The sequence below is a fragment of the Coregonus lavaretus genome (assembly GCF_964263955.1).
Source record: "Coregonus lavaretus genome assembly, chromosome: 17".
Lineage (NCBI taxonomy): Eukaryota > Metazoa > Chordata > Actinopteri > Salmoniformes > Salmonidae > Coregonus > Coregonus lavaretus.
The window spans coordinates 7,647,552-7,791,730 of record NC_140004.1 but is presented as its reverse complement, the minus strand read 5'-3'; the positions used below and the strand labels follow the sequence as shown (position 1 = coordinate 7,791,730).

Here is a 144,179-nt window from a genome sequence, read left to right as displayed (position 1 = left end):
CAGACGTTTACATACACTCAATTAGTATTTGGTAGAATTGCCTTTACATTGTTTAACTTAGGTCAAACATTTCGGGTAGCCTTCCACAAGCCTCCCACAATAAGTTGGGTGAATTTTGGCCCATTCCTCCTGACAGAGCTGGTGTAACTGAGTCAGGTTTGTAGGCCTCCTTGCTCGCACACGCCTTTTCAGTTCTGCCCACAAATGTTCTATAGGATTGAGGTCAGGGCTTTGTGATGGCAACTCCAATACCTTGACTTTGTTGTTCTTAAGCCATTGTCCATTTGGAAGACCCATTTGCGACCAAGCTTTAACTTCCTGACTGATATCTTGAGATGTTGCTTCAATATATACACATAATTGTCCTTCCTCATGATGCCATCTATTTTGTGAAATGCACCAGTCCCTCCTGCAGCAAAGCACCCCCAGAGCATGATGCTGCCACCCCCGTGCTTCACGGATGGGATGGTGTTCTTCGACTTGCAAGCCGCCCCCTTCTTCCTCCAAACATAACGATGGTCATTATGGCCAAACAGTTCTAGTTTTGTTTAATCAGACCAGAGGACATTTCTCCAAAAAGTACAATCTTTGTCCCCATGTGCAGTTACAAACCGTAGTCTGGGTTTTTTATGGCGGTTTTGGAGCAATGGCTTCTTCCTTGCTGAGTGGCATTTCAGGTTATGTCGATATAGGACTCGTTTTACTTTGGATATAGATACTTTTGTACCTGTTTCCTCCAGCATCTTCACAAGGTCCTTTGCTGTTGTTCAGGGATTGATTTGCACTTCTTGCACCAAAGTACATTCATCTCTAGGAGACAGAACGCGTCTCCTTCCTGAGCGGTATGACGGCTGCGTGGTCCCATGGTGTTTGTACTTGCGTACTATTGTTTGTACAGATGAACGTGGTACCTTCAGGCATTTATAAATTGCTCCCAAGCATGACCCAGACTTGTGGAGGTGTACAATTTTTTTCTGAGGTCTTGGCTGATTTCTTTTGATTTTCCCATGATGTCAAGCAAAGAGGCACTGAGTTTGAAGGTAGGCCTTGAAATACATCCACAGGTACACCTCCAATTGACTCAAATAATGTCAATTAGCCTATGAGAAGCTTCTAAAGCCATGACATCATTTTCTGGAATTTTCCAAGCTGTTTAAAGGAACAGTCAACTTAGTGTATGTAAACTTCTGACCCACTGGAATTGTGATACAGTGAATTATAAGTGAAATAATCTGTCTGTAAACAATTGTTGGAAAAATTACTTGTGTCATGCACAAAGTAGATGTCCTAACCGACTTGCCAAAACTATAGTTTGTTAACATGACATTTCTGGAGTGGTTGAAAAACTAGTTTTAATGACTCCAACCTAAGTGTATGTAAACTTCCGACTTCAACTGTGCCTCCTGATCTGCCAGGGAGGGGTGGAACCACCCATGACAAAGCGTTTTTAGGTCCACTATATAAGAAGTTAGCATTTCTTGTTAATTGGGCTCTCAACGAATCACTTACCAGCCTCATTATTGCAATAATTAATCAATATCAAATAAAGATTGATTGTTTGAAGAAATGACAAAGTCTCTCTCACTTGATTAGAATTTCCACGACAGTCATCACTCTTATTCAAAGAGAGATATAAAAATAATTGGCAGACAATTACTCGCTCTCTCTTTCTTTCAACAGTTCTTCCCATTATCAGTCAGGGGCTGTGATTTGAACGTAACCCAGAATCTCTTTAATGAGTGCAATGATCCACAGAGAGAGCACAGGTAAAGTGCTTTTTATGAGAGGGCCCCTATTCCAGCAGCCACTTTTATTCCAGCTTCAAAGCAGTACTTCAAATCAAGCCGACGAGACTCCATCTGCTCTTATCTGCCACTGTATAGGTCCTCCAGCGTACAGTGAAGATGTAAAGAAATGACGGGGGAGGATGTATTGCATGTAGGGTTGCAAAATTCCAGGAACTTTCAATAACTTCCCTGGTTTTCCAGAAATTCTGGTTGGAGGATTCCGGATTTCCTGCTTATTCCTTCCTGAATCTTCCAACCGGGTTTTCGGGACAACCAGGAAATGTATTGAAAGTTCCCGTCATTTTTCAACCCTAATTGCATGTACACGTGGATACAGGAGAAGATCCAAATGAGCTGAATATGTATAGGTAGGAGAGTTCCAGGGAGTTGCTAGGGGCCTACATAGCTACACAGCTCTGTGCTTGGTGAGGAGTGTACAGTTCTACCTGTCTCTGTCCATGTTCTTCCTTCCTCAGACCTGTACAGACACTTTAGAATTGTAGTTTACTGTAGTGTAGGGATGGGCAACTTTTCCAATTGACATTGGAACTCAGTCTGGGTCCCAACTTACTGTTGCAAGTTAGCATAGTAGAATACACAAGGTGCAATTTAGAACATTGGTTGTGCATCAGCAGTTTTGCTCTTGTTATGTCAGTCATTGACAGTCACTCAATTAGCCCACGTCAGCTAACATGTTTTAGATTGGTAAGTTAGTCTAGCGGTCAGCTATCTAAACTTGTAGTAATCATGGTTGAATGACGGACCGGGGGGGCCCCATTGATTTTGTTAGTCACTCTTACTTATTAAAAACTGCAAACATTTCTCTCCACCCTCTGGCCAAATGTGTAGAAAAAAATAATCTCTGCCCGATGGAAACATTTGTAGAATTGCATGAAATTAGATATAAAATTGCTAAATCTTCTCTCCACCCATTGCAAAATGTGTAGAATTGCAGAAAACTTGCCTTAAAACTGCAACATTTTCTCTGTGCCCCATGGCAAAATGTGTAGAATTGCAGGAAATTAACTGAACAACTTCATTTGTTTTCTCCGCTGTCAAGACGGGAGCTGATAAAATGTTTTTGCTCGCAAGGTGGCGGGCGCCCTCAAAGAAAATGTGGCTTAGTACCCCCAAAAGGCTAGGGCCGGCTCTGACTGCATGTGTGGGTATTGATGTGGGTATGCAGACCCGCAAGCCACTGCGGCCCCTAATGGTGAGTTCGGCCCCACCCCTATCAAAGGTGCCCATCCCTGCTGTATTGAAACCAGTATTTCAGTTGGAGTCTGAACTATACCTGTTCAAAGTTAGATTGTGTTATATGATTGGTACCTTTTGTAAGATGCCAATTTTGGCAACATCATGGTTTTGGGTGTGTTTTTTCTGTATTTATTTCTGAAGGAGAGGGTTGGTGGGATAGAATCCAGTGGTTCAAGGATGGTAACGTCCTAAATGGTGAGGATTGGTGAGCATCTATGTGAACAACCTTGTGGTGACCCTTCGTGGAAGTCAGGCACACCCTTGGGCCCTTTGTGAGGCTATTATTAAGGCCCTCAGCCATTCGTTTATATTCAGAGTGGAAATTAAATGGCCATCTGAAAAATGTTATGTGCCCTCGTAATAAAGCCTTGGACTTCCAATACTTTTTCCACAAAGAAGGTTAACGTGTGTGTCTGAATGTGTGTGTGTGTGTTCCTGCGTGCCTGCTTGTGTGTAGCTCATCTGTTGAAGAAGCAGTACTTTTTGTAAAACCTTTGAAATACATTTGCACCTTCACGCTTGACTGTGGATGCAAATAAAGTATTTGAAATAAGTGTCAAAACTAAACTGTAGATATCTGGTTATAATGCACAAAGAAGATTATATTTTTATTGTTAGATCCTTACTCAATTCTCCTGGTGTTCCATTGCTGTGTGATAAGCATCCTACTAGGTAACTACATACAACTTGAATGACCCCATCTAGCTAATAACAAAGCATCTTGGACCAGAGAAATACAGTTGGATAGCTTTGAGGTTGGATTGAATGAATGAAGTCCATACCCGAATATCTCAGATAGAGGCTGATAATGAACATACATCAAAGGGAGATGCAGACCCCACAGTCTTCAAAAGGCACACTGAGAAATGCATTCAGGGTTATTAAATAGATTAATATTGACAGGATCCTTTCCTATTCAAGGTGAACGGTAGCTCAGCTATCTTGCAGATTCAAAGTGGGCAGAGAGACGGTGCGCACAGCCTAACCCTCTCCAACTGTCGGGCTTTTACAACTGCGTTAATTGACAGGAAAAACTCCAGGACAACAATGTTTCTCCCCCCCCCCCCCAACTTGCTCATTGGACCGAGCCATTTCTAAGCCAATCAGGGTACGTTTTGTTTGCCGAACTCGGAGACGTCTTCAACCCTTTGGCCCCATTCATCTCGTCAAACCATCCCCCTAAGAATTTAACTGGCGGGCAAACACAGAGCGCTCCAGTAATGGCGGGGGAATCTTGGCTGTCTGTGTGAATATTTACCCTTTCATCAAAGGAGGAGCATGCATATAAACCTCTACCCAGGTTCGGAGGCTCAGGATCAGGCTTTATGAAGGGAGAGGAAAGGAGGCTGGCAATGGCCGTCTATGGAGGAGAGATTACTCAGAGATGCACAGCCAGGTATATGGGTGTAGGAGGGAGCACTAATGGGGGAAACACAATGATAAGATTGCTTTTCAGACCCAGAAAATCTTATAGAAAGAGAGTAAGAGTTTTTAAATATCTATTTTAGGCAATTTCTGCTATACTATGATACTAAACACCATAGAAAGAGTGAATAACCCCCCAGATGCCTGTATACCACATCCATTGTTTTAAGCAATGACTGAATTGTAAGGCACATAACATGAAACCTAGTTATTTGGAAACAGTAGCACTTAATTACCAGCTGGAACAAAGAAATCTGAATAGACAACACAAGTGGAGATCTGTTATTTCTATTAACTTGTGCTGGGTACACTATATTACACACTGGATAGCGACCTGTATCTCACTCTCTGACGCTAGTGAGCGGGTGATGATTAGCTGGAGCTAACCCCTGATTAACTGAGACTGAATGGGCCTTGAGGCTAACACATAGAGAATGATAGACAGAGCATCCCTATATACTTCCCATGATGGCGTCTGTGAGCGCACGGGCAGCGCCATTGAGGCCATCTCCATTTTGAAGTAGTAAATGTTCTTCTTCACAATTTACTGATCCCTCTTGATGACCCGGTTGGACATGACTCCAATAGGGTCATCAGGAGGGATCAGCCAATGAAGTTGGAAGTCCCACCCAGTTGGCTACATTAAAATGGTGGAAGCCCTCAATGGCGCTGCCCATGCTAAAATGGCCTTTTGACAACTAGAGGACTCATTCTCTATGGGTGAACACCTCCCTCTGCCTACCAGTAGGCCTACTCTGCTATGCATAGGGATGGAAAGTATGGTCGCATGGAATGTGATAGAAAATGATCTTGCTCAAAACTCTAGTGAATAACAGAGGTTGTGCAATATGTCATTTCTATGAATAAATCCTCTTCCATCCATAAAGGACATACGGGCTATTGCGAGGGAGGGAGGAGATACAGTATATAAACCATGGTACATCCAAAAATACCTAGGATTTGAACAGGAAGCAAAGGTTTTGAGTCCTCTTCTGAGCTTTTGTTTTCGAGTTTTGTAAAAGTTGTGAGCGGTTAAATCCACTCGTTTTACTTTAGTCAACACCTGATGAACTCAATTCTTAAGGCCAGGCCACAATTCAGCTGAAGAGAGAGAGAGCCAAGGAAATAGCTGCAATCAACCAGTAGATTTAATGTTTTGTCTGCGGAAGAGTGGAAAGATTCTATCCAGCCAGTTCTTTTTTTGCCTGATACATTGGATATAATGTTCAGCACAGGTAAACCTATTCTAGAGTAAAAACACATTTTTTAATAAATAACACACAGCAGTCAGCATGATCAATTGAAGATAAACAAACAGTACATTGAACGTTTCATCAAATTTCAGTCTGATATGTCATACTCTAGTCATCAAAATAAAGATTCCCAATGTCCCCAACCCTCCAACTTTCTATAATTCACTAATACAGTAGCCTGATAAACTATTTAAAATGTTACGAATTAAATAGTATAGAAACCATGCATAAAGTTATAAACCATGAGCATCCTGAAATACAGAGCTACGGTTACTTTTAATATTCCAGGGCAAATTCAGATTACTCTTTTTACTTGGGGGAGTTGTGAGATACTGGGGATCTTTAATGCATACAAACAAAATGGCTTCCATTCTTCCATAGAAATAAGCACTACTGCTGTAAAGGGAAAGGGCTGATGGAGTGCCAAGGAACCTCTCCTCACACACGGGAATGTGTTTCACCCTCAAGTACTGTAACGTTATTCCTTTTTCCCTTTTCCTCTCCATGGGAATACAAGAGAAGGTGGAAGGCAGGCATGAGGGAGGTTTTCTCCCCTGTCATCTCTCAACGCTAGTAAGTGTGCTCTGCTCTCAGATCAACAAAGCCCCAGTCACATATTAAGTGTCGGCTCTATGCGGCTCTGCAAACCTGTCAGAGACCCTAAAGATACGAGTACATTAAAAAAGGATGACCTTATTATGAGGTAGAAAAACTGGTTATATTTTTATGGTATGTAGACAGAGTAAAGGTGGTAAAGGCAGGATCAAATGTTTTATTTATTAATTTGCTGACGTCTATTCATAATTCAATAGCTCACTGTGTAAGCTTCAAATGATGTCCTAAGACTACAAGCGGTATAATGCAAATGCCCATCTACTTAGCAGGGATGAATATAACAAAGAAGCACAATATTAATATTGCAAGATCATGTTCCTCTATATAGTAGCAATCAACATATTGCATAATATTTACATAAATAGAACTCCATAACAAATAACAGCATAGAACATTAATGTGAAAATAATCTAACAATGTACTCTTTTGGTTTGTGGTTTCACTAGAGTCATACGACTATAACCCGAGCCTTGTGAACACCATTTCAGATAATACACCTCAACAGTATAAATTGAAAAAGTTAACGTGCCTCAGTCATGTTCCTCTTTTCAAATATGAACCATACATAATAAAACATTGTATTACTTTCACCAAATTGAAAGTTGTATTTTAATCTACAGCATATCTAATGTCATGAGTAATTCATTATTTCCCAAATATAAAATAATACCAAGATTTTAAAACCCTTACTTGTTTTTTAGCATATTGGCAAGATTCTTGAATCCCAGACTCCTCCTCAAATGGATTCTGCTATGAACATGACCCTCAGTTTTCCATTGGCTACTTGGAAATGTGGAAGACCAACAGCACAACACCACAGCAGTGTCATCAGCACAGTGTCATCTCTAGGGCCTTGGCAGTTATTCCACATTTCTTCAATGGTTTCTCCCCTGGCCACCCCCCCTCTCTCTCTCTCTCTCTCTCTCTCTCTCTCTCTCTCTCTCTCTCTCTCTCTCTCTCTCTCTCTCTCTCTCTCTCTCTCTCTCCGTCTCTCTCTCTCTCTCTCTCTCTCTCTCTCTCTCTCTCTCTCTCGCTGTCTCTCTCTCTGTCTCTCAGTTTCTCGGTCTCTCGGTCTCGCTCTCTCTCTCCAATTACTATCTCATGCCTACACTTATGTATTTACACTCATATGTCTGTAGAGACACAAACACCACCTACATAAAATAATAATCCAGTGAAAACACACACAAATACTCTCAATCTACAAACTCCCAATCCCCCCACTCCACAAACACACACGCACTCACACACACACACACACACACACACACACACACACACACACACACACACACACACACACACACACACACACACACACACACACACACACACACACACACACACACACACACACACACACACACACACACACACACACACACACACACACACACACACACACACACACACACACACACACACACAAAGACCTTTGTGCTCTCTCCCACACCAGCACTCTTCTGGATGCCTCTTCTGTGCTCCAGACCCCTTTAGAGGGGCAGCAAGCCGTAAAATGACCCCATGCTGTCCACGCTCGGCTCTGCCCCGCCTGGTTACGCCTGTTTCCCAGGGATCCGCTAAGGGGCCAGCTCCCCCAGGCCCTCCTCTCACGGCACACCACCTCCTAGGGCCAAACGCTAAAGCAGGCTCCCCGCCAAGGACAATGGGGGCTGGGGAACGTGGGAAAGAAATGTCATAAGGCTCTCTGACAGCGACAGTGCGACCCCTTGACCCCCAGGCCTGGTCCCATGAGGGTCCTTTATGTAAACAGTGGTTGGCCAAACAAAAGCAAGCCACTGTGTTAATTAGATTCATAACCCTTATGAGGAGCTATAGAGCTGAGGAGGTGAGTGAGGCTGTGTATGGACTGCTGACCAGCTCATGATAGAGATGGCGCTCTCCTGAATGTGGCAGAAAATACCCTTATACCGGTCTGTGTAAGAGAGTCCACTAATTGCAGATCATTTATTGATAAGATCGCAATCTTGGCAAACTTTTCCTATTTACACAGAAAAGTAATACACATTAATTTACTACAAAAAGTAATCAAAACCGAGAAGCCTTAACTTAAGTATTCATTGGGGTAAAACAAGGCATCAGCCAACAGCAGGGATTCAAACGACAATATTGAAGAGACTCCACTATTTCATAGTCATCAACAAAGAGAGAGAACAATAGCTCAAAAGCAGTGTGGTGTTTACAATCTCATCTCCTTGTTAATAGTCCTGGTCATTTAACCTTTGACCTTTGGGGATGTCCCCACTAATTCAGACCTTATGTCCTTTCCATATGGGAGATAGAGATGCAGGTCAATTGGGGATGGCAGGACAGTCGGTTGGGTTGGTGAGGAGGAGGAGTAGGAGGAGGAAGAGGAGGAGGGAGATGTAAAGGGGATGGACACGCCACTGTGGTGTGGGATGGTTGACCAGTCAATGGAAGGTGTGCTGGTCACTTCCCACATTGACCTCTGACCTTATGTGTTGTTGATGGGGTTACCCCAAGAGAGAGCTTTATGTTGGGTCATTTGTATAGTGGTTTTAGTGGTTGTCATTGTGTTGGAGCCTTTATTATATTATAATTAAATATCAAATTTCTGTAAATAATGTATTATAACTCAATGGAAAATAAATCTGGCAATTACTTGTGCTGTTGTTGTTTTTTTAATCGGAATCGTTCAATAAAAAAAATGGTGTACTCAAAAAAATGGTGGTTATGGTCAACCAATGAATCAACCGAATCCCACCTCTTGTTGAGCATTTGACGAGCAGGCATCTTACAGTTTTTTACAATCACTTTGGCACTAATTTCAGAACCTTGACGTCATTTTTCAAAACTCTAGACACAAAACTCACAACCAATGATCAAAATGCACATTTTTCAAAACTCTAACACTTTTTTCAATTGCTTGGATACAATACACATAAAACTAAGATCATTTGTTCATTTAACAAAAGTCACCTGTTCAATATGACACAACTTAACATCAAAGTACTACTATTTCAAAAGGCAATTCACACATTACATTTCAGATGAGTGTCTATTCATTTCATTACAATTATCCAACTATCAATTGATACAACTGCTCAAAATGATAAGTAACTGTTGCATTGCTCTTAATGCATAGTTGTATGGAAACATACAAACAATATTCCATGTTTAGATCATGAAAGTTTCAAAGTAACGAGATTCATTGTCACCATTTAGCGTGGAGCATGAACCAATTAGACTACATTATCTATGGATGTAATATTTCATCATCATTCTTTATCAGACACCGTTTCTATGGTCCCCTTGTAACCTTCCTTGATGAGCTCGATCAGGCCTGTAGAGCTGGTGGCGTGACCTATGTCATTGTGTGGGATAATGTCAGGTTCCACCATGCTCATATGGTGCAAGCATGGTTTCAGGCCCATGCACAATTTACCACCCTATATTTAACCCCATACTCTCCTTTCCTTAACCCGATTGAGGAATTTTTCTCCACATGGAGATGGAAGGTTTATGATTGGCGCCCTCATGAACAAGTCACTCTTCTCCAGGCCATGGATGATGCATGCAATGACATCACGGGAGACCAGTGTCAGGCCTGGATTTGCCATGGCCAAAGGTTTTTTCCAAGATGTTTGGCTAATGAAAACATCCATTGTGATGTAGATGAGAACCTGTGGCCAAAACCACAAGACAGAGTTGATGAAAATGTAGAAGTTCAGTAATCACTCCTATGTTTTGCTTTTTACAGTACAAGCAAGCAAGTTGAGGAACACTGCATTTGATGTTTTACAGTACTGTATTGTTTTTCATCAATATATTTCAGATTTTGTTCAATGATTCCACTGTGTCTGTAGTATTCTCTCTACTACTGCAGTACTTTTACAGGGATGTATTTACATGTAGTACCATAATGAAATATGTATCACCTATTTTGTACTACAATATTTAATGATCGTACGAACAATGACACAGTGAAACTATCGGTTGCTTGTGTGTGGGTGATCTAAATTAACGTTTCATTGGTATTTCACAATACATTTGTTTTTTGAACCAATGATTGTGCAAGTGCAAAATTTCTTTAAAGATATGAATGCACAATGCAATGTTTTGAACATTGGACAGCCTGTGTTACAAGTGATGACCGTTTTGAGTTTTGTGTCTAGAGTTTTGAAAAATGACGTCAAGGTTCTGAAATTAGTGCCAAAGTGATTGTAAAAAACTGTAATGGTGGTATTATCACCAGAAGCGTGGCATGAGCCCCCAATAAAGCAGGCCGTGTGCCAGTTATCCAGGTTCAGAGGTCAGCCCATGATGGTGTTGGACAGCGTGGCGGTTGGCCGTCCCATTCACACACAATGGCCTTATCTGCTTGCTCATGATCCCTGACAACGTCCCATTGGTGACCTCATCTGGACACCAACACATGTCTGGGTCAGGTCACTGTGGTGGCTGGGGGTCAGAGGTTGAGACCTGGTTCCCAGGGGGATCATGGCTATTGACTTCCCATTCAGTTAGTGGACATCATATTAAACAACTCAGGGATGAGGAGAAATCCGCCCCAATGCATTGCTGATGGCTGGTTGTATGATTTCACTATAACGTGAATATGAAACACTATCTGTAGAAGGGGATGTAGGGGATGAAAATGAACTCTATGAAGAATGACACTTTAATCTCAAGGTTAACAATGCCACGTGTAAACAGGGGCTGAGGGCACTACATTTCAGGCCAAGTTTTGTCAGGAACCCTACAGTACCAAATTGGATAAGTGAACATTTGATATCAGTTGAATTAAGTCTTGAACCATCTCACAGCATCATGTTCAACTAACTAAATCATGTTCTAATCATCCAATTGTGGAGATCATCATCATCACATCCCTTGATATGCCCAGTTGAAGTGACTTGAGCAAAGACGGTTGGTCATCCCATGTCTCCTTAGAACCTCCATGGACATAAATCTATCTTTATGGCCTCTGTGACTTTATAAGCACTACACATGAAGATCCCTCTCGCAAACAACGCCATTCATCCAGTCCCTTCATCCAGTCACCAAACCTAAGCGTTCAGGTTAAAGACCAATGTCAGATTATGAGATGTGTGATGTAAGAGCTCGGCTTCTACAGTATCTGGGGCACACATTCACCCCTTTAACGTAGATTTTCAGATGATCGAGATGACAGTCAGGGACAAAGTAAAATCTGCTATGTACTGACATTGAGGAGGGTGGGTTGCTGTGCATGTACTTACAAAATACCTGGTGTCAACATCATGAATGTTATGAGGCATCAAGCAGGTTTTTGGTCCAGGAAAGTTGCAGTAAATAATTATATTCATGGGATGGGATTGGAGCCCAGTGTCTCAATTAAATGACAATAGCAAACAATGAAGAGAGGCCTTGGACACAACTAGAATAGACTTCAGGTAGCATGCATTTAACCCATATGAAAGAGGAGCATGAGAAGTGTGAGACATAAAGCAACCTCCATGGCATCCTTTTCCCCTAGAGCAGAGATAAGATTAGATTAGATTGAGTTTATTAGTCACATGTTCAGTGACGCACATGTAATTGTAGGGTACAGTGAAAATCTTATGCTCTGGGCTCCGACAGCGCGGGTCAAAACAATAAATAAATAAATATACATACATATTTTTTCTCATTCACTTCTCTTTTTCTTATATATATATATATATATATATATATATATATATATATATATATATATATATATATATATATATATATATATATAGTTGAAGTCGGAAGTTTACATACACTTAGGTTGGAGTTATTAAAACTTGTTTTTCTACCACTCCAGAAATGTCTTGTTAACAAACCAAAGTTTTGGCAAGGCGGTTAGGACATCTACTTTGTGCAAGACACAAGTAATTTTTCCAAAAATTGTCTACAGACAGATTATTTCACTTATAATTCACTGTATCACAATTCCAGTGGTTCAGAAGTTTACATATACTAAGTTGACCGTGCCTTTAAACAGCTTGGAAAATTCCAGAAAATGATAATTTGAGTCAATTGGAGGTGTACCTGTGGATGTATTTCAAGGCCTACCTTCAAACTCTGTGCCTTTTTGCTTGCCATCATGGGAAAATCAAAAGAAATCAGCCAAGACCTCAGAAAAAAAAATGTAGACCTCCACAAGTCTGGTTCATCCTTGGGAGCAATTTCCAAACGCCTGAAAATTATGTGGATATATTGAAGCAACATCTCAAGACATCAGTCAGGAAGTTAAAGCTTGGTTGCAAATGGGTCTTCCAAATGGACAATGACCCCAAGCATACATCCAAAGTTGTGGTAAAATGTCTTAAGGACAACAAAGTCAAGGTATTGGAGTGGCCATCACAAAGCCCTGACCTCAATCCTATAGAAAATGTGTGGGCAGATCTGAAAAAGCGTGTGCGAGCAAGGAGGCCTACAAACCTGACTCAGTTACACCAGCTCTGTCAGGAGGAATGGGCCAAAATTCACCCAACTTATTGTGGGAAGCTTGTGGAAGGCTACCTGAAACGTTTGAACCAAGTTAAATAATTTAAAGGCAATGCTACCAAATACTAATTGAGTGTATGTAAACCTCTGACCCACTGGGAATGTGATGAAAGAAATAAAAGCTGAAATAAATCATTCTCTCTACTGTTATTCTGACATTTCACATTCTTAAAATAAAGTGGTGATCCTAACTGACCTAAAACAGGGAATTTTTACTAGGATTAAATGTCAGGAATTGTGAAAAACTGAGTTTAAATGCATTTGGCTAAGGTGTATGTAAACCTCCGATTTCAACTGTATATACAGTTGAAGTAATATATACACTACCGATCAAAAGTTTTAGAACACCTACTCATTCAAGGGTTTTTCTTTATTTTTACTATTTTCTACATTGTAGAATAATAGTGAAGACATCAAAACTATGAAATAACACATATGAAATCATGTAGTAACCAAAAAAGTGTTAAACAAATCAAAATATATGTTATATTTGAGATTCTTCATTTAGCCACCCTTTGCCTTGACAGCATTGCACACTCTTGTCATTCTCTCAACCAGCTTCACCTGGAATGCTTTTCCAACAGTCTTGAAGGAGTTCCCACATATGCTGAGCACTTGTTGGCTGCTTTTCCTTCACTCTGCGGTCCGACTCATCCCAAACCATCTCAATTTGGTTGAGGTCGGGGGATTGTGGAGACCAGGTCATCTGATGCAGCCCTCCATCACTCTCCTTCTTGGTAAAATAGCCCTTACACAGCCTGGAGGTGTGTTGGGTCATTGTCCTGTTGAAAAACGCATAATAGTCCCACTAAGCCCAAACCAGATAGGATGGCGTATCGCTGCAGAATGCTGTGGTAGCCATGCTGGCTAAGTGTGCCTTGAATTCTAAATAAATCACAGACAGTGTCACAAGCAAAGCACCCCACACCATAACACCTCCTCCTCAATGCTTTACGGTGGGAAATACACATGCGGAGAGCATCCGTTCACCCACACCTCGTCTCACAAAAATCTCCAATTTGGACTCCAGACCAAAGGGGGGGGGGGGGGCTAGCTGCCTAGGAGCCTGACGGTCTGGGGGTAGAAGTTATTGACCAGTCTTCCAGTTATCACCCTGATGCTCCTGTACTGCCCACGTCTGAGTGAAGGAAGTGGGGAGAACAGGCCATGGCTCGGGTGGCTGGGGTCCCCGATTATCTTCTTGGCCTTCCTGTGACACCTGGTGTTGTAGGTGTCCTGGAGGGCAGGCAGTGTGCACCCAATGGTGCGTTCGGCTGAGAACACCACCCTCTGTAGCTCCTTGCCGTCTTCGGCTTTGGAGTTTCCGTACCAGTATGCTCTCAATGGTGCTCCTGTAGAACACTGTAAGGCCCTTTGGGACGGGATACATTTCTTCAGCATCCTGAGGTTGAAGAGTCACTGACGTCCCTTCTTCACCATGGTGTCTGTGTGCTTTGACCATTTCAGCTTGTCAAGATGTGCATGCAGAGGAACATGAAGTCCACAATCAGCTCCTTTGTTTTGCTGACGTTGAGGGAGCGATTGTTTATCTGGCACCACGATGTCAGAGTGCCTACCTCCTCCCTGTAGGCCATTTCGTCGCTGTTGGTAATCAGGCCTACTACTGTCGTGTCGTCAGTGAACTGTACAGGAAGTACAGGAGGGGACTGAGGATGCACCCTTGTTAACGTTGCCTACCTTCACCACCTGGGCGTAGCCCATCAGGAAGATCAAGACCCAATTGCATAGGGAGGAGTTCAGTCCCAGGGCTGTGAGCTTTGCGGTGAGCTTAGAGGGCACTATGGTATTGAATGCCAAGCTGTAGTCGATGAACAGCATCCTGACATATGCATTCCTTTTGTCCAGGTTGTTGAGGGCAGTATTCAGTGCAATGGCGATTGCGTCGTCTGTGGATATGTCAGGGCGGTAGGCGAATTGGAGAGGGTCAAGTGTTTCGGGGAGGGAGGAGGTGATGTGGTCTTTGACTAGCCTCTCGAAGCACTTCATGATAAAGGAGGTGAGTGCTACAGGACGGTAGTCATTCAGTTCAGTTACTTTCCCTTTCTTGGGCTCGGGATGATAGTGGACATTTTGAAGCAGGTGGAAATGTCAGAGAACACAACAGCTAGCTGGTCTGCACATACTGTACGCTGAGGGTGCGGCAAGGGATGCCGTCTGGGCTAGCAGCCATGCGAGGGTTAACACGTTTCAATTACTTACATACGTCCTCCATGGAGACCGTACGTACGTAGCCCTATTTGTCCTCTGGGGCTCTCCTTGGCAGCTCAGAGTCGTCATTGTGCTTGAAGCGTGAGAAAAAGGTGTTTAGCTCGTCCGGTAGGGCAGCATTGATGTCTGCGACGTGGCTGGCTTTCTTTTTGTAATCCGGGATCATTAGGAACCCCTGCCATATATGCCTTGTGTCCGACCTGCTGAAATACTCCTCCACTTTGTCCCTATACTTGTGTTTCACCATCTTGATTGATCTGCGTAAGTCGTAATTGTACTGTTTAACCATAGAATTGTCCCCGGTCACCTTGCCATGTTTATAAGCAGCATCTCTTTCCTTCTGGTTACCTACAAGGCTGCCATCAATCCACGGTTTTTGACTATAGATATCACATCATCTATGTATGTTTTTATGAAACCGGTGACTGAATCGACATATTCATTGATGTTATCCCCAGAGGCGACCCGGAACATATTCCAGTCCAGTGATCAAAACAGTCTTAGAGCGTAGATTCTGATTGGTCGGACCAGCGCTGTACAGACCTGACCACCGGAACTTCAAATCAAATCAAATAAATGTTATTTGCCACATGCGGCGAATACAACAGGTGTAGACCTTACAGTGAAATGCTTACTTATAACAATGCAGTTTTAAGAAAATTTTAAAAAAGTGTTAAGTAAAAAATAGATCAGTAAAAAATTAAAATAGCAAATAATTAAAGAGCAGCAGTAAAATAAAATAACAGTAGGGAGGCTATATACAGGGGGTACCAGTAAAGAGTAAATGTGAGGGGGCACCGGTTAGTCGAGGTAATTGAGGTAATATGTACATGTGGGTAGAGTTAAAGTGATAATCCATAGATAATAAACAGAGTAGCAGCAGCGTGAAAGAGGGGGTGGGGTGGGGAGTGGTGGGGGATCAATGCAAATAGTCCGGGTAGCCATGATTAGCTGTTCAGGAGTCTTATGGCTTGGGGGTAGAAGCTGTTAAGAAGTATTTTGGACCTAGACGTGGCGTGCCGGTACCACTTGCCATGTGGTAGCAGAGAGAACAGTCTATGACTAGGGTGTCTGGAGTCTTTGACAATTTTTAGGGCCCCAGTGATGTACTGGGCCGTATGCACTACCCTCTGTAGTGCTTTGCGGTCGGAGGCCGAGCAGTTGCCATACCAGGCGGTGATGCAACCAGTCAGGATGCTCTCGATGGTGCAGCTGTAGAACCTTTTGTGGATCTGAGGACCCATGCCAAATCTTGGGGGAATAGGCTTTGTCGTGCCCTCTTCACGACTGTCTTGGTGTGTTTGGACCATGATAGTTTGTTGGTGATTTGGACACCAAGGAACTTGAAGCTCTCAACCTTCCACTACAGCCCTGTCGATGAGAATGGGGGCGTGCTCAGTCCAAATGTTTTTCCTGTAGTCCACAATCCTCTCCTTTTTCTTGATCACGTTGAGGGAGAGGTTGTATCCTGGCACCACACGGCCAGGTCTCTGACCTCCTCCCTATAGGCTGTCTCATCGTTGTCGGTGATCAGGCCTACCACTGTTGTGTCGTCGGCAAACTTACATTTAAGTCATTTAGCAGACGCTCTTATCCAGAGCGACTTACAGTTAGTGAATACATTATTTATTTTTATACTGGCCCCCCGTGGGAATCGAACCCACAACCCTGGCGTTGCAAACGCCATGCTCTATCAACTGAGCTACATCCCTGCCAGCCATTCCCTCCCCTACCCTGGACGACGCTGGGCCAATTGTGCGCCGCCCATGAGTCTCCCGGTCGCGACAGAGCCTGGATTCGAACCAGGATCTCTAGTGGCACAGTTAGCACTGCGATGCTGTGCCTTAGACCACTGCGCCACTCAGGAGTACATTAACTTAATGATGGTGTTGGAGTCGTGCCTGGCCATTCAGTCATGGGTGAACAGGGAGTACAGGAGGGGACTGAGCTGTAGTCAATGAATAGCATTCTCACGTAGGTGTTCCTCTTCTCCAGCTGGGAAAGGGCAGTGTGGAGCGCAATAGAGATTTCATCATCTGTCGATCTGTTGGGGCTGTCTGCAAATTGGGTGGGTCTAGGGTTTCTGGGATAATGGTGTTGATGTGAGCCATGACCAGCCTTTCAAAGCACTTAATGTCTACAGACGTGAGTGCTACGGGTCGGTAGTCATTTAGGCAGGTTATCTTAATGTTCTTGGGCACAGGGACTATGGTGGTCTGCTTGAAACATGTTGGTATTACAGACTCAGTCAGGTACATGTTGAAAATGTCAGTGAAGACACTTGCCAGTTGGTCAGCGCATGCTCGGAGTACACGTCCTGGTAATCCGTCTGAATGTTGACCTGCTTAAAAGTCTTACTCACGTCGGCTACGGAGAGCATGATCACATAGTCATCCGGAACAGCTGATGCTCTCATCTCATGCATGCTTCAGTGTTGCTTGCCTCGAAGCGAGCATAGAAGTGATTTAGCTCATCTGGTAGGCTTGTGTCAATGGGCAGCTCGTGGCTGTGCTTCCCTTTGTAGTCAGTAATAGTTTTCAAGCCCTGCCACATCCGACGAGCGTCGGAGCCGGTGTAATACGATTCAATCTTAGTCCTGTATTGACTCTTTGCCTGTTTGATGGTTCGTCGGAGGGCATAGCAGGATTTCTTATAGGCGTCCGGGTTAGAGTCCCGCTCCTTGAAAGCGGAAGCTCTACCCTTTAGCTCAGTGCGGATGTGGCCTGTAATCCATGGCTTCTGGTTGGGGTATGTACATACGGTCACTGTGGGGACGACATCATCGATGCACTTATTGATGAAGCCAGTGACTGATGTGGTGTACACCTCAATGCTATCGGAAGAATCCCAGAACCTATTCCAGTCTGTGCTAACAAAACAGTCCTGTAGTTTAGCATCTGCGTCATCTGACCACTTCCTTATTAACCGAGTCACTGGTGCTTCCTGCTTTAGTTTTTGCTTATAAGCAGGAATCAGGAGGATAGAGTTATGGTCAGATTTGCCAAATGGAGGGAGAGGGAGAGCTTTGTACGCGTCTCTGTGTGTGGAGTAAAGGTGGTCTAGAGTTTTATTTTTTTCTCCTCTGGTTGCACATTTCACATTCTGGTAGAAATGAGGTAGAACGGATTTAAGTTTCCCTGCATTAAAGTCCCCGGCCACTAGGAGCGCTGCCTCTGAATGAGCGTTTTCCTGTTTACTTATGGCCTTATACAGCTGATTGAGTGCAATCTTTTTTTTTTTTTTTTTTTTTTTTCTCGGGGGGAATGGATCAGCTTAATATTGCAGATAGATTGTATCTTCTATCAATGTAATTGTCTGCATCACTTCCAATCCCCCATGGTTTTTTTATGTATATATATTTTTATATATATATACTCCCCTTTATTACTTTTCAACCCCACCATCCTTTCCCTACTTGGAGTAAATTAGTGAACAACAATGCCCAGGCCTCTACTTCCGGTCTATACTTACTATCTACACCTTATGGACAGAGTTAATTTTACAATAATTCTATTATATATATTTTTTATTTATTTTTTATTTTTATTGCTCCTGAACTTCTTCTACTCTCAACCTCTCCAATCATTTTCATGATGTCCATCCGGTTTGCTTCTATATGCCATATCTTTCTAACTGTGCTCTTTCCCAAAAGCTCCCAACATACAACCTATATACTTATTATGGACACAGTATGCTTACATTATTAGCTATCTTTGTTATTATTTGTTGTTATTTGTTATTAGTCCCATCCTTCAACTCTATTCAATACCTCCCATCTATCTCTTAACACCATCCATATAGGATTTCTATTTGCCATATACAGTGGGGAAAAAAAGTATTTAGTCAGCCACCAATTGTGCAAGTTCTCCCACTTAAAAAGATGAGAGAGGCCTGTAATTTTCATCATAGGTACACGTCAACTATGACAGACAAATTGAGAAGAAAAAAAATCCAGAAAATCACATTGTAGGATTTTTAATGAATTTATTTGCAAATTATGGTGGAAAATAAGTATTTGGTCACCTACAAACAAGCAAGATTTCTGGCTCTTACAGACCTGTAACTTCTTCTTTAAGAGGCTCCTCTGTCCTCCACTCGTTACCTGTATTAATGGCACCTGTTTGAACTTGTTATCAGTATAAAAGACATCTGTCCACAACCTCAAACAGTCACACTCCAAACTCCACTATGGCCAAGACCAAAGAGCTGTCAAAGGACACCAGAAACACAATTGTAGACCTGCACCAGGCTGGGAAGACTGAATCTGCAATAGGTAAACAGCTTGGTTTAAAGAAATCAACTGTGGAGGCAATTATTAGGAAATGGAAGACATACAAGACCACTGATAATCGCCTTCGATCTGGGGCTCCACGCAAGATCTCACCCCGTGGGGTCAAAATGATCACAAGAACGGTGAGCAAAAATCCCAGAACCACACGGGGGGACCTAGTGAATGACCTGCAGAGAGCTGGGACCAAAGTAACAAAGCCTACCATCAGTAACACACTACGCCTCAAATCCTGCAGTGCCAGACGTGTCCCCCTGCTTAAGCCAGTACATGTCCATGACCGTCTGAAGTTTGCTAGAGTGCATTTGGATGATCCAGAAGAGGATTGGGAGAATGTCATATGGTCAGATGAAACCAAAATAGAACTTTTTGGTAAAAACTCAACTCGTCGTGTTTGGAGGACAAAGAATGCTGAGTTGCATCCAAAGAACACCATACCTACTGTGAAGCATGGGGGTGGAAACATCATGCTTTGGGGCTGTTTTTCTGCAAAGGGACCAGGACGACTGATCCGTGTAAAGGAAAGAATGAATGGGGCCATGTATCGTGAGATTTTGAGTGAAAACCTCCTTCCATCAGCAAGGGCATTGAAGATGAAACGTGGCTGGGTCTTTCAGCATGACAATGATCCCAAACACACCGCCCAGGCAACGAAGGAGTGGCTTCGTAAGAAGCATTTCAAGGTCCTGGAGTGGCCTAGCCAGTCTCCAGATCTCAACCCCATAGAAAATCTTTGGAGGGAGTTGAAAGTCCGTGTTGCCCAGCGACAGCCCCAAAACATCACTGCTCTAGAGGAGATCTGCATGGAGGAATGGGCCAAAATACCAGCAACAGTGTGTGAAAACCTTGTGAAGACTTACAGAAAACGTTTGACCTGTGTCATTGCCAACAAAGGGTATATAACAAAGTATTGAGAAAAACTTTTGTTATTGACCAAATACTTATTTTCCACCATAATTTGCAAATAAATTCATTAAAAATCCTACAATGTGATAGCTCTGTAGGATTTTCTCATTTTGTCTGTCATAGTTGACGTGTACCTATGATGAAAATTACAGGCCTCTCTCATCTTTTTAAGTGGGAGAACTTGCACAATTGGTGGCTGACTAAATACTTTTTTTCCCCACTGTATATTTCAACCGTACTGTGATGTTTTACAAAAGTTCTGAACCTTTCTATTCTCATTGCTTCTACATTTTTGCTAAAAGTATTATTATATTATTGATTGATTGACTATGACTTTTCAGATCACCCAGTAATGCTATCTGCAAGGTTAGTTCCAGGTAAATATTGCAATCCTTTAGCCATTCCTGGACCTGTGTCCAAAAACAAGCTACAAATGGACAGAACCAAAACAAATGATCTAATGATTCTGTCTCTTCACAGAAAAATCTGCAGAGCTGGGAAGATTGTATCCCCCATATAAATAACATTCTATTGGTAGCAAGAATTTTATATAATAATTTAAATTTAAAGATTCTAATTTTTGAATCCGGTGTCGTTTTGCGTGTCAGTTCATAAACACTATGCCATGGGATCGGTACGTCAAAGATCTCTTCCCAACTATTTTGCAATCTATATGGGACGGCTGTCAATCCTTTGGTCCTTAAGTGAAACTGATATACTTTTTTATTTATCACAGTTTTCCTTAACCAATTATGTTCTTTAATGCAAGGCCGACAGACAAGTTCCTTACTTTCTCCCCCTTCCACTTTCCTCTTCCACTTTTGCGGTAAGGCTGCAATTATTTGGTTGTAATTTTGGGTAGAGCAGACATTTCCATATGTTTTTGTCAGCTGCATGTGCGACATAACTCCACCAGTCCTACCGATGATATCATTTACGAAGATTATACCTTTTTTAAACATTCTGTCAAAAAAGAAAGTTTTTTTGTCAATTGGTATATTTGAATTTAACCACAATATTTGTTGCATTATTTGTTCTGTCGTTTCTGGAGGTTTAAATTGAAATTGCAACCAACTTTCGATTGAGTGCAATCTTAGTGCCAGCATCGGTTTGTGGTGGTGATAGAATAATTATTAATGACTAATTATTACACCCTGAAACTGTGTGAAATGTGTTAGAATGTGTGAGTGTAGGACCAGTAAAGATTATGACATTGTGTTACTATTTAGCAATGTGAGTAAGAGTTAGGCCAGACAACAAAGGACAAGGAGAACTGTCTACAGACAACTGAGAAACCAAGATAAAGAGGCTTCCCAATTTAGGGAGGAGAGAAACTGTTAGGCTTTTTAAAGAGTATGAAATATGGTGCAGGATATTGTGAGGACGGCGATATCTAAGGAATGCAGCCTATGATAAGAACATGTGTGTGTGACCTGATGGTTAGGAGAGCAGAGGAAAACATGAGCTAAACCCCTGTATAGTGGAAAAATACAACCCGCCTAAAGAGGGGAGGGATTTTTGTATGACGTGTGAGTATAAAAGATGGACTCTGAAATTGTGATAACAGAATTCTCTGAATAAAGACCTGGCTATTGCACTGAGGCTCTGTCCGTTTCTTGATCCAAAAGCCTTACAACCTTTTGGGAGACGCACAGAGACACTGAAATAGTTAGTTAATAAATTATCTTAACAGGTGGTAAATAGACAGCTATGAAAAATATAGATTAAAACTCTCTTGGTAAATAGTGTGGTCTACAGCTTATCATGAGATACTCTACCTCAGGCGAGCAAAACCTTGAGACTTCCTTAGTATTAGATTTTATGCACCAGCTGTTGTTTACAAATATACACAGACCGCCACCCCTTGTCTTTCCGGAGTCAGCCGTTCTATCCTGCCGTTGTAGCGTATATCCCGCCAGCTGTATGTTATCTATGTCGTCGTTCAGCCACGACTCGGTGAAACATAATATATTACAGTTTTTAATGTCCCGTTGGTAGGATAACCTTCATCTTAGGTAGTCAAATTTATTTTCAAATGATTGAACATTGGCTAATAGGATTGATGGAAGAGGCAGTTTACTCGCTCAGCGTCGGATCCTTACAAGGCACCCCAACCTACGTCCACGATATCTCTGTCTCGTTCTCATGCGAATGACAGGGATTTGGGCCTTGTCGGGTGTCTGTAGAATAATAGTACAATTGGTTAGAGGGCTGTAAAATGGCAGCCATCTTCTCCGGCGCCATATCGAGACTTTGTTTGTAGACGGGGATAAGCAAAATGGCGTCGTGGTCAGTTTTTCCAAAAGGAGGACAGGAGACAGCCTTATAACCGTGTCTAAAAGGCGTGTAGCAGTTATCAAGCTTAGAATTTCCACGAATAGGAAAGTCAATGTGTTGGTAATAATTCGGGAGCATGGACCTCAAATTACCTTTGTTAAAGTATGCTGCCACCGGTCATGCGGGTACGCGGTCTCCAGGTTGATCAGGGTCTTTGAGAGCATTTTTGGTGTCTGCTTGGGGCGGGATGTACACAGCCATGGTCAAGGGTTAAATGGCTGATGTCAAGGGTTAAATGGTTGATGTCAGGGGGTCATGGCCCTCTGTGTGGGAAACCTTAGATCACTGAGAGGGTGTTGAACATGTATACTTAGAATGGGAGATTGATTGGAATAGAGACAAGTGTGTGTTTTTTGGTGGGGAATTTGGCTATTGGCTAAACTGTAAGCATGGACAATTGCAGTGCTAATCAAACCTGAATTTGATGGAAGTCCTAGTTATTGAGTGGTTATTATGAATTTATAAATCCCAGATACCCCAACAATATGTACTGCAATCAATATTAAAAACAGAATAATCCCTGTCTTGTAGCCACTCCCCTCCCTAAATCTTGTTGGCCCAGATTAATGCCAGTGTTGGTGCTGTGGCCAGGCCCTGGCTGTGTCCAGGCAGGTAGGGGCTCAGGCCAGGCCAGTGCAGCATGCCGCTCTCTCACCAGGCCTACAGATTAGAACACGTCCCCCCGCCACCCACTTTCATCCACGGCCAGGTCCCCAGCAGAGCACGGACAAGAGACGGATCCGCTTTCTCTCTTTTCACTCTCTCCCCCTCCTCCTCCACCTCCTCCTCCCTCTACCTCTCCTCACACAGGGGGATAGAGAGCTGAGGCGCGCAGGGACAAACCTGGCGCCGTGAAAAGAGGAGGAGGAGGAGGAGGAGGAGGAGGAGGAGAGAGAAAGGGGAGAAAAGGAGAAACTTGCATTGTGCTTTTCAAATGGATTGGAAATGATTCGGTGGGATTTGCTGACAATTATACGGTGGGGTTTAATCAATTCGGCCCATTCACAGTGTGGAGAGGGCTGATCCTCCAGTACAAAGGGTCTGGCCATAGGGGGCGGTACCTGAGAAAGCACCGGCCTGGTGTAAGTAGCATGGGGCAACACTCCCCTCCTCACACACGGCATAGGAGCATATGGCCCCGCTCTGAACTTATTAACTGGCGGATTAAGGGCAATTGCAGAGACCTAAGGGCCACTGTCCGCCCCCCTCTTCACCCCCAGGAGTAGGGTTGACTGACAAGGTACATTGTGTGAGATACCCAGCTCGTCACACCCCTTACCCTGTCACCCGCTCCTGTTTGATGAGGTTATTTAGAGGAGAAACCTTGTTCTGAACAACCATCTACATCCGTCAACACACTTGTCTGGGGACTTTGTTCTGTGTTCAAAATGTTACATTTATTAATTCCAAAACTACCTAACACACTTATAATTTCTACTGTATTTTAACCTTTTTCTAAAAAGCGTGTTGTACCTAGAGATTTCATATTGAATGGACTAAGTGCACCTGAATGTTCCCACAGATCTAATAATCATTGCTACTCACCAGGCCTGCTCAACATGAGGACTGCAGGCAGAGAAAAGGCATATTGGCCATGGGGTTGATTATAGGTCCAGTATGCACCATTGTAATTAGTGACTGGCTGAGAGTAGAAATGTATGGGTGGGTCTAGGGGTGTCAACAAGATCTCACGTTATTACTAATTTGACTTCAGAGTCTGACGTTTATCCACATTTCTACAAATATACAATTTTGAAGTTGCTCCGAATGTTGCTCCAAATGTCAAAGTTCAAAGTGTTTTTGACACCCTCGGTTGCTCATCCTGCTGGTATAATTTCTAGGTTAAGGGTTAAGGTTTTGGATATGGTTAAAACATTACATTTAGGCATGAACACCCAACCTTCGGATTCAGAGTCATGGGATTGCGGACATCCGCCTCCCCCATCCACAACGCCCTAGCAAAACCCAAGCCTACTTGATGGCAATAGCCTAACCCTAACCGTTTTCATCATGAATCTTGTTCTGGAGGCAGCTCTGCGGAGTGGTCACTAGCTGGCACAGTCACAAAGTTATAAAATCTGAATGTTGACATTGCACCTGGCCTATCTAAGGGGAAATCGCTCAGTTCTGCCTCCAGGACAAGACTCATGACAATAAACGTCAACCTGCTTCTTGGACAGGAGCTGTAGCTGGGGGAGTTCACCCAGTAACACCTGCCTGGCCTGTCTAAGTATTCATGGAGCGTTTTGACGAGAGGGGAGCCTCCTCTCTAAGCCCTCATTTGATCTAGAGAGTGGCAGGTGATCCTGGCTCATTTTATGTGGCACTGTGGGTGTCCATCAACCCTAGTGACCTCCCTTACCTGGTGTCTATCAGCACATTTAGGGGGGAACAGAAGGGCTAATGCAGCCTCTGGTGCCCACCCATAGTGAAGCTTCACCTGGCCTCACAGGGTGCAGGGTCACTGGGTCAGCTCCAGACTGCGACGGTTGGGATTCTTGGGGCCTTCTCTGCTAATCCACTCACACACTGAGCAGACCCAAAGGTCAAGGCAGAGCAGAGGAGGCCATCCTCCTGGTTCTTAAGACAGGATTACTGGCCCAGTAGGGGTGGCTCTTTAGGAGCCTGGACTCACTCATGGACAGACGTGCTCAGCCATCTTCCCCCTCTCCTGAGACCACCTGTGACCTCTGACCTCTAATACACTACAGACTACCCACCACAGCCCTACAAGATTGACAGCCAGTCACACCTCTTTCAAAGCATCCATTTTGGGTCTGTCTCTGCTAATGTCTAGAATCATGTGCCTGTGTCTTACGGTTACCTCCGAGTGTTTGTTTGTTTGCTTCCAGGGAGAAGGGCTCGTTAGTCGACGCTGAGCGGTTGATCTTTAATGAGAGGGGAATTTCTCTTCCCCCCCTGCCCTCTTTTGCTGCACGGGCTCTCTCTCTATATCTTATCTTTAAAACCCCTCGCTGGCTTTCATGTGGCTTGTCGTTGCGAAGTGAGCGACTGCTCCTCAGAGAGGCTTCTGTCTTTGAGCACCACTGATTAATGCTCTTTGAGGACAGGCGGGAGGCAACAACACCTCCCCTATTTTACATACAAAGCAAAGAGACCCTGTTTTATACACAAAAAGTAATGCCACAGAGGAAAATGAAAAGCAGAAATATACAGCCCTGGCTGGCACTTCATATTCATGTAGGTAAATGTAGATCACCTCCCCTCACATGGGCTCAATCAGCTGCTTGTGTGTTTTGTATCTCACAACCAGCTTTCTTGACACTACCTCACTTTTCCAAACACTTAGGAAATCCAGTATCATTAAAATAATTGATCGTGACAAAATTAGCCACGGTATGGGTTATGATAGCTATTTCAAGAATGAATAAAAAGAGGTTAAGAGATATAGCATGGCAATGCACTCAACACATATCTTAAAAGCCCAGTGCAGTCAAAAATGTGATTTTCCTGTGTTTTATATATATTTACACACCATGTGGTTGATGATAATGCCCTTTTAGTGTAAGAGCGGTTTGAAAAGACCTCCTGGAATTTCTGCCTGTTTTGGTGGGATAGAGTTTTGGCCTGACTGGTGACATCACCAGGTGGTCAATTAGTTAAAGTTGCAATATGTAACTTTTTGTGGGCGACCCAACCAAATTCACATAGAAATGTGATTTATAGATCTGTAATTCGCATTTAAAGCAAGTCTAAGAAGTGGTAGATCTGTTCTATGTGTGCTATTTCTATGCTTCCCATTCTTACGATTCGTTTTTGCATCTTTCACTTTCGGTTTTGTAAACCAGCTTCAAACAGCTGAAAATACAATATTTTGGGTTATTGAAAATATATTTCACAGCGGTTTAGATGGTACAATGATTCATTACACTGATTGATTGCTTTGTCACATAAACTGAAATTAGGCAAATTATTAGAATTTTTGCAACCAGGAAATGGCTGAGCGAATTTTGCATACACCTTTAATAGACCAATAAGAGAGTTCCAAATCTCTCTGCCAAAATTTTTTTCAGGGGCGTAAGCACAGGTGTGCCTGGGTGGGCGCAGGCCCATTAACTGGGGAGACAGGCCCACCCAATCAGATAATTTTTTCTTCTGCTTGAGTTCCTGTACCTCCTATAAAATATTAGGGCAAAAGTATTGAGGAGTTCCTGCACCTAAATAATAAACGGTACTGGCACCCAAAATGAGTACCGGCACCTATTTCAGTGCAAGTCAAGCACTGGCATAAACATGCATGCACCATCAGATAGAATTGATAGCAAGCAATATTGAGGGGGTGAGAATGCGAAAGGGATATAAATGGACAATAATAATATATATTATTTGGCAGGTGCCTTTCAGGACACTCAAGGACATCTTACATAAAATCCATTGCTGTACATAAAATCAATTTAATTTAGGCCTATGTATTGAATTTGAATTATGTTTGATTATTTACCGGGGAAAAAACAACAAAAGAAAATAGTTTTAAAACGAATCTGCTTATCAATTTCAAAATAATGGGCAGGTTCTGGCACGTGTCTCTTTGCACTGATACCATGTGCAGTAAACAGTAGCTTTTGCTGTGTAGGCTAGGATACACTGTGTAGCCCACTCACCATTAGCTAGCTAAGACTCACTAGCTAATTTGGCTAGCAAAAACAAATAAAAAGCCAAACAAAACTCACTGTTAACATTTGTCAAGAGACCGTGTATAGAAGAGGATGTTGGAGAATTTGCCAAGTTATTTGATATCAGTGATATCGCCATGAAGTGTAAAGTCCCCCTCCAAATCAAAGGGAAACCCAGCCACGAGCTGCCCAGTGACGCGAGCCTACCAGACGAGCTAAATGCCTTTTATGCTCGCTTCGAGGCAAGCAACACTGAAGCATGCATGAGAGCTGTTCCGGACGACTGTGTGATAACGCTCTCCGTAGCTGATGTGAGCAAGACCTTTAAACATTCACAAAGCCGCGGGGCCAGACGGATTACCAGGACAGGTACTCAAAGCATGCAGGGACCAACTGGCAAGTGTCTTCACAAAAATGTTCAACCTCTCCCTGACTGAGTCTGCAATACCTACATGTTTCAAGCAGACCACCATAGTCCCTGTGCCCAAGGAAGTTAAGGTAACCTGCCTAAATGATTACCGCCCTGTAGCATTCACGTCAGTAGCCATGAAGTGCTTTGAAAGGCTGGTCATGGCTCACATCAACAACATCATCCCGGATACCCTAGACCCACTCCAATTCACATACCGCCCCAACAGATCCACAGATGATGCAATCTCAATCGCACTCCACACTGCCCTTTCCCACCTGGACAAAAGGAACACCTATGTTAGAATGCTGTTCATTGACTACTGCCCAGCGTTCAACACCATAGTGCCCACAAAGCTCATCACTCAGCTAAGGACCCTGGGACTAAACACCTCCCTCTGCAACTGGATCCTGGACTTCCTGACGGGCCGCCCCCAGGTGGTAACGGTAGGCAACAACACATCTGCCACGCTGATCCTCAACACTGGGGCCCCTCCTGTACTCCCTGTTCACCCACGACTGCATGGCCAATCACAACTCCAACACCATCATTAAGTTTGCTGACGACACAACAGTGGTAGGCCTGATCACCGACAACGATGAGGTCAGAGGAGGTCAGCAACCTGGCAGTGTGGTGCCAGGATAACAACCTCTCCCTCAATGTGAGCAAGACAAAGGTGCTGATCGTGGACTACAGGAAAAGGCGGGCCATACAGGCCCCCATTAACATCGACGGGGCTGTAGTGGAGCGGGTCGAGCGTTTCAAGTTCCTTGGTGTCCACATCACCAACGAACTATCATGGTCCAAACACACCAAGACAGTCGTGAAGAGGGCACGACAACACCTTTTCCCCCTTAGGAGACTGAAAAGATTTGGCATGGGTCCCCAGATCCTCAAAAAGTTATACAGCTGCACCATCGAGAGCATCCTGACCGGTTGCATCACTGCCTGGTATGACAACTGCTCGGCATCTGACCGTAAGGCGCTACAGAGGAAGTGCGTACGGACCAGTACATCACTGGGGCCAAGCTTCCTGCCATCCAGAACCTACATACTAGGCTGTGTCAGAGGAAAGCCCCAAAAAGCGCCAAGTCTAGGACCAAAAGGTTTCTTAACAGCTTCTACCCCCAAACCATAAGTAATTAATAAAATGGCCACCCGGACAATTTACATTGACCCCCCCCCCCCCCCCCCCCCCCCCCCCCCATTTGTTTTTACACTGCTGCTACCCGCTGTCTATTATTTATGCATAGTCACTTTACCCCTACCTACATGTACAAATTACCTCGACTAACCTGTACCCCCGCACATTGACTCGGTACCGGTAACCTCTGTATATAGCCTCATTATTGTTATTTCATTGTGTGATTATTATTATTTTTTTTTACTTTAGTTTATTTGGTAAATATTTTCTTATCTCTTTCTTGAACGGCATTGTTGGTTAAGGGCTTGTAAGGAAGCATTTCACGGTAAGGCTGTTGTATTCAGCGCATGTGACCAATAAAGTTTTATTTTATTTTATTTTATTTTAAATCAATCACTGATTGCATTGATCTAATTGATGGCCTTAAAGACAGTTTCAGTACAGTCAGAGACAATGATCAGCACTACAACACTGTTTTTATTTAACACTTTCAGAAATCATGAAACACGCTTCTCCACTTCGACTCACACTGGAATCAGCGGAGGCAGGGAGAGCCCTGCCTCCGCTGAGTCCAGTGTAATAAAAAATAAGATATTTCAATTTATTCTCCGATGTGCCTCGCAAGCAATAGGCTACAAAAACGAACCTATTACCAGTGTTATCATATAGCCTAGCTTGACACTCGAGTTTTGAAATATGAGGGACTCTACGTTATTTACAATAAGGGGTAGGCCTACATGGAGAAAATAAAACCTTTCTGATTATATATGAAAATATGAAAATAGGCAAATGCATGAAATTTCCAGTAATTTTTTGGAATTACATTTAATTGGAAATAGAAATTTGCCCTGTGCTTTTTTGACCATAAACTATAGTTAGGCCCTATAGGCTATTGATCATTTAATTGATATCACACAACACATTGTCGGCACACTTGATCGCTTGCGCCCAGCTGAGAATTGAACTCGGTTTGCATTTTGAATCATAAAGTGAACTCGACTAAGAAAAGGTTAGGGACCACTGTTCTAGTCTATTTAGGCTATGGTTACCTATTGTGATTATTACTGTTGTATCAGGGTATTATGTTTTAGTATCATAGTCTATTAATTATAGGCCTGTGGTTTATTATGTGTAGATCTACAGTGAGGGAAAAAAGTATTTGATCCCCTGCTGATTTTGTACATTTGCCCACTGACAAAGAAATGATCAGTCTATAATTTTAATGGTAGGTTTATTTGAACAGTGAGGGACAGAATAACAACAAAAAAATCCAGAAAAACGCATGTCAAAAATGTTATAAATTGATTTGCATTTTAATGAGGGAAATACGTATTTGACCCCCTATCAATCAGAAAGATTTCTGGCTCCCAGGAGTCTTTTATACAGGTAACGAGCTGAGATTAGGAGCACACTCTTAAAGGGAGTGCTCCTAATCTCAGCTTGTTACCTGTATAAAAGACACCTGTCCACAGAAGCAATCAATCAATCAGATTCCAAACTCTCCACCATGGCCAAGACCAAAGAGCTCTCCAAGGATGTCAGGGACAAGATTGTAGACCTACACAAGGCTGGAATGGGCTACAAGACCATCGCCAAGCAGCTTGGTGAGAAGGTGACAAAAGTTGGTGCGATCATTTGCAAATGGAAGAAACACAAAATAACTGTCAATCTCCTTCGGCCTGGGGCTCCATGCAAGATCTTACCTAGTGGAGTTGCAATGATCATGAGAACAGTGAGGAATCAGCCAATAACTACACGGGAGGATCTTGTCAATGATCTCAAGGCAGCTGGGACCATAGTCACCAAGAAAACAATTGGTAACACACTACACCGTGAAGGAATGAAATCCTGCAGCGCCCGCAAGGTCCCCCTGCTCAAGAAAGCACATATACAGGCCCGTCTGAAGTTTGCCAATGAACATCTGAATGATTCAGAGGAGAACTGGGTGAAAGTGTTGTGGTCAGATGAGACCAAAATCGAGCTCTTTGGCATCAACTCAACTTGCCGTGTTTGGAGGAGGAGGAATGCTGCCTATGACCCCAACAACACCATCCCCACCGTAAAACATGGAGGTGGAAAGATTATGCTTTGGGGGTGTTTTTCTGCTAAGGGGACAGGACAACTTCACCGCATCAAAGGGATGATGGACGGAGCTATGTACCGTCAAATCTTGGGTGAGAACCTCCTTCCCTCAGCCAGGGCATTGAAAATGGGTCGTGGATGGGTATTCCAGCATGACAATGACCCAAAACACACGGCCAAGGCAACAAAGGAGTGGCTCAAGAAGAAGCATATTAAGGTCCTGTAGTGGCCTAGCCAGTCTCCAGACCATAATCCCATAGAAAATCTGTGAAGGGAGCTGAAGGTTCGAGTTGCCAAACGTCAGGCTCGAAACCTTAATGACTTGGAGACGATCTGCAAAGAGGAGTGGGACAAAATCCCTCCTGAGATGTGTGCAAACCTGGTGGCCAACTACAAGAAACGTCTGACCTCTGTGATTGCCAACAAGGGTTTTGCCACCAAGTACTAAGTCATGTTTTGCAGAGGGGTCAAATACTTATTTCCCTCATTAAAATGCAAATTAATTTATAAAATTTTTGACATGCGTTTTTCTGGATTTTTTTGTTGTTATTCTGTCTCTCACTGTTCAAATAAACCTACCATTAAAATTGTAGACTGATCATGTCTTTGTCAGTGGGGAAACGTACAAAATCAGCAGGGGATCAAATAATTTTTTCCCTCACTGTATGTGAGTCGCATGTTAAATGCAAGAGTCAAGGATTTACGTAGGCCTACAACACTATTTGGTCTGTAATGCGAAATCACATGTTAAATGGTTTGTTGTGTGCAATCAATTACAGTAGTGCAGGGGTAGGCAAACCTGTTCCTGGAGTGCCGCAGGTACTGCAGGATTTTGTTCCAACTAGGTATCACACCTGACCAACTGAGCTAATTGATCAGTTCAGTGATTGCCCAAATTCAACACACCAGGTCTTCCAGGTTGGTTAAATCAAAAACATGACGTGCCTGCAGCACTCCAGGACCAGGGTTGCCTACCCCTGCAGTAGGGTATAGAGTAGGCTATGCTTTTATGATAATTTAACCCTTTGACATGTACGAACACACAGGTGTGATCATTTTACAGTGGTCCCTACAGCGTACACTCAAACCGGTGTGATTAGAACACTTCATTAGAACGTCTAGTTACGATTGACGCAACAGTCAGCGTTTGAGCTGGCCACACAGTTTTTTCACAGAAACATTTTGCAAAAACAGTCTTTACAATGTTATGTCCTCAATGTGAGCAGTTTGTTTTTGGATGCAATGTTCAGACATTCACAGAAGCAGCAACAGCATAACAAAATGCTCAACCAAATCGGAAAATGTAGTCTACATTAGTCGTAGCGCTTACCGAGGAAAGAGTGAGCTAACACAAGCGGTCATATTTAGCTAACTCTCATCTGATAGAAACCATAATATGAATTAGCTAATAGCAACTACTATTTACAATTCATCACATCACGGGTTAGCTCACCAGTGATTGAAATAATTTAGTAAAACACTTTCTAAAAGTAATCCGACTGTGGGTAGAGTTTGTGCGCGTCACCATGTTTGTTTTTACGCATTAACCAAAGATAAGAAGAGGTGACAAGATGAGTTGGGTCTGTTTGCAGTATGTTGAAGGGGGTGTGTCGTCTACCATCATTCACTTCCCATCATCCACTTCCAGAAGTTTACTCAAAAGACGAGTGAACCATTCCTTCACCTCGTTTTGTTATAACATCTTTGGTCTGACAGATGTTTACATGACAATCAGAATGCATTGTATGATGTCAACAAACATAGCTCCACACATAGCTGGCAATTAGCTTAGCATTAGCTGATCATAATTAGTACAACCTTCAAAAAAGTATTTCACACACATCATATGTGTCCATTACAATCTATGCAATAATCGGAATGCATGATTTGTTACCAGTACTTGAAAATGTGAATAAAATAGTAAATAATTACCACTCAAACCATTTTCTGATAATGATTTATTGATACAAGTGGTGCGTGCCGGAAGTCAATCACGTAACCTCTGACACCCACTCGGAGCCATTCAGTGTTGTTGTTTATGTATGTAGCTTGTGGACTAAGCTGTTGCATTAGCAATGTCCTTCAAAATTCAGAAGATTTTTCTCAATTATGACAATGAGTCTGAGTATGAAAGTGAGGAATCAGATTCTGACAGTGACAGTGAGGAGCTGCCCCCCAACTTTGTGGCCATTGAGAACCCTGAATCTGAGGACCCCTTGCCCACCAACAAAGTCCCAGGTTGCGCTGAAAATGCTGGTGGTTATGAAGGCAGACCCACAGTGGGTGAAGTACAGGAGGTCTGCGGTAGCTGTACGGCCTCCAGCCATTTCACCCCTCCTGGCCATGCTGTTGGCTTTGATGAGTCCCAGTCTGGAGTGCAAAGCCCCTTGCCATCTCTTCAAGCTTCAAGTTTCTGATAGAGGAGCTGGTGGGAGACATTGTGGAGAAGACCAATCGCTATGCCTTGGAGCTACAGGAGAGGAGAGAGCCAGGAGTGAGGGGGAAGCTCGCTAAATGGGTGACAACCAAAATTAGTGAAATGTACACCTTCTTGGTAACAGTCCTTCTCATGGGAATAGTGACCTGGCATGATACTATGCCATTAGGATTGGGGGGTGGGAATGCAATTTTTGAACTATGGGTTATGCATATTAATATTTTGTCAGTCTTTTCTTGCGTTTTTTGTTTTTGTTGTTCAACCACTACCAATACTTCAATAAAATAGACAACCATTGCATATTGCCTATGTCTTTTCTTGCTGTTTTTTCCTCCAGTAAAACCGTATAGGAGTGTACGTTCAAACAGTATGTTGCTAGCATACAAAAGCTGGCCTCAATCTTCGGCAAGAAAGATATCCATTTCCAGTTATGATGTTGGCAAATAATGTTCAATATTGTTTGTGTGTGTGTGATTTTTGAAAGTACAGAATAAAGAGGAATTATTAGTAATTAGAATATAATTTCAGGATACAGCAATAAAACAATATTACAATGAAATAACATAATAACACTGCTATAAAAATTATAAGCTGCATTGACAAAAACACAATTATGAATGATATAAGACACAGTTAGAAACAGTAACTGAAGAGCTCCACAAGGGCTCCACAAGGGGGCAGGGCAGCTGAGAGCAGAGCTATGCTAAACAGGCCACATGGATACACAGGCCATGGTCATGATAAGGCCAAGGCAGCTTCTAGGGATACAACACAAGCTAATACTTCTGCATACTTGACCTGGGGAAACACTGGGGGAGTGCTTGGGCTCTCATCGAAGAGAGAAGTTTGTCTGGTTCATCTAGCTAATCCTTGCCCAACATTAGCATAGCATGCCTCAAACATAAATTGTCTGCCACAGTGAAATGGGCTACTTCTATGTGAATTAATGAGGAGGCGGAACGCACCTAATTTAAATCTGTTGTTTGAAAATAAAACTGTTTGAAAATAATTCGAAATTGACTAGTTGAAACATAGCCTATAAATATTTAGCAGGCAGCGTGCCTTGGTTTAAGGGCAGCACGGGTTAACTGTTCTGTTGAGTAACAATCACATTTTGGAACAGTGACCAGATTCTGATATAACGCGCATATAAAAACTCATGCTGGGGTTAATGATTTGATTGCCCAAATTTTGGCCCACATACATTTTTGCTGGCTCTGCCATCAACAGATTTCTTCCTACGCCACTGCCACTCCCAGACAGTCCTAGCAAGATTCTTGCTTGAGAAATTGCTCTTTGCTAAGAAGCAATTATTTTTTCTTTTTGACCATTTTAATTGAAAACAATCACAGTAAGGTACTTAATTTTTACCCAGAAATTGTTTGATATTCAGATAAAAACGGCTGCATTGGACCTTTAAAAGTTATCTTTAAATTCAAAATGTAGGCTAGATATTGTATTCCTCATTGGCATTGATGGTTAGGAGAAATAAGAGCCCTCCAGACATGACTGAAAATTGCCTTGGATATGCTTACGATGATTGCAATGCTAAACCTTTGGCATGCTGTAGTGCACTTAGCTTAATGAGTTAATGGGAGTGTATTAGATGATCAAAATGATCAACCTTGGCAGAGTTTGAATACATGCACAGACGTTAACATTTCAGATTAGTCTAATGCTAAACCTTTGGCTCATTTGGCTCATTTGCCACCATTAAAGGCTGAAAGAGATGCAAACCTGGCAGGAGTCCATCTCTCTTGTCATAGCGCTCTCCCTCTCGCTCACTATCAAAGCCCAGTCAAATCGAGTTAGCAAGTCAAATCAGGTTAGCCCCTCTTTAGCGTCGAACCACACTTTTAATTCAGAGCCTCACTTCATCAGCACCATGCCCACACGTGTCGGTATGCCAACACCGACGTTCCTGACCTGAGAACTTGCCGCGGCACTGATCCGTATCCGGCAGGGTCATCCCGGATCAGGATACAGGCCCAGTTTTTGGGCCATAGGATGCGGGTGTGTGAGGAGGAGAGGAGTTACTGACACTTCTGACTCTCGTTCACTGTGACGTGTGTTCAGAGGTCTCCACACACCCTGTCGTCTCCCTCTCTGCCCTGTCGGCTGTCACTGGGGGTCGAGTGTGTGACAGTATGTCCCTGTTTGTGCTCCCATGGAGTGGGGTTGGAGGGGGTGGCAGGGGTCATGTCCTGGCTGCCAGTCACTCCACACAGGGTTGGGCCTGGTGGAAACATACACAGTCCCCACCTCCACCAAATCATCCACTCTTCACCACCTCCCCTCCTGCCCCCAGTCACTCATGGATAAGCCTACTCTCTGGTTCTCCCTTTACTCAAAGTCCACCTCAGTTGGTGACCAAAATTGTGAATGCGCAGACACGTGCCCAAAGACACAAACAAGAATGGAGAGACACGCATGTACACACACACAAGGGCACACGCACAAATGCACACACGCACATACGCACACACGCACACACGCACACACGCACGCACGCACACAGACACACACCCTGTTATCCCACCAAAAGCCTGTCGGCTACCGCACCAGTCCATTTCCATTGGAGAAAACTGCCATAGCGTGAGACACATTCAGGGAGCACATGGAGGAGAGATTTTTTCTGATGTTGATACTCTCTCTACTGTTGCCTTAGGGCACCTTAACCTCAGCAGGGACTAATAGCAAGAGTCTGACCGTCGTTGCAAAATTAAAGCAACTGTTTAACCTTCCGCCTACAACTCATACAATACTGTTCTGATACAGTCATGGCTTCAATACAATATATGTATACAAAATTAACTCTACATCCACCACAATGGTTTTAGATTTAAGAAAAATATCTTGCCTCTGCGTTTTGTAAATAATTCTTAGGCATGACAGATGCAGAGGTCACTATACTAAACCTGAGTTGATTTGGATGATAATTGTTAAATCACATGCGTATATGATCTGAGATTTATTTACACTCAATTAGGGAGCGGGAAATGCATGTATTTCTGATTCGTCTGGATTTTCCTGCTTCATATTTTGCTAATCACAGCAACACAGACACAGGCACGGCAATATACACTGAGTATACAAAACATTAAGGACATCTGCTCTTTCCATGACGTAGACTGGCCAGGTGAATCCAGGTGAAAGCTATGATCCCTTATGCTATAATGTCACTTGTTAAATCCACTTCAATCAGTGTAGGTGAAGGGGAGGAGCCAGGTTAAAGAAGGATTTTTAAGCCTTGAGAGAATTGAGACATGGATTGTATATATGTGCCATTCAGAGGGTGAATGGGCAAGACAAAATATTTAAGAGCCCTTGAACGGAGTATGGTAGTAGGTGCCAGGCGCACCGGTTTGTGTCAAGAACTGCAACGCTCAACAGTTTCTTGTGTGTATCAAGAATGGTCCACCACCCAAAGGACATCCAGCCAACTTGTCACAACTAACATGGGCCAGCATCCGTGTGGAACGCTTTCGACACCTTGTAGAGTCCATGCTCCGACGAATTGAGGCTGTTCCGAGGGCAAAAAGGGGGGGTGCAACTCAATATTAGGAAGGTGTTCCTAATGTTTGGTATACTCTGTGTATGTCTCTGAATGTACGTATCACTCTGATCTTCTTTATAAATACTATGTGGGTGGATATTTGTGTAATAGCTACAGTATGTGTACAAACTTGTGTAAAAATAACTTCAGGCTACTGAGGCTGCAGGTGTCAGTCAAGCATGCAGAGAGGCATCGTCAGGTTTATTTTCAACGTCTATTCCACATTTTCAAATTGTGATTTCCAGTGGTGCAAAAAGTCCCCGATTGTCATACTTGAGTAAAAGTAAAGATACCTTAATTGAAAATAACTCAAGTAAAAGTGAAAGTCACTCAGTAAGATACTACTTGAGTAAAGTAAAAGTATTTGCTTTTAAATATACTTAAGTATCAAAAGTAAAAGTAAAAGTATAAATCATTTCAAATTCCTTATATTAAGCAAACCAGATATCACTATTTTCATTTTTTGTATTTTTTTTTAACGGATAGCCAGGGGCACACTCCAACACTCCAACATCATTTACAAACCAAGCATTTGTGTTTAGTGAGTCCGCCAGATCAGAGGCAGTAGGGATGACCAAGGTTCTCTTGATAAGTGTGCATTTGACAATTTTCCTGTCCTAAGGATTCAAAATGTAACGAGTACTTTTGGGTGTCAGGGAAAATGTATGGAGTACAAAGTACATTATTTTCTTTAGGAATGTAGTGAAGTAAACGTAAAACTTGTCAAAACTATAAATAGTAAAGTAAAGTACTTATACCACAAAAACCTACTTAAGTAGTACTTTCAAGTATTTTTTTATAGTACTTTACACGACTGGTGATTTCATTCTTAAAACATTCTAGTTACAAAAAAAATGTATTCTTTGTTTTGTTTAAAGCCATTTATATAGCATAAATCTACACTTTCCTATTGTTGTCAACATCAAGACGTAGCCTAGTTTCCCTATTTGTAATTTGTTTGTATGACAAAAAAAAGCAACAGAAAGTCATTGACACACACATTGACTGACAGGAGGGATGTGTGTGTGTGTGTGTGAGAGAGAGAGAGAGAGAGAGAGAGAGAGAGAGAGAGAGAGAGAGAGAGAGAGAGAGAGAGAGAGAGAGAGAGAGAGAGTTCACTGAATCAAGGGGGCTGCAGGGTCTTGGTGTAGGCGTGGAACCCTAACCCTTCTCTGATAACTGCGTAGGTTGTGTTAAATACACTTCAGCCACAGCCTTGAGCCACTTTACCATAGTAGATAGCCTGAGGGGCCTCTTTCTCTGCATCTCCCCCCTCCTTCTCCCTCCTTCACCTCATTTTCAAACATGTCAATTTCCTAACAGGATTTCTAACCTCTTTCAATAGTACACATAAGCTCTTTCTTTTCCTCACTTTTTTTTAGCAATATATTGCATTCCATTGCAACCTAGTGTCATTGTATGAAAATGTATGCACTCACTAACTGTAAGTCGCTCTGGATAAGAGCGTCTGCTAAATGACTGAAAATTTTAAAAAAAAAAAAAATACACATTTTGATTTAGTTCTTTCAAATATTTCACACCAAAGGTAAAGCTAGTTATTTCCTAATTATTTCTAAGTTGTCTATCCACATGATTTCTAATGTAATGAGGCCAGCTTAGATTCTTACCAGCATGATTAAGATGTTGATTTAGAATTAGTAATAATTACAAAAGCATACACAGACAAACCATAGTCCCATCACATTATTCATATTGGTCCAGTAATTGGGATGTAGGTCAATGTTAGTCCAATGCACATCACCCTCTGTTGTTAGAATAGGGAAAGAGCTGTTTAAAATGTTCACCAGTAGGCTATAGCGCAAATTACCAATATTTCATAATAGCATTTTAACTCTGTATATTATCATTACAAATACACATTGTAGTAATTCATGAAATAGATTGTATGACTTAATCGTTTCGTAAAAGCTATTTTTGCATTTCAACTGATGAGTGATGCAACACAAAATTCAAAAACAAACATTGTGTGCAATATAGGGAGAGGTCTGCTATAGCGCAGAATGTGATGGAAGTGAGCTATAGACAGAAAAATGTGGTTTTGATCAGGAATTCCCCTGGATAATTGTCAGGATTCACTGTTTGGAAGATGACTTACAATGGAAAAATATGACACTGGTAATTGTTGGAGAAACATGAACATGTGTCAAACATCCGTCAAACAAAGAAACGCGATATTTGTGGAGTTTTTGGGAATCTCTCTCTAGACACACACATACACACACACACACACACACACACACACACACACACACACACACACACAAATTTTCACACATATTCACAGATATGCAAAAAGCTCATTTTCCCGCTTTTTCCTCTTTTATCCAAAGCCTATGTCGTCAAACAGGCAAAAAAGCTTGTTTACATAAAAATGACAAGAGTCCTTTCAACATGGCAACACCACACAGTGTGGAAGATCATCCCAATTATGTTATTAATAGAGGCAAATGCAAAATATCAAAAGTCTCACAGAAAGTATACTGAAATGATGCATAGACTGAATAAAACCTACAGTATGTATTCTGAATCAAATCCTCCTCTACTCCCTTATAGAGGCAAAGAGAGAAAAACACACCAGAACCAGTAACAGTCCTCAGTTGAATGACAATTTGCAAATATTGTTAATTTTATATGCCTAAATGATACATTTTACAGAAGCTGATTGAAATGTATCAATTAAATTTGAAATCACTTTATAGATACACTTTATGGTGATATATTGCAACCAATGACAACTTATGATAAACCTTATCAAATTATAGCTCAGCATTCTTTCCCACTGGGCAAAGACGTCAGTTCAACATCTAGTTTTGATTTACATTAGGTTGAGTTGTCAACTAATGTGAATTCAACATGAAATTCAACCAATAAACTTGATTTGATTTGAAATCAACAAAACATTTCACAGTCATTGGATTTAGGTTAAAAGTTATGTGAAAAAAAGACGAAATTCCCTCATATTGATAACTTATATCAAATCCAATCAGTTTTCCACGTTGATTCAATGTCATCACATGGAATTTTTTTGTTAAAATGACGTGGAAACAATGTTGATTAAACCAGTTTTTGCCCAGTAGGTTAACAACACTTGGCTTCACTTATTCATCCCAATTTCCTTCAATGCAAATTCCTTCAAGACAACAGAGACAGTTTATTTTGGTATACAGTATACAAAGAAAGTGTGCATTTGCTCGTATTGCATGAAAAGACAGGTTTACAAAAATACTAACTGAGCTGAAACACAGAAAATTTAAGGACTTAATTGTGAATTAGATATTTTTAATTTTAATGCTATCAAATGGAGCTAATTGAACAGGGCATGGGAAACACTACATCAAGCTATACACACGTTGTCTTTAGAGTCATTGTGTCTGACATTGTATTTTTGAGAAAGAATGTACAGTGAGATCTTTCTCTCCTCGTTTCCTGAGCAACCTCCAAATTAATTATAGCCTTCTCCCCTATACACCCCATGGCATAGACACACACTCGCACGCATGCACACACACACACACACACACACAGAAAACAAAAACCTCACAAAGCATTTCATCCCCAGCCTTTGAGGGAGGGCCTTATTCTCTTTTGGGGGATTCTGGCACAGGGTTTTTGTTGGTTTTAGTTTTGCACCCTCAATCAATACTTAACAGGAAGAGCTTTAATCATGTTTTTATTGTGGTGGTAAAAGAGGTGGGCAGGGTATTGTCAACATGTGAAAGGCTGGTCGGAGGGGAGTCCTTTGGCGTTTCTTTACATTCACCTGCTGGGCCCTATTGGGTCTCTTTCAGAGAGAAAGGGACTGGGGAAATGAATAAAGAACACAGGCAAAAGGGTCCGTTAGACTGGACTATGGTTTAATGAAGGGCTACTTGTAATCTCCATAGTGTCTCACAGTGCTGGCGGTTTGTACGTCAATTAAAGCTTCCCCCCTCTCTTTACCATGGTTATTCAGACCCACAGAGAACCTGAGACAAGACAAACAGGGCGGCCCTTAACACAACTATGAGCTAATAATATGCTGCTCTAATTTGTGTGTGTGGAAAAGAGAGAGAGAAAGAGAGCGAGAGAAAGAGAGCGAGAGAAAGAGAGAGAGAGAGAGAGAGAGAGAGAGAGAGAGAGAGAGAGAGAGAGAGAGAGAGAGAGAGAGAGAGAATAAACATTTCCATAGACAGCAGTGTAAAGCCTACCACTACAGTGAGTCCTATTCCTTGTGGTTTGGTGTGGAGGTTTTCCTCCATATATATACAAAATATATATAGGCATCTGGATTTGGATCCTCTTTTAAACTAGAAGCTACAGGAATTAAGCTGGGAACGGGATATAGGCTATACATAGCTTGCGCCATCAAGAATATAGCCAAGTCGTGATGGTCATATCCCAGTGCAAATCAATTAATATCCTAAACAGTGGCGGCTCCTGAAGAAATTCTCAGGAGGGGCAATTTTTCTGATGATTTAGGTGACCTACACACATTTTAAAAAAGATATGTCCAGCAACAACAAGAAGACAGGGGCAGCATATAAGTCAATACCAGAAGCATTTATTGACTGATCTGGGGAGATGGATTCCAGTTTCTGTGACAGATTATAAATAATCTCTGATGCCTTTGTTATATTAGCTTTTGGTTGAATGTACTGTCGTAGTAAATATATAATGTTATAGCTTGGTCTGACTAAAATCTTGTGCATGACCCATTTTGTGTTGGGCCTTTGTATTCAATACAATGAACAAGAGTCCTATCTTGTCAGCCTTGTCAGCAGGTGGCTAAGGATAACACCCACGCCATAGGTCTCTCAGTTCTTCCAACTCACGAGTTCTTGCCCTGAGGACACACACACACACACCCACACACACACACACACACCCACACACACACACACACACACACACACACACACACATCATCACTGATAAACACACACACACACACACACACACATCATCACTGATAACAAACACACACACACACACACACACACACACACACACACTGATAACAAACACACACACACACACACAAATCCTCTTCTCTTAGGCTGAACATCTGAAGACAGAGAACCCGACTCAGAGCCAATGCAACAGTGACACTAGCCTGGAGGTGACCTCGCCCAACTCATCAGGACCAATCAGAAGATCAGAACTACTAGATTCAACCTACTTCATTTTATTGTATAAAATGTCAGCACACAATGTTTAGGGGCTCTTCTGATAAACTCCCTACGAGTTTGACGAACGGGTCCGTGCACGCGATTCCAGATATCTTTACCTCTGAATAAACTGCCTTATATTATACAATTATCCACCTTGTCCAAAAGTCTCTACTTGGTCTCCGTTCTCCAGTAAACTTGTTTTATCAACAATAGTAAGGTTCAATGACACAGAAAGCAGTTCAATGTCGGGGTACAGAGTCGCTCTCTTACCAGGATCGCGGTCCGCTCTGACCAGGGTGAAGCCGGCCGGCTCCACCTCTCTGTCCGGGACTCTGTCATCCAGCCAAGTCTCCCAGCTGTATTGGGATTCCGCTGCCAGCAGCGTTTTCATTATTTAGTCCGTTCGTAGCGGGTATGTACACGATCAACAAGATCAGTCCAAAACCGAAGATCAGTCCAAAGCAGAATGTTTGCAGAATGTTTGTAAACTAAGTCTACAAATTAAAAACATAAAATAACGCCACACTGCAGGTCGCAACATAGACGCTGCTAGCCGCCATTGTCTTAGTTACGTTCAACGTTACGTCACGTATGACGAAAGCGCGTAAGTGCATGCCCACAGACACCCATAGAGAATGTATTGAAAGCTTTGAAATGTGAAAAAAATAGATTTTACATGACAGGCTATGAGAGACTTCTGGGCGATTTTCAACCTGACTGAAATCGCCCAAAAAACGGGCGGGGCCATTTGAAGCACGACTTTAGCCTGATTTGACATTTAGTGGCTGGCAGATCAGACGTGAACACTGATAACTGCTGTTGCCGTGATATAATTGATTAGAAAAAAAATCCCTTCCTTTTCCCGTTTGGCAGTGCGTCGCCCATATCGCCCTATTGAACAAGCCGTCCCTGATCCTAAATATATAAAAACTTAATGGTATGCTAGTGGTGGATGTCGAGCAGTTTCTGTGTTAGGAGATTATATGTTTGGTTGAAAAATTAACCCATTAGCCTGTTAATAACTCATAGCGATGATTGACCCCCCCCCCCCCACACACACACACACACACACATCCCCCTCCCCTCCAGTGGACATACAGAAAGACAAATATTGTATGTGTAAAACTTATTAATATCATATTGTGATTATTTACCATTAAAACATGTAGGATTTCATGACAGTCATGGTAGGCACATGGATCGATCTAAGCTATAAATTAACAAGCAGTAAAAACATTACTTTTCTGGACGGTCCTTATTAACTTCTATGTGAACAATAACCATATGATTTAAATGTACACCACACTGAAGACATTTCCCATAAAAGTTGACAAATGTGTCCTTGCATTCCTTTACCAAGAGTATTGTCCAAAGCATCAGAAACCCACACAATAGTACTGTGGCACCATCTAGTGGATATTATATTTACTATAGTTATATTTACTAAACTGGGTGACATTTGTCTTTTTGTACATGCATCATAGACACACACACACACACACACACACACACACACACACACACACACACACACACACACACACACACACACACACACACACACACTCATCCCTACATAGAACCTTAAAATGCATTATTCAGAATCAAATAACATACCATTTAAGAGGTAAGCACTTCATACACACAAACCTAAAGCCTTTGCTATTGAGCGTGCACATGTGAGACTGAATCCATACCTTGGAAATTGTTTGAATCAAATCAATAATTAGAGCGTTGTTGAATTGAACTATGAGAGGAAATTCAAGAGAATTCATGGACCCATTGGTATCATGGGCTTAATCAAATTGTCTTTATAGTTAGCAAAAGGGACGCTTGCTATAGCCTACAATACAAATGCAATATGCACATACCCAATTTTATCGTGTATACTCTAAATAATGAATTAAAAAATGCATTCGTTCCAAAAATAAGAGCAACAAAAATTATGAGCAATATGCTGTGCACATTTTGGAAGTTAATATAGCTTAATTCTACATTCTAAATCCCTATATGAGAGAAACAGAGTATGTGGAGCATGATCAAAATACCTCAGATAGAAAGCGTTCAATTAAAAACAGATCTAATGCAAATATATGTTGTATTATATGCCAGTTGTTAGGCCCTATGCCTAACTGGTTCCCAGTATATCATATCCCACTGGGTACACACTAGTTGAATCAACGTTGTTTCCACGTCATTTCAACAAAATTACATTGAACCAACGTGGAATAGATGTTGAATTAACGTCTGTGCCCAGAGGGATGCTATTGTTTAACTCGTCTCAGTCATGTCAAACTCCAATCTTTTTAAGTGTTCACTAAAGGGTTAGGACTTCCATTTGCAACATTTATGGAATAAAACACTTGTAATTGCCAAACTACTGTTTTCAAAATGATTTGAGTGTGATTTAAACGACACATTTGTCAGGGAAAACTGGGAACTGGCGACTGCCATGCTTTTTGCTGAAGTCCCTGGAAGCCTTGACATGTTCAGCGGTGAATCGTCACTGGCCATTTAACGCTTTCAAATGTAAGGAAAAGCAATTAAAGACGGGATAGATCATAGGGGCACCTCGTGATTATAGTGCAGCACTTCAGCCAATCAACACCCAGCTTCTAAACCTCAAATTTCCAATTAGTGAAAAAACATAAATAGCAAGAGCCTCCATAAACTCAAATATTGCCCGTTTTTTCATACAGCCTATATCATGTCTTAGATTAGCCTAATTAAAAATGACAGGACATACCTAATAGGCCTACTAGTCTTTTTTCAATCTATATATTTAGCTAAAATAAATCTAAGCTTCAACACAATGTAGCCTAGCCTACGGAAACATGTAACACATATGGCTTGTTTATCACCAGTAGGCCTATTTGAAGCATTGATATGTCATTAAGCAATAGGCTATATTATTCTCATGACAATACAAACAAGGTAAACAAAATGGAACAAAATATTTTCGCTACACGTTATTAACAGGCAAATGGGTTAATTTTTCAAACAAACAAACAATCTCCTAACACAGAAACTGCTCTACATCCACCTCTAGCATACTGTGAGGTTTTCATATATTTAGGCTATTAATTGATTTGCACTGGGATATGACCATCACGACTTGGCTATATTCTTGATGGCGCAAGCTATGTATAGCCTATATCCCGTTCTCAGCTTAATTCCTGTAGCTTCTAGTTTAAAAGAGGATCCAAATCCAGATGCCTATATATTTCTTTTGAAATATGGAGGAAAACCTCCACACCCAACCACAAGTAATATGACATGCTGTAAAGGTATGCTATACAACCTATCTTCATTCAGTCAACTTTGTGTATCTTTCCAATGGATCCTCTCATGTATTTCTCTATACTTTACACTGCTGTCCATGGAAATGTTTATTCTCACATGCTCTCTCTCTCGCTCTTCTCTCTCTTCTCTCTCTCTCTCTCTCTCTATCTCTCTCTCTCACACACACACACACACACACACACACACACACACACACACACACACACACACACACACACACACACACACACACACACCACAGGGGCAGACAGAGAACACATTGCACAGACAGGTCATACATTACTCAAGCAGCAGCCTACATGCATCCATGTCGATGAAATGGGCTGGCTATTTGGAAAGGTGCAGACATGGCACATTGATATAAAGGGTCATTTGGAAGACTTTGCAGGGGCTGTGTACTGTGAAGGATTGGATTTTCACATGAATGCCTGCACTTTCACATCTCTCTCCCCTTTTCACTAGGGATGGAGACAGTCTGAGTGACATAGCACAATATGGGTCTTCAGCCTGTGTCCACACACACACAAAACCACATGTACCAATGTTTACAAAGACATACAGTACCAACCTTGAAACACAGCCTCTTACCCAAACTTTTGTATTAGGTCTACACTTACAGCTAACATTCACAAACACTAATGGATCCATAAAACACGAAAGAAGAAACATTGCCATAGCAGATTTGTATTCCTGGTGAATGTGTTGATGAATTCAATCCAATAACTTGTCCATTGGTATTTCTGAGGGGGGATTCTTGAGTGCAGCCCAACCATTGTCTACCAAGGACAGCTCTGTTAGACTTCTATTAGACTGTGGAGCATCTGATTTCAGCGAACCCTCAAGTCAGTCTTTTGATTGAATCCAGAAATGAGTTGAAATATGAGAAAGATCCAGCCAATAGGTGAATAACAGATTGGCCTTGGGGTCTTAACATTCCCTTTAAGGATGTGCATGCATCTTTAACGTAGCTTGGAGGGTACATCGAGGTTGTAATTCAGGACCAGACAAATAATACTGTACTAAAAGAAGCACTTACTTCTGTCAGGATTCCTTACTTCGCTCTCTGTGTGTGTTTGGCACATGTGGGCATGCATGTGGGTGTGTGTGCTATATCGCCATACATTTAAAGAGATAAACAGCCAGCAATTTATTTCTGCCCTTTTCTTCTTCTTTCTTCTCTCCTCCCTGTGTGGAAGGATGGATGGATGGATGAATGGATGGATGGATGGATGGATGGATGGATGAATGGATGTGTTTCCAGGGGAGAGGAGTACAGCTGGTTCCCTGCCTGTTTAGTATGCACATCATGTAAAGTGGCCCTGTGTTCCTCATTTAGTGCGCTACTGTACAGCTGGGGAGTTGGCGCACAGCATATGCAAATGTATCTGATTTGAATGGAGAGAAGGTAGACACAAAGCTCAATTAGGGAGAGGGGTGGAGGGGGAGCGCTAGCTGTCTGAGGGGGAGGGGGAGGGGAGGGGAGGGAGGAGGTTTAATGCCAACCTGGCTGGCTGGAGAAAACCCATACACACTCAGAAAAACACACACACATACACACACGGGCATACTCACAAGTTAATCTGATTCAACAGAGAGCACGTACATTGTCAGACCAACAAGCCTGGCGACATAATGTACGTGGGATATATCCATATTTAAAAAAACAGAACTAAATTAAACATTTCACTCACAAAAACAAAATGGGTTTCATTATTGATCAAGCACAGGTTCCAATTCTGTACCAGTGTAATTCCAGACACACACTCTAGTGGTGGTGAGATGTGCTCTTGAGGGAGCTCTATGTCAGTAGTCACCTGACCCAATGCCTGTCCTTGGGGGAGCTACTGACATTACCACAGCAACGCCTGGTCACCATGGCAACCACTGCATCAAGGGTGGGTAGGGAAATTAAAAGGGGTGGGTATTGTCGAGAGCAATAATTAATATTGGCATGATGGGGATTTAAATAAGGAATTAACTGAGTGTGTCTACGCCAGAGTACACATAGATTCAGAAATGTGACACTGACTGTCACATGTGATATAGACTAACATGTTGGTGGGGGAGGACGGGGAATAAAAACAATATGCATAATTAAGAATTGATACACACATCTGTACAAATAAACATAATTTCAAACCAAATGTTATGTCATACCTGAATGCCATCACATGATTCTGAGGGAAATGAAGGACAACCATGTAAACGAACAAAACGAACCAGAAGGTAGGAACCCATCATTATCATCAACCTGGTCAAATCCTGGTCAACATCCTCATAATCATCATCATCATCATCATCATCATCATTGTTCCATGGTCATCGTGGCTGTAATCTGTTATCTTCATCATAATCCTAATCATACTGGCTGGTTCCACAACATATAAGGTTGATTGGTAGAGTAGGTAGTCTACCCTTTGGCCTGTCTTGTCCCTCATCATGGTAACCACCTTACAGAGGACAGGTGTGTAGTGTGTTTAGAGGACACTTAGAGCTTCTCGATGCATAATGAATAATAAACAGTAGGCTAGTATTGGACCCGCTCATTTCAATCATATAAAACGTATATTCAATTTAAATAGATATCCTTTAGTGTCTGGTATCAGTATGTAGTATAATGCTTGTAAAAATGTGTCAATCAATCACTAAGATAGCAATATGCACTACAATCATATCATGATGACAACATCACAAAAAGCATCATCACAGTAAAGTACAGCCAACAAGGCAATCCCCATTCCCCACTATCATTCCTATTTCATATTCAAATTGGTGCTAAAAGACGATCTCTATGTGAGACTCTGTAACTAGCACTAATATGTCAATGCCTGAAGCTTTTCAGATGAAGCAATATTTTTGCATCATGCTGCACAGGCTAGTGTGAATGCAGTTCATCTCAGACTAAATAAGAGTAACTCGATCAGGGTGTTGCTCAGATCATTTGGTTGATCTGGTGATGCCAAAGCAACCCTGCGTGATTTCCCACCACTCACATTCTGTCAGAACGCATAGACACAGCCCTTAGTCACACAGATAGCAATATGTATCAAGACTCTCTCTCTCTCTCTCTATGTCTGTCTGTCTGTCTCTCTGTCTGTATTTCTCACTCTTTCTTTCTTTCTTTCTTTCTTTCTTTCTTTCTTTCTTTCTTTCTTTCTTTCTTTCTTTCGCTCTCTCTCACACAGACACACACACACACACACACACACACACACACACACACACACATCCCATACATAGGGGGGAAATAATGCAAATAGGGAAACTAGGCTACATCTTGTTGACAACAACAGGAAAGTGTAGATTTATGCTATGTAAATGAATTACACAAAACAAAGAATACTCCTTTTTTTGTTACTAGAATGTTTTAAAAATGAAATCACAATTTGAAAATGTTTCCTTTCATCCCTTCTGTGCATTTGTGCTTGAAAACGAGTAACAATAATGTAGCCTAGCTGCATTTTATCAAAGGCAGGATAAAACCACCTAGAAGTGAACACGAACACACACACATACACGCTCATATGCACACACGGCGCGCGCACATACACACACACCATAGCCTATATAGGTTTCTACGGTCTCATCAATAATGCATTGACACTTCATGTTTATGCAATTCACAGGGCAAAGAACGAGCGGTCGGTATTGCAGGCTAGATACAAGCTCCCTGTACATTGCATGCCATTATAAAACCATATCTGTTAAAACGCTCAAACGTTAAAGATCGAAAATGTACTGCCGATTGAGAGCGCGTGCAATAAATAAAAATATAGAAAAGTCTCACATACCTGTTATAGCATTTCCTTTGCTTTTGGTTTAATATGCAGGATTTAAGGGCTTCATGATAACACCGCACACAGGAAATAAAACTGTAGTGCTATGGTGATATGCAAATGATGGCTCCCGCTGAACGCAAGTACATTTATTATTCATAAATTACTCATGTTTATGCAAAAAAAAGGCTATACGGAACCATTGTGTAGAGTTGGGGTTGAGTAAACCTTTCAGTCTGTTATAGTAAACATTTGATTCAATTGCTGGTTTTCATATTTCAATGTATAACGTTCTTTCTCAGAAACAGTAAATGTGGCCTTGATTGGCTATAGGCTAATTAATATCCCCTTTTATGTTTTGGCCATAGTCTATGATTTCGGATGAGACGGATCTGACAAATAGACTAATACAATTGTCCGGGAGCTGACATCGGCTTTTAGTTTGGTGAATTGATGTGGAGGGTTTCAGTGATTCCAAGGAAATGTCTTGTCTGTAGCTTGTAGCAAGCTTCAGCATCCTTGTTATTTCAAATGTCAAGAGAAAATGGAACTCACATGGTTGTTAAATGGACATTTATTTGAATAATAAAAACTATTCACTGTGTGCTGACAGTGCCTATAACAACAACTAAACAATCATCTCATGGGCCTCAGAACCATGGGGCGGCGCACAATTGGCCCAGCGTCGTCCAGGGTAGGGGAGGGAATGGCCGGCAGGGATGTAGCTCAGTTGGTAGAGCATGGCGTTTGCAACGCCAGGGTTGTGGGTTCGATTCCCACGGGGGGCCAGTATGAAAAATAAAAAATTAATAATGTATGCACTCACTAACTGTAAGTCGCTCTGGATAAGAGCGTCTGCTAAATGACTAAAATGTAAATGTAAATCTCAGTTGATGCCCAGCATTTGCTAAATGGAATAGGCTCCCACTGATTATAGATTATGTTCTCCTTTGGCCAAAAGGCCAGTTTGTCAATCCACACCTACCTTGATCTTTCCATTTCTAGATTATTCTCAGCATAAAGCCCTACCCATAATTTTACTTAATTGCTGCTCTCTCTCTCTCTTTTTTTCTCTCTCTCTCTCTCTCTCTCTCTCTCTCTCTCTCCCTCTCTCTCTCTCTCTCTCTCTCTCTCTCTCTCTCTCTCTCTCTCATTCACTCACTCACTCACTCTCTCTTTCTTCCTCTCTCTCTTTCTCTGTTCGTGTATGTATGTATGTATGTATGTATGTATGTATGTATGTATGTATGTATGTACAGTTGAAGTCGGAAGTTTACATACACCTTAGCCAAATACATTTAAACTCTGTTTTTCACAATTCCTGACATTTAATCCTAGTCAAAATTCCCTGTCTTAGGTCACTTAGGATCACCACTTTATTTTAAGAATGTGAAATGTCAGAATAATAGTAGAGAGAATGATTTATTTCAGCTTTTATTTATTTAATCACATTCCCAGTGGGTCAGAACACCATGGGACCACGCAGCCGTGTAGAGATAATGATTTATTTCAGATTGTATTTATTTCATCACATTCCCAGTGGGTCAGAAGTTTACATACACTCAATTAGTATTTGGTAGCATTGCCTTTAAATTGTTTATCTTGGGTCAAACGTTTCGGGTAGCCTTCCACAAGCTTCCTACAATAAGTTGGGTGAATTTTGGCCCATTCCTCCTGACAGAGCTGATGTAACTGAGTCAGGTTGGTAGGTCTCCTTGCTCGCACACGCTTTTTCAGTTCTGCCCACACATTTTCTATAGGATTGAGGTCAGGGCTTTGTGATGGCCACTCCAATACCTTAACTTTGTTGTCCTTAAGCCATTCTGCCACACTGTTGGAAGTATGCTTGGGGTCATTGTCCATTTGTGACCAAGCTTCAACTTCCTGACTGATGTCTTGAGATATTGCTTCAATATATCCACATAATTTTCCTTCATGATGCCATCTTTTTTGTGAAGTGCACCAGTCCCTCCTGCAGCAAAGCACCCCCACAGCATGATGCTGCCACCCCTGTGCTTCACGTTTGGGATGGTGTTCTTCGGCTTGCAAGCAACCCCCTTTTTCCTCCAAACATAACGATGGTCATTATGGCCAAACAGTTCTCTTTTTGTTTCATCTGACCAGAGGACATTTCTCCAAAAAGTACTTATCTTTGTCCCCATGTGCAGTTGCAAACCGTAGTCAGGCTTTTTTATGGCGGTTTTGGAGCAGTGGCTTCTTCCTTGCTGTGTGGCCTTTCAGGTTATGTCGATATAGAACTCGTTTTACTGTGGATATAGATACTTTTGTACCTGTTTCCTCCAGCATCTTCACAAGGTCCTTTGCTGTTGTTCTGGGATTGATTTGCACTTTTCGCACCAAAGTATGTTCATCTCTAGGAGACAGAACGCGTCTCCTTCCTGAGCGGTATGACGGCTGTGTGGTCCCATGGTGTTTATACTTGCATACTATTGTTTGTACAGATGAACGTGGTACCTTCAGGCGTTTGGAAATTGCTCCCAAGGATGAACCAGACTTGTGGAGGTCTACAATTTTTTTTTTTTCTGAGGTCTTGGCTGATTTCTTTTGATTTTCCCATGATGTCAAGCAAAGAGGCACTGAGTTTGAAGGTAGGCCTTGAAATACATCCACAGGTACACCTCCAATTGACTCAAATGATGTCAATAAGCCTATCAGAAGCTTCTAAAGCCATGACATCATTTTCTGGAATTTTCCAAGTTGCTTAAAGGCACAGTCAACTTAGTGTATGTAAACTTCTGACCCACTGGCCTAATTGTTCCTCCTAGGTGTTCTTGATCTGAACCCATACATGCACCCCACTGTACAGCAGGTTGACGTTTATTGTCATGAATCTTGCCCTGGAGGCCGCACTGAGCAATGTACGCTAGATGTGCCAGCTGCTGAGTCTTAATTTAAGGTTCGGTTTAGGCATTAGGGTTAGCAGTGTGGTTAAGGTTCAGTTTTACATGTGATTTTATTACTTTGTGGGTGTTCTAGCTACTGACCACTCTCCAGAGCTGCCTCCATGTCAAGCTTCATGACAATAAATGCCAACCTTCCCACTTACATGCGCATATCAATTTGCGCACATTACCATATATTACGGTACAACGCCGCAATGGACATGCTGTTGCCATGAATGGGAAAGCTACTTGCTAAAATAGCCAGCTAGCTAGTTACTTTTCAAAATCATAAAGGTATTAATAGTTTATCGAGCTAGTTATATCATAGCGTTTGTACGGATCACCTGGAGTTTGATTAGACAGCTAGTAGAAGCTTCGCTAACAAGTCGAACAGCTAACGACTGACTAGATAGTGCTAGCCGGCTGTTGCCTCTACTAGCTAACGTTAGCTAACTAAGTTAGCTACCATCGGCTAGCTAAAAGGTAAGGAAAAGTTAGGACCTCTTCAATGTACAATGTAACCAACCAGCTTGCTTAATACTAGCTACAGCTTAACGTCACTTGCTTCCTTAAACTAGCTATACTATTTCCTATTGAACAGGCAACGAACTATCTCATGCTATAGCATAGGCTAATCCGTTTGTTTGCTTGCTAACGTAGCTTGCACATGTGATGTTGTGTAACTGTTATTCAAGTGACAGTATCTGACTATACATTTTCTGTTATGTGCAGTCAGAGTTTCACCATGTTTCACATTAGCTCACAGAAAAAGTTCTGGACATTCGACAATGAAGAAAGTCTGGAACAACTGAGATATGAAGCCAACCAGAAATATCGCAACAAAATGTTTGCCAGTGGGAAGGTAACATTATTTTATAATGTAACATTGGTGGGATGGAGTTTTGGCACAGATACAACATCTGGTTAATTATTCTATTTGTATTTAGTGGCTGACAAGGCAGCAGCTACTCTTCCTGGGGTCCAGCAAAATTAAGGCAGTTATACATTTAAAAAACATTACAATTAATTCATAACAGATTTCACAACATATTAAGTGTGTGCCCTCAGGCCTCTACTCTACTACCACATATCTATAACACAAAATACATGTGTATGTGTTTGTATAGTGCGTATGTTACAGTGTGTTTGTATGCATGTGGCTATGTTTGTGTTGCTTTACAGTCCCCGCTGTTCCATAAGGTGTATTTTTATCTGTTTTGTAAGTCTAATTTTACTGCTGTCATGAGTTACTTGATGTGGAATAGAGTTCCATGTAGTCATGGCTCTATGTAGTACTGTGCGCCTCCCATAGTCTGTTCTTGACTTGGGGACTGTGAAGAGACCTCCCGAGTGGCGCAGTGGTCTAAGGCACTGCATCGCAGTACTAGCTGTGCCACTAGAGATCCTGGTTCGAATCCAGGCTCTGTCGTAGCCGGCCGCGACCGGGAGACCCATGGGGCGGCGCACAATTAGCCCAGCGTCGTCCAGGGTAGGGGAGGGCATGGCCGGCAGGGATGTAGCTCAGTTGGTAGAGCATGGTGTTTGCAACGCCAGGGTTGTGGGTTCGATTCTCAAGGGGCCAGTATGAAAAATAAAAAAATAATGTATGCACTCACTAACTGTAAGTCGCTCTGGATAAGAGCGTCTGCTAAATGACTAAAATGTAAATGTAAAATGTGGCATGTCTTGTGGGGTATGCATGGGTGTCCGAGCCAGTTGTTCAAACAGATAGCTCGGTTCATTCAACATGTCACGAATACAAGTAGTGTTGAAGTCAATCTCTCCTCCACTTTGAGCCAGAAGAGATTGACATTTATATTATTAATGTTAGCTCTCTGTGTATATCCAAGGGCCAGCCGTGCTGCCCTGTTCTGAGCCAATTGCAATTTTCCTAAGTCCCTCTTTGTGACACCTGACCACACTACTGAACAGTAAGTAGTGCAGGTGTGACAAAACTAGGGCCTGTAGGACCTGCCTTGTTGATAGTGCTGTTAAGAATGCAGAGCAGCGCTTTATTATAGACAGACTTCTCCCCAACCTAGCTACTGTTGTATCAATATGTTTTGACCATGACAGTTTACAATCCAGGGTAACTCCAAGCAATTTAGTCTCCTCAACTTGCTCAATTTCCACATTATTCATTACAAGATTTAGTTGAGGTTTAGAATTTAGTAAATTATTTGTCCCAAATACAATGCTTTTAGTTTTTGAAATATTTAGGACTGACTTATTCCTTGCCACTGATTCTGAAACTAACTGCAGCTCTTTGTTAAGTGTTGCTGTCATTTCAGTCGCTGTGGTAGCTGACTTGTATGGTGTTGAGTCATCCGCATACATAGACACACTGGCTTTACTCAAAGATTGAAAAAAGTAAGGGGCCTAGACAGCTGCCCTGGGGAATTCCTGATTCTACCTGGATTTTGTTGGAGAGGCTTCCATTAAATAACACCCTCTGTGTTATGTTAGACGGGTAACTCTTTATCCACAATATAGCAGGGGGTGTAAAGCCATAACACACAATTTTTTTCCAGCAACAGACTATGATTGATAATGTCAAAAGCCGCACTGAAGTCTAACAAAACAGGCCCTACAATATTTTTATCATCAATTTCTCTCAGCCAATCATCAGTCGTTTGTGTAAGTGCTGTGCTTGTTGAATGTCCTTCCCTATAAGCGTGCTGAAAGTCTGTTGTCAATTTGGTTACTGTGAAATAGCATTTTATCTGGTCAAACACCATTTTTTCCAAAAGTTTACTAAGGTTTGGTAACAGGCTGATTGGTTGGCTATTTGAGCCAGTTAAAGGGGCTTTACTATTCTTAGGTAGGGGAATAACTTTAGCTTCCCTCCAGGCTTGAGGGCACACACTTTCTAGTAGGCTTAAATTGAAGATATGGCAAATAGGAGTGGCAATATCGTCCGCTATTATCCTCAGTAATTTTCCATCCATGTGACCCCGGTGGCTTGTCATTGTTGATCGACAATAATACTTTTTTCAGCTCTTCCACACATACTTTACGAAATTCAAAATTACAATGCTTGTCTTTCATAATTTGGTCAGATGTACTTGGATGTGTAGTGTCAGCATTTGTTGCTGGCATGTCATGCCTAAGTTTGCTAATCTTGCCAATGAAAAAATCATTAAAGTAGTTGGCTCATTCATCACAAAACCCACTGATATTGCCATCTGATTCAATGAATGATGGAGCCGCGTTTGCCTTTTTGCCCAAAATGTCATTTCTTTGTTTCATAGAGTAGTTTCTTCTTTTTATTCAGTTTAGTCACATGATTTCTCAATTTGCAGTATGTTTGCCAATCGGTTGTACAGCCAGACCTATTTGCCATCTCTTTTGCCTCATCCCTCTCAACCATACAATTTTTTTATTCCACAGGGATTTAACCGTTTTTACAGTGATATTCATAATGGGTGCATACTTATTAGTAACTGGGATAAGCAATTTCATAAATGTGTCAAGTGCAGCATCTGGTTGCTCGTCATTACTCACCACAGACCAACAAATATTCCCCACATCAACACATAAGAATCACTACATAACTTCTTGCATGACCTCTTATACACAATATTAGGCCCAGCCTTTGGAATTTTGGTTTTCCTAGATATGGCTACTATATTGTGATCACTACATCCAATGGATTTGGATACTGCTTTCAAACAAATTTCTGCAGCATTAGTAAAGATATGATCAATACATGTTGACAATTTCATTCCTGTACTGTTTGTAACTACCCTGGTAGGTTGATTGATAACCTGAACCAGGTTGCAGGCACTAGTTACAGTTTGAAGCTTTCTCTTGAGTGGGCAGCCTGATGAAAGCCAGTCAATATTGAAATCACCCAGAAAGTATACCTCTATTGATATCACATATATTATCAAGCATTTCACACGTTATCCAGATACTGACTGTTAGCACTTGGTGGTCTATAGCAGCTTCCAACCAGAATGGGCTTTAGGTGAGGCAGGTGAACCTGTAGCCATATTACTTCAACAGTATTTAACATGAGATCCTCTCTAAGCTTTACAGTAATGTGGTTCTGAATATAGACCGCAACACTGACTCCATTGGCATTTTTATTTTCTGTAAATGTTATAACCTTGTATTGCTACCACTGTATCAACAAAGGTATTATCTAAGTGAGTTTCAGAGATTGTCAGAATATGAATGTCATCTGTTACTAGCAAATTATTGATTTCATGAACCTTGTTTCTTAAGCTACATATGTTAACGTGGGCTATTTTTAACACTTTTCTGGGATGCTTGATTATTTTTCTTACTTTACTGGGAAGCTTAGCAGAGGTAGACATTCTCAGGTTATTTGTATTAGTGCAGGGTGAGCTGCACACAGTGGACTTCCTACTAGGGCACACCACCTCAGTGCTAACAGTATTACTCTGGTTCATAGGCATATGATTACTGCATACAATAGCTGTAGGATCAGCAGAGGCATCCTGGGCAGTAAGAGGGACATAAATTAGGTTATTTACATTGAGTCTTCCAATGCCTCTAGGATAATGTACATTTGCTGAATCATTATGACAACTCAGCGACACAATGGTAGGGATTAAATGAGCTGGACTTGGGTCATTGTCTCAACGCAGCCTTTATAATGCTGTGAAAGGATCCAGGAACCCAAATGATTTGGGTGGATCCCATCCTCCTTATAATACAAGCTTTGTTTCCAGAAGGTATCAAAATTGTCAATAAATGTTACACCCACAGAGCTGCAATAGTCTTGTAGCCAGTTATGGAGGGCTAAAAGTCTGCTGAAACGTTCAATGCCAGGATTTAGGGAGGGCACAGGGCCAAATATTATGGGGCGTTTGTTGGTGTCAAGCAGAGACCCAATCAGTTCTTTAAAATCCATCTTCAGCTGTTCTGAGCTGCCCTTCATAATGTAATTTGACCCCACATGAACCATGACAGTATCAGCCCCCGGTGACTGATGTTTAACCGGTGTATACATCTTAAGCATCTGGTTGACGTTTCCACTCATCACCAAATATGGTGATGTGAGGAAGCCCAGTGGGAGAAGATGGAGCAAGATGGATTTTGGCCAACATTCTGCACATTTTCCTCATCGATTAAACGTTTGATGTCAATACAGTTTTCTGTTCCCAAAATGAAAATCTGTTACGAACAGAATGGACTAAGTAGACTTTACCCTTTGCAAAAGTTTGTAAAAATATGTTCAGGAGTGCAAGGGCTAATTGAGTTATTGCACACACACACTTCAGAGTATGCGTTCCCTAACGGAAATATGCAAATACATGCTAGAACGCGCCAATAGGATCTTGTGCTTGGCTCTGCCCACCTCCTTGCTTGATCTGCACACTATGATTAATTTGCTCCTATTGTAAAACAACAGGCTGTGTTCTATATTGGGTAAGTTATAAAATAAACTTTGGCTTTGGCCTGCCAGGTGAATTAGACCTAGTTAATAGACCAATAAGAAAGAGTTACAAAGAGCTAATTTTCAGTTTTCCACTCCCTGCTCAGACCACTCCCAGACAGTCCTAGCTAAATTCTTGCGTGAGAAATTGCTTTTTGCTAAGAAGCTATTTTTGAGAATTTTAATGGTACTTGTTACACAGAAATGATTTGATACTGAGATAAAAATGGCTGCATTGGACCTTTTAAAACTTTGATTATAGTTGCCACCTGCTTCCAACTTTGAGTTTGTTAATGCCCTTGTTCCCCCTCTCATCCTTTCCTTTACCCCTACCTTGATAAAGCCTGGGGTTAGTGATGCCTTGTTCCTGGAGGCTCACGAGGAGAACGTCCTTTTCAGACACTATGAGAAGAGACTCCTTGACTTCTGTAATGCTTTCAAACCTGTGATGCCCAAGTCTGTTGTGGTATGTATTTTGTAAGGGTACACCGTAAATCAGACCTAGACTAACTGGATTTATCTGAGGGGCTTAACAGTGCAATCATCTCGACAGGGTACAGCTATCATGTATTTCCGGAGATTTTACCTGAACAACTCACTGATGGAATACCACCCTAGAACAATCATGTGAGTAGTAAAGTGCTTGTCTTTGACTAGTAGTCCCAGAGCCTTATGTTGAGAAACTCCTATTTAGAAACGGATACACACTTGATTTCTGAACTCACTGTACATAACCTCTCTCGCCCTCATTCTCTCTTCACATATTTTCCTTCTCCTCCTGACCTCCCTTTCCTCTGCTGTTCTGTTTGTCACCCAATCTCCTTGCCACCCTTATCATCCCTTTTTGTCCCACCTCTGCCCTGGCTTCTTTCTTTCTTTCAGGCGGATCTGTGCCTACCTGTCCTGTAAGGTGGATGAGTTTAACGTGTCCAGCACCCAGTTTGTGGGGAATCTTGTGCAGGAGAGTGCGGCCGGGCAGGAGAGGGCTCTTGAACAGATTTTGGAGTATGAGCTCCTTCTCATTCAGCAGCTCAACTTCCACCTGGTGGTGCACACCCCCTACAGACCTATGGAGGGCCTGCTCATAGACCTCAAGGTGGGTGGATGGAGATACTTACCGGGTCTATGATGCTCAGTAGCGATACAGCAGATGAACATAACCCGATGTAGTGTAGTGCAAGAATATGCTGCTGAGATTTAAAGAGCCATGTTGCGGACGTTGTTGATTCTGTAAGAATAGAAAACCCAGCAGGTTATGTACCAACTAAGGCTTCAGTTAACAGCCTTGTCTATTGGTGACCTTTACCTCAGACAAGGTACCCTCTTCTGGAGAACCCAGAGTCTCTGAGGAAGAGCGTTGATGACTTCCTGACGCGGGCCACCCTGACGGACAGTGGGCTGCTGTTTCCCCCATCTCAGATCGCCTTGACGGCCATTCTGAACAGTGCGTCGCGGGCCGGCCTCAGCATGGAGAGGTAGGCCACCAACTGGGCTCTGTGTTCTAGACTAGAGCAAGGCAATGTTCCAGGGGATATGGGTCAAACATGGCCTAGAGAACAGCAAGTGAAAACAAACATTCTTCCATAGTGTATTGTAGACAGGGTAGTATTCTCACAATCTGTTTTCATTAATTGTTAGGATAAATTTAGCCTTGAACTAGTTGTTGTCCCCTTTGTTATAGCTATCTGACAGAATGTATGGGACTGAAGGAGGACAAAGAGACCCTCTTAAAGATGTACGATGCGATGAGACGTAAGTGTTTTTGCCTGCATCGTTGCATTTACCAATTACAACCACAAGTTGGCAGGTTTGATCAGAGTTGTGACATCACATCCACATTGTACAACATTCTACAAAGCAACATTAACATGTTGTTTCAGTGACAAACATCAACATTTGTTTTTCCTTTTCACACAGGGATAAAAAGTCTCATGAAAAAGTATGAACTTCCGAAACCAGACGAGGTGAACGCTTACAAAGTGAAACTGGAGAGGGTCCATGCTGACTTTGGCACAAACTCCAACGCGTACGTATAGCCTTCTTGAATGCATGCATCTGTCAGTTACAAGCACATGCAATTGTTACATTGCACAAATACAGTGTGTATGGTTACATGGGTGCGCTACCACGCAACTGGGGAGGGAGTTTCAAGGTAGAAATGATCAGCTGACTTGAGTAACAGGTTAATATTGTGTGATAGGAATGGCTGTCAGGTAAGGAGAGGATATTCTGGCCTCTGAGACTACTATAACAATCAGGACTCCCCCAAACTCCCTTCATAGTTAACGAAGCAATACCTTTCTCCATACATACCAACAGTTTTATTTAGCCAGGTCGATCAAGTGTATCTAAGATGCAAAATATTCACGGTTCTGTCTATCAGCTATATGAAATAAAGAAGAAGCAGAACAGTTTCACACTCCATGAAGCAGAGCAGACATTTTATATATTTGAAGAGAGGAGTTTAATCTCACCCATATCTCAAGTCTATGAACACTTAGGTGAGGGTTTGTAAGGTCTGTGTACTCTTCAGTGTATCTAAATTAGTCTGACTTTTCGAGCTGTTTGGATGAGCAGTCGATGGCTGTACTAAGTCAGCCAGTTCTCATCCAAACGACAGAGATGGGTGAATCTGTGCATGGCCTGCACAAAATTAATCTATCTTGGTCAGTGTGGTGTTGGCTTGTATCACCAAGGAAAGTGGGTTAGTGAGGGTTACATTGAAGTTGCAAATATATGAAAGCTTCAGTTGATGAGCCCAGGCATAAAGGGAGGATTTCTCAGTTCCTTTAGTTTCTCAGAGCAGCACATATGTAGGCCCAGACATCAGACGGTTTCCATAGGGTTACACATGCGCAGGTTACAAAACATTCTTACAAACTCTGTTAGGTTAACATTTGTATGATAGTTAAATGGAGTAAGCTATCATACATAAACACTGGTTTTGTCATATTATAACAGGCAAAGCAGCATAGAAAAGATATCGCTAGTAGCTTCAGTGCTATATACAGGTCATTTGTAAGTCGCTCTGGATAAGAGCTTAAATGTAACTGACAAAATAAAGATAACCCCAAGTGTCTTAATAGGGCGTTGGGCCACCACGAACCGCCAGAACAGCTTCAATGCACCTTAGCATAGATTCTACAAGTGTCTGGAACTCTACTGGAGGGAGGCAACAACATTCTTCCATGAGAAATTTCATCATTTGGTGTTTTGTTGGTGGTAAAAACGCGGTCTCAGGCGCCGCTCCAGAATCTCCCATAAGTGTTCAATTCGGTTGAGATCTGGTGACTGAGACAGCCATGGCAGATGGTTTACATTGTTTAAGCTCATCAAACCATTGTGACCACTCATACTCTGGATATGGGCATTGTCATCCACTCCTATCTAAGGGGTTGGGTGAACCTAAACCATGCCAGGAAAATGCACCCCACACCATAAGAGCCTCCAGAACCCTAATTTATTCCGGTGCTTCCACTATTTTGGCAGTTACCTGTATATGAAGCTAGTGTGAATTGTAAACTGCCATTTTGGAGTTAGGAAGAGGTTGGGTTGTGAAAGTCAAGTGGAGTAGGGGTGTGTAAAGTGAGTTAAGGCTTGTCTTGGAGAGGTGCTATGTTAGATTTCCCTGAAGATCGTGGTTATCGCTACGATGCTTTGGCTCGCTGCTGCACTAAGGCCCTCTGGGAAGGTTCCACTGTTGAAAAGGAGGCAGTGTGTAGGTACCTCTAGGGTTCAAGTCAGGCCCCCTCCCAAATTCAGGACAAAGCCCAAGCCAATCAACATACAGGAGGTGATCCAGTTCATAGATCTCTTTAGCTGTCTGTAAGCTATAACATAACTGCCATATAGGCTAACAGTCTTCAGTGACCTCTTCATGTCTGTCTGGCCCTCTCAGCTTGAATATAGTTCAGGTTAGCATTGGGTAAGGTGAGTTCTTATTTCACCGTGTCTGTTCAAGGGCTTTGGGACTGGCAAGAGATTCCCAGATCCACAGTCAGTCACATTCCCATTGCAGGGCTCAGCCAGCCATAGTGGACCGAAATGGCCAGAAAGCTACATGCTCAATACAAATCCACCTGGTCTCCGGTCCAGCGCTCCATGCCAGTACTTGGGCTTGCTGGCTGTTTGGTGGACTGACTGACCTGTCTAGTCTCATTTGTAGAATTCACATTACCTGGATGGTGGCAGCCAATGCCATGACGGTGCACTCGGTCCTGCAAGACAAAGTGTACACTGTTGAAAAGGCCTCACATTGATCAGTTACATCTTAATGCCATTTATTAAAGACTATGCCACCCTACCCCTTCTATATCCATACAATCTGATATGAACCGTGGTGTCATGACAGATGGTACTCTTATACCTAGATGACAGGGGGCTGTAGATGCGCATGTCTTGAAGGGAAGATCATGAGGCGAGAACATGGGGAAAACATGTTTAACAACAAGTGGCCTGCTAAAACAGCTTCCAGCAGACCGATCTCATGATTCTTTACCTTCCATAAATCCACAGTCAGTTATAGCCTACAGGTTACCAATACTTCATATACCACCCAAAACAAAGATTGTGCACTCTTACATCTGCCAGAAAGTTTGAAAAAAAATCTCAATCTATTTTACAGGAAAAGAAAGAGAGGATATGAGGATGACGATCATGTAGCGAAAGAGCCCCGAATGACAGAGGTGAGTGAAACCACTTCAACACATTTTGGCTACCATAAATTTCAGGTCATTAAATAGCTTGCTGTGTTTTCTAGGAGGAGTGGACTGATGAAGATCTGGATTTGGATGAATTATGAAAACATTTAGGGCTTTATTCAATCTGTATCACTGAATTTCCGATTGAGCGGACATATGCAGTGTTTACTGTGAATGCAGTCTCCGCTCTGCTAACATTGCCTTTAAATCACTAAACGCTGAACTTCTGCGAAATGGATTGAATCGAGCCCGTTAGTTTGAGCCAAATATCACCCAACCCTTTTTGTCACTGAAGGATCAGCAATATTGTCTCATGGCCTACCCAGTGTGGGAAAGAATCCACCATTAGAGAGGACTTGAAGATTGTTTTTCTTTGTTCTTATCAGGCCATACATTATGGTCTTGTCATTTTTTCCTGTAAGATAATAAACCTATTTTTGTACACGTTTTATGGAGTGTCACTTTAAATACCAAATGTCTTCATCTCGTGATAATGTGGTACATTTATGCGTGAATATTTCATGGAAAGAGTTTAGGCGGGCATCCTTTGTTTACAACAGCACTAGGCTCTGTGAGCAGAGCTTCAATACACCATTTTAAACAGTGCGTTATGATAAGGCTGCTCTTCTAAATCTCAAACCTGGGTTTTCAGGAGAAATACATCGCAAAGGAACAATCCTGAATGCACTTTGAACAATCAATTACCTGGGGAAGAAAAGACTCCATTATCTACTTTACAAAAAACTGTTTAATAAGTGCATGCATGTCTGATACAATCTGTACTATTAAAAAAAATGTACTGCTGTAAACATTTATTAACTTGGTTTCTTTGATTATGTATCTTGTCTGGCATTGAGAAGAATGAACTAAAACACGATACAGTTGAAAAACAAAACAATTCAGTTTCTCATTTATATACTATTATATACTCATGATTCCAGCAAGAGAATTTGACATAAAATAACCATACTTTCTGCATGAACATTTCCAAACTAAACTAGAGAACAAAAAATACTAGACAAATAGATAGGAAACGCTAGTTTCAGCACTTTGTGGATATTGTCACGACCACAAAAGAAATCAGTCAAATTACTGTATAAAAAGCATTATCGCTCATAATCCAGTTATAAGAAAAACAGGGTTGACTGTAGCTTCATGTCAGTAGACTTTCCTCATATTGAGCAGGGAGATGGTTAGATATACTTTGGCAACCTGTGCTGTGTGGACAAACATGTCTTGGGTATGTGAAGCTTTGCTTTGAAATCAAATCTTTGACCCTTTTGATAAAGGGGTACGAAACATATGTACCCAAGTCACAGAATCATGAACACAGTTTATCAGAAAAATAAAATATTTGTGCAAGTTTAGTTTTTTTTAGGTACTGCGTTGGTTGGTTGTTCGGTTTGCTGCTGTTCTCGTGGCATGGGAAATGTGGCGGGATGGTGGGCGGGGCTGTCGGAGGAGATGAGGGGTGGGGTTGCCATGGTGATGAGTGGAGCATGCTGGGTCAGGTCCCGTGTGCGACTCCGTGCGAGGAGGAGGAGGGATGGAGGGTGAGAGGGGAGGAGTACTGTACTACCTGTTGCTGTTGGACATGGCATAGTGAACCTGTTTCTGCTGAAGGAGCTCAGTGATGGCCAGCAGCTTTTTCAGCACGTGCTACAAAGAGAGAAACATGAGAGACAGCCATGGTTTACAATCGTCATGGCATGTTTTTGGTACCATTTGTCATTAACAGATTCAAAAAGCCTTTTTGGCCTTTCAATCACTGGTTGAATGCCCTTGCCACACACACCTGCTGTGCTCCCCTCTCGTTGCTCAGGGTGCGGAGGTCGTCTGAATGTGAGACACAGATCTCATGCAGGGCTGCGAGGTCACGGGACAGGTCTGTCCTAAAGTGCTCTGTAGCTTCAGGGAGGTCAGGGACATTCTGTAAAGGACACACACGTTAACGTCTTACCTAGACATTGGAACAGAACTGCCACAGGTTTCTAAAGAGTTCCAATTGTGTCTAAAGGAGATGGAAACAGGTAACCTACCCCCAACTCATCCAGAAACATGATCATCCTATGTTTGTTGTTTTTGATGAAGGGGTTCACTCCCTCCATGTAGGGCTCCTAGATTGAAGAGGAACACACTCCATTACCATCTTTGTCAAAGTATTCAGTAGTTTCCTGAAGGATGGAAACGAGGTACAATGCACATCTATGGAGGATTACACTTTGGTTTGCCTGCGCTTAGACAACACAGGGATACGAACGTCCCCACACAGAACAGTGTATGATGTTTAAGGTGGCCATACCTTTGCACCAAACTCCACCAGGTTAGCCAGGTTCTGGACAGACTTGGCAATCAATGTGAGGGTACGGCCCGCTGTTGCAGAGGGAGGGTCTACACGCAAAAAAAAGTCATGTATGGACTCATACTGTTCAATCCATGCTAAGAAATAATCAATTTCTGCAATACCAAATACAAAGGGTATAGGCTCACCAGCAATGATGTTGAACATTCTTGGGTTGAGGATGGCAGGACAGATCAGTCTCAGGAACACAAAGCCACTGGGAAGAGTCAAACAAGTATTGGTTAGATCAGTGCTTCCCAAACGTTCCCCCCTTGACCAAAGGCACCATAAAACTAGAATGGTTTCTAATGATCCATTCTAATTCTGTGAGCTGACTATCCATGAGGGTTGCAGATGGCAAAGTAGATCCATGGTGTGTATGGGTAGTTACCTTACGACTCTGGTTCTCATGGTGGTGTTGGTGGGCCATTTCTGCTGCACTGATTTCTGCAGACACCCATAGATATACCTTAGAGTCCTGGAAAGGTCACGGGAGAGAGAGAGAGTGAGAAGACTGAATGTACTGGGACATGACTTAAATATACGGTATAAACTTCAAACTATCCTATGGACGTACTTAATGTGTTCAGTTCATTTGTTGTTTTGTCTGATGACATAATAGATTGATTGTACTACAGGAGAATGTCATGATATACAGGGTTCAAACTATGGAGATGGTTACTTAAATGGCAGTGCATATTTAACCGGCAGAAAATGAAATGGCGGCGGTACGCTAACCCAATGTTACTTTTATGCCTTTCCGTAACCCTTACTGAAACTATTCCTAACCTTAACCTCAATTAATTTCGACCCCTATGCCTAAACCTACGTTTTTGTTCTGCCGGTCGGATATACACTTCCTTACTTATTAGGGTTGGGCCGATGAACGATGTCATCAGGTGTTGATAATGATTGACAGCCATCGTCGATGGGGACGTCATCGTCGATGACAGATGATAACCTATTTACACTTGACAAAGCAGAACAGTGCAGACAGTGACATTTCAGAATTCTAGTCAAATGAACAACTGGGATTGATTCGTCTTTTTGTTAGTCCAAATCAATGAGTCCCGATCGACGATATGCCAAAAGTTCATACGTCGCCCAACCCTATGTGGATGGTTCCCGTGTTAGTTTGTTGGTATGTGCAACGTGGAGTGGTGTGTGTGTGTGTGTGTGTGTGTGTGTGTGTGTGTGTGTGTGTGTGCTTACGGGGGCAGGATCTCAGCAGCCATGAAGATCTTCTCCACCAGCTCAGACAGGATGTTGAGGAGGTGGGCCAGGTTCAGATTCACATCCTCATTCTTCTCCAGTTTGGAGGGGTTCAGCTAGTGAGGGGGACACACAGAAAAACAGAGGGAGGGAGGGAGGGAAAAAGATGATGTGCCATCATACAAATAGAAGTGTGCTCGTGAACAAAAATATGACGGGCTACATAAGATTCTTTCACTAGAGTAGGATTTGCTGTTGAAAGCAACTGTGGAAGATAATGTGTAATGCCCTCTGTTCCACTGGAGGAGACATTCAGTCAGTCTGAAGAGTCCTGTGAGATCACAACAGCACTGTGAATGCCAAGGTTGAATCTGTGTCATTGTGACATGAGTTACTGTTTTGTCTTCTGGGTAGCCCAAGTACTGATATGATGTTATAAATGCCAAGTGTTCCGCTCGGGAGATAAAGTAACGAATAGCTGGGTTGTAGCCCACGCACTTCTCTGCTGAAAGAGTTGACTAAAGTAACTTTACAGACGCAAGATGTTGCCAAACTACAGTAGGTAGAGCTTGGGCTAAACAAAATAAGGCTAAAGCCTTTCTGCATGTCAGAAAATGTGTTTGTGTTTGTGTGTGTGTTTACCTCGCAGGACTGCTTGCTCTCCATGATCTTGAGGATGGTGTCTTTGAGGGCGTGGTGGACGAAGGGTGTGGCTGTGGCCTTCATGTACTGCTCCATCAGCGTGCTGGCCAGCGTGGTCGCTCGGAACAGGGTCGTCGCCTCGTCTGGGAACCACCAGAGAGAGGAGACTTCTCATCAGCCAAGTGTGTGTGTCTGTCATAGCTTTCATGTTGGAATCATAAACACAAAGCATCTAAAAGTGGAGATAACCTACTTCACAATGATAAAGAGCCATTCAAAACAGCACAATGTTGCTACAACAATAGATTATCTTTGCATGTTTTGAAATTCATATTTAGAGGCGTGTTTGTCTTACCCTCCATGTTGATCTCTCGGTCGTTGAGTGTCCTGAGTAAGGGGGCCTCGGTCTTCTCGTGTCTGAAGATACGCAGCAGGATGCTGGCCAGCAGGGTGCGGTCCTGCCCACACACATGGGCCAGAGCATAGATCACATGGAACTCCTTCAGCAGGATCAGCTGTGGACACACACACACACACACACACACACACACACACACACACACACACACACACACATAACCAGACAGACAGACAGTGAATGTCCGTGACCTATGGTCAAACAAGTGGCCATCATTTTCACATGTCTTTTTCCAGGACACATACTATGTACCTCACAAGTAATACAGTATTTGTTACCAACTGCTGATCCATGTTTTGGTGTCTAACTTAGTGCAACCGAGTATGAGCTGGTCTTTGTACCTTGACTCATGGTAATCCTTCATTAATGAATTAATTCATCATCTTCAATAATAAGTGTGTGTGTCTGACCTCTTTGAACTCGCTGTACTCCTCCTCAGGCATGATCTTCTCCATGGAGTAGCGGGCTCGCACCCTCAGAGAGCCCGGCTCGATGCCTTTCAGAGGCACGTGGGAGCTCAGAGGGAACCACTCGTCTATCATCTGGCCCTTCTGCAGGCGGCTCAGCTGGCAACGCATGAACACTGAGGCAGAAGGAGAGACAATTAGTGGAACCCACAGACACAATAAAACACTGTGGCAGGAGTCATGTTTTTCTCATATCAATATGGAATGGGATTATAAAGAGAGATTGTTTGATTTGGTGACATAGCTCTAGTCTAAGTAGAACCGAGACTCACAGATGTCACTTTCTTTGCTCTTCTTTGTCTTGTTACTCAGGCTGATTTCAAACCTGTTGATTTCACTCGACAAGTCACTGAAGGGGGGAAAAAAAATAGAAAGATATCAATTTAGGGAACCCAAACATGATTGGCCAGCTAATTCATTGTGTCAATTAATTATTACTGACATATCATTAGTAAGTGCAGTATGGAAGCCAAATAAAAATGTCCCAATTCCCCCTAAATTGCCAATAACGCTTTGAATGGAGTTGGAATTGGGACTCACTCAAAGATGAACTCCTCGGTGAAGACTGGGTTCTGGCCCTCCCGGGGGTGGGTCTTGGCCACCTGCACACTGTTCAGGTAGATGTTGCAGTAGGGGTTGGTGAAGTGCTTCGCCGGCAGCTTGTGGGCCTCCTCCACGTACAGGACCAGACTGCTCACCTGATGGGACACAAACCAGGTCAACAGTCAGGCAGTCAGTCACAGCCAGGGTTTCTGATGACTCAGCTGCTTGGAACTCCAAAGTAGTGGGTTTAAATCCCACATGGGCCACCTATATGTGTTCGCTGTAAGACTCTTTGGATAAATGGCATCTGCTAAAATGACAAAATCTGTAAGTAAACTTTTTTTAAAGAAAGGAGTGATGAATTGGGGTTGTTCTTTGGGGAGTTAAGGCCCAACTTGCATTTTAAGATTCAATACTTTTTTGCCATATCAAACAATGTTGTTAGGAATTTGATTTGGTGTCGTTTATAAAAAAAGATTAAAAAATACACATTGTGCATATATTTGTGAAAAATGAAAATTTTAGAAATGATAAAGCGCAATAAAAATAGCACTTGACAGTGTGTTTATACCTGTCGGAGCCTCTTGTTGGGAGTGGGCTGGGTGGGTTTCCTAAGGTTACTGCAGAACGTCTGCAGACATTTCATCCAGTCCTACAGAGAGGAAAGAACACTGTTAGACTAAAGAATGGTGTGATTGGAGAATGTCCCAAAGAGAGAATGAGAGAGTGTGAGAGACAGATCAGTACAAACCTGTGCCTGTTCAGGAATCTCGCCAGCAAAGTAGAATATGTACTGTTCCTCACTAAAGTGCTGGACCACAACTTGGAAACAGTTTGGCCTGCAAACAAAAACAGGAGCAGCTAGGTATTACTGAAAAAGCACATGCCCAATCGAATGTATGCACTCCTATCAAACTCAGACATGGCTACAAACAATGTATAAACAACAGCCATAGGCTTATGTTCTGTTGCACTGATTCATTCTTGTCCCAGTCAATGTTCACTCAGATTTAGGATCAATAGTAATGGGTGAAATGTCTCACCTGCCAAACAGACTGTCGTGCACGCCGTACACCGAGCACACGCTCAGGTCAATCAGGCCTTTGGGTTTGGTGGCTCTCTTCTCACTCTCAAAGTAGATGAGCTGGGCGTCGTTCCCCTCCAAGATGAAGTAGAGGTTCTTCCACCGCTTGCCTTTGCCTGGAAGGTCGGGAGAGGAGAGAGGAGAAGACATGAGGCCAATTCCCTCCCATCTGCCTACACTTGTTCACTTCCTCAAGTTTAGGGGGGAGTTTACATCATATTTCTTACATATCCTTGCCTTTTAAATCCACGAGGGGTAGTATACCAGTGACCACTTCAGGGAGAAGTGGGAGAGAGAGAAATGGGCTACGGTCTGGAAGATTACATTTACAGACATTTGAGCGTAAAAACATATGGGTACCTTTGTTGAATAGGAGGTAGCCTTTCTTGACAATGTTTTTGTAGAACGCGTCTTTCGTTTTCCGTCTGATAGTGTTATAGATCTCCTTGCCGTCCACCAAGTCTGAGAGCACTTGTTCCTGTTGCTGAAATACATGAACATGAATGTCAATAAAACAACAACACATCAACACAATTAAATACCTGCACATCTATAGCCGTCTCAAACTGATATGGACAGGAGTAGCACCACAATGGAGGTTAGTGGACTCAGGCTTACCTGCACTGAAACAGCATCTTTCAGGTTGTAGCCCTCCACGATCTGCTCTTTCTTATAATGCTCAATAATGTCATCAACACTGCCAGAGAGAGAAGAGACAGAGCACGGCAGTTATTTCTAACAACCAGCACTAACCACCATACTCAATCCTAACGCATCAGACTTCTGTATAGTCCTTCCTGTATAACCTCTACTTCTATGTGGAACTGTATACCTGGATATCCCAACAACATCTTTATATGATTACAGATATGATTACAGGTAAGGCCAAATGGCTTTCCTGACCACATCCCATGACCAGGAAAACCACTAGGCACTATTTATAGGCCAGGTTATTTCCTGATTCTATTAAACACCTCTTGGTTCAGCACTACTGCACTGGGAGACAGTATGCGCCGCCGCGACACGTACCTGTTGTAGTATCTCCCCCCCATCATGTACTGATTGTTGGGGGTGGGGCATATCTTAAACCTTTGGATGTTCTCATTGGTGCGAAAAAAGAGAGAGTAGTCCCCGGGTGTGTTGTCTGACGGCCGGACCAGGAAGCTGCACACTTGGCCAACTAAATAAGGGAGAGAGAAATCACATTGGTATTGTTGACATTGACAGTATTGATGCTTTACCACCAATAAATGATCAGAACATATATTTTAGCAACAGAAAAGGTTTGTTGACGACAAGATCACAGAAATGGGAGCATAATCCCATTGTTCTACATTCCTCGTGAGGAGAATGTATAATCTAGAGACAAAGAGAATATAGTGCTTGCTACCTGTCATCAGCAAGTTGTAGGCCTCTTGTTTGCTGATCTTGCCGTGATACCAACTACAGAGAGGATCAGGAAGGACCATTAGAGATAAAAAGGGAGATGGGAGGGTAAATAAAACCGACAGATCAATATGTGCTGGGTTTAAAGGGGCGGTTTTAGAAGGGTCCGATCAGAGTCTGGGATGATGAATCACAACCTGATAGATCCTATTGGACTTGGTCAATGGTGAACTCCCATCAGGTCAACAGCTAGTCAACTCTCATACATGGGCCAATGTCAGTAATTCTGACGATATCTCACTCCAAATACTCAACTACTGGTTCAAAACAAAGCAACCTTAGTCTGAATTCATTAACAGATACAAAATACAATTTCTTTAATGTTGGATTTGTAAAATATATTTCGGTCTTTGGGAGGCCGGCAAACAAAATGAACACACATATATACTCTTACTGTTCGTTGGGTCAGAGTCACTACATCATTGAGATTCATTGAGCCGTGTAGATGCAAACATGGATTATGTCGAAGTCACTAAAGACGCATACTGTATACAGTACGCTCTCGCTCACGCTTCCCTGCCCATTCATGCACAACATGAAAACATCATTTGGCTGAAGGAAAGGGTAAACATGGGTTGCGTGCGTAGAGGTAGCCAGGAGGCAGGGACGTAATGAACCTCAAATGATAGGCTGTCTAAAAATAGGAACTAAACAGCCATTTTCATGAGAGTTAATGTTTTGTGGTGGGTTGGATAATGGTGGGTATTGAGAAAAGTATTGATGAAATGATCTGTATTGACAGAGGTTTACATATGTACTAAATAACATATACTGTACATAGACATTATGGCAACCTACGAGAAAAAGCTCAAATCAGAACTTACACTTTGCCCTCATGTGGGTCCTCCTCCCGTCCCTGAAAATAAGCACGAACAGTTCAACAAATTAGTGGAGACGTAATGACAAATGAAAAAGAAAACATCTGAAAAGACCCATAATGACTCCAATTGCCAGCTGAGTAGAAAAGGTTGAGAGAAGACGTTTTCAAATGGCAAACCATGGCTTTGTCCCAAAATGCACCCTATTCCCTGTATATAGTAGTGCCCTACATAGGGAATAGTGCGATTTGGAACACAGCCCAAGTGAATGGTTACAGGTTAGGGCTGATCCTAGACCTGTGCAGAGCAGACAGAGTGCTGTACTCTACTCACCACCTCCTTCACCAGGTCATCCACAATGAGGCCCTGCTCCTCCGTCCTCACGTTGGTCACCCACATCCAGCCGTCATCCAGTTCATTGTGAACGATAAACATGTCCCCTTTCAGGAAGCTGACAGACATGGAGAGGAGGGAAAAAAAAAACTGCTCAACGTTCAGGGGGCAAAAAAGACGTGTTACCATCTTAACGTGCTGCTACACATGAAGTCACACCTGCATCTCCTGTTTCACAAAAACCCACTAAAATGCACTAGAAACATAGTCTTTGTTCTTTTCAATTGCGATTGGCTATTTAGTTATGAGATCTAAAGGCAGTGCGGACCCTTGAGGCTTTACAACTTATTGTCGACGGAACTGTTTTGACATATGGTAGTCTTTGGGTGTAGTACCCGCCATTCTCCACAAGGTGTCTCATGTAAGCTACCAAACACCTTTGTGAAGAAATATTGCATGGTTCTTTCCAGCCAGCTAAGTCTGTGCTAGCAGTGTGTCTGTGTGAAGGGTTCAGACAGATTTTTCTCAGATCTGACATGTTGAAGAATTGTCAGGCTCATCTGTTAGCGTGCTGGGCTTCGCTAAATGAAAGGGAGAGGTCTGTTTTTGTACTATTCAGATAATGTGATCTCCAACAGGGCAAACACACACATTCACCTTCCACAAAATGTATTTCGATGTTTCTTGTAGTGCTTACCTGATTTCATCGGTCTCTGGCACTTTGGTGTATGGAAGAATGGCTCTCACTCTCCTCCTGTCCTCTACAGGCTACACACACACGCACAGACAGACAATTAAACACAGAACTGCACATTTAACCCATGCTTCCACTGAAATGTTCACATCTTCAACCCCCCTCAGAATTCCTAATGAAAAGGATTCCACCAGACACCCTCCAGGATGATTTCACAGCCTCACACCACTCATTAGTATTTTGCCTGGCTTCTCTCCTGAGAGTGGTTATGGTATATGGCCTGGGGATGTAGGGGAAGTTGGGACAGATATTTCCCAGATATATTGAGTACGTGTCTAAGAAAGTCTAACTTCCATTTCTACTTGAGTGCAATGGAATCTTACCTCTGGGGGCGCCACGGGCGATAGCAGCTTTTCACCTTTCAGCAGGCAAGACACGTAGCTGTAATAACCAATCAGGTCCGACAGGGACGAGAACCGCCGCCCGCCTATGTAATAGTCTCCACACATGGCGATTATCCTGTAAACACACACAGATACACAGACCACACACACACACACAACACTACGATTAATTGTTAAGCACAATGCATGCACAGTGTGCAGAAAGTACAAATAGGCCTAAGCTAAATTGACAATTTATCAGCAGACAACTAGTCTAAATTTTCCACATAATGACCCAAACCATCAAAAGAGTACAAGAGCAGAGCAGCACAGTGCTAAAATTAGGCCCAGTTGCCTTGGGATCAATGAAACAAAAGGAAAAGACATGCATTAAACCACCATGACTCATCAGATAATAGTCTTGTGTGAAATTGCTCCAGTAATGACGACAAGGACATGATTAAAGTATTGGCGAGCCAGCAAACAGTGGGGAGCACGGAATAATCCTTCATTCTCAGCTCATCTGTTGAGCACATCTCAGTCTGACTATGGGGTAATGTAGACTAGACACCATTCAAGGACATCTTGCCATGGTTTTGCCTTCCTAATACCAATCCACAAGGGTTCCTAGCATCAATGCTATCATGTCTCTATAAAGTAATGCTGTGAATGAGACGTCATCATTTCCTAGTACGTTATCAATCGTCTATTGAAGTGCCTGGTGTTGATCAGGTCTAGGAGGGATTGGTCATGAATAAAGGTCGGGCCTTATCGACAGGTCTATCAAACTCATTGGAACAAATACAGTTGAATAAAAAAACTAAAATACAGTTGCAAACAGTATGCACTAGGGATGGAATTGCCAGGGACCTCATGATACAATATTATCAGGATACTTAGGTGCCGATTCGATATGTACTGCGATTCTCACGATTCTATATGTATTGCGATTCCATACTGCAATTTTATTTTGCGATTTGATGTTCCAAATATATTGCTCACTATATGTCTGCTGCAGAGAGATGAGAAAACACGTTTTGATCAGTAAGAGAAATAGAAATCCTAAAAACATGTTGGCTCACTATTTAAAAAGAGAACAAGCTATAGGATGTTTAATATCGGAGTTTTGGCGCAGGTACAGGCGACTAGCACTAGCTAACGCTACCTACTACATTTTGTTCTTCATCAAATCTATACCTTTAGTCAAATATCCATATCATATCGTCAAAGAATATCGCAATATGTTACTATCGATCCCCTGTAAGTTTGTATTCATACGTCGTACAAGGCCCTTGTGGTGTTGTCAAATAGCTGTAATTCACCTGCTACTGCTATCCCAGACTGTAAAACATTTTCACCGTTACTGAATCAATTATACAAATCATACAATTAATTTGACTTTGTTTTTAACAATCTAACTACATAACATAAATGGTAATATTTTATTTGAATGGTACATTTCTATTGATAAACTGGATAAATCAAGATGTAGCCTAGGCCTATTCACAATACAGGTGAATGAATATTCAATAGGAGTGTGTACATGCAAACAATGATTTCCATAGGATTTCTTTGTTTTTCAGGAGTTTACAGGTGAGGTGGTAAGACGGGGTAAAAAACTATTATATAATGGAGAAATGGTAGATGAAAAACACTCTTGCTTCCCTTCCAATTTCATTAGATACTTACTTTATTGTACTGATCAACAACATTTGCATAGAAATAGCAACTTCTTCTTTTATAAAAGCTTGCTGTCTCTTTAACCCAGTAATGACGTCATTCATTCCGAGGCACATGCCCACAGTCAGTTGAGTCGAGTTTGATGAGGGAGAAGTGACAGAGACAAAAGGTCAAATAATCTTTGGACGTGAGGGAAACACGATTAAGTGAATTAATAATGTTTTTGGTGACAATAAGCTTTGAAATAAGCATATTTTGCATTATGGTTAGCATATTATCACAAACAAAGTACTAGGGTAGTGAATTGATGTTAGTGTCAGCTGTAAGCTAGCAAGGAAAGTTAGCCTAAAAAGCTGGAAGCTACTGGTATCTTCTTGCATTGTAAAGTGTTCTGGCCAGTATGGACACTGTTTGCAAACAGTAATTAACAGATTCAACATTTCTACATGCCATGTTGCGTTATTCAAGTGTGTTAACTTCTATGCCGCATGAGTGGGGAACTAAACAGTTGCAGCCGCTCTAGCAATGAGTAAGTGGATTAGCCATGATAGGGAACATAGGCTGCAATGATACAGACTTGTATCCTCTCAATCAGTACATGATGTGAGACACATTTGACAGAAGTACCGAAAGTAACACATTCTAGTACCGAACCCTTTTCCATGTTCTAGTATCGAAAAAGTACTGACGTTTCGGTATACCGTGCAACACTACTGCATTGTGAATGAATGAACTCCGTGTTTATTAGCTCTCGAAAACTCTAGGTAGCATTCCACCTTCTCCCTACAGTTCTCAGCCATTAGCGTCACCCACGACTCCCTCGTGTGAACTACAATCCAGACGCTGTGTTTTAACAGTTAGAAATGTGAATAATCATCGCTTACGATGCGGCTTTCGAAACATGGGCCGTATCTTTCATCAGCGAGAAAGAATCCTTCAAACAAAAAACATGTACTTACTGTAGCAGTTTTGCACAGATCCATACAGCTATGGGTGCCTCCATCCGACAAAACTACACTTCCGCTACACTTCCCGTGTTACACTTATACACAGGTGTTCGGCGCATGCGAGATAGCTAATTAGCACAGGTGGTCGTCTCGTCGTCCGTCTGTTTTCCGTAAACAAGCGATGTAACATGGAGATGTGGCCGTGTGGGAACACTAACCCTAACCGTATCAAGGTGTATATCAATTTAACCTTCTGTTATTTTTTTAAATAATTTATTGCTGAAATGAAAGATGAGATCCTTATGCTTCCATAACCGTACCGCAAGTGATGCATGTTAATGTTCAGACCAAGCGTCAGGAGATCTTATCAAAACTGCCCCTTACAGAAGACGCCGTCGTCCAATGACTTAATGTGTAATGTAATGGAACTGAGAGTCATGATCAAGGGCTAAGTGTTTATATGCTCTGTGTCTCTCTCTCCCTGTCTGTGTGTGTGTTTCTCCCTGTCTGTGTCTGTGTGTGTGTCTCCCTGTCTGTGTGTGTGTTTCTCCCTGTCTGTGTCTGTGTGTGTCTCTCCCTGTCTATGTCTGTGTGTGTCTCTCCCTGTCTGTGTCTGTGTGTGTCTCTCCCTGTCTGTCTCTGTGTGTGTGTCTCTCCCTGTCTGTCTGTGTGTGTGTCTCTCCCTGTCTGTGTGTGTGTCTCTCCCTGTCTGTGTGTATGTCTCTCCCTGTCTGTGTGTGTCTCTCCCAGTGTGTGTGTGTGTGTGTGTGTGTGTGTATGTCTCTCCCTGTCTGTGTGTCTCCCTGTCTCTGTGTGTGTGTCTCTCCCTGTCTTTCTGTCTCTCTGTCTGTCTGTCTGTCTGTCTGTCTGTCTGTCTGTCTGTCTGTCTGTCTGTCTGTCTGTCTGTCTGTGTCTCTGTCTGTCTGTGTGTGTCTCTGTCTGTCTGTGTGTGTCTCTGTCTGTCTGTCTGTCTGTCTGTCTGTGTCTCTGTCTGTCTGTCTGTCTGTGTGTGTCTCTGTCTGTCTGTCTGTCTGTGCATGTGTCTCTGTCTGTCTGTGCGTGTGTCTCTGTCTGTCTGTCTGTCTGTGTGTCTCTGTCTGTCTGTCTGTCTGTCTGTCTGTCTGTCTGTCTGTCTCTGTCTGCGCGTCTCTGTCTGTCTGTCTGTGTGTGTCTGTGCGTGTGTCTGTGCGTGTGTCTCTGTCTGTATGTCTGTGTGTGTCTGTCTGTGTCTCTGTCTGTCTGTCTGTGTGTCTCTGTCTGTCTGTGTGTCTCTGTCTGTGCCTGTGCGTGTGTCTCTGTCTGTCTGTCTGTGTGTGTCTGTGCGTGTGTTTCTGTCTGTCTGTCTGTGTGTCTGTGCGTGTGTCTCTGTCTGTCTGTCTGTGTGTCTCTGTCTGTCTGTGTGTGTGTGTCTCTGTCTGTCTGTCTGTCTGTCTGTCTGTCTGTCTGTCTGTCTGTCTGTCTGTCTGTCTGTCTGTGTCTCTGTCTGTGTCTCTGTGCGTGTGTCTCTGTCTGTATGTCTGTGTGTGTCTGTCTGTGTCTCTGTCTGTCTGTCTGTGTGTCTCTGTCTGTCTGTGTGTCTCTGTCTGTGCCTGTGCGTGTGTCTCTGTCTGTCTGTCTGTGTGTGTCTGTGCGTGTGTTTCTGTCTGTCTGTCTGTGTGTCTGTGCGTGTGTCTCTGTCTGTCTGTCTGTGTGTCTCTGTCTGTCTGTGTGTGTGTGTCTCTGTCTGTCTGTGTGTGTGTGTCTCTGTCTGTCTGTGTGTGTGTGTCTCTGTCTGTCTGTCTGTCTGTGTCTCTGTCTGTGTGTGTCTGTGTGTGTCTGCGCGTCTCTGCCTGTCTGTCTGTCTGCGCGTCTCTGCCTGTCTGTCTGCGCGTCTCTGCCTGTCAGTGTGTCTCTGTTGTGTGTCTCTGTCTGTGTGTCTATGTGTCTAGGTCTCTGCCTGTGTGTCTCGGTCTCTGCCTGTGTGTCTCTGTGTGCCTCTATGGGTCTGTCTGTCTGTCTGTATGTAAGTATGTCTGTGTCTGCGTCTGTCGCTGTCTGTCTGCGTCTGTCTGTGCGTGTGTCTCTGTCTGTCTGTGCGTGTGTCTCTGTCTGTCTGTCTGTCTGTGTGTCTGTGTGTCTCTGTCTGTGCGTGTGTCTCTGTCTGTCTGTCTGTCTCTGTCTGTGTCTGTGCGTGTGTCTCGGTCTGTCTGTCTGTCTGTCTGTGTGTCTGTGCGTGTGTCTCTGTCTGTATGTCTGTGTGTCTATGTGTCTAGGTCTCTGCCTGTGTGTCTCGGTCTCTGCCTGTGTGTCTCTGTGTGCCTCTATGGGTCTGTCTGTATGTAAGTATGTCTGTGTCTGCGTCTGTCGCTGTCTGTCTGTCTGTCTGTCTGTGTCTCTGTCTGTGTGTGTCTCTGTCTGTGTGTGTCTGTGTGTGTCTGCGCGTCTCTGCCTGTCTGTCTGTCTGTCTGCGCGTCTCTGCCTGTCTGTCTGCGCGTCTCTGCCTGTCAGTGTGTCTCTGTTGTGCGTCTCTGTCTGTGTGTCTATGTGTCTATTTTTATTTTTTTATTTCACCTTTATTTAACCAGGTAAGCCAGTTGAGAACAGGTTCTCATTTACAACTGCGACCTGGCCAAGATAAAGCAAAGTAGTGCAATAAAAACAACACAGAGTTACATATGGCGTAAAAAAAATAACATAAAGTCAGAAATACAACAGAAAATATATATACAGTGTGTGCAAATGTAGCAAGTTATGGAGGTAAGGCAATAAATAGGCTATAGTGCAGAATAATTACAATAGTATTAACACTGGAATGCTAGATGTGCAAGAGATTATGTGCAAATAGAGATACTGGGGTGCAAAAGAGCAAAATAAATAACAATATAGGGATGAGGTAGTTGGGTGGGCTAATTTCAGATGGGCTGTGTACAGGTGCAGTGATCGGTAAGGTGCTCTGACAACTGATGCTTAAAGTTATTGAGGGAGATAAGAGTCTCCAGCTTCAGAGATTTTTGCAATTCGTTCCAGTCATTGGCAGCAGAGAACTGGAAGGAATGGCGGCCAAAGGAGGTGTTGGCTTTGGGAATGACCAGTGAGATATACCTGCTGGAGCGCAGACTACGGGTGGGTGCTGCTATGGTGACCAATGAGCTAAGATAAGGCGGGGATTTGCCTAGCAGTGATTTATAGATAGCCTGGAGCCAGTGGGTTTGACGACGAACATGTAGTGAGGACCAGCCAACAAGAGCGTACAGGTCACAGTGGTGGGTAGTGTATGGGGCTTTGGAGACAAAACGGATGGCACTGTGATAGACTACATCCAATTTGCTGAGTAGAGTGTTGGAGGCTATTTTGTAAATGACATCGCCGAAGTCAAGGATCGGTAGGATAGTCAGTTTTACGAGGGCATGTTTGGCAGCATGAGTGAAGGAGGCTTTGTTGCGAAATAGGAAGCCGATTCTAGATTTAACTTTGGATTGGAGATTCTTTATGTGAGTCTGGAAGTTGAGTTTACAGTCTAACCAGACACCTAGATATTTGTAGTTGTCCACATACTCTAGGTCAGACCCGTCGAGAGTGGTGATTCTAGTCGGGTGGGCGGGTGCTAGCAGCGTTCGATTGAAAAGCATGCATTTAGTTTTACTAGTGTTTAAGAGCAGTTGAAGGCTACTGAAGGATTGTTGTATGGCATTGAAGCTCTTTTGGAGGTTTGTTAACACAGTGTCCAATGAAGGGCCAGATGTATACAAAATGGTGTCGTCTGCGTAGAGGTGGATCTGAGAGTCACCAGCAGCAAGAGCGACATCATTGATATACACGGAGAAAAGTGTCGGCCCAAGAATTGAACCCTGTGGCACCCCCATAGAGACTGCCATAGGTCCAGACAACAGGCCCTCCGATTTGACACACTGAACTCTATCTGAGAAGTAGTTGGTGAACCAGGCGAGGCAGTCATTTGAGAAACCAAGGCTATTTAGTCTGCCAATAAGAATGCGGTGGTTGACAGAGTCGAAAGCCTTGGCCAGGTCGATGAAGACGGCTGCACAGTACTGTCTATTATCAATCGCGGTTATAATATCGTTTAGGACCTTGAGCGTGGCTGAAGTGCACCCGTGACCAGCTCGGAAACCGGATTGCATAGCGGAGAAGGTACGGTGGTATTCGAAATGGTCGATGATCTGTTTGTTAACTTGGCTTTCGAATACTTTCGAAAGGCAGGGCAGGATGGATATAGGTCTGTAGCAGTTTGGATCTAGAGTGTCACCCCCTTTGAAGAGGGGGATGACCGCGGCAGCTTTCCAATCTCTGGGGATCTCAGACGTTATGAAAGAGAGGTTGAACAGACTAGTAATAGGGGTTGCGACAATTTCGGCGGCTAGTTTTAGAAAGAAAGGGTCCAGATTGTCTAGCCCAGCTGATTTGTAGGGGTCCAGATTTTGCAGCGCTTTCAAAACATCAGCTGTCTGAATTTGTGTGAAGGAGAAGCGGGGGGGGCATGGACAAGTTGCAGCAGAGGGTGCAGGGTTGGTGGCCGGGTTAGTGGTAGCCAGATGGAAAGCATGGCCAGCTGTAGCAAAATGCTTGTTGAAATTCTCGATTATTGTAGATTTATCGGTGGTGATAGTGTTTCCTAGCCTCAGTGCAGTGGGCAGCTGGGAGGAAGTGCTCTTATTCTCCATGGACTTTACAGTGTCCCAAAACTTTTTGGAGTTAGTGCTACAGGATGCAAATTTCTGTTTGAAAAAGTTAGCCTTTGCTTTCCTGACTGCTTGTGTATATTGGTTCCTAACTTCCCTGAAAAGTCTAGGTCTCTGCCTGTGTGTCTCGGTCTCTGCCTGTGTGTCTCTGTGTGCCTCTATGGGTCTGTCTGTCTATCTGTATGTAAGTATGTCTGTGTCTGCGTCTGTCGCTGTCTGTCTGCGTCTGTCTGTGCGTGTGTCTCTGTCTGTCTGTCTGTCTGTCTGTCTGTCTGTCTGTCTGTCTGTCTGTCTCTGTCTGTGTCTGTCTCTGTCTGTCTGTCTGTGTGTCTGTGCGTGTGTCTCTGTCTGTATGTCTGTGTGTCTAGGTCTCTGCCTGTGTGTCTCGGTCTCTGCCTGTGTGTCTCTGTGTGCCTCTATGGGTCTGTCTGTCTGTCTGTCTGTATGTAAGTATGTATGTGTCTGCGTCTGTCGCTGTCTGTCTGTGCGTGTGTCTCTGTCGGTCTGTCTGTCTGTGTGTCTGTCTGTCTCTGTGCGTGTGTCTCTGTCTGTCTGTCTGTCTGTCTGTCTGTCTGTCTGTCTGTCTGTCTCTGTCTGTGTCTGTGCGTGTGTCTCTGTCTGTCTGTCTGTGTCTCTGTCTGTATGTCTGTGTATGTCTGTCTGTGTGTCTCTGTCTGTCTGTCTGTCTGTGTGTCTCTGTGCGTGTGTCTCTGTCTGTATGTCTGTGTGTGTCTCTGTCTGTGTGTCTGTCTGTGTGTGTCTGTGTGTCTCTGTCTGTGCGTGTGTCTCTGTCTGTGCGTGTGTCTCTGTCTGTGCGTGTGTCTCTGTCTGTGCGTGTGTCTCTGTCTGTGCGTGTGTCTCTGTCTGTGCGTGTCTGTCTGTCTGTCTGTCTGTGTGTCTCTGTCTGTCTGTCTGTCTGTGTGTCTCTGTGCGTGTGTCTCTGTCTGTATGTCTGTGTGTGTCTCTGTCTGTGTGTCTGTCTGTGTGTGTCTGTGTGTCTCTGTCTGTCTCTGTCTGTGTGTCTCTGTCTGTGCGTGTGTCTCTGTCTGTGCGTGTGTCTCTGTCTGTGCGTGTGTCTCTGTCTGTGCGTGTGTCTCTGTCTGTGCGTGTGTCTCTGTCTGTGCGTGTCTGTCTGTCTGTCTGTCTGTCTGTGTGTCACTGTCTGTCTGTCTGTGCGTGTGTCTCTGTCTGTCTGTGCGTGTGTCTCTGTCTGTCTGTGCGTGTGTCTCTGTCTGTCTGTCTGTACGCGTGTCTCTGTCTGTCTGTGCGTGCGTGTGTCTCTGTCTGTCTGTCTGTGCGTGCGTGTGTCTCTGTCTGTCTGTCTGTGCGTGCGTGTGTCTCTGTCTGTCTGTCTGTGCGTGCGTGTGTCTCTGTCTGTCTGTCTGTGCGTGTGTCTCTGTCTGTCTGTCTGTGCGTGTGTCTCTGTCTGTGCGTGTGTCTCTGTCTGTGCGTGTGTCTCTGTCTGTGCGTGTGTCTCTGTCTGTGCGTGTGTCTCTGTCTGTGCGTGTGTCTCTGTCTGTGCGTGTGTCTCTGTCTGTGCGTGTCTGTCTGTCTGTCTGTGTGTCACTGTCTGTCTGTCTGTGCGTGTGTCTCTGTCTGTCTGTCTGTGTGTCACTGTCTGTCTGTCTGTGTGTCACTGTCTGTCTGTCTGTCTGTCTGTCTGTCTGTGTGTGTGTGTGTGTCTGTCTGTCTGTGTGTCTCTGTGCGTGTGTCTCTGTCTGTATGTCTGTGTGTGTCTCTGTCTGTGTGTCTGTCTGTGTGTGTCTGTGTGTCTCTGTCTGTCTCTGTCTGTGTGTCTCTGTCTGTGTGTCTCTGTCTGTGCGTGTGTCTCTGTCTGTGCGTGTGTCTCTGTCTGTGCGTGTGTCTCTGTCTGTGCGTGTGTCTCTGTCTGTGCGTGTGTCTCTGTCTGTGCGTGTGTCTGTCTGTGCCTGTCTGTCTGTCTGTGTGTCACTGTCTGTCTGTCTGTGCGTGTGTCTCTGTCTGTCTGTGCGTGTGTCTCTGTCTGTCTGTCTGTACGTGTGTCTCTGTCTGTCTGTGCGTGCGTGTGTCTCTGTCTGTCTGTCTGTGCGTGCGTGTGTCTCTGTCTGTCTGTCTGTGCGTGCGTGTGTCTCTGTCTGTCTGTCTGTGCGTGTGTCTCTGTCTGTCTGTCTGTGCGTGTGTCTCTGTCTGTCTGTGCGTGTGTCTCTGTCTGTGCGTGTGTCTCTGTCTGTGCGTGTGTCTCTGTCTGTGCGTGTGTCTCTGTCTGTGCGTGTGTCTCTGTCTGTGCGTGTGTCTCTGTCTGTGCGTGTGTCTCTGTCTGTGCGTGTGTCTCTGTCTGTGCGTGTGTCTCTGTCTGTGCGTGTGTCTCTGTCTGTGCGTGTCTGTCTGTCTGTCTGTGTGTCACTGTCTGTCTGTCTGTGTTTCACTGTCTGTCTGTCTGTGCGTGTGTCTCTGTCTGTCTGTCTGTGTGTCACTGTCTGTCTGTCTGTGTGTCACTGTCTGTCTGTCTGTCTGTCTGTCTGTCTGTCTGTCTGTGTGTGTGTGTCTGTCTGTCTGTGCATGTGTCTCTGTCTGTCTGTCGGTCTGTGTGTCTCTGTGTGTCTCTGTCTGTGCGTGTGTCTCGGTCTGTGCGTGTGTCTCGGTCTGTCTGTCTGTGTGTCTCTGTGCGTGTGTGGCTGTCTGTGCGTGTGTCTCTGTGCGTGTGTGGCTGTCTGTGCGTGTGACTCTGTCTGTCTGTCTGTGCGTGTGTGTCTCTGTCTGTGCGTCTGTCTCTGTCTGTGCGTGTGTCTCTGTCTGTGCGTCTGTCTCTGTCTGTGCGTCTGTCTCTGTCTGTGCGTCTGTCTCTGTCTGTGCGTCTGTCTCTGTCTGTGCGTCTGTCTCTGTCTGTGCGTCTGTCTCTGTCTGTGCGTCTGTCTCTGTCTGTCTGTGTGTCTCTGTCTGTGCGTGTGTCTCTGTCTGTGCGTGTCTGTCTGTCTGTGTGTCACTGTCTGTCTGTGTGTGTGTCACTGTCTGTCTGTCTGTGTGTCACTGTCTGTCTGTCACTGTCTGTCTGTCTGTCTGTCTGTCTGTCTGTCTGTCTGTCTGTCGGTCTGTCGGTCTGTGTGTCTCTGTGTGTCTCTGTCTGTGCGTGTGTCTCTGTCTGTGCGTGTGTCTCTGTCTGTGCGTGTGTCTCTGTCTGTCTGTCTGTCTGTCTGTCTGTGTGTCTCTGTGCGTGTGTCTCTGTCTGTCTGTCTGTCTGTCTGTCTGTGTGTCTCTGTGCGTGTGTCTCTGTGCGTGTGTGGCTGTCTGTGCGTGTGTCTCTGTGCGTGTGTGGCTGTCTGTGCGTGTGTCTCTGTCTGTCTGTCTGTGCGTGTGTCTCTGTCTGTCTGTCTGTCTGTCTGTGTCTGTCTGTCTGTCTGTCTGTGTGTCTGTGCGTGTCTCTGTGTGTGCGTGTGTCTCTGTCTGTGCGTGTCTGTCTGTCTGTGTGTCACTGTCTGTCTGTGTGTGTGTCACTGTCTGTCTGTCTGTGTGTCACTGTCTGTCTGTCTGTCTGTCTGTGTGTCACTGTCTGTCTGTGTGTGTGTCACTGTCTGTCTGTCTGTCTGTCTGTCTGTCTGTCTGTCTGTCTGTCTGTCTGTCTGTCTGTCTGTCTGTCTGTCTGTCTGTCTGTGTCTGTCTGTCTGTCTGTCTGTCTGTCGGTCTGTGTGTCTCTGTGTGTCTCTGTGTGTCTCTGTCTGTGCGTGTGTCTCTGTCTGTGCGTGTGTCTCTGTCTGTGCGTGTGTCTCTGTCTGTCTGTCTGTCTGTCTGTCTGTCTGTGTGTCTCTGTGCGTGTGTCTCTGTCTGTCTGTCTGTCTGTCTGTCTGTGTGTCTCTGTGCGTGTGTCTCTGTGCGTGTGTGGCTGTCTGTGCGTGTGTCTCTGTGCGTGTGTGGCTGTCTGTGCGTGTGTCTCTGTCTGTCTGTCTGTGCGTGTGTCTCTGTCTGTCTGTCTGTCTGTGTCTGTCTGTCTGTCTGTCTGTGTGTCTGTGCGTGTCTCTGTGTGTGCGTGTGTCTCTGTCTGTGCGTGTCTGTCTGTCTGTGTGTCACTGTCTGTCTGTCTGTGTGTCACTGTCTGTCTGTGTGTCACTGTATGTCTGTCTGTGTGTCACTGTCTGTCTGTGTGTCACTGTCTGTCTGTCTGTCGGTCTGTGTGTCTCTGTCTGTGCGTGTGTCTCTGTGTGTCTCTGTCTGTGCGTGTGTCTCTGTCTGTCTGTCTGTGCGTGTGTCTCTGTCTGTCTGTGCGTGTGTCTCTGTCTGTCTGTCTGTGCGTGTGTCTCTGTCGGTGTGTCTCTGTCTGTGCGTGTGTCTCTGTCTGTGCGTGTGTCTCTGTCTGTGCGTGTGTCTCTGTCTGTGCGTGTCTGTCTGTCTGTCTGTGTGTCACTGTCTGTCTGTCTGTGTGCCACTGTCTGTCTGTCTGTCTGTCTGTGCGTGTGTCTCTGTCTGTCTGTCTGTGCGTGTGTCTCTGTCTGTCTGTGTGTGTGTCTCTGTCTGTCTGTGTGTGTCTCTGTCTGTGCGTGTGTCTCTGTCTGTGCGTGTGTCTCTGTCTGTGTGTCTGTCTCTGTCTCTGTCTGTGTGTCTCTGTCTGTGCATGTGTCTCTGTCTGTGCGTGTCTGTCTGTCTGTGTGTCACTGTCTGTCTGTCTGTGTGTCACTGTATGTCTGTCTGTCTGTCTGTGTGTGTCTGTCTGTGCATGTGTCTCTGTCTGTCTGTCGGTCTGTGTGTCTCTGTGTGTCTCTGTCTGTGCGTGTGTCTCGGTCTGTGCGTGTGTCTCGGTCTGTCTGTCTGTGTGTCTCTGTGCGTGTGTCTCTGTGCGTGTGACTCTGTCTGTCTGTCTGTGCGTGTGTGTCTCTGTCTGTGTGTCTCTGTCTGTGCGTGTGTCTCTGTCTGTGCGTCTGTCTCTGTCTGTGTGTCTGTCTCTGTCTGTGTGTCTCTGTCTGTCTGTCTGTGTGTCTCTGTCTGTGCGTGTGTCTCTGTCTGTGCGTGTCTGTCTGTCTGTGTGTCACTGTCTGTCTGTCTGTGTGTCACTGTATGTCTGTCTGTGTGTCACTGTCTGTCTGTCACTGTCTGTCTGTCTGTCGGTCTGTGTGTCTCTGTCTGTGCGTGTGTCTCTGTCTGTGCGTGTCTCTGTCTGTCTGTCTGTGTCTCTCTGTGCGTGTGTGGCTGTCTGTGCGTGTGTCTCTGTCTGTGTGTCTGTCTCGGTCTGTGTGTCTGTCTCTGTCTGTCTGTCTCTGTCTGTGCGTGTGTGGCTGTCTGTGCGTGTGTCTCTGTCTGTCTGTCTGTGCGTGTGTCTCTGTCTGTCTGTCTGTGTGTCACTGTCTGTCTGTCTGTCTGTCTGTCTGTCTGTGTGTGTGTGTCTGTCTGTCTGTGTGTCTCTGTGCGTGTGTCTCTGTCTGTATGTCTGTGTGTGTCTCTGTCTGTGTGTCTGTCTGTGTGTGTCTGTGTGTCTCTGTCTGTCTCTGTCTGTGTGTCTCTGTCTGTGTGTCTCTGTCTGTGCGTGTGTCTCTGTCTGTGCGTGTGTCTCTGTCTGTGCGTGTGTCTCTGTCTGTGCGTGTGTCTCTGTCTGTGCGTGTGTCTCTGTCTGTGCGTGTGTCTCTGTCTGTGCGTGTGTCTCTGTCTGTGCGTGTGTCTCTGTCTGTGCGTGTGTCTGTCTGTGCCTGTCTGTCTGTCTGTCTGTGTGTCACTGTCTGTCTGTCTGTGCGTGTGTCTCTGTCTGTCTGTGCGTGTGTCTCTGTCTGTCTGTCTGTCTGTACGTGTGTCTCTGTCTGTCTGTGCGTGCGTGTGTCTCTGTCTGTCTGTCTGTGCGTGCGTGTGTCTCTGTCTGTCTGTCTGTGCGTGCGTGTGTCTCTGTCTGTCTGTCTGTGCGTGCGTGTGTCTCTGTCTGTCTGTCTGTGCGTGTGTCTCTGTCTGTCTGTCTGTGCGTGTGTCTCTGTCTGTCTGTGCGTGTGTCTCTGTCTGTGCGTGTGTCTCTGTCTGTGCGTGTGTCTCTGTCTGTGCGTGTGTCTCTGTCTGTGCGTGTGTCTCTGTCTGTGCGTGTGTCTCTGTCTGTGCGTGTGTCTCTGTCTGTGCGTGTGTCTCTGTCTGTGCGTGTCTGTCTGTCTGTCTGTGTGTCACTGTCTGTCTGTCTGTGCGTGTGTCTCTGTCTGTCTGTCTGTCTGTGTGTCACTGTCTGTCTGTCTGTGTGTCACTGTCTGTCTGTCTGTCTGTCTGTCTGTCTGTCTGTCTGTGTGTGTGTGTCTGTCTGTCTGTGTGTGTGTGTCTGTCTGTCTGTGCATGTGTCTCTGTCTGTCTGTCGGTCTGTGTGTCTCTGTGTGTCTCTGTCTGTGCGTGTGTCTCGGTCTGTCTGTCTGTGTGTCTCTGTGCGTGTGTGGCTGTCTGTGCGTGTGTCTCTGTGCGTGTGTGGCTGTCTGTGCGTGTGTCTCTGTGCGTGTGTGGCTGTCTGTGCGTGTGACTCTGTCTGTCTGTCTGTGCGTGTGTGTCTCTGTCTGTGCGTCTGTCTCTGTCTGTGCGTGTGTCTCTGTCTGTGCGTCTGTCTCTGTCTGTGCGTCTGTCTCTGTCTGTGCGTCTGTCTCTGTCTGTGCGTCTGTCTCTGTCTGTGCGTCTGTCTCTGTCTGTGCGTCTGTCTCTGTCTGTGCGTCTGTCTCTGTCTGTCTGTGTGTCTCTGTCTGTGCGTGTGTCTCTGTCTGTGCGTGTCTGTCTGTCTGTGTGTCACTGTCTGTCTGTGTGTGTGTCACTGTCTGTCTGTCTGTGTGTCACTGTCTGTCTGTCACTGTCTGTCTGTCTGTCTGTCTGTCTGTCTGTCGGTCTGTCGGTCTGTGTGTCTCTGTGTGTCTCTGTCTGTGCGTGTGTCTCTGTCTGTGCGTGTGTCTCTGTCTGTGCGTGTGTCTCTGTCTGTGCGTGTGTCTCTGTCTGTGCGTGTGTCTCTGTCTGTCTGTCTGTCTGTCTGTCTCTGTGCGTGTGTCTCTGTCTGTCTGTCTGTCTGTCTGTCTGTGTGTCTCTGTGCGTGTGTCTCTGTGCGTGTGTGGCTGTCTGTGCGTGTGTCTCTGTGCGTGTGTGGCTGTCTGTGCGTGTGTCTCTGTCTGTCTGTCTGTGCGTGTGTCTCTGTCTGTCTGTCTGTCTGTCTGTGTCTGTCTGTCTGTCTGTCTGTCTGTGTGTCTGTGCGTGTCTCTGTGTGTGCGTGTGTCTCTGTCTGTGCGTGTCTGTCTGTCTGTGTGTCACTGTCTGTCTGTGTGTGTGTCACTGTCTGTCTGTCTGTGTGTCACTGTCTGTCTGTCACTGTCTGTCTGTCTGTCTGTCTGTCTGTCTGTCTGTCTGTCTGTCTGTCTGTCTGTCTGTCGGTCTGTGTGTCTCTGTGTGTCTCTGTCTGTGCGTGTGTCTCTGTCTGTGCGTGTGTCTCTGTCTGTGCGTGTGTCTCTGTCTGTCTGTCTGTCTGTCTGTCTGTCTGTGTGTCTCTGTGCGTGTGTCTCTGTCTGTCTGTCTGTCTGTCTGTCTGTCTGTGTGTCTCTGTGCGTGTGTCTCTGTGCGTGTGTGGCTGTCTGTGCGTGTGTCTCTGTGCGTGTGTGGCTGTCTGTGCGTGTGTCTCTGTCTGTCTGTCTGTGCGTGTGTCTCTGTCTGTCTGTCTGTCTGTGTCTGTCTGTCTGTCTGTCTGTCTGTGTGTCTGTGCGTGTCTCTGTGTGTGCGTGTGTCTCTGTCTGTGCGTGTCTGTCTGTCTGTGTGTCACTGTCTGTCTGTCTGTGTGTCACTGTCTGTCTGTGTGTCACTGTATGTCTGTCTGTGTGTCACTGTCTGTCTGTCTGTGTGTCACTGTCTGTCTGTCTGTCTGTCGGTCTGTGTGTCTCTGTCTGTGCGTGTGTCTCTGTGTGTCTCTGTCTGTGCGTGTGTCTCTGTCTGTCTGTCTGTGCGTGTGTCTCTGTCTGTCTGTGCGTGTGTCTCTGTCTGTCTGTCTGTGCGTGTGTCTCTGTCGGTGTGTCTCTGTCTGTGCGTGTGTCTCTGTCTGTGCGTGTGTCTCTGTCTGTGCGTGTGTCTCTGTCTGTGCGTGTCTGTCTGTCTGTCTGTGTGTCACTGTCTGTCTGTCTGTGTGCCACTGTCTGTCTGTCTGTCTGTCTGTGCGTGTGTCTCTGTCTGTCTGTCTGTGCGTGTGTCTCTGTCTGTCTGTGTGTGTGTCTCTGTCTGTCTGTGTGTGTCTCTGTCTGTGCGTGTGTCTCTGTCTGTGCGTGTGTCTCTGTCTGTGTGTCTGTCTCTGTCTCTGTCTGTGTGTCTCTGTCTGTGCATGTGTCTCTGTCTGTGCGTGTCTGTCTGTCTGTGTGTCACTGTCTGTCTGTCTGTGTGTCACTGTATGTCTGTCTGTCTGTCTGTGTGTGTCTGTCTGTGCATGTGTCTCTGTCTGTCTGTCGGTCTGTGTGTCTCTGTGTGTCTCTGTCTGTGCGTGTGTCTCGGTCTGTGCGTGTGTCTCGGTCTGTCTGTCTGTGTGTCTCTGTGCGTGTGTCTCTGTGCGTGTGACTCTGTCTGTCTGTCTGTGCGTGTGTGTCTCTGTCTGTGTGTCTCTGTCTGTGCGTGTGTCTCTGTCTGTGCGTCTGTCTCTGTCTGTGTGTCTGTCTCTGTCTGTGTGTCTCTGTCTGTCTGTCTGTGTGTCTCTGTCTGTGCGTGTGTCTCTGTCTGTGCGTGTCTGTCTGTCTGTGTGTCACTGTCTGTCTGTCTGTGTCACTGTATGTCTGTCTGTGTGTCACTGTCTGTCTGTCACTGTCTGTCTGTCTGTCGGTCTGTGTGTCTCTGTCTGTGCGTGTGTCTCTGTCTGTGCGTGTCTCTGTCTGTCTGTCTGTGTCTCTCTGTGCGTGTGTGGCTGTCTGTGCGTGTGTCTCTGTCTGTGTGTCTGTCTCGGTCTGTGTGTCTGTCTGTCTCTGTCTGTGCGTGTGTGGCTGTCTGTGCGTGTGTCTCTGTCTGTCTGTCTGTCTGTCTGTCTGTGCGTGTGTCTCTGTCTGTCTGTCTGTCTGTCTGTCTGTCTGTGTGTCTGTGCGTGTCTCTGTGTGTGCGTGTGTCTCTGTGTGTCTCTGTCTGTGCGTGTGTCTCTGTCTGTGCGTGTGTCTCTGTCTGTGCGTGTGTCTCTGTCTGTGCGTGTGTCTCTGTCTGTCTGTCTGTCTGTGCGTGTGTCTCTGTCTGTCTGTGCGTGTGTCTCTGTCTGTCTGTGCGTGTCTGTGTCTCTGCGTCTCTGTCTGTGTGTCTGCATGTCTCTGTCTGTGTGTTTGTCTGTGTGTCTGTCTGTCTGTCTGTCTCTGTCTGTCTGTGTGTCTCTGTCTGTCTGTCTGTCTGTGTGTCTCTGTCTGTCTGTCTGTCTGCGTCTGCCGCAGTCTGTCTGTGTGTCTGCCGCAGTCTGTCTGTGTGTCTGCCGCAGTCTGTCTGTGTGTCTGCCGCAGTCTGTCTGTGTGTCTGCCGCAGTCTGTCTGTGTGTCTGCCGCAGTCTGTCTGTGTGTCTGCCGCAGTCTGTCTGTGTGTCTGTCTGTGTGTCTGTCCTGACCTGAAGTGGTTGACCACACTGGTCATGCTGAGAAAGGACAGGACAAAGGAGCCGGGCCGGCGGTCACTCTCCCTGATGAGGTAGCTGCCGGGGGTCCTGGCCTGCCGCAACCGCTCCTCAGCAATGGTCCGGTCCAGCTTCCCATGGTACCACCTGACACACACACACAGACAGGGAGGGAGGGAGAGAAACAGTCAGCCTCGGGTGACTAGGCCTACAGTTACACTATGTTGGACTCTGTATTCAGCTCACCATAAAAATAAAGTGTTGTTTTTTTTATCTTGGGGAGACATTGTCAACACGAAGGCTATGTGTTCTATTTAGCGTACCATCTAAGAAGACTCCAGGAGGGAGTGACATATGCACAGTAACACACAAACAAGGTCTTCGTGTAGGCTTGTTACACGGCATGACATTATTCAAACATACTTCAGCCTAATAGCCGTGCAAGTTCAAATTTGGTTCACGTCGTAAACACTATGAATAATTAAATCACTGAATTTATGAACAAATATGCTGGTGTCATTCATAAACTCTTTCACTACTCGACTATTCACTATTTCTCAATCAACCATTCTCAATTTGTCACACTTGTCCTCTCACACGCATAGACTCAATGGAGTCACATTCAATGAAAATTCTACTCGTTAGTCCATTCAGTCAATCATCATTCAGTGGTTAAAGCTGCAATATGTAACTTTTTGGGTGACCCGACCAAATTCACATAGAAATGGGAGTTATAGATCTGCCATTCTCATTGAAAGCAAGTCTAAGAAGCAGTAGATCTTTTTTATGCTTCCCGGTCTTAAGTTTTGTTTTTGTGTCTAACTTGCAGTTTTGTACAGCTGAAAATACAATATTTTTGGTTATGGAAAATATATTTCACAGCGGTTTAGATGGTACAATGACTCTACACTATACTTGCGTGTTTCGTCACAAACTGAAATTAGGCGAACTATTAGACATTTAGCAACCAGGAAATGGCGGAGCGATTTCTGCATAGTGCATCTTTAACACTCATTCATAAAAACACACTGATTCTTTGGGACTGACTCAAATAGCCTACTGCTAAACAATGACGCTGTAGTCCTAGTAGGCTGGGTCTTGACTGGGAGTGTTGTGGGCTTGACTTGGGACTTGCATAGCCTAAGTTTTGGGGATCTTGGTCTTACAGCCTTGCTCTTGGACTTGATAAAATGCCCTTGTCTTGTCTACACAAAACTAGACAACAGACTAAGAAACTGCACTAAGATTTTACCCTCTAGTATACCTAGAGCAGTCACTCTAAAACAGGCGAGAGGAGAGTGGAACGGAGCGCAAAACGCTAAGAACGTTTTAAGCTTCCGCCGCACCATTAAAACCAGGCTGCTTTTTAATTAAACAGTAGCTTTTCGAGCAACACTGGTTAAAATTTTAGCAGGTTACTGACTTAACACTCCTGCCAGATGGGGGAAAAATGTACATGCTGGCCCAGATTTGGGCTAGTGACCTCAGAAAAGGGGGCCTGGGGAGGCGAGATGAATGAGGTGCTGCAGTAGCTCTTTTCACACAGGACGTTAAGGGCTCCCATCTGGCTTAGAAGAGCAGGGGTCTGCACTTGTAAAAAAATAATGAGAATGTGAAGTCTGTGGTGTGGAGGCAGGCGTGCTGTGAAGGAGGAAATGGGCCAGTGGAGCTCCTGGGAGGGGGTTAGGGGACTGGCTAAAGGATTTGTGTGATGGAGAGAGTATTGAGGACAGACGTGAGAAGTGAGTGTGTGATTGAGAGAAGCGCTAAGGAGTAGGGCTATGGCTTAAGGAATGATTGAGAGCAGTGAGCGTTAGTGTGTCTGTGTGTGTGGACTGCGCTTAATATGTAGCTTACAGGTGGAGTGCATGTGAATAAACTAGGTGTGTGAAGTGAGAATAGGCTAAATCGGGTGCAACGTGACAGCCAAGCCAGGACCATTTCTAAGCAGTTTTAGGCAGTAGGTGTATGTGAGGGGTTAAAGGTCCAGAATTTGGTAGCTATAAGAGAAGCTGAGAGGTCAATCAGTGGCTGTCCGAGATACTATGATGGTGTTAGTGAAGTAGATATGCCGGTCAGGATGTGGTTCAATTCCATGTCAATCAAGGAAGTTGACATTTAAAACACTGAAAAATATCATTTAGCCATCAACTACTGATGGTAGGGCCGGCTCCCAGTTACTGAGATACAAAGAAGATATCTCGGTGCCATGGGCCTTGATGGGCAAGGGGTTGGAGGAGGGCTCAGGCAGACGGGGGCCTCTTCTCCCACCTTCTCAGTCCTCAGCCATATCTGTCAGCATGGACAAAACCAGACTGACTGTAGTACAGCGGAGTGGAGTGCCTCGCATAAAAACCAGGTTGGCCAGAACCAACAGTGTTGCTGCTGAATTGGAGGTTCAGGTTTTCCTGGAGCTCAGGCTCATTAATGAGACGCTCCAAACAGCCGAGAGAACGAGGCAGCCGTCAGAGAAGGAGGGAGAGAGAACGGACTCTGCTGTCGGTCAGAGTTTCGATGACTTGGAGTCTTCCCAACACTTCTGCCTCAAGTAAAGGTGACTTTTGGAACATACACCATGTGCCAGATTGAAAAGTCTATGTAGCCTAGGCCTACTGTAATTTCAAACTCTGAAAGAACTGTTGAAATTGCATCAAATGCATCTGTCCAGTATAGAGAACCATATTAGGCTACATTCACCCAACATTTGCTTGCAGCAAATATCCTACACCAGCCTGTACAGGGAACTCACTTATTACCTGCACCATGAGATGTGTGCACAGAGCATCCTCTCATCATCATACTTCACAGGCCAGGAGACAGTGGGGGTCCATCTTGAGGCAGCAGAGAGAGAGAGAGCTGTGCACTGATGGGCTTCCTTATTAAACCTTCCAGTAAGGTTGGGGTCAAAGCTCTGCTCTATAAAAAGGTCTACAGTAAACAGTGTGCAGATTTACAGTGAGTAGAGAGTGGAAATGCTAAGGCTGCAGAAGGTGGGTTCCCTACAGAGAAACTCCCCCCAGGCTGTGTTTCTGTCTTCCGGAGCTCAGCTGTACTGGCCTGCTACAGGTTGGACAGATGTCCAGGTATAGGCTACTGTATTAGCTGATGGGCTAAATCATACTGCAACTGCACCTGAGTGAATTAAATTAGCCTAGTATAGAACTGTCTATAGCTGTTGGTCACTATGGAGTCTGATAGTGGATGTGTGAGTCTAGAAAGATATGGCTGATCATTAGCGTAGCCGTGAACGTTTCTTTTCTCATACTGTATTCTTGCATACATTCAAAAGCTGCAATTCCTGCAGATATGATTAAACGTAATTTTTTAATCTTAGCGTTGGCAGTAGCGTTATAGGTTCGGGGGTGTCCGAAATATTTTTGCTATTTTCACAACCGGAATTATGGGTGCAGTAGCGCGAAAGAGCTTGGTTTTGTTGAATAAACAAGTTGTGGGTTTGTCGAGGCTTGGCCCCTCACTGGCCAATCAGAATGTGCTCCATGGCTAAATATGTGGTTGCTTCAAGTTGTGTATTTACGGTCTTTAATGTAGTGTGCTGTCATCAACTCCAATTCAAATGTTAGTCCGTTATAGCCTAGTTCGTTAAATAGCCTGCCCCATATTTGCTAAATATTTTGTTTGCAGTCAACACACTAATTGCATTGCTTCAATATGGAAATACATTGTTAAACATAGGCTAGAGCATTCACAGTAATATAGGGGCTAGGCCTTCTGTAAATTGCAGTCTGGACGTCGACATGCTAAACGTAGTCAATAAGCAAGATTACACTCACTAGGCTATTGATGAGGCCTATGAAGAATAATTCGAATAAAAACAAAATAACTTGTTTAAAAATAGGCTGTCTAAATACAGTTACACGCAATTGCACCCCATGAGCGTATAATACAGACAAGGCAACAGACTAAAAAGGAGGGTTTTACACACATTCAAACTTTTCACAGGAGCTGGATAAAGATCCAATATAAAGAGAAAAGGGAGAATGTCCACTCACCGTTATGACTGCTCGAAAATGTCATGTTTTAGAAACATCATGGAACCATCTTACAGATAATATTTGCACTTCTCCAGAAATACCAGACGAAATTGCATTTCATTCGAGCCATGTACATTCTCACTATAAACCCTTGGACGGTGAATCTTTCTAATACGTTTGTTTTTCATTTAATTTAACCAACAACAATATTTCTAAATAGGATCGGGTCAGAAGCATGATATCATAAATCGCATCTCTCGTTCCATGAGCATAAGGCAATGTGTGCACATGTAGGCCAAAGGGCTCTTCGGCAGGAGGCATGGATGTTTGTCCTATCCATTGAATATAGTTTATTAAATAGTATACACTAATCCTACAATTTAACAGTAAGGTCCAACAGATGAAAGTGGAAGATGTAATTAATTGTTCAACAAAATGATAAAGGAAAAACCATAAGCAGTCTATTGTAATAACTTTATGTTCCTAAACAGACTTCCTACAGTCACTGACACCTTTCATTCAATGGGCATTTCATTAAATAGGCCTAATGAGTCCAAGCTTTTCACAGAAGCTGCACGGACAAAAATATCCAATATAAAGAAAAAAAAATTATGTTGATTGTTTTGCTACTCATGATATTTTAATAAAATATTGGTTATCGTCTACTGAGCGCCTCCGCTGGCAAAAAACGATGCCATAACCAATTGCGTTACTGCTAAGACCAGGTTTTGAGTCTTCAATATCACCACTAGTGCTGCTTAACATTTGCACATTTGGCACACGATTTTGGGGACACACCTCATATTTCCACCCCTCCCACCTCAGCACAAGCAAGCTGATATAAGACAGGTAAATTACCAACCCTGGCGCCAGGTTTGGAAAATGTTTAGTCCATGCTTTTACAAGACTATATTGCCAAAGAGTGTGCGTTTGACACTGTTTCTGTCTTAAAGCCAGCCAAAAATGCAGCCCATAGTGAGAGAGCAGTCTGCAAAGCCTGCACCTTTCCACCCACACAGTGAGAGCAGGGAGTCCCCTCTCAAATTCTAGATACCTCACTCTTACAGGAAGTCACACCTCACCGCATGAAAGAAGGCAACCGAGACACCCTCACTTCAACAACATGAAAGAAGAGGGCCTAGTAGCAATAAAAAATATAAATAAAATACAAATGATTCAATCAGTTTAGATGAATGGGATGAGACAGGTTAAATAAGGATATTTAAGATTTGAAACAATTGAGACATGGATTGTGTATGTGTGCCATTCAGAGGGTGAATGGGCAAGACAAGATTTAAGTGCCTTTGAATAGGGTATGGTAGTAGGTGCCAGGCGCACCGGTTTGTACAGTGAGGGAAAAAAGTATTTGATCCACTGCTGATTTTGTACGTTTGCCCACTGACAAAGAAATGATCAGTCTATAATTTTAATAGTAGGTTTATTTGAACAGTGAGAGACAGAATAACAACAACAAAAATCCAGAAAAACATGTCAAAAATGTTATGAATTAATATGCTAATGAGGGAAATAAGTATTTGACCCCTCTGCAAAACATGACTTAGTACTTGGTGGCAAAACCCTTGTTGGCAATCACAGGAGGTCAGACGTTTCTTGTAGTTGGCCACCAGGTTTGCACACATCTCAGGAGGGATTTTGTTCCACTCCTCTTTGCAGATCTTCTCCAAGTCATTAAGGTTTCGAGGCTGACGTTTGACAACTCGAAACTTCAGCTCCCTCCACAGATTTTCTATGGGATTAAGGTCTGGAGACTGGCTAGGCCACTCCAGGACCTTAATGTGCTTCTTCTTGAGCCACTCCTTTGTTGCCTTGGCCGTGTGTTTTGGGTCATTGTCATGCTGGAATACCCATCCACAATGCCCTGGCTGAGGGAAGGAGGTTCTCACCCAAGATTTGACGGTACATGGCCCCGTCCATCGTCCCTTTGATGCGGTGAAGTTGTCCTGTCCCCTTAGCAAAAAAACACCCCCAAAGCATAATATTTCCACCTCCATGTTTGACGGTGGGGATGGTGTTCTTGGGGTCATAGGCAGCATTCCTCCTCCTCCAAACGCGGCGAGTTGAGTTGATGCCAAAGAGCTCGATTTTTGTCTCATCTGACCACAACACTTTCACCCAGTTCTCCTCGGAATCATTCAGATGTTCATTGGCAAACTTCAGACGGGTATGTATATGTGCTTTCTTGAGTAGGGGGACCTTGCGGGCACTGCAGAATTTCAGTCCTTCACGGCGTAGTTTGCTAGCAATTGTTTTCTTGGTGACTATGGTCCCAGCTGCCTTGAGATCATTGACAAGATCCTCCCATGTAGTTCTGGGCTGATTCCTCACCGTTTTCATGATCATTGCAACTCCACGAGGTGAGATCTTGCATGGAGCCCCAGGCAGAGGGAGATTGACAGTTCTTTTGTGTTTTTTCCATTTGCGAATAATCGCACCAACTGTTGTCACCTCCTCACCAAGCTGCTTGGCGATGGTCTTGTAGCCCATTCCAGCCTTGTGTAGGTCTACAATCTTGTCCCAGACATCCTTGGAGAGCTCTTTGGTCTTGGCCATGGTGGACAGTTTGGAATCTGATTGATTGATTGCTTCTGTGGACAGGTGTCTTTTATACAGGTAACAAGCTGAGATTAGGAGCACTCCCTGTAAGAGTGTGCTCCTAATCTCAGCTCGTTACCTGTATAAAATACACCTGGGAGCCAGAAATCTTTCTGATTGAGAGGGGGTCAAATACTTATTTTCCTCATTAAAATGCAAATCAATTTATAACATTTGACATGTGTTTTTCTGGATTTTTTTTGTTGTTATTCTGTCTCTCACTGTTCAAATAAACCTACCATTAAAATTATAGACTGATAATTTCTTTGTCAGTGGGCAAACGTACAAAATCAGCAGCGGATCAAATACTTTTCCCCTTCACTGTATAAAGAACTGCAACGCTGCTGAGTTTTTCACGCTCAACAGTTTCCTGTTTGTATCAAGAATGGTCCACCACCCAAAGGACATCCAGCCAACTTGACACAACTGTGGGAAGCATTGGAGTTAACATTGGCCAGCATCCCTCTGGAACGCTTTCAACACCTTGTAGAGTCCATGCTCTTGGTAATTTACCTTTCTAATATCAGCTCGCTTGTGCTGAGGTGGGAGGGGTGGAAATATGAGGTGTGTCCCGAAAAACGTGTGCCAGTTTTAAGCAGCACTAGTGGTGATATTGAAGACTCACCAAAACCTGGTCATAGCAGTAACGCAACTGGTTATGGCATCGTTTTTTGCCAGCGGAGGCGCTCAGTAGCCGATAACCAATATTTTATTAAAATATCACGAGTAGCAAAACAATCAACAGAAATGCAATTATTTTCTTTATATTGGAATTTTTTTAAATGCCCATTGAATGAAAGGTGTCAGTGACAGTAGGAAGTCTGTTTAGGAACATAAAGTTATTACAATAGACTGCTTATGGTTTTTCCTTTATCATTTTGTTGAACAATTGCATCTTCCACTTTCATCTGTTGGACCTTACTGTTAAAGTGCGGGAATAATGATTGCTGTCCTTGATGCTGAATCCGCTTGCTATTTGCCTGTTCGTTTGTTTACCTTTCACGTGACAAAGTCACTAACAGGCCATATCAACGGCGATGGTAGGCTAATCTTATTATAACGTTTGAGCAATATCCAATTGCCCATGGCTCGAACATGCAGTGCATTATTTTAATGGAATGTGTGGACAAATATTTCCATGTTGAAGCCCCCCCAAAAATATATATATATATTGGCTACATGTTTATTATAACTAGGCCTATTATAGGATTAGTGTATACTATTGAATAAACTATATTCAATGGATAGGACAAACATCCATGCCTCCTGCCGAAGAGCCCTTTGGCCTACGTGTGCACACATTACATTTACATTTTAGTCACTTAGCAGACGCTCTTATCCAGAGCGACTTACAGTTAGTGAATACATATTTTTTTGTATACTGGCCCCCCGTGGGAATCGAACCCACAACCCTGGCGTTGCAAACGCCATGCTCTATCAACTGAGCTACATCCCTGCCGGCCATTCCCTCCCCTACCCTGGACGACGCTGGGCCAATTGTGCGCCGCCCATGAATCTCCCGGTCGCGGCCGGCTGCGACAGAGCCTGGATTCGAACCAGGATCTAGTGGCACAGTTAGCACTGCGATGCAGTGCCGTAGACCACTGCGCCACTCAGGAGACATTGCCTTATGCTCATGGAACGGGAGATGTGATTTATGATATCATGCTTCTGACCCGATCCTATTTAGAAATATTGTAATAAATATTGTAATTTACCTGTCTTATATCAGCTTGCTTGTGCTGAGGTGGGAGGGGTGGAAATATGAGGTGTGTCCCCAAAAACGTGCCAATTTTAAGCAGCAAAAATGTCTAAAAACCTGTTTTCGCTTTGTCATTATGGGGATTGCAGATTGCTGAGGATTTTATTTATTTAATCAATTTTAGAATAAGGCTGTAATGTAACAAAATATGGGAAAAATCAAGGGGTCTGAATACTTTCCGAAGGCACTGTATAAGCACACAAAAAAAATACCATTTTGGGGGTCTAGGTAGGTTTAACTAGTGCTAGTGCTGTACCTGCTTCAGAACTTGGGATAGGCATTTGAAATGATTTCACTACTCAAATAATATCATGCTATTTTTCGGATATCCGGAAAGAAAACATTTTTTATTTAGAAAAATGAAAATGGAGACTAGCGCTGCGCTCTGCTTGTTTCAGCAGAATGGTGGGGGAGGATCAGGGGCTGGTATGTGACAGTATGTGTGTGTGGTGCAGAGAGCGAGAGAGAGCAAGCAAGAGCGAGAGAGTGAGTGAGCAAGCAAAAGTAGCCAAACCGACTCGCGCTAGTTAGACAAACTTACTCGCGCTAGTTAGACAAACTTACTCGCGCTAGTTAGACAAACTTGTTGCTGCCATAGGCTGTCAGTCATTCCATCTGGTAGTACCTGTCCTAACTGCATCAAATTGTTGTAAAGAAGCTAGCTAGCTACAGAAGCCAGCTAAGTTAGCCAGCTAGCTAAAGTAGCAAGGCTAATTGAGGCCATTTTGCTGCGCTCCTCGTACTTGTCTACAACAATTCGATTCATATTAAACAACAGCCTACCTGTTGGTTGATCATTGTAGCCTACTCCTCATTTAGCCAACTTAATTCCGTAATTGTTATTCCATTTCGCGTTGATAAGGGGCGGCAGGTGGCTTAGTGGTTAAGAGCGTTGTGCCAGTAACCGAAAGGTTGCTGGTTCTAATCCGAGCCGACTAGGTGAAAAATCTGTCGATGTGCCCTTGAGCAAGGCATTTAACCCTAATTGCTCCTGTAAGTCGCTCTGGATAAGCGTGTCTGCTAAATAACAACAACAAAAATTAATCTCCCACTTTACTTGCTACACATATGGACTGTAGCGCCACTTTGATTGACCGACAATAACAAGCTACAGGTGTGAAACGTGTGTAGGCTACCGGTGCGTCTTTATGGGTTGCACTCATAAAAACTGTTTTAAGACTGTTGTTTTATTGAAATGTCTAATGGTCTATCCTTGCATGTTATTTTATTTCATTTTTGACAAAGCCTTTTCATTGTTAAAATAACCCTATATTTTTTCCTAAAAAATTTATACTCCCAAGTAATCAAATTCTAAAGTCGGTTCAGATATTAAAATAACTGTGCCCATCCCTATCCAAAACTCCTGTATTTTTCATCCAATAGCTTATTCTCCGTTTTCTTTTTAAATAGTGAGCCAACATGTTTTCAGCACTTTTATTTCCATGACTGATCAAAACTCATTTTCTCACGCTCTCTCTGCAGCAGACAAAGATAGCAATATGTTTGGAAGATCAAAACGCAATAAAATCGCAGTTCAAATCACAATACATATTGATAGTGAGCAGGTGGGTCTGGGCAGGGGTGATGTTGTGGATGTTTGTATGCATGTTTTGTGTCATTTAAAAAATTTAATAAATAAATACAATATTTAAAAAATAATAATATATAGTAACATATAGGCGGCAGTGCTTGAATAATATATAAATAACTGTATTCACCTATGAGACCATGCAGGAGTCTCCAGGGCAATACGAACAAGCTGAATGCCTGCAATTTTCTCAAAGTATTTCAGAAATCTATGTAGAATAAAAGTAGACTATTGCATTGGATTCCCGGGGTGCTGACATTCACAGTCACAACAGCAATTTTCAAACCATTCTGTGTTTAATTTGGACTGACAAACTGTGGTATATGTTCTGCCACCGGAGTCTACAGACTGAGAACGTATTTTTCCATATATAGACAGACTATGTAATAATAATAATAATAATAATAATAATAATCATAATAATAATCATAATGCCATTTAGCAGACGCTTTTATCCAAAGCGACATACAGTCATGTGTGCATACATTTTTACGTATGGGTGGTCCCGGGGATCGAACCCACTACCCTGGCGTTACAAGCGCCATGCTCTACCAATTGAGCTACAGAGGACCACTATGTGTTTGAATAAAATAAACTACATATGCACTGGGCTTGTCTGATGCTTTAAGCATAGCCTACTGTTTGATTAAATAACTAAGACTCCAGAAAAAGCCAGATGGTCACACTGTGTTAATTGTTTTTACAGCGAGGGCCTGTGTGACTGGCACGCGTTGTCTTGCTCTCTTCCCTACTGCAGCGAAAAGGCACCACAGCACAGCAAGTGTTTACTACGCTGTCCGTGCTGAAGCTGCAACATCATTTCAGCCATTTAGTTTCTTACTTGTTTCTGACTGAAACGTTCTGTTACCGAAATCCAAAATGTGTTTAGGAAACACATTCCCTATTCCCTCAACCCTTGCTCTCTTTACGTGAAACATGTAAGCATTGCATGCATGTGACCAATAGGGCCTGGCCTATAGCCTATCATAATAACATCAATAAATTGGCTGTAACAAACTCCGAACACGACAGCAAAATGCATGTGGAGGACGTGAAAAATACATTTGAAATGGGCAAATGTTTACTGCTTGCTCAGAAGGGAAAGGGGAAGTCAGATCTGTGGAAGACATTTGACTTAGTTGTGGAAACTACTGGAGATCAATAAAAAGGAGTGTATAGGAGCAAGCGTTGCGTGAATATTGTGTGTGCCAAACAGTTGCTGTTAGATTACAATATTCTTTCTGACCATTTGGAAGTGTAAACACTAAATAAGTGTACCAGAGAGTCTGTTCTAATGAAAACATAGACATAAAGCCTTTATTACAGCAGACTAAAAACAGGTGCATGCATTCGTGAATTGTGCTTTATTTATTGTTTAGGCTAAGTATTCAAAGCTCCCTTTGTTATTTAATTTTAAAACTAAAATGCTTGATTGCATTTCAAAGCATGAATGTCTCGTATGCTGTGTGATGGCATGAACGAATGAATGATTGATTGACACAAATATAGGCCTAAGTACGTTACGGTATTAAGACTGAACAGGACGCAGCTCGATGGTGGTTATACAAGGCTCCTATACAAAGCCTACTAATGATAACTACATTACTTATTACTATAATGATGATCATAATAATAATAATAATAATAAGCAATAATAACAACAAGGAGATGAAGAAAAAGGAGGGTATAGGAGTTAGAGCTGAGTGCATATTATGTGTGACAAAGAGGTGCTGTTAAATTACAATATTATTTTTATGCCTGTTTGGAACAGTATAAACACTAAATAAATAAGTAATACCAGTATTTTCAAACAAACAAAATTTAAAGCCTTTATTACAGTATAGCAAAGATTAAAAACAGCCGAATCTGTGAAATTGCTTTATCTGACATTTTGTCGTTGCATGAGGCTAGGCGCTTACGGAATCAGTAGGCTATTAAACAAACACTCAATCAGGCAACGTAATCAAGATCTGTCTCGGTCCACCAACAGCCTATTGACCAAACAATCGACCAGTCGACTAAATGGGTAAACCCTAGAAACATTGTAGCATTTAGGCTACCTGATTTTGTGTGTGATTTCTCTACAGATGGACTTAAATAACACAATGAATGGTATTTTATTTAGGTCAAATTGGCCACTTACAAGGAACAGGTTTATAAATTATTTTGGGTAAAGCTTTTTGCAGATTGAATGGCAACTTAGACCCTGAAATGGTATGAACACAATCCAATAGCCTATATACCATGTACTTATTTCCCTTTGGCCTGGCTCCTCCTGAGATGAAGCAGAAATGCTTCTGTGTTGTTTGAGCATTCATGACGTGACCTCTGGTTAGACCTGGACGGCTGGCGAGGAGGGATGGAGGGAGAGCGCGGGACCGAGACCTCTCGAATTGCAAGGGCTACGTCTCTAGGGCTTAGAGGGCACTCAGCTTGTTGATGCTTGATTGAGGACTAACTCTTATTCTCTTGCTCTCTAGTTCTCCCTTGTGCATTTCCCTCTGCTGTTTTCCCCTCCCTCCTCTCATATGATGATGCCGCCATGCTAAAACATCTCCGAAGTCGTCCAGTCACTCATCAGCGTCAACAAGTAATGAAACTGCACCACTTTACATTAGCGATGCACCTCGGCTGAGCTGCCATCGAGGGGAAACGGAGCCCATCGTGTCTTCTCTGCACGGATAGGACTGTCCTTTGTCACTGGCGCTAACAATGTCTAGCCAAACAACCTATATTTAAATGTATATTCCACTTCATCAATCAAATCAATCAAAGGTTTTTCAGTGGTCATCAATTTGAGAGTCTTAATTGTTTTAATTAGACGAATCAAGCAATATCCGAAGTTTTTCCATGTGAAATTTTCTAAAAAGCGGTGATCTTTGGAATCATATTCAAATAGGCCTAAGTTAGGGATAATGTAGCTTGCCCAAATATTTATCAACACTAGCCTATAAAAACTCAACAAAGGAGCTATTGTAACTATAGGAGGAAAACATGGGGGACACATTTCTACACCATTATATACATCAGCTGTTTTATCTATATCAATGGATCCAATTAATGTGGACTCCATCAACAAGTCTATGAATGTAAACTAGAATCATAGCATTAACTCACCCAAACACAGCTCCAAACAAAAGCAAAGCCTTACGAAAACATATTTAAGGAAAAAAGGTATGGGTAATTCCAAAAACCCAACTCCACCTGGGAGAGATGAATAAACAGAGAGAGAGAAAAAGAGAAGGAACATGCAACTCGTCCTATGTCTCCTGTCCTACCAGCCTGTTAAGAGGGTAAAAGGAGCGCAAGGGAGGGCTGGCTGGCTAGGTGCCCCACTTACGCCGAGTTGGCTCTCTGCTGCATCTCGTCGTCTGCCCCGCTCTCTCACAAGGTGTGCCCTCTCCACTGATGCTACTGATTCTGCCGCTGAAGAGAACGTTGAGTCGGAGTGACTAGGGTCTGAATGCTCCTGTACGGAAAGCAACGCAAACACAACACTAAATCCGTCTGTGCCATGATGCTATAAACCGTCTGCCCCGATAAAGTCAGTCCGCACTCTAGGATCAGTGAGCAGCAACCAAAGGCGGAAGGGGGCTACTGGACTGGACCAGACCTCACATATGCTGGATGCCTTGCTAAGCAATTTGAAAAATATTCTGATCAGTTGTCCAGTTTTGTTATTGTCCAGAAGCTTTGAGGGAAGGCTTTTTCATACAGGATGAGGTTGAGTCAGTCTGCACCTTAAAGCCAAGCAGAAAGAATGTCTCTTTCCCTGGAGTCTAAAATAAAGCCACGCATCATGATCACGCAGCGCATTGGTTTTAGGAGCAGTGGGACACTGTGGGTACGGCATAACGTCACACGAGTGAGGTTGGAAAGCAACAACACATCAGGGCTTGACATTCATGTAAATTTGCCAGCAGCACACCGGGCCTGTGCCAACAATGCTACTGGCCAGAATGTAAATACTGGCCCAAGAAAGCTGATGACGCACGCATAATTTCAATGTATCTTTTTGCAGGCTGAGCAAGTAGCCCATAGCCTATAATGACCTAGCCTCCATTCACAAATAATTACATTTTAACTTGACAATATTATATTTACATTGATTGTTTGTGGAGGGGGAAAAAAATCAAACCCTTGCATTTGTAGGGCCCTATAAAGTCGGTTTTATCTTTTGCCAAATGCAATTTTTCCGGTTTTGTTTTTTCAGGTTTCAGAGTTTATTCTTTAAAGATTTTCACTCTCAAAGTCACACTTTCTTTATATGTAAAATATATATATACACACATTTGATGTTCTAAGTCCACAACAATACTTAAACCACATCAGGAGACCACTTCTGGAGGTCGGAAAAAGGTTGCCTTTAATTAATTTGCGCACATACCAAGATAAAATCTTTTTTTGTTTTATCAATTATTTAGCCTAGATTGAAAACAGCATTATTATATATTTTTTTCACTGGCCCAAGCAGGCCACTAATGTGGATGATTGACTGGCCCAGAGGGTTTCCACAACCTCAACGGGCACGGTGGGAAGCCCTGTATGTCGAGTCCTGAGCATAATGCTATGACCTCTGGGGGCTTCTGTGGGGGGCTTACATACAACCACATGTCACCTGTATCTAGCTGTGTGCATGGTTCAAGACACTCACCCTGAAATTCCAAATTGATTACAAACTCCAGGATTATTTTGGTAAATGTACAAACGCCACAGCTACAGATGTAAACACTACATGGGATTATGTACCAACCTGACCATTATGTAAATTGTGATCTCGGTATTTCCATCTAAAATGACCCACGTGCACCAACATGTGAAGTCCACAGAGTCTATACAATTTTAGAAATTAAGGCATATATACAGTTGAAGTCGGAAGTTTACAGTGGGGAGAACAAGTATTTGATACACTGCCGATTTTGCAGGTTTTCCTACTTACAAAGCATGTAGAGGTCTGTAATTTTTATCATAGGTACACTTCAACTGTGAGACGGAATCTAAAACAAAAATCGAGAAAATCACATTGTATGATTTTTAAGTAATTATTTTGCATTTTATTGCATGACATAAGTATTTGATACATCAGAAAAGCAGAACTTAATATTTGGTACAGAAACCTTTGTTTGCAATTACAGAGATCATACGTTTCCTGTAGGTCTTGACCAGGTTTGCACACATTGCAGCAGGGATTTTGGCCCACTCCTCCATACAGACCTTCTCTAGATCCTTCAGGTTTCAGGGCTGTCGCTGGGCAATACGGACTTTCAGCTCCCTCCAAATATTTTCTATTGGGTTCAGGTCTGGAGACTGGCTAGGCCACTCCAGGACCTTGAGATGCTTCTTACGGAGCCACTCCTTAGTTGCCCTGGCTGTGTGTTTCGGGTCGTTGTCATGCTGGAAGACCCAGCCACGACCCATCTTCAATGCTCTTACTGAGGGAAGTAGGTTGTTGGCCAAGATCTCGCGATACATGGCCCCATCCATCCTCCCCTCAATATGGTGCAGTCGTCCTGTCCCCTTTGCAGAATATCATCCCCAAAGAATGATGTTTCCACCTCCATGTTTCACGGTTGGGATGGTGTTCTTGGGGTTGTACTCATCCGTCTTCTTCCTCCAAACACGGCGAGTGGAGTTTAGACCAAAAAGCTCTATTTTTGTCTCATCAGACCACATGATCTTCTCCCATTCCTCCTCTGGATCATCCAGATGGTCATTGACAAACTTCAGACGGGCCTGAACATGCGCTGGCTTGAGCAGGGGGACCTTGCGTGCGCTGCAGGATTTTAATCCATGACGGCGTAGTGTGTTACTAATGGTTTTCTTTGAGACTGTGGTCCCAGCTCTCTTCAGGTCATTGACCAGGTCCTGCCGTGTAGTTCTGGGCTGATCCCTCACCTTCCTCATGATCATTGATGCCCCACGAGGTGAGATCTTGCATGGAGCCCCAGACCGAGGGTGATTGACCGTCATCTTGAACTTCTTCCATTTTCTAATAATTGCGCCAACAGTTGTTGCCTTCTCACCAAGCTGCTTGCCTATTGTCCTGTAGCCCATCCTAGCCTTGTGCAGGTCTACAATTTTATCCCTGATGTCCTTACACAGCTCTCTGGTCTTGGCCATTGTGGAGAGGTTGGCGTCTGTTTGATTGAGTGTGTGGACAGGTGTCTTTTATACAGGTAACGAGTTCAAACAGGTGCAGTTACTACAGGTAATGAGTGGAGAACAGGAGGGCTTCTTAATGAAAAACTAACAGGTCTGTGAGAGCCGGAATTCTTACAGGTTGGTAGGTGATCAAATACTTATGTCATGCAATAAAATGCAAATTAATTACTTAAAAATCACACAAATGTGATTTTCTGGATTTTTGTTTTAGATTTTGTCTCTCACAGTTGAAGTGTACCTATGATTAAAATTACAGACCTCTACATGCTTTGTAAGTAGGAAAGCCTGCAAAATCAGCAGTGTATCAAATACTTGTTCTCCCCACTGTACATACACCTTAGCCAAATACATTTTACTCAATTTTTCACAATTCCTGACACTTAATCCAAGTAAATATTCCCTGTCTTAGGTCAGTCAGGATCACTACTTTATTTAAGAATGTGAAATGTCAGAATAATAGTAGAGAGAATGATTTATTTGAACTTTTATTTCTTTCATAACATTTCCAGTGGGTCAGAAGTTTACATACACTCAATTAGTATTTGGTAGCATTGCCTTTAAATTGTTTAACTTGGGTCAAACGTTTTGGGTAGCCTTCCACAAGCTTCCCACAATAAGTTTGGTGGATTTTGGCCCATTCCTCCTGACAGAGCTGGTTTAACGGAGTCAGATTTGTGGGCCTCCTTACTCGCACATGCTTTTTCAGTTCTGCCCATAAATGTTCTAAAGGATTGAGGTCAGGGCTTTGTGATGGCCACTCCAATATCTTGACTTTGTTGTTCTTAAGCCATTTTGCCACAACTTTGGAAGTATGCTTGGGGTCATTGTCCTTTTGGAAGACCATTTGCGACCAAGCTTTAAACTTCCTGACTGATGTCTTGAGATATTGCTTCAATATATCCACATAGTTTTCCTTCCTCATGATGCCATCTATTTTGTGAAGTGCACCAGTCCCTCCTGCAGCAAAGCACCCCCACAGCATGACGCTGCCACCCCCGTGCTTCACGGTTGGGATGGTGTTTTTCGGCTTGCAAGCAACCCCCTTTTTCCTCCAAACATAACGATGGTCATTATGGCCAAACAGTTCTATTTTTTTTTTATCAGACCAGAGGACATTTCTCCAAAAAGTATGATCTTTGTCCCCATGTGCAGTTGCAAACCGTAGTCTGGCTTTTTTATGGTGGTTTTGGAGCAGTGGCTTCTTCCTTGCTGAGCGGCCTTTCAGGTTGTCGATATAGGACTCGTTTTACTGTGGATACAGATACTTTTGTATCTGTTTCCTCCAGCATCTTCACAACGTTCTTTGCTGTTGTTCTGGGATTGATTTGCACTTTTCGCACCAAAGTACGTTAATCTCTTGGAGACAGAACACGTCTCCTTCCTGAGCGGTATGACGGCTGCGTGGTCCCATAATGTTTATACTTGCGTACTATTGTTTGTACAGATGGATGTGGTACATTCAGGCGTTTGGAAATTCCTCCCAAGAATGAACCAGACTTGTGGAGGTGAACAATTTTTTTTCTGAGGTCTTGGCTAATTTCTTTTGATTTTCCCATGATGTCAAGCAATGAGGCACTGAGTTTGAAGGTAGGCCTTGAAATACATCCACAGGTACACACACCTCCAATTGACTCAAATGATGTCAATTAGCCTATCAGAAGCTATAGCCTAAAGCCACGACATCATTTTCTGGAATTTTCCAAGCTGTTTAAAGGCACAGTCAACTTAGTGTATGTAAACTTCTGACCCACTGGTATTGTGATACAGTAAATAAGTGAAATAATCTGTCTGTAAACAATTGTTGGAAAATTACTTGTGTCATGCACAAAGTAGATGTCCTAACCGACTTGCCAAAACTATAGTTTGTTAACAAGAAATTTGTGTAGTGGTTGAAAAAAAATAGTTTTAATGACTCCAACCTAAGTGTATGTAAACCTCCGACTTCAACTGTAAAAAAATTTGACCACTTTACATCCTAAAAATTAGGAATAAGCTAAGGCTTTGATTCCTGCTCAATTTTTCTTCACAGATGACGCAGTGTCACAGCTTGTTACCCTCTGTCAGGGCGAGAGTGACAGCACACAGGGACTAGCTTGACGCACACAGATGGAGGGCTAAGGGCATCATCCAAGTCTTTAGAGCCCAGTCTGAACGTTGCCCCATCTCCATCACAGTGCCCAAACAGAGAACAAAACTCCAACCTTATGGTTGCCAATCAGGTTCCCTACAAAGCTACTCAAAGCTTTTGACCCATTTAATCAGAGGGCCATTATGGGAGTTCTGACTGCTTTGCTCCTCCAAAATGACTAGCAATCATGTCTTATCTGATTTAACCTGTTAACTCTGACCCACTTCGGTGGCATTTTCTAAGAGACGCAGAATATTGTATACTACCCTCAAAGTACATTTAGGTTTCAAAACTATAAGTCCAACAAACACCTGCTTAGTACTGTTAGAAAGGTAAGAACTTTGGGTTTCTGATAAAGTTGTTACTACTAGAGGCAGCCCCTTTTAAAAAGGGCAGGACTTGTGCAATGTGCCATGCCTTCATTTTTCATCTTACATGAAAGAAACACACTGAGTGTACAGTACATAACATTAAAGAACACCTTCCTAATGTTGAGTTGCACCCCCCCCATTTTGCCCTCAGAACAGCCTAAATTTGTCTGGGCATGGACTATACAAGGTGGTGTCGACAGCTTTTCATAGAAATGCTGGCCCATGTTGACTCCAATGCGTCCCAAAGTTGTGTGAACTTGGCTGGATATCCTTTGGGTGGTGGACCATTCTTGATACACCCAGCAGCGTTGCAGTTCTTGACACAACCTGGTGCGCTTGGCACCTACTACCATATCCCCCATTCAAAAGGCACTTAAATATTTTGCCTTGGCCATTCACCCTCTGATTGGCACACATACACAATCCATGTCTCAATTGTCTCAAGGCTTAAAAATCCTTCTTTAACCGGTCTCCTCCCCTTCATCTACACTGATTGAAGTGGATTTTACAAGTGACATCAATAAGGGATCTTAGCTTTCACCTGGATTCACCTAGTCAGTCTATGTAATGTTTTGTACACTGACAAAACGTTTTCGTGTAGTCATACTTTTGGTTATTCAGTTAGGCTTACTATTCAGTAGCTAAGCAAAATGTGTTTGTTTTGTGACAATGTAGAGAGTAAAAGTTCTGAAAAAGGCTTGATCAAAAATACACTGAACAAAAATAAAACGCAAACTGCAACAATTTCTACAATTTAATAACTTACAGTTCATATAAGGAAATCAGTAAATTGAAATAAGTTCATTAGGTCCTAATCTATGGATTTCACATGACTGGGAATACAGATCTGCATCTGTTGGTCACAGATACCTTTTTAAAAAAAAGTAGGGGTATGGATCAGAAAACCAATCAGTATCTGGTGTGACCATTTCCCTCATGCAGCGTGACATAGCGCATTCGGAAGTTTTCAGACCCCTTGACTTTTTCCACATTTTGTTACGTTACAGCCTTGTTCTAAAATTGATTAAATTGTTTTTTTCCCCCTTATCAATCTACACCCCATAATGACAAATCAAAAACAAGTTATACATTTTTGCATATTCATTAAAAACGGAAATATCAGACCCTTTACTCAGTACTTTGTTGAAGCACCTTTGAGCAGCGATTACAGCCTCAAGTCTTCTTGGGTATGATGCTACAAGATTGTCACACCTGTATTTTGGGAGGTTCTCCCATTCTTCTCTGCAGATCTTCTCAAGCTCTGTCAGGTTGGATGGGGAGCGTCGCTGCACAGCTATTTTCAGGTCTCTCCAGAGATGTTCGATCAGGTTCAAGTCCAACCTCTGGCTAGGCCACTCAAGGACATTCAGGGTCGTTGCTTAGGGTCGTTGTCTTGTTGGAAGGTGAACCTTCGCCCCAGTCTGAGGTCCTGAGCACTCTGGAGCAGGTTTTCATCAAGGATCTCTGTACTTTGCTCCGTTCATCTTTCCCTCGATCCTGACTAGTCTCCCAGTCCCTGTCGCTGAAAAACATCCCCACAGCATGATGCTGCCACCACCATGTTTCACCGTAGGGATGGTGCCAGGTCTCCTCCAGACGTGACGCTTGGCATTCAGGCCAAAGAGTTGAATCTTGGTTTCATCAGACCAGAGAATTTTGTTTCTCATGGTCTGACAGTCCTTTAGGTGCCTTTTGGCAAACTCCAAACGGATTGTCATGTGCCTTTTACTGAGGAGTGGCTTCCGTCTGGCCACTCTACCATAAAGGCTTGATTGGTGGAGTGCTGCAGAGATGGCTGTCCTTCTGGAAAGTTCTCCCTTCTCGCCCGATTGCTCAGTTTGGCCGGGCGGCCAGCTCTAGGAAGAGTCTTGGTGTTTACAAACTTCTTCCATTTAAGAATGATAGAACCACTGTTCTTGGGGACCTTCAATGCTGCAGAAATGTTTTGGTACCCTTCCCCAGATCTGTGCCTCGACACAATCCTGTCTCGGAGCGCTACGGACAATTCCTTCGACCTCATGTCTTGGTTTTTGCTCTGACATGCACTGTCAACTGCTGGACCTTATATAGACAGGTGTGTGCCTTTCCAAATCATGTCCAATCAATTGAATTTACCACAGGTGGACTCCAATCAAGTTGTAGAAACATCAAGGATGATCAATTGAAACAGGATGCACCTGATCTCAATTTTGAGTCTCAAAGCAAAGGGTCTGAATACTTATGTAAATAAGGTATTTACGTTTTTTTCTTCTACATTTTCTAAAAACCTGTTTTGGCTTTGTCATTATGGGGTATTGTGTGTAGATTGATGAGGGAAAACAAATATTTATTCAATTTTGAATAAGGCTGTAACGTAACAAAATGTGGAAAAAGTCTAGGGGTCTGAATACTTTCCGAATGCACTGCATCTCCTTCACATAGAGTTGATCAGGCTGTTGACTGAGCAAACCCACAGTTTCATCAGCTGACCGGGAGGCTGGTCTCAAACGATCCCGCAGGTGAAGATGCCGGAATTGGAGGCCCTGGGCTGGCGTGGTTGTACGTGGTCTGCGGTTGTGAGGCCGATTGGACGTACTGCCAAATTCTCTAACACAATGTTGGAGGTGGCTTATGGTAGATAAATGCACATTAAATTCTCTGGCAACAGCTTGTGGACATTCCTGCAGTCATCATGTTAATTGCACGCTCCCTCAAAACTTGAGACATCCGTGGCATTGTGTTGTGTTACAAAACTGCACATTTTAGAGTTGCCATGTATTGTCCCGTGCACAAGGTGCACCTGTGTAATGATCATGCTGTTTAATCAGCTTCTTGATATGCCACACCTGTCAGGTGGATGGATTATCTAAATTTGTGCTAAACATTTGAGAGAAATACACTGTGTGCGTACGAAACATTTCTGGGATGTTTTATTTCAGCTCATGAAACATGGGACCAACACTTCACATGCGTTTATATTTTTGTTCAGTATAGATAAAATCCCAAACTATTGTAGAATGTCTCTGAAGATCCTGTGGAGGCCACAATGAGCAGCTCAGAAGTCTTGAAAACAGGATGCAGGAGAAAAAAGGCAGGGCAGTGTGGGTATTGGGAGGGGCATGACAGGACATTGCGTAACATAAAATAAATGCTTGGAAACCGTATGCCTTATCAATGCACAGCACAGAGCGTGTGATCTAATATGAATGTTACCATTACTGCACTGATGTATGCATTAGTTTGTAAGATGACAAAAACGTAACAATTTAGCAACAACTAAGAACTGTCAACCAGCATCCAGGCAAAACCAGACAAAGAAGCTGTACGCTGCAATATAAGCTGCATTTAGTTTTAGAGTGGCGGCTTGTGGCTTTTCAGTTGTGTGCATTGCAGAAATTTCAAACGCTTAGGCCTAGGAAATTAGGCTACACTCTTAAGTCTCCCTGAGGCCTACACTAATTCTAATTGTTGGGATTACCAGTCATCAAATCTTTGCAATGACAGACATTAATACAAAAGTGAATTGTTATAAAGGACTATCTCAACAAGGGGATATGTATGTGACTGGATCGTCGCGCCGTTAGGAATTCCACTGGCACCACGTTTCAAAAAGGCAATTAGGGAGCGTGGGTGCTCAATTAGCACTTCAGCAAGCAACATTTTCATGACTAACTGCTTATCTGGCAAACTCATTCACACACCCGCTGATCTCCAGTGCCATCAGAAAGTATTCACACCTCTTGATTTTTTTCACATTTTGTTGTGTTACAGCCTGGATTTTTTGTCACAATACCCCATAATGTCAAAGTGGAAATATGTTTTTTACATTTTTACAAATGAATGAAAAGCTGAAATGTCTTGTGTCAATAAGTATTCAACCCCTTTGTTATGGCAAGCCTAAATATGTTCAGGAGTAAAGATGTGCTTAACAAGTCACATAATACTGTAAGTCGCTTTGGATAAAAGCGTCTGCTAAATGGCATAATAATAATAATAATAATAATACGTTGCATGGACTCACTGTGTGTAATAATAGTGTTTAACATGATTTCTGAATGACTACCTCATCTCTGTATCCCACACATACCATTATCTGTAAGGTCCCTCAGTTGAGCAGTGAATTTCAAAAACGGATTCAACCACAAAAACCAAGGAGGTTTTCCAATGCCTCGCAAAGAAGAAGGGCACCTATTGGTAGATGGATTTTTTATTTTTTTAAAGCAGATTTAGAATATCCCTTTGAGCATGGTGAAGTTAATAATTACACTTTGGATGGTGTCTCAATACACCCAGTCACTACAAAGATACAGGTGTGCTTCCTAACTCAGTTGCCTGAGTGGAAGGAAACTGCTCAGAGATTTCACCAAGAGGTCAATGGTGACTTTAAAACATTTACAGAGTTTAATGGCTGTGATAGGAGAAACAGAAGATGGATCAACAACATTGTAGTTACTCCACAATACTAATCTAATTGACAGAGTGAAAAGGAAGCCTGTACAGACTAAACATTTTTTTTTACAAAACATGCATCCTGTTTGCAACAAGGCACTAAAGTAATACTGCAAAAAATGTGGCTAAGGAATTCACTTTTTGACCTGAATACAAAGTGCTATGTTTGGGGCAAATCCAATGCAACACATTACCGAGTACCACTCTCCATATGTTCAAGCATAATGCTGGTTGCATCATGTGATGGGTATGCTTGTAATCATTAAGGACTGGGGAGATTTCCAGGATTAAAAAAATACATGGAATGGAGCTAAGCACAGGCAAAATCCTAGAAGAAAACCTGGTTCAATCTGCTTTCCCCCAGACACTGGGAGAGGAATTCACCTTTCAGCGGTACAATAATCTACAACACAAGGCCAAATCTACACTGGAGTTGCTTACCAAGAAGACAGTGAACGTTCCTGAGTGGTCGAGATACAGTTGAGTTAAATCTACTTGAAAATCTATGGCAAGACCTGAAAATGGTTGTCTAGCAATGATCAACAACCAATTTGACAGAGCTTGAAGAATAATGGGCAAATGTTGCACAATTCAGGTGTGGAATGCTCTTACAGACTTCCACAGCTGTAATCGCTGCCAAAGGTTCTTCTACAAAGTATTAACTCAGGGGTGTGAATACTTAGGTAAATGAGATATTTCTGCATTTCATTTTATTTGCAAACATGTTTTCACGTCATCATTATGGGGTATTGTGTGTAGACGGTTGAGATAAAAAAAAAAAGAAAGTATTATTCCATTTTGAATTCAGGCTGTAACAACAAAACTTGGAATAAGTGAAGGGTTTATCAATACTGTCTGAAGCACCGTACAAATCCAACTTTTCTTTTCCTTTTTTCCCCCTAAGGGAAACAGTTTACGACTCAAAATCCTCTCTAATCTTTGTGGAAACTCAAAATAAACGGCTTGTTTCCCAGTGCCCTATTTGTTTTAGCTCAGGCACTGGGATGGTGTTCTCCGAGGTGGGGAGTGTGGCATTAGGGCTCCTGACGTCTTCCTTGTCTTCTTCGTTAAGCAGTTGTTAGTGTGAAACACTGATCCCATTATTGTTCATGAATAAGCCTCTGTTGTACAGGGGTGTGAATGAGTCTGACTGCCGCTGGTTGTGTCGCTCTCTCCGTGGCGTTCTACAAAGTGCTATGTTTAGCACAGACTCACACTCTGGAAGAAAGAGTATGGAACCATGTCCAACTTTGTGAATGATTTCCACCTCACTCCCGGCCTGCATGTTGGTGCCAGCTAACACGACACAGAGGAATAGCCTACACGTCCAGTAATTTAGCCTGATCACAGGACTCACAAAGAGGAGGGGGGATGGGACTACGAATTGTAGAACGTGACAGACCACGGAACAGTAGATAAGCTGCAAATAGCAGGTCGCCTCAGAATTGGAAAGCTTGACGACAGGCAGTGCAGAACTAAGGGTCACGTTGCTAGCTAGTAGTGCATAAGTAACAGACCTTCTCAAAGACAAACTAGCTAGCTAACTTTAGCTAGCTATATGCCTTACTCTAAACTAACGTTACAATGTTACAGACAGTAATGGACACTATGATGACTTCTGTTTGCAAGTCCATAACTATTGATGTTGCTGTACTTTCTGATATAGACTCTTATGTTGGATCTTATTTTATTTCAACCAGGGGAGAGCCAGTCTCCAGAAAGAGCTTTCCAAAGAGGGTGAGTAATCATCGTCACTGAATAAAACCAGTGCCAGTTCATGTCCTGGGCCCATATACATAAAGTGTCTTAGAGTAGGAGTGCTAATCTAGAATCAGGTCCCCCCTGTTCATAACTTCCTAAATATGGGCCGTGGTCATTTTCACTTCATTCATAACCCTATCCTGAAGCACTCAAATTCAAGAGGAAGCCTAACCAGCTGATTTCCCATCATTTAACAGGACAATATCTTTGTCCTGCTGGGTTGATTGCCTCTAGGTCTGTGTGAGGGACATGAAAGAACACAGTCATGTGCACTATTGATATAAATAGTGTTAGCTAAGATGGATAAAACAATTGTGTATATGCTTCGCACAAACCACACAAAAAAATATATTACATCTGGAAACACAGCAGTGTGTCTATAATATAACAAAATTAAAATTAAATAGACAGGTTTTTCTTTGAGATCTTTAGGCTATTATAATGGCTATTATTAATTATGCATTAGTGCATGTATTTGCCTTTCAGGTACACCTGTGTTGGTGCAGACAGCATCAGTGCATACAGTGCAAACGGAAAGTATTCAAACCCCTTGACTTTTTCCACATTTTGTTACGTTACAGCCTTATGCTGAAATTGATTAAATTGTTTTTTCCCTCCTCATCAAACTACACACAATAACCCATAATGACAAATGACACGACGCTACAAGCTTGGCACACCTGTAGTTGGGGAGTTCCTCCCATTCTTCTCTGCAGATCCTCTCAAGCTCTGTCAGGATGGATGGGGAGCGTCGGTGCACAGCTATTTTCAGGTCTCTCCAGAGATGTTCAGAAGAGAGTCCTGGCTCTGGCTGGGCCACTCAAGGACATTCAGAGACTTGTCCCAAAGCCCCTCCTGCGCTGTCTTGGCTGTGTGCTTAGGGCCGTTGTCCTGTTGGAAGGTGAACCTTCGCCCCAGTCTGAGGTCCTGAGCAGGTTTTCATCAAGGATCTCGCTGTACTTTGCTTCGTTCAGCTTTCCCTCAATCCTGACTAGTCTCCCAGTCCCTGCCGCTGGATGTTTGCTGCCACCACCATGCTTCACCGTAGGGATGTGCCAGGTTTCCTCTAGACGTGACGCTTGGCATTCAGGCCAAAGAGTTCAATCTTGGTTTCATCAGACCAAAGCATCTTGTTTTTCATGGTCTGAGAGTCTTCAGGTGCCTTTTGGCAAACTCCAAGCGGGCTGTCATGTGCCTTTTACTGAGGAGTGGCTTCCGTCTGGCCACTCTACCATAAAAGGCCTGATTGGTGGAGTGCTGCAGAGATTGTTATCCACCGGGTTCTTGGTCACCCTGACCAAGGCCCTTCTCCCCCAATTTCTCAGTTTGGCCGGGCGGCCAGCTCTAGGAAGAGTCTTGGCGGTTCCAAACTTCTTCCATTTAAAAATGACGGAGGCCACTATGTTCTTGGGGACTTTCAATGCTGCAGAAATGGTTTTGGTTCCCTTCCCCAGATCTGTGCCTCGACAAAATCCTGTCTCGGAGCTCTACGGACAATTCCTTCGACCTGGTTTTTGCTCTGACATGCACTGTCAACTGTGGGACCTTACATTGACAGGTGTGTGCCTTTCCAAATCATGTCCAATCAATAGAATTTACCACAGGTAAAACATCTCAAGGATGATCAATGGAAACAGGATGCACCTGAGCTCAATTTCGAGTCTCATAGCAAAGGGTCTGAATACTTATGTAAATAAGGTATCTTGTTTTTGTATTTTTTATTAATTTGCAAACATTTCTAAAAACCTGTTTTGGCTTTGTCATTTTGGGGTATTGTGTGTAGATTGCTGAGGAATTTTATTTATTTAATCCAATTCAGAATAAGGCTGTAACAAAATGTGGAAAAAGTCAAAGGGTCTGAGTACTTTCCGAAGGCACTGTACGTTGTCAACAACCTTCCAGTATTCAGATTACAACATTCAAGAGAAATTCTGCACATCAGTGACATTTTAGCTCCAGACTGTCTTGTTCTGTAGTAGTTAGTTGAATGACTGCTCAGAAATTAGGCTGTTACTATCTGTATGTAGTTACATGTCCAAATGCAACTGTCAGTGGTGTTTAATTTCAACTGTTAACATTATGGATTTTTTCAAACGATGAATTAATCAAGAAGCATATATAAAAGTTAGATTTTTACTTTGTTACAGTAGACAGCAGAACAATGATACATGGGAAGTTCTACAGATAAAAAAAATGTACTGATAAATACAAATCAATAAGAGATATTTTGTGACAACAGCTGATTTAGCCTACTCCTGACAGGGTTTGATGGTCAGACTAAGCCAACCACATCCCATGCTAGCCTGCACCTAAATTGTTTCAAATCAAAAGGGAACATTTCTCCACTCCTTCAATTTGGACCTAATCCACCCCCACAACTCACTGTACTTCACTTTTGACAGAATGTTTCTGTTAAAACCAGGGAATGTTGTGAAATCTGCCTGGTTGGGTTTTGAACAGCTCTGCCTCCCTGACAACCTCCACAAGGGCTAGAATGTCCCCGGTCTGTCAAGCAGCTTGATGGATGGCAGGTAGCCTAATGGTAATGGTTAAGATTGTTGGGCCAGTAACCAAAAGGTCTAGTTCAAATCCCTGAGCAGATTAGGTGAAAAATCTGTTTGTCCCCTTGAGCAAGGCACTTAACTCTAATTGCTCCTGTAAGTCTGCTAATTTACTAAAATGTAACACATAATTCCAAGTTGGCATAGCAGTGCGGTCGTGTATTATGTTGTGTCCTTGTGTAAATAGACATTTTTCTATTTTTTTTCAGTATATATTTCGCTCTCACTTTCCATCCTTAACTAAATATACTTTCCTGCAACCCGCCTCACCCAATGTGGAACGGATTATATTATTTCTTCATACCTTTTATCAAGAACCCACGGCTGAAACTAGCCAGCTAACTAGCTACTTGCTATTAGCTATTGCTATTAGCCACCGTTAACGGTCTTCACCACTGTCCGTGGCCTGCACTACCTACCAGCCAGCTCTAGCCTGGACAATTATTGGCCAGTCTGCACAGCGTGCTATCGACCCAGAGCATTTCGTTTTTTTCTGCCGGAATCACTGGACCTTAACACCGGATCATCACAACTAGCTAGCTGCAACCGAATGGATGTTGTTGTTTGCTAATCACCACTTGTCCCGAAGCTAGCACCAGTTAGCCTTGAGTTAGCCTCGAGCCAGGCCCATCTCCCGGCTATCCACCTCTCTGTCAACCGGACGGGACCTCCTAGTGTCGACACGGAGCCCTGCCAATCCATCACAACTGGTCTGCCGACGTAATTGTCTGATGTGGTTTCAACAGGCTTCCCGTTGCAACGACCATGAAGATCCATCTGCTAGCAGCGGCCCGCTAGCACACGCAATCAACAGCCGTGCCTCCTTCTCGCCTCTGCTGTAGCAGCCTACAAACTGCTCCCGGACTTACCTATTGCTGTTCACTGGACCTTATGATCACTCAGCTACACATCTGATGCCCGCTGGACTGTTCCTTTACACAGTACCCCATCCTGTTCATCTGTTTAGCCTCAGCCAAAACTTTTGTCGCCATTACCAGTTGTTGTCTTAGCCCTCTCGAATAACACCTGTGATTGCGTTATGCCTCTCTCCCATGTCAATATGCCTAGCCTATTGCTGTTTGGGTTAGTTGTTATTGTACTATTCACTGTAAAGCCCCCAGTCCCGCTCAACCTGCCTCAGATAGCTCCTTTGTCCCACCCCCCATACACGCGGAGACCGGCTCAAATCAGTACCTCCAGTGATGCTATCTCTTTCATCGTTACCCAATGCTTAGGTGTACCTCCACTGTACTCATATCCTTCCATATCCTTGTCTGTACATAATGCCCTGAATCTATTCTACAACGGCCGGAAATCTGCCCCGTTTATTCTCTATACCCAACGCGCTAGAAGACCAGTTCTTAAAGCCTTTAGCCATATACTTATTCTATTCCTCCTCTGTTCTTCTGGTGATGTAGAGGTTAACCCAGGCCATGTAGCCCCCAGTATCACTCCTACTCCCCAGGCGCTATCATTTGTTGACTTCTGTAACCGTAAAAGCCTTGGTTTCTTGCATGTTAACATCAGAAGCCTCCTCCCCAAGTTTGAGTTATTCACTGTGTTAGCACACTCTGCCAACCCTGATGTTCTAGCAGTGTCTGAATCCTGGCTTAGGAAGGCCACCAAAAATTCAGAAATGTCCATCCCGAACTACAACATTTTCCGTCTAGATAGAACTGCCAAAGGGGGCGGAGTTGCAATCTACTGTAGAGCTCTATCATACAATCCAAGTCTGTGCCCAAACAGCTTGAGCTTCCATCTTTCCAGAAATAAGTATCTCACTGTTGCTGCTTGCTACAGACCCCCCTGAGCCCCCAGTTGTGCCCTGGACACCATATGTGAATTGATTGCCCCCCATCTATCCTCAGAGTTCGTACTGCTTGGTGACCTAAACTGGGATATGCTTAACACCCTGGCCATCCTACAATCTAAACTAGATGCCCTCAATTTCACACAAATTATCAAGGAACCTACCAGGTACAACCCTAAATCCGTAAACATGGGCACCCTCATAGATACAGTGGGGGGGAAAAAAGTATTTAGTCAGCCACCAATTGTGCAAGTTCTCCCACTTAAAAAGATGAGAGAGGCCTGTAATTTTTATCATAGGTACATGTCAACTATGACAGACAAAAGGATATTTTTTTTCTCCAGAAAATCACATTGTAGGATTTGTAATGAATTTATTTGCAAATTATGGTGGAAAATAAGTATTTGTTCACCTACAAACAAGCAAGATTTCTGGCTCTCACAGACCTGTAACTTCTTCTTTAAGAGGCTCCTCTGTCCTCCACTCGTTACCTGTATTAATGGCACCTGTTTGAACTTGTTATCAGTATAAAAGACACCTGTCCACAACCTCAAACAGTCACACTCCAAACTCCACTATGGCCAAGACCAAAGAGCTGTCAAAGGACACCAGAAACAAAATTGTAGACCTGCACCAGGCTGGGAAGACTGAATCTGCAATAGGTAAGCAGCTTGGTTTGAAGAAATCAACTGTGGGAGCAATTATTAGGAAATGGAAGACATACAAGACCACTGATAATCTCCCTCGATCTGGGGCTCCACGCAAGATCTCACCCCGTGGGGTCAAAATGATCACAAAAACGGTGAGCAAAAACCCCAGAACCACACGGGGGGACCTAGTGAATGACCTGCAGAGAGCTGGGACCAAAGTAACAAAGCCTACCATCAGTAACACACTACGCCGCCAGGGACTCAAATCCTGCAGTGCCAGACGTGTCCCCCTGCTTAAGCCAGTACATGTCCAGGCCCGTCTGAAGTTTGCTAGTGTGCATTTGGATGATCCAGAAGAGGATTGGGAGAATGTCATATGTTCAGATGAAACCAAAATAGAACTTTTTGGTAAAAACTCAACTCGTCTTGTTTGGAGGACAAAGAATGCTGAGTTGCATCCAAAGAACACCATACCTACTGTGAAGCATGGGGGTGGAAACATCATGCTTTGGGGCTGTTTTTCTGCAAAGGGACCAGGACGACTGATCCGTGTAAAGGAAAGAATGAATGGGGCCATGTATCGTGAGATTGAGTGAAAACCTCCTTCCATCAGCAAGGGCATTGAAGATGAAACGTGGCTGGGTCTTTCAGCATGACAATGATCCCAAACACACCACCCGGGCAACTAAGGAGTGGCTTCGTAAGAAGCATTTCAAGGTCCTGGAGTGGCCTAGCCAGTCTCCAGATCTCAACCCCATAGAAAATCTTTGGAGGGAGTTGAAAGTCTGTGTTTCCCAGCGACAGCCCCAAAACATCACTGCTCTAGAGGAGATCTGCATGGAGGAATGGGCCAAAATACCAGCAACAGTGTGTGAAAACCTTGTGAAGACTTACAGAAAACGTTTGACCTGTGTCATTGCCAACAAAGGGTATATAATAAAGTATTGAGAAACTTTTGTTATTGACCAAATACTTATTTTCCACCATAATTTGTAAATAAATTCATTAAAAATACTACAATGTGATTTTCTGGATTTTTTAAAAACATTTTGTCTGTCATAGTTGACGTGTACCTATGATGAAAATGACAGGCCTCTCATCTTTTTAAGTGGGAGAACTTGCACAATTGGTGGCTGACTAAATACTTTCCCCCCCCCCCACTGTATCATCCTGACTAATTTACCCTCTAAATACACCTCCGCTGTCTTCAACCAGGATCTCAGCGATCACTGCCTCATTGCCTGCGTCCGTAATGGGTCCGCGGTCAAACGACCACCCCTCATCACTGTCAAACGCTCCCTAAAACACTTCAGCGAGCAGGCCTTTCCAATTGACCTGGCCCGGGTATCCTGGATGGATATTGACCTCATGCCTGGATGTTCTTCAAAAGTGCTTTCCTCTCCATCTTAAATAAGCAAGCCCCATTCAAAAAATGCAGAACTAAGAACAGATATAGTCCCTGGTTCACCCCAGACATGACTGCCCTTGACCAGCACAAAAACATCCTGTGGCGTACTGCATTAGCATCGAACAGCCCCCGCGATATGCAGTCAGGAACCAATATCCACAATTAGTTAGGAAAGCAAAGGCTAGCTTTTTCAAACAGAAATTTGCATCCTGTAGCACTAACTCCCAAAAAATTTGGGACACTAACGTCCATGGAGAATAAAAGCACCTCCTCCCAGCTAGCCACTGCACTGAGGCTAGGAAACACTGTCACCACCGATAAATCTACGATAATCGAGAATTTCAATAAGCATTTTGCTACGGCTGGCCATGCTTTCCACCTGGCTACCCCTACCCCGGCCACCAGCTCTGCACCATCCGCTGCAAATTGCCCATGCCCCCCCCCCCGCTTCTCCTTCACCCAAATTCAGATAGCGGATGTCCTGAAAGAGCTGCAAAACCTGGACCCATACAAATCAGCTGGGCTAGACAATCTGGACCCTTTCTTTCTAAAATTAGCAGCCGAAATTGTCGCAACCCCTATTACTAGCCTGTTCAACCTCTCTTTCATATCGTCTGAGATCCCCAGAGATTGGAAAGCTGCCGCGGTCATCCCCCTCTTCAAAGGGGGTGACACTCTAGATCCAAACTGTTATAGACCTATATCCATCCTGCCCTGCCTTTCGAAAGTATTTGAAGGCCAAGTTAACAAACAGATCACCGACCACTTCGAATCCCACCGTACCTTCTCCGCTATGCAATCTGGTTTCCGAGCTGGTCATGAGTGCACCTCAACCACGCTCAAGGTCCTAAACGATATAATAACCGCGATCGATAAAAGACAGTACTGTGCAGCCGTCTTCATCGACCTGGCCAAGGCTTTTGACTCTGTCAATCACCGCATTCTTATTGGCAGACTAAATAGCCTTGGTTTCTCAAATGACTGCATCGCCTGGTTCTCCAACTACTTTTCAGATAGAGTTCAATGTGACAAATCGGAGGGCCTGTTGTCTGGACCTCTGGCAGTCTATGGGGGTGCCACAGGGTTCAATTCTCGGGCGGACTCTATTCTCTGTGTATATCAATGATGTTGCTCTTGCTGCTGGTGACTCTCAGATCCACCTCTACGCAGACGACACCATTTTGTATACATCTGATCCTTCACTGGACAATGTGTTAACAAACCTCCAAACGAGCTTCAATGCCATACAACACTGCTTCCGTGGCCTCCAACTGCTCTTAAACGCTATTAAAACTAAATGCATGCTCTTCAATCGAACGCTGCTTGCACCCGCCCGCCCGACTAGAATCCCTACTCTCGGCAGGTCTGAATATGTGGACAACTACAAATACCTAGGTGTCTGGTTAGACCGTACACTCTCCTTCCAGACTCACATGAAGCATCTCCAATCCAAAGTTAAATCTAGAATTGGCTTCCTGTTTCGCAACAAAGCCTCCTTCACTCATGCTGCTAAACATGCCCTTGTAAAACTGACTATCCTACTGATCCTGGACTTCGGCGATGTCATTTACAAAATAGCCTCCCAACACTCTACTCAGCAAATTGGATGTAGTCTATCACAGTGCCATCCGTTTTGTGACCAAAGCCCCATATACTACCCACCATTGTGACCTGTACGCTCTCGTTGGCTGGCCCTCACTACATATTCGTCGCCAGGTCATCTATAAATCACTTCTAGGCAAATCCCCGCCTTATCTTAGCTCATTGGTCACCATAGCAACACCCACCCGTAGTATGCGCTCCAGCAGGTGTCTCACTGGTCATCCACCATTCCTTCCGGTTCTCTGCTGCAAATGACTGGAACGAACTACAAAAATCTCTGAAGCTGGAGACACTTAACTCCCTCATTAACTTTAAGCATCAGTTGTCAGAGCAGCTTACCGATCACTGTACCTGTACACAGCCCATCTGTAATTAGCCCACCCAACTACCTCATCCCCATATTGTAATTTATTTTGCTCATTTGCACCCCAGTATCTCTATTTGCACATCATCTTTTGCACATCTATCACTCCAGTGTTAATACAAATTGTAATTATTTTGCACTTTGGCCTATTTATTGCCTTACCTCCATAACTTACTACATTTGCACACACTGTATATAGATTTTCTATTTTCTATTGTGTTATTGACTGTACGTTTTTGTTTATTTCATATGTAACTCTGTGTTGTTGTTGTTTTTAAATCGCACTGCTTTGCTTTATCTTGGCCAGGTCGCAGTTGTAAATGAGAACATGTTCTCAACTGGCTTACCTGGTTAAATAAAAGGTGAAATAAAACATTTAAAAAGTAAATGGATGCCACTAGACTTTAATGCCTCTAACTCAACATCTGTGGTGTCCATAAAGTCCTTAAGTACACAAATGGACGTGCTAATCCCGTCTGCTGCTTGCTCAGTTATGATTGGACCCAGGCTCTTACAAAATGACTTAAAATAAGTTGTTGAGGTGTTGCAGTTTTAAGTCTAGGGGGATATTATTACCCTTCCCATTCCAGAACCGGTTCCAGGTAAGACTGTGCCAACTGAGGGCAAAGAGTCACAATACCTTGCAAGGTCAGTAGAAGGGTACTGTAGGCATATTGGCTTTGACCATAGGCTTTGTAGAACAACAGAGCTGCAAGTGTATAACCTCAACATCTCCCCATCTCCCTCCTTTACTGCATCCTGTATGTTGGACAGGAAGAAGCCAAAGCTTAGTCTTGTTGGTTTTTGTGGTCCCCCTCACTAGACGTGGGTCGTATTCATTACGAAAACCGTTTAAGAACCAAATGGAACGAAACAGGGAGGGACCTACCTGAATTTGTCCAATAGAAACTCTCTTTGCATTAACTGCTCCTATAGCAGCATCAACACCAACCTCCTCAAGAGCAGCCATTGTTATGATTTTCGACTTCAGCGCCCAGTACAGATGCTTCTCGTTGTCGTCATCAACTAAACCACCCCCACAGATTATCAGAGGATGTTGATTGAGTCGGCCATACGATGGACGGAAAGGGGGGGCTCAAAGGGTTTGAATCTGGTCATGGCCAGACTAGGCTTGGACGTTATACCGTTTACCAGCGTATTTCGAAATGCCAACGGTATGATTTTCTAAATCCTACAAAAAAATAAAAGAATAAGAATCTTTTTTTATGCACAAAACTATTTTAGGAAACAGGGATCTTGATCCAGGAGGGGATTGAATGTCTCTGTTGTAACCTAGAAGCTTGATCTTGACATCTAGCAACTTAGCTAGCAAGTTAGCAAACCAAATGCATAGCTGGAGCCCTGAGCTGGATATAATTTGACATCTTAGATTTCTTATAGTAATACTTAGTTATAAGCAGTGGTGTAGCGCGCACCCCCACCCCTGAAAAGCTAGATAGCTAAATTAGCCTATACAGACATACAGTGGGGAGAACAAGTATTTGATACACTGCCGATTTTGCAGGTTTTCCTACTTACAAAGCATGTAGAGGTACACTTCAACTGTTAGAGACGGAATCTAAAACAAAAATCCAGAAAATCACATTGTATGATTTTTAAGTAATTAATTTGCATTTTATTGCATGACAAATATTTGATACATCAGAAAAGCAGAACTTAATATTTGGTACAGAAACCTTTGTTTGCAATTACAGAGATCATACGTTTCCTGTAGGTCTTGACCAGGTTTGCACACACTGCAGCAGGGATTTTGGCCCACTCCTTCAGGTTACGGGGCTGTCGCTGGGCAATACGGACTTTCAGCTCCCTCCAAAGATTTTCTATTGGGTTCAGGTCTGGAGACTGGCTAGGCCACTCCAGGACCTTGAGATGCTTCTTACAGAGCCACTCCTTAGTTGCCCTGGCTGTGTGTTTTGGGTCGTTGTCATGCTGGAAGACTCAGTCACGACCCATCTTCAATGCTCTTACTGAGGGAAGGAGGTTGTTGGCCAAGATCTCGCGATACATGGCCCCATCCATCCTCCCCACAATACAGTGCAGTAGTCCTGTCCCCTTTGCAGAAAAGCATCCCCAAAGAATGATGTTTCCACCTCCATGCTTCACGGTTGGGATGGTGTTCTTGGGGTTGTACTCATCCTTCTTCTTCCTCCAAACACGGCGAGTGGAGTTTAGACCAAAAAACTATTTTTGTCTCATCAGACCACATGACCTTCTCCCATTCCTCCTCTGGATCATCCAGATGGTCATTGGCAAACTTCAGACGGGCCTGGACATGCGCTGGCTTGAGCGGGGGGACCATGCGTGCGCTGCAGGATTTTAATCCATGACGGCGTAGTGTGTTACTAATGGTTTTCTTTGAGACTGTGGTCCCAGCTCTCTTCAGGTCATTGACCAGGTCCTGCCGTGTAGTTCTGGGCTGATCCCTCACCTTCCTCATGATCATTGATGCCCCACAAGGTGAGATCTTGCATGGAGCCCCAGACCGAGGGTGATTGACCGTCATCTTGAACTTCATCCATTTTCTAATAATTGCGGCAACAGTTGTTGCCTTCTCACCAAGCTGCTTGCCTATTGCCCTGTAGCCCATCCCAGCCTTGTGCAGGTCTACAATTTTATCCCTGATGTCCTTACACAGCTCTCTGGTCTTGGCCATTGTGGAGAGGTTGGCGTCTGTTTGATTGAGTGTGTGGACAGGTGTCTTTTATACAGGTAACGAGTTCAAACAGGTGCAGTTAATACAGGTAATGAGTGGAGAACAGAAGGGCTTCTTAAAGAAAAACTAACAGGTCTGTGAGAGCCGGAATTCTTACTGGTTGGTAGGTGATCAAATACTTATGTCATGCAATAAAATGCAAATTAATTACTTAAAAATAATACAATGGGATTTTCTGGATTTTTGTTTTAGATTCCGTCTCTCACAGTTGAAGTGTACCTATGATAAAAATTACAGACCTCTACATGCTTTGTAAGTAGGAAAACCTGCAAAATCGGCAGTGTATCAAATACTTGTTCTCCCCACTGTATGTCTATATTAATGCTGTTACAATAACCAAACAGTTGGAAGAAAAAAATAATTTGCGAAACCATGATGTGATGATGTATGACAGGATTGGATGTTGCATGCAATTTCAATGTTGTTTGAGTTGCTTTGTGTATCGGCAAATTTGCTTGAGATCTCACTGCAACACTGCATCCATGTTGCTTCACAGAGGTGTTTCCAAAGAACCGCCAGTCAAGGTGAGCTCCCCATCCACTCAGCCTACTAGCTCCCCGACCACTCAAGTCTGTTTTTCAGACTTCCTGGTAGTTTGACATAAGAGAAAAAGTACTCAATACCTTATATATATATCACACACACCTTCAAATTAGTGGATTTCGCTATGTCAGCCACACCCGTTGCTGACAGGTGTATAAAATCGAGCAGTTAGTCAGATTTCTGTCCTGCTAGAGCTGCCCTGGTCAGCTGTAAGTGTTGTTATTGTGAAGTGGAAACGTCTAGGAGCAACAACGGCTCAGCCGCTAGGCGGTAGGCCACAAGCTCACAGAACAGTACCGCAGAGTGCTGACGCGCGTAGCGCATAAAAATAGTCTGTACTCGGTTGCAACACTCACTACCGAGTTTCAAACTGCCTCTGGAAACAACGTCAGCACAATAACTATTCGTCGGGTGGTTCATGAAATGGGTTTCCATGGCCGAGTAGCCGCACACAAGCCTAAGATCACCATGCGCAATGTCAAGCGTCGGCTGGAGTGGTGTAAACCTCGCCGCCATTGGACTGGAGCAGTGGAAATGAGTTCTCTGGAGTGATTAATCACTCTTCACCATGTGGCAGTCCGACGGACAAATCTGGGTTTGACGGATGCCAGTAGAACGCTACCTGCCCGAACGCATAGTCCCAACTGTAAAGTTTGGTGTAGGAGGAATAATGGTCTGGGGCTGTTTTTCTTGGTCAGGCTAGGCCCCTTAGTTCCAGTGAATGGAAATATTAACGCTACAGCATACAATTACATTCTAGACGATTCTGTGCTTCCAACTTGACTGGCCTGCACATAGCCCTGACCTCAACCCCATTGAACACCTTTGGGATGAATTGGAACACTGACTGCGAGCCAGGCCTAATCGCCCAACATCAGTCCCCGACTTCACCAATGCTATTGTGGCTGAATGAAAGCAAGTCCCAGCAGCAATGTTCGAACATCTAGTGGAAAGCCTTCCCAGAAGAGTGGAGGCTGTTATAGCATGAGCTAAAATGTGTTAGGGCCTCAACTATAACGTGCGAACGATAAGTGATGCTGGAACATTGCTGTCTGTATCAGATCTGTAGTGCTAGGCTACATTGACAACAATAAATATGAATCAGCCAAAGAAGCCACATTGCTAAATACAAAATAGTTTTTCTCCGAGTCTTGATGTTGAATTGCAACACACGTTGTTATGTCTGACAAGATTGGGTATGTACGGTAGGGTAATTTGTAACCTCTGCCACAGCATGTCGCACCAGGCACTAAGCCTGAACATGCTAGTTTACAGTGGCCAGGTCACCGCAACTCAACCCACAAACAAGACCAGATAATGAGGAACTTGTGTTGCAACAGATTCCAGTTGTGTCAAATGTCCCTATGGTTGATCAAAATAAAAATAAAAATCAGACAAGTCTCTCATTGTGGGAATAAAAACAAGTGTAAAAGATCTGTCCCATTCATTACACGTGACATCTGTGCCACTGCCTGGCACCCCCTGCAGAAAGGGATGTAAAGGAAACCGTGGAGAAACCACTGACGTTGGGCTAAACATTTATTTTCACAGCAGTGCTGCTTGTAAGCAGTGGATTTTCAGTTGGGCTGCTTCCAAAGAGTTGTTCATCACAAATGTAGAGACGAATGGGACCTAAAAAGCTGTCCTTCCCCCTTCCTCTGCAATCTGACAGGGAGATATGTAGCTCCTAAAATAAGAGCCGATTCCACACTTCAGCCCCAGTCACTTCAATATCTCACAGCATGAGGCCAGAAATGATAAAGCTCAGCACTTCTCTAATTAGACTGTGACAAACGCAAGTGCCACAAGCACACACACTACAAAATAAAATATACATAGGCCTTCAGTGGGGGAAAAAAGTATTTAGTCAGCCACCAATTGTGCAAGTTCTCCCACCTAAAAAGATGAGAGAGGCCTGTAATTTTCATCATAGGTACACGTCAACTATGACAGACAAAATGAGAAGAAAAAAATCCAGAAAATCACATTGTAGGATTTTTTATGAATTTATTTGCAAATTATGGTGGAAAATAAGTATTTGGTCAATAACAAAAGTTTCTCAATACTTTGTTATATACCCTTTGTTGGCAATGACACAGGTCAAACATTTTCTGTAAGTCTTCACAAGGTTTTCACACACTGTTGCTGGTATTTTGGCCCATTCCTCCATGCAGATCTCCTCTAGAGCAGTGATGTTTTGGGGCTGTCGCTGGGCAACACGGACTTTCAACTCCCTCCAAAGATTTTCTATGGGGTTGAGATCTGGAGACTGGCTAGGCCACTCCAGGACCTTGAAATGCTTCTTACGAAGCCACTCCTTCGTTGCCCGGGCGGTGTGTTTGGGATCATTGTCATGCTGAAAGACCCAGCCACGTTTCATCTTCAATGCCCTTGCTGATGGAAGGAGGTTTTCACTCAAAATCTCACGATACATGGCCCCATTCATTTTTTCCTTTACACGGATCAGTCGTCCTGGTCCCTTTGCAGAAAAACAGCCCCAAAGCATGATGTTTCCACCCCCATGCTTCACAGTAGGTATGGTGTTCTTTGGATACAACTCAGCATTCTTTGTCCTCCAAACACGACGAGTTGAGTTTTTACCAAAAAGTTCTATTTTGGTTTCATCTGACCATATGACATTCTCCCAATCCTCTTCTGGATCATCCAAATGCACTCTAGCAAACTTCAGACAGGCCTGGACATGTACTGGCTTAAGCAGGGGGACACGTCTGGCACTGCAGGATTTGAGTCCCTGGCGGCGTAGTGTGTTACTGATGGTAGGCTTTGTTACTTTGGTCCCAGCTCTCTGCAGGTCATTCACTAGGTCCCCCCGTGTGGTTCTGGGATTTTTGCTCACCGTTCTTGTGATCATTTTGACCCCGCGGGGTGAGATCTTGCATGGAGCCCCAGATCGAGGGAGATTATCAGTGGTCTTTTATGTCTTCCATTTCCTAATAATTGCTCCCACAGTTGATTTCTTCAAACCAAGCTGCTTACCTAATGCAGATTCAGTCTTCCCAGCCTGGTGCAGGTCTACAATTTTGTTTCTGGTGTCCTTTGACACCTCTTTGGTCTTGGCCATAGTGGAGTTTGGAGTGTGACTGTTTGAGGTTGTGGACAGGTGTCTTTTATACTGATAACAAGTTCAAACAGGTGCCATTAATACAGGTAACGAGTGGAGGACAGAGGAGCCTCTTAAAGAAGGAGTTACAGGTCTGTGAGAGCCAGAAATCTTGCTTGTTTGTAGGTGACCAAATACTTATTTTCCACCATAATTTGCAAATAAATTCATTAAAAATCCTACAATGTGATTTTCTGGAGAGAAAAAATCTCATTTTGTCTGTCATAGTTGACGTGTACCTATGATGAAAATTACAGGCCTCTCATCTTTTTAAGTGGGAGAACTTGCACACTTGGTGGCTGACTAAATACTTTTTTCCCCCCATTGTATATGATTGTGTAGGGCAACCCAATAAGTTGCATCTCCCACAATGGATAGTCCTACTGCAGCACACAACAGTACCTACAACACACCTAGAGTAGCAGGGCACGGGCTAGCCAAGTACCTCAACTCCATGATGATTTCATCCACGGAGTTGAGCGCAGACCAGAGTTCTTGAAATTACCTCAGACTTAAAAACATTTAAATTCTTAAACCCTTACCATGTAGGCCTACCTATGTTTGTCCTCTTTTGTTGCATGCTTTTTTGTTTGCTGAAATCCATACCTTTTAATAAAACGTTAATCAAATACAACCGCCGACTGATTCCTTATTGCTGTTGCTCTAAGATAGAAACTCAGCACAAATGTGCCAATTCAATTGCAACAAGGTAACAGTCAGTGGTTGTATTTGATGAATGTTTTATTTAAGAATTGTGGTTTTAGGTACACAGTAAGGTTAAGAATTTACATTTTAAGTATCGACTGCATAGCGACTCAAAGGAGTCTGAGGTTTCTTTCAAAAACTCTACACAAAAAAAAATGCCCTTAACTTTAGTTCTATCATATTTTGTTAACATTACACAATCAATTCATGTTTTATGGCGGAATGATATTGTCTGTGGTAGAATTGACTGAACCACTAATTCCTATGATTAACGGTGTTAAAAAGCGTTAAATAACTAATACGTGAAAACTATATTTTAATGTGATTTCTTTATTTTGTCGTTATAACAAGGTTGGTAGCAACGTGAAAATCGTTGTGGAAATCTGTTGCAGCTCAAGACGACTACAAAACCCACAATACAATGGGCTGGCTGGCTTGCTAGCAACCAAATGTAGCTACACACAATAATACCAAAGTCAATATCAGCATGTGAAGTAGCTAGCTAGCTGTAAAATCGCTTAAACAAACTGGACTATCCATTTAGGCATCTATGTCACAGAGTTCAACTGCCTCTGCCCAGAGCAAGTGCAGAGTACGTTGCTATGGCAACAATGGCCTTTCCCAGGTTTCCCACAGGGCGCATTGCGAGATGGTACTTGAAGGAGAAACTGAGTTGAATGATTTGGTACACTGTTTAGATTGAGCTCATCTAAGCGAAATATATACATTGTCATGATGATATAGACGGCAGGATGTGTTCTAGACAAGTATGCCCATACCATCTATTGGATGATTTGGCGATCTGGAGTGCAGGTAATGGTTTTAAAAGCGTTATGAAATGTGATAGGGGATAACATACCATCTCCAGTGACTAGAACCATGGAGCTATGATGCATTCCTACACAATTTCCTGATTTCACAGATGGACCACTTAGAAGTGAAATCATGGGCTTTTTTTTTTTTAACTGATAGAACATAGGCTTAAAAAATTGACAGGAGTTTCATGACTTATTTCTGGGGGTGGATTATCCCTTTAACTCTGTGGAACTTGATGTGTACCAGATTAATTCATGTAGAAATTAATTGAACAAATTTCCTTTGGTCAAAGAGAGTATTTTGGGGGAGCAAAGCTCATTAGAGAGCTCATTAGAGCTTTGCAACCGTACATTTGTACATTGACATTTTGGTCATTTATCATTTAGCAGACACTTATCGAGAACGACTTCAGTCAGTGCATTCAACTAAGTTAAATAAACAACCACAGGTAAAAAGTAGAACGTTTATGTAACAGTCACTGTCATTGTAGTTAAACTGGTCTGTTAGTTAGTTCACTGTACTATACTGTTTACTGCTGGCGTAGGAGCTGGCAGAGAAGCTCATAGAAGAGAAAGAAGCAGATGGGAGCACAAAGCTCCCTTCACTATACCATTGTTATTTGGAAATAACTTTTGAATGCAAAGAAGTGCATTTTTCATTTAGGCCTAGTAGTTAGGACAAACAACTCAAAGTGCTAAAACTGATAACATTAATTTCAAATTATTATTTCTCAATTCAAGTGTTTCAATAACAATTTTTAAAAGTAGATCTGTATTAATAATTTCATGTACAAATAATCTGTTTCCATTAGGTGTAACTACTGTCCAAAATGTAAGTATGTCGATCCAAATACATTTTGTTTTTGTGTAGTCTGAGCTCAACTCTGTGGATGAAAGGCATGGGCTAGCCTTATTCAGAAGAGGCACGTGAGATTAATTATTTCATGAGAACACCAATTAGAAAACCATAGTCAATGAACATTTTGTTTATGACCACATGCTTATGTGGTTTAAAAGAACATCCTAATTGGAGCTCAGAATGATGAAGCAAAAACATTTGACAGGTGCTAGATAGGTAGGTTTCACATCTGCTATGCTATACCTGCCACAGGCTGGCCAAAGAACTTTAGTGTGGCCTTGATAGAAATGCATTACAATTATTCCGGGAATGATATTGCATTCATCATTGTAAGCAAGTGAACTGGCTTAGTTGGGAAAATAGGCTAACCAGTATGCAAATATTTCTCTACATTATGAGATTAATGGTAATTGTTTTCAGGTCAGGTATATCGTTATTCATTACTTGGCTAGATTGATGATTAACAACAGCCTAGGTTACTTGGAACATCCTGACCCTAACATCTAGCCCCTTAATTTGCATCAGCTGCAACAAGTTGAATAGAAACTTGAGCACTGGTGATGGACGCAGCAGGAAGGAAATATACCCAGGTCGTTTTAAAACACTATTTTGGTTTGCTAACTTGGCGTCAATGAACAATACACAGAACAATTTGAGTGAATATAAAAAAGATTCCGTACTGGTTCGTGGGCGGCGCTGAGAGGGGGAAGACCACCTCCTCTTCCTCGTATTCAGGTCCATCCTGCATGTCGCTTTCATCCACAGTTCCGAGTCCCCCGTAGCCTGGAGGCGGTGGGGGAGGCGGTGGCAGAGGGGGGAAGACACTCGGCCCGTCGGTACCCGCTGAGGTGGGTGACATCCGGATGCCGGATCCCTCCGAGGTGGGGGAGTAGCACACACTGCCAATGGTCCCTGAGCTTGTTCCTATTGGTCCTAGAATAAATGCGTGTCCGCCACTCCCTGTAGCAGACAAGGCAGGTCCGGCAATTTCTCCTCCAGACACGGGGTAAATCATACTTATATCAGGGGGGGAGTCCGGGGAGGTGTTCGACGGGTGGCGGAGGTTTGTTGCAGCTCCCTGGCCCAAATCAGTGACCCGCACTCTGGTCGGCTTGGGATAATACGAATAATGGGCCGGCTCTGGGCCTCCGCCGCCTGCCACCCCTGTCGAGACAGAGCCCGTATCCTCGCTACTGACCTCCGCAGCAATCATTTTAGGAAAATGCGTAGAGGGGAATAAGTCAAGAAGGGAACCTGCCCTTCCCCTCTAGTCTTGCAGCACCCCCTCGCTGTTTGGGTTGGTAAAAAAACAACACCAAAAGTTTATTGGAAAACACGTTTACAGTAGCCAGTTAGCGCTAGTTAGTGGCTAGCAAACGCTAGCTAATAACGCACACTCGTTAGCTAAACTCTAGCCAAAGCTAGTTAGCTACAGTAGCTAGCTATGAAGATACGATTTGCTCTGTCTAAGTCTTCATTTTCATGAGAGTAAAGTTCAGCTAGAATTGAGGTTTTGAAAATAACGTTTAAATACCTGAAGGAGAGGCAGATTACGTATTTAATTCCTTTTTCCCTAGTCCTGCCTGCTCCCTCGGCTGCCAGCAGTCTACTTGTCGGTAAGTATTGTTTTGTCGTCACTGCCTGTGTGTGAAATCCTGTATTTGTGCTGTTGTTGTTTTGCGCCTACGGAGTTCCCAAATGTCTCACGTTGCCACCACAAACGGCCCCCTCTGTCACCTGAGCCTCTGGTGGACTTAGTTTAACCGATGTACCCCACCAAGTGAGGAAATTACAGCACTTCTTTCTCGATTACCGAGCTGGAGGCTTGCTGCCGCCGCTGTTCGCTCCCTCCCTCTCCCCCACTCCGCTCCGGGTGAGTGCTCGCTAACGCGCAGGCCCAGCCAAGGGAGTACCGAGTAAATGCACTGCACGAGCTGCATCCATGATATCTGCTATCGGTGGTCAGGAAGTAAAAAGTAGTCTCAAAGCTGTCTCTAAATGGACACCCGATTACACTACAATCACCCCATTAAAAGGAGGAAATCATCATAGCTACCATTCATATGGTATGTTTGGTACGCGTTACCTTTGAATAGTGATTCAGAACCACACATCGTACTGTGTGATACGCGACCCTTTCAATGGTGATTTTAACTGAGACTGCGTGCGCATGTTCATCATAGAAGCCAAACCCAACGTTCCCCGGGAGTTTTTAGTGTGAAATTCCTGGGTTTTGCGGGAAATTGTCTTTGAGCTTTTGATCGGGAGTGTACCGTGTAATATTTACAGGTAAGGAAAGTTCCTCTACAACTTACTTTTGTCATTGGCAAGTATAGTCTATCGTATTTAGATTTAGCATGATTCTTATAAAAGCATGCTTGAATTATAACTTAGCTGTTTAGACCCTGATTTTCATAGTTTCATAGCCTCTGAGTTAGCTAGTATTGCCAAAATAATTGTAGTTACAGTAGCTACCAATAAAAAAAGATTAGCTAGCTATCCTCATCACATTGTAGTTACATGTAATTTCTCTGTTCCCACTCAATGATGACTTCGCCCATCACTGGAAGGTATGTTCAACAATTCCCTTGAATGTTTTTCTCAAGATCAGGGGCGACCTGTCATTCAGGGCAGGTGGGGCAGAGCCCCAATTTCTTTTTTGGGGGGGCTGCCATAGAGTTACATTAGAAGTGCCCATCCAAGAAGGCTCAAGGTTGTTGGCCACAGATAAAATGACATCAAATCACATGATATCTAAAGTAGCTTTGATTGGACTGATCATGTCAACATCATACTTTTAAAATCATAGCTAGCAGTCATCATTATGAATCAAGTCGACAATCTACTGGCAAATCCTTTTTAGTCCTTGTCATATGAAGAGAAATTATAGTTAAAACGTATCAGTGCTCATCGGCCATTGGACATAAACATTACACAACAAGTTGGAAATCGCAAATTCAACAATGAGTGGTTTGAAAGGAATCAGTGGCTAACTGCAAGCATTGCAAAGCAATCACTAGCCTGCTATTCAGTGGAGTGGCTGTGTTGTCCCAAATCTGGGATTAAGGGTCTCTTTTCCAAATTTAAAATGATAAACATTCAACATTGGCCATGCTGTCAATGAAGCATGATTTGTGTCGCGCTCAAAACAACTGTTAACTCAGAACTGCGAAAACTTGACTTCAGTGAGTTCAAGACACCTGGGAACTCGGGGGAAAAAACGAGCTCCGACTGGGAAAATACGTTTTGAACGGTCATCCAACTTGGAATTGTAAATCCGGAACTCAGGCCTCTTTCTAGAGCTACGACCCGAAGATCACTGACGTCATCATCAATCGACCTTGTTTTTTTACCAAGTTCCCATAAATCCAGAGAATACCAGACTTTGATGACAAAATTTGCCCACAAAGGACCGCTGCACCACCTTCCTGTTCAAGTGAGCACAGCACAACAAGGTGTGTCCAAAAATGTCTTGCATGCTGCTGCATAAATATATAATAAATATAATACATTTTTTCCCCACCAAGATTTACATGCTAAAATCGCCTCTGGTCAAAATAATAAGTAAAACAGTTCAACAGGTGAAATATTTAATCAGATTAGCTAACTACTTGTCATTAGGCTTTTAAAGGGGAAATCAGCAGTTTCTACATACATCTTTGGACTTATAAATTAATGATATGTACCCATTGATTCTTGAAGAAAATAACTTATAAATGCCTAATGAGCTTAGTTCAACTGTCATAACCCACCAGAACCCCAAATATAAGATTGTTTTTTACTCCAATATTTGTAAACAAAGTAAATGTAAACAAACACTGTATAGCCTAAAGCTATATCATGGATGGTCAGTCCTTGCATCCATAGCTCTGTCTAAGAATTTGAGAGTGGTAACATTTTTCCAGCCCCGTCCCATAGCTTTTTACCGAAACAGGGACATGGAAGAAGCTTAATTTATTCTACAGCTGATTGCCGCTTTAAGTGCTTTTCATTTGCTTCATATTGTAACCTGCAGTAGGCTATCTATGTGAGTGAAGTATAATGAAAAGACTACTGCCCTGACCAAGGGCATTTGGTCTTGTTGGCAAAGGCTAATCCCCTGTCAGTTAGACCAAAAGGCCTGAAGGCTCTTATTCAAAGACTAGGAAACACTTACATACACCCATGTTACAATTTAATATTGAATATATCTTTGTTGTAGGAAGACACCTCATAAGGGATAACATCAGGAGCATCCTTGTGTCTTATCATGAACGGGGTATGAAAAGGAGGTCCTCAGCCCTGGTGACGGAGGCTGCAGCAGCTACATGACTACCTGTGTCTGTAGTTAAGGTATGAAATGGAGGGTGGGGGTGAGAGGGAGGTGGAATTAGGGACATGTGACTACAGGGTTGGTGGAGTTTGAGGGGTTAGTGGCAAGAGGGGATTGGGGGGACAAATTGATTTTGGGGAGAGTGGGGAAAGAAATAGGCTGCGTTCTGATACCCTGCATCCAGAAGTGTTCACACTTTCATTTCACCTCATGCATTTAAAAGCATTGGATTGGTGCAAGCATAATGGGGAGACATTCCACCACAGCACAAGACTACTGAACGACCCCAGGCCAAGTGTTTTCTTTCCTAACCCACTGTATTATTAAAATATTGTGAAAAAAATGATTAACAATCCACCACCTAAAACACTGCAGATTAGGCAGGATCAGGCAAAAGCGTAAAATCATGTTTAATTACGGTCTGCCTATAACTTGTTTTGCGCAGAGGTGTTGAAGGGGAAAGGTATGTATTCTCAGATTAATGTTTATTCCAACATAAAAAAGGTATGGAGAGGTCATTCTGATGTGAAATGTTGAGAATTGCTCTATCACTTTCACCTCTCCATTCCATAATGCATCTTTCCACAATAATAATTTTTAAGTAAAAAAAAAATGATATATTCCTAATTTCAAATAAAACTGTTTCCTTCTGGATTATTTTTAAAGGTTTTTTTTAAGTAAGAGTATTATTTAAACAATTATATTAATTCATTTTAATTTGGCGGACACCTTTCAGGACACTCAAGGATATCTTACATTAAAAGTAGGGCTACATAAAATGAAGTGTGATACATAAAGTCATACAATTAAGTGCATCAATCAACAGTGCAATATAAAATCGAAACAATTTAAAATCAAAGGACCAGACAAAATAGGACAGATAAAAAGAGGGAGGGGTTGGGAAGAGGATACAAACCTGGTTTAGGGTAAGGGTTTGGTTTAAGGTGGTAGGCTACCCGGTTTAGGGTAAGGGTTTGGTTTAAGGTGGTAGGTTACCCGGTTTAGGGTAAGGGTTTTGTTTACGGTGGTAGGGTACCCGATTTAGGGTAAGGGTTTGGTTTAAGGTGGTAGGGTTGGGAATAGGAGCTAAAGGCCCGGGCACCCATGGTGGAATGGGGGGGAGACAAGGAGACCAGCAGAGGAGGAGCGGAGGGAGCGGGAGGGGGCATATATTGGGAGAAGGTCAGAGAGGTAGGTGGGTGCCAGGTTGTGGAGGGCTTTGTAGGTGAGGAGGAGTATTTTAAAGTTAATACAGGATTGCACAGGGAGCCAGGATTGGTTTGATGTGTTCAGTTGATCTGGTGCTGGTGTGGATTCTGGCAGCAGTTCAAAACCAGTTGGAGTCTATTGATGAGTTTGGTGGGGATCTGGTGAGGAGAGTGTTACAGTAGTCTAGTCGGGAAGTAACGAAGGCATGGATAAGGGTTTCGGTGCTGGAGTGTGACAGTAAGGGGTGGAGCCTGGAGATATTGCGAAGGTGGAAGAATGCTGTCCGGGTGCTGGTTTTTATGTGGGGCTTGAAAGAGAGGAAACTATCCAGGGAGACACTGAGGCTTTTGACTTGTGTTTACAGAGGGACTGGGAAACCATCTGTGGTGATGCTTGGAGAGAGTGGATTTGGAGCTGATGAGCATGACCTCTGTCTTGTTGCTGTTGATTTTGAGGAGGTTCATCCTCATCCAGCTCCGGATGTCGTGAAGGCAGCTGATGAGGGAGGGGAGTGGTGGGTTTGGTGGAGAGGTAGAGCTGAGTGTCCTCAGCATAGCAGTGGAAGTGAACTTTGTGACGTTGCATGATCTCGCCCAGGGGTAGGGGGAATATGGATTCTTCTGACAATAAGCATTCATGGTTGAGGAAGGTTTTTGCACATTAATGAGTGATTTACAGGAATGACGTCCATGGTTTGAATCATAAGTGAAATGTGTTCAGAAATCTATTACTTAAAAATATGCGGCTCACTACAAATCACTTATCACTCCATAATCATTCAGCAGCTGTGAGATGGATGTCTATGTAAGTAGGAATGACAGTGTATCTAGTCACACAACATCAAGCTGCCCTCAAATCTATATAACTAGTACACAGGGATAAATGCAGTATCAACATTGTTCTGAAACATGTTGGCTGGAGTTGTGCTGTTATCTAACAACCAATACCGCTTTACTGTAATTGCATAGCGGTTACATAGGAGTAAGTACAAAGTGTTGCCATGTTTCGTAATTCATTTCCAAGTGAACAGTAAGAAAGCATTTTTATCCAGCCCGGCCCTATCACACCTGAATTGACTGGCCAACGAATCACAAAGCCCTTGATACAGCCTAATGCAATTAGTTGTATCTGATGTGCCTGAGCTAGATTACAAATAGACAGTAGATTTATTTTCTGAAGCACCAATATCTTTCAGCACCAATATTGGAGAGTAATATCTCTATAATCACCATTGGAGCGCTCCGCAATAATATCACACAATCTTCAGCGCTAACGCTCATACAATGATCCTATCACCAATATATACTTATTAGCATTCACTTTAAATTAGAAACAGCAATACATACAAAATGCATAGGTTTAGGGAGGCATGCCCAGGGAGAAGGAGAGCTGATCCTGGCTGGAGGTCATACTTTTGCCATACTTAAGATTCAACTACCAGGGTGCAATTACTGGAAATTTAGTCTAAGTCACCTTCACTTCTCTTGTCCTCTCAAGGCACTCCAACCTTTACAAATAATGGAAATCTTCTGGCCACTGGGAAACACTGGAAATGTATAGGGAAAACCCCACCCACCAATAACGAGACGCACCTGGGCGCAATCACAGTTAGGTGACGCATGTCACACCAAAAAACAGTCGACTTGGGTATTCTGTAATGTTTACAGTGCCTTGCAAAAGTATTCATCCCCCTTGGCGTTTTTCCTCTTTTGTTGCATTACAACCTGTGATTTAAATGGATTTTCATTTGGATTTAATGTAATGGACATACACAAAATAGTCCAAATTGGTGAAGTGAAATGAAAAAAATTACTTGTTTTCCAAAAATTATCTAAAATAAATAACGGAAAAGTGGTGCGTGCATATGTATTCACCCCCTTTGCTATGAAGCCCCTAAATAAGATCTGGTGCAACCAATTACCTTCAGAAGTCACATAATTAGATTGCACACATGTGGACTTTATTTAAGTGTCACATGATCTCAGTATATATACACCTGTTCTGAAAGGCCGCAGAGTCTGCAACACCACTAAGCAAGGGGCACCACCAAGCAAGCGGCACCATGAAGACCAAGTAGCTCTCCAAACAGGTCAGGGACAAAGTTGTGGAGAAGTAAAGATCAGGGTTGGGTTATAAAAAAAATATCAGAAACTTTGAACATTCCAGGGAGCACCATTAAATCCATTATTAAAAAAAATTGAAAGAATATGGCACCACAACAAACCTGCCAAGAGAGGGCCGCCCACCAAAACTCACCGACCAGGCAAGGAGGGCATTAATCAGAGAGGCAACAAAGAGACCAAAGATAACCCTGAAGGAGCTGCAAAGCTCCACAGCGGATATTGGAGTATCTGTCCATAGGACCACTTTAAGCCGTACACTCCACAGAGCTGGGCTTTACGGAAGAGTGGCCAGAAAAAAGCCATTGCTTAAAGAAAAAAATAAGCAAACACGTTTGGTGTTCGCCAAAAGCCATGTGGGAGACTCCCCAAACATATGGAAGAAGGTACTCTGGTCAGATGAGACTAAAATTGAGCTTTTTGGCCATCAAGGAAAACGCTATGTCTGGCGCAAACCCAACACTTCTCATCACCCCGAGAACACCATTCCCTCAGTGAAGCATGGTGGTGGCAGCATCATGCTGTGAGGATGTTTTCCATCGGCAGGGACTGAGAAACTGGTCAGAATTGAAGGAATGATGGATGGCGCTAAAAACAGGGAAATTCTTGAGGGAAACCTGTTTCAGTCTTCCAGTGATTTGAGACTGGGACGGAGGTTCACCTTCCAGCAGGACAATGACCCTAAGCATATTGCTAAAGCAACACTCGAGTGGTTTAAGGAGAAACATTTAAATGTCTTGGAATGTCCTAGTCAAATCCCAGACCTCAATCCAATTGAGAATCTGTGATATGACTTAAAGATTGCTTTACACCAGCGGAACCCATCCAACTTGAAGGAGCTGGAGCAGTTTTGCCTTTAAGAATGGGCAAAAATCCCAGTGGCTAGATATATTGAATTGGACCTTTCCTTTGTAGGTAAAGTACTATTGAAAAACAGATTAAAAGCCAGACAATGTAATGATGATGATAATAATAATAATAATAATAATAATAATAATAGGTGGGTGCTTATATTTGTCCTATATTATGTCAAGTGTCATTCTGCACCATGACATTTTAATTGTTCATAGGTGTAAACACAACTGGACCACAGGAGGGTCGGAGGAGCCAAGCAGATCTAGTTCAGGCAGTTAAAGACGTCTTCAATTCTAAATTTAGTATGTTTAAAGTGATTTCCTTTCTCACAATAGCAAACAGCAGATACATTTAGTCACATCAATAGATTACGGATACATTTAGTGTTACCAGTAATGTAGTATGTAACATTTGATATATACAGAATGTATGTATGTTATCTATGCCAAGCTCTCTGTGTCTTCCCTGTTAGATGAATGTGGTGGAAAAGGTCGGATCCCCTACCGCTCTTGTGAGGAGTGGACCATCGTCATTAGATGTCTGGGGCATGAGTTAACCATCAAGCGACCGTCATGTTTTGGAAAGAAACGGCTGGAAGACATACTGGCAAAGGCAGGGGACTTCAAATTTGAAATGAGTAGGTGTAAATTAATGACATCTTTGTCTCATTCTATCTTGTTATTGTTCAATTTTCTGATGAAATTATTACTTGAGATAACTGAATAGATATTGTAGGCCGGCCCCTGAAATGACTCTTAACAACTGTATGCAAGAGGTTTTATTGTGTGAAAAATAAGTAAGGGAAGCACTGCACAATAATAGATTTTTGTAGATAGAAGTTGCTCTTTTGATAAAGGGGTTAATGTCTCTCTCCCTCTCTGATCATGTGTAGAATAATGCCTTATTAATGGCAGTAATGTCGTGTAACTTATGGTTTTGCCTTGTTATTCAATATACGCCTTTGATATTAATCTTTCAGATCTTTCTTGATAGCCTATTAGTGTAACTTAACAATAGTCCTTTTGCACATTGCTCCAGTCCCCCCCAGACGTGGCGAGGGCCAGCCAGGCCCCAGTGGACCTCCAATCCCCCAAAGATGTGGCGAGGGCCAGCCAGGCCCCAGTGGACCTCCAATCCCCCAAAGATGTGGCAAGGGCCAGCCGGGCCCCAGTGGACCTCCAGTCCCATCCAGATATGGTGAGGGCCAGCCGGGCCCCAGTGGACCTCCAGCCCCCCCAAGAAGTGGCGAGGGCCAGCCGGGCCCCAGTGGACCTCCGGGACCCCCCAGACCCCTTGTTACATCCATACCTGATCAGCCGGTGGGTCTACATTCTCCCCAGTCATTTGATGGCCATTTTCAAAAGTCTGTCCAAAATATGCTTCTGCAACCACATTGCAACTATCGAAGACCCTGAAGCAACAACAAAAACAGGGTTGTTGACACCGAAATGTTGAGTTGAGACCAATCAAATTTCAGCTACATTACTGTAGGGGAGGTGTTGAGGGGGCTGAGCTACAAAGTAGTAGTGCCTACCTGTTTGTGAATGCAGGGGAAATGCTATGGGCCATATAACTGCTATGATGTAGAATTAGCAATTTCACATTCTTTGTTTCAGACCTTTGTGGTTTCTTCTGGGTATCCTGCCTTGGATACTTTTCTGGTGGGTCCACTTCTCTTCACTCAACTGATAACCAAAATGCCATATATTTACTCATTATCCTTGCTGGTTCAGCTAGTAGTCCACTACACCTGTCACTCGTATAAACAACCCTGAACCCATTACAGATGTTTGTATTCAAGACCAAACCTTGACTGAAGTAGCCCACAGTGTCCGAATCTCCAAGTGGAACGCAATTTGCACTTGAAGTCAATTTGCGTGTAAAGAATTAGCTAATGTCGAGCTGAACACATTCCTTGCTGTATTTTGTCTAACCTAAGAATTTATATGTTCCTTTTTAGCTATGTTGTCCTTTACGACATCTTTCAGCAGTTTATATTTCTTTATTGGCACTGGGGACCATTTGCATGCATGGGAAGGTGAGGAGTAGAATGGGCCAAAATGAAGTGTACAAAAATCAAGATGTCTTCTCTTGTGTTTTTTGTGGGGTAGGGTCTGCCTGTCTTGCCTGGACCCCCCGGGCCCCCAGAGTCCTGCAGTTGCTGGGTCAGTGGGACCCATAACTGACACTCTTGCCCACGCCATGCTGGTGTCAGATGTGAGTCATAAAAATGTGGTTGTTTGCTTTGTTTTTAATGGTGGGGATTAAGTCACACAAATATGTTGAAATTAAGTGTCCAGTATATTGAAATGAAATGCTTCCATCTCATGAGGATAAGTAATCTACCTGCTGTTTATGTGAGACAGAAAGATGAATGAAAGTAAAATGAATTGTTTTGTTTATGTGTTATGCGTGTGATAGTATTTAACTGCATGGCAGTATGTTAGTATTTTAGTCAATTTCATAACTGGACATTAAATATGCAGTTGGTTATAATGAGTCATAATACATACATTTGTGTTCCAGATAACCCCAGACACCCTGGTGACATTGGACATCTCCCAACTTGATGAACATTTGAAGTAGAACAAATCCTCTTATTAATTTTTTGGTGGTTAATAAAGGGCAGACAGACAAGTTCTCTACTTTCTCCCCTTGTCACTTGCCTTCTTTGTTGCAGTAATGCTGCAATCAGTTGGTTGCATGTACAGTATGTATACATCCTATTCATAATATTGTTAATAAAGATAATACAATTTTTAAACAATCTACACATTCTTTGTTTTTCTTGGCATATAAGTATTCGTATTGCTCATACCAACTGAGCCATATGTTTAAAACTGTCAGCTTTGTCATCCATGGTCCAGATAGAATGACATTTACTGTAAAAGTTTATTATAAATTCTGGAAGCAGTAGGCATAGCACACATGTGGTCCTCTGTAGCTCAGCTGGTAGAGCACGGCGCTTGTAACGCCAAGGTAGTGGGTTCGATCCCCGGGACCACCCATACACAAAAATGTATGCACGCATGACTGTAAGTCGCTTTGGATAAAAGTGTCTGCTAAATGGCATATTATTATTTATTATTACATGCATACTACCTTTTACTCCGTTCACTGTCCTTATTGGCGTTACTTAAAGGACTGTGAAAACAATGAAAATGTCACAATATATGTGTTGATCTATTGCCATGGACGTAGCGTCTTCCTTTCCCAATCTATTGGCAAATGACTTTAAACTGCATGTTTCGCAAATGATGATTTAGCACAGGGTTCCCCAACTGGTTTTATTTGGCCCCTCAAGTTTTCGGACGAATTTTTTGTGTGATTTTTGTTGTCTTAAAAAAAATAAAACATTTTCATTGTTGGACATAAAAGACTGTAAAAACACCAGAAAATGAGCTCCAAGTGATTTTAATTTAATAAATCTGTTCCCAAGTATTCCCACACATAATATAGAGACACGAGATCATACACAAATGTAAGCAAGGTTTGAAATTATTATGTTTTAGTCAATCATATGTTTGGGCTTCTTGCAATAAATATGCAGTCTACAAATTAATTGTAATTATAAATTGGGTGGTTCGAGCCCTGAATGCTGATTGTATGCTTTGCTTTATCTTGGCCAGGTCGCAGTTGTAAATGAGAACCTGTTCTCAACTGGCTTACCTGGTTAAATAAAGGTGAAATAAAAAAAATAAAAGAAATTGGCTGACAGCCGTGGTATATCAGTCCGTATACCACGGGTATGACAAAACATTTATTTTTACTGCTCTAATTACGTTGGTAACCAGTTTACAGTGGGGGAAAAAAGTATTTAGTCAGCCACCAATTGTGCAAGTTTTCCCACTTAATTTTCATCATGGGTACACGTCAACTATGACAGACAAATTGAGAAAAAAAATTCAGAAAATCACATTATAGGATTTTTTATGAATTTATTTGCAAATTATGGTGGAAAATAAGTATTTGGTCACCTACAAACAAGCAAGATTTCAGGCTCTCACAGACCTGTAACTTCTTCTTTAAGAGGCTCCTCTGTACTCCACTCGTTACCTGTATTAATGGCACCTGTTTGAACTTGTTATCAGTATAAAAGACACCTGTCCACAACCTCAAACAGTCACACTCCAAACTCCACTATGGCCAAGACCAAAGAGCTGTCAAAGGACACCAGAAACAAAATTGTAGACCTGCACCAGGCTGGGAAGACTGAATCTGCAATAGGTAAGCAGCTTGGTTTGAAGAAATCAACTGTGGGAGCAATTATTAGGAAATGGAAGACATACAAGACCACTGATAATCTCTCTCGATCTGGGGCTCCACGCAAGATCTCACCCCGTGGGGTCAAAATGATCACAAGAACTGTGAGCAAAAATCCCAGAACCACACGGGGG

General features: G+C 43.3%; 3 protein-coding genes across 8 annotated transcripts; 2 read left to right on the top strand and 1 right to left on the bottom strand.

Moving 5' to 3' along the window:
* Nucleotides 1-52,180: 52,180 nt before the first annotated feature.
* Nucleotides 52,181-62,931, top strand: LOC311144869 (cyclin-H-like). 4 transcript variants are annotated; one of them, XM_084181027.1, is made up of 10 exons: nt 52,181-52,493; nt 52,743-52,872; nt 57,761-57,883; nt 57,971-58,044; nt 58,300-58,513; nt 58,729-58,892; nt 59,099-59,169; nt 59,335-59,443; nt 62,042-62,102; nt 62,177-62,931. In XM_084181027.1, the coding sequence occupies exons 2-10, from the start codon at nt 52,756-52,758 to the stop codon at nt 62,216-62,218; spliced, it is 975 nt and encodes a 324-aa protein (XP_084037153.1). In that variant the 5' UTR covers nt 52,181-52,493; nt 52,743-52,755; the 3' UTR covers nt 62,219-62,931. The 4 variants fall into 4 exon arrangements, with proteins under 4 accessions (XP_084037153.1, XP_084037154.1, XP_084037155.1 ...); XM_084181028.1 differs by having other exon boundaries at nt 52,200-52,304; XM_084181029.1 differs by having other exon boundaries at nt 52,200-52,493; nt 52,770-52,872.
* Nucleotides 62,850-133,437, bottom strand: LOC311144866 (ras GTPase-activating protein 1-like). 3 transcript variants are annotated; one of them, XM_084181021.1, is made up of 27 exons: nt 132,821-133,163; nt 131,967-132,575; nt 89,304-89,456; nt 72,499-72,634; nt 72,119-72,189; nt 71,422-71,539; nt 71,095-71,126; nt 70,215-70,267; nt 69,854-70,004; nt 69,443-69,521; nt 69,185-69,308; nt 68,784-68,940; nt 68,492-68,579; nt 68,312-68,392; nt 67,738-67,895; nt 67,470-67,546; nt 67,141-67,313; nt 66,668-66,827; nt 66,313-66,455; nt 65,671-65,786; nt 65,324-65,428; nt 64,850-64,936; nt 64,608-64,675; nt 64,420-64,508; nt 64,157-64,234; nt 63,913-64,047; nt 62,850-63,776 (listed from the first exon to the last, which is right to left on the bottom strand). In XM_084181021.1, the coding sequence occupies exons 2-27, from the start codon at nt 132,497-132,499 to the stop codon at nt 63,693-63,695; spliced, it is 3,249 nt and encodes a 1,082-aa protein (XP_084037147.1). In that variant the 5' UTR covers nt 132,500-132,575; nt 132,821-133,163; the 3' UTR covers nt 62,850-63,692. The 3 variants fall into 3 exon arrangements, with proteins under 3 accessions (XP_084037147.1, XP_084037146.1, XP_084037148.1); XM_084181020.1 differs by having other exon boundaries at nt 131,967-133,437; XM_084181022.1 differs by lacking the exon at nt 65,324-65,428 and having other exon boundaries at nt 63,025-63,776; nt 131,967-133,165.
* A 79-nt stretch (nt 133,438-133,516) lies between these two features.
* Nucleotides 133,517-142,551, top strand: LOC311144870 (uncharacterized protein). Its single transcript, XM_084181030.1, has 7 exons — nt 133,517-133,575; nt 135,488-135,618; nt 140,255-140,419; nt 140,927-141,101; nt 141,399-141,443; nt 141,894-141,999; nt 142,309-142,551. Exons 3-7 carry the CDS (start codon nt 140,416-140,418, stop codon nt 142,366-142,368), a joined length of 390 nt encoding a protein of 129 aa, XP_084037156.1. The 5' UTR covers nt 133,517-133,575; nt 135,488-135,618; nt 140,255-140,415; the 3' UTR covers nt 142,369-142,551.
* Nucleotides 142,552-144,179: the final 1,628 nt, after the last annotated feature.

Coding starts and splice junctions, on each gene's coding strand:
- LOC311144869 (XM_084181026.1), top strand. CDS start 52,735: ATGTGCAGTCAGAGTTTCACCATGTTTCACATTAGCTCACAGAAAAAG. Junction 57,884..57,970: donor TGATGCCCAAGTCTGTTGTG/GTATGTATTTTG, acceptor TCATCTCGACAG/GGTACAGCTATCATGTATTT. Junction 58,893..59,098: donor GCCGGCCTCAGCATGGAGAG/GTAGGCCACCAA, acceptor CCTTTGTTATAG/CTATCTGACAGAATGTATGG.
- LOC311144866 (XM_084181020.1), bottom strand. CDS start 132,499: ATGATTGCTGCGGAGGTCAGTAGCGAGGATACGGGCTCTGTCTCGACA. Junction 66,828..67,140: donor AGTACAGCGAGTTCAAAGAG/GTCAGACACACA, acceptor GTGTGTCCACAG/CTGATCCTGCTGAAGGAGTT. Junction 64,235..64,419: donor TGGTGGAGTTTGGTGCAAAG/GTATGGCCACCT, acceptor TCTTCAATCTAG/GAGCCCTACATGGAGGGAGT.
- LOC311144870 (XM_084181030.1), top strand. Junction 141,444..141,893: donor CTGCCTTGGATACTTTTCTG/GTGGGTCCACTT, acceptor TTTGTGGGGTAG/GGTCTGCCTGTCTTGCCTGG. Junction 142,000..142,308: donor ACGCCATGCTGGTGTCAGAT/GTGAGTCATAAA, acceptor TTTGTGTTCCAG/ATAACCCCAGACACCCTGGT.